The following is a 144,179-nucleotide window of genomic DNA, read 5'->3' as shown; positions in this document are numbered from 1 at the left end:
TGCAGGTTATCATGAACAAATCAGGAAATATCCATTGCATTTCATCTTCTCTCCAATAAATTCCATCCAAGACATTTTTGTGGAGTGAACTCAAAGAGAACTTGAACTGTGATTGAGAAGTCCTCTTTATCTAAAGTTGAAAACACATATGAGGCCTCCGATGCTCTAACCTCGTCTCCCCTCACAAAAGTATCTCGGCAGATCTATTCATCCCGACTCCATTTGAATAATTAGCAGCAATACAACTTTGAAATGAGGAAAAGTAGCAAAACAACACATGTTCCAATGATTCATAACTTGGAAAGACACATGTGGCAGTAGGCCCTCATAACCCCTGACAGCCTATGGCCTGTGACCTGGGCCTTTAATAGGAGGCTTCCTCACCTGCGCTGGCCCTTCTTGCCTCTGACATCACCCGCCACATGGGAGCAGTGCAAGCGGCACGAGGACCGGAGCATTCGTTCTGATCGCCCCAAAAACACCCCAAAGTTTAGGCTTAAAGCCAGCGATCACACCAGCGTGTTAACCAGGTTGGTTTGCGCATCGTGCACTCACCAAACCCTGCTCAAACCTTGTTGTATGACTCGTGCCGCACGCTCCCCAGGTTTAACGCCCCGTGCGTGAAGTTACGTGCAGGCTTTGTGCGCCGGGATTCCTCCCAGCCACGGCGCGCATAGTGCACAGATTCGAGCACCGGATTGGTAACCCCGCGGGTCTCTCCTCCGACCCCAAACCCAGAACTTCCCTCCAAGTGCCCTTGGTGGGTTTGGGCATGTTCGCACCGGCCCCATTCTACATTGAGACTGTAACATATCAACGTTTGGAGTTTTTGAGTGTCGGCTCTGGCCCCCAGCTGGACTGTGGGACTGTACCGGGTCCCAGGCCTGCTGCTAAGGACCAGCGCCACCTCCTGGTAGGGTAATTGGGCTAAGTGCCTGCAGGGACAATCTGGGCTGTTGTTTTATTTTACTTGTTATTTCGGTGAATTGTTTAAATGTGTCTACTGTTTAGAGGTGTGAATGTGTGAATGAGAGTAGTAGTTTTATTATTAAGAATACAAATGTTTTATTTATTCTGTCTTTAGATTTAATAAATTGTGAACTGTTTTCCTATATCTGAGTCTCCTGGTCCACTCAATCAAAGAATTTGCGCTTGCCTTACTTGTGTATGTGTCCCTGACACCAATCCAGGGTGGCGTTGTTGGAAACTAATACAGTCAATAATTATTCATTTAACCCATAAATTGGAATTTGTGTGGAAGACATCCACCTAAACATCATATCCTTATCATAGCCACGACACACACACAACTGGTTTTATGAGTGCTTTTTGATGACTAAGATTTGAGTGGGAGACAGAATAAGTAGGCTGTTAATGAGGAGGAGTGGCGTCATTTCACAGGTACAATCTTAAATTGGCATATGGAAATGCAAAATCAAGTTTGTTTTAAGTCTTGTTACTGTTTTATATCAAACTGATACAAAAAACTGAAATGACACTAGTTCTAAAACTTTTTATTTATTTTATTTTTTTTACACAGGAATACACAAACTACCACCAATTCATTGGAAATGTTTCTGTACCGGGATAATACTTTTCTTGCTGCATTTGGTCAGTTTAAGTGTCAGAAAGTCAGACTAAAACGGATTTTTAAAAAGTAGCTATGGATTTTCGGGAAAGAAAATAAAGGAAAACATCTCTACTATGAATTCACATCAAGGCACTTTATAGCTGACTGCTGAGTAACCACCACAAATGACAGTTGGCACTTTGGTTATACTCTTATTCCAGATTTCAAAAGTGTTTTGACAGTTTCAGGGAAAGTGCCGACAGATTCCAGACAGATGAAGTGGTGTCATCTCCTCCATCACCACACACTAGGCTGCTTTACAAGTGTAACGCAGAAGTGCACTTCAATGGAGAGTCCGCGGACATGTAGTAAAAGGCTTTTCATTATAGAATTGATCATGATAAATCCTAAACACGGCCAATACTGTAAAGCATGGAAAGCGTTCAATCATTAGTTGGACTTGGTGCCATTATAGCTAGTTTTTATCTTGTCTGTATTTTGACAATATTTGGCACCAGTATTTTTTCTCCACTGCCCCAGTCTGTGTGTGTCCATGTGTCGTTCCTAGTTTGTCCTCAGTGCAACAGACTCATGAGTAAAAATGAGAACAAAAACTGTGACAGTATGTTTACACAAACTCAAGCAAATGATCATCATGGTGGCAGAGTGGCTAGCACTCTCGTCTCACAGCAGGAGGGTTTAACATGCTTGTTTAAACTCGTATCACAGAAAAATACATTTTATTAAATTTCAAGCAAAAAATACATTTGAACTTTACTTTTTTCTTAATATTGGTTTTGGAAAATATTTGTTGTTGGCTACAGTAGGAGGACATACTGGAAATTGGTATCGGCTCTAAATACATTTTACACATTTGTTGTAGGAATGGAGTTAAGCAATCATGAGTCTAAATATGAGGTGCAAAAAAAACTTACTTGAGGGCATTCTGTTGTGGAAATAATAGAACTGTGAGCCAATAGCTCGAGAGAACTGAGGTTGTCACAGAACTTTCAATCTGATGAGAACCCAACACACTGTTAGAATAGACTATAACAGATCCATGGTGTAGACACACTCAGGGTTTGTAAACGCCTGCTTTCTACAGGTTACAATTCCAATGTGCTAGTCAACACTGCAAACCATGAAAAACCAGGATAGTTTTGGCTGCTGAAAACCATACGTGATTAACTCCTGAGCCTCAATAGAAAACATTACCATGTGTAATACTCTTTTGCTTAGATTATTGATTACCAATTTGAGTTCAGCACAATACACAGAAGCTGATCACTTAGGCTTTTATTGATTTATTTAGTTTGTATTTTTAATGCATTTGCAGTGTACTCATAGTACAGTAGGAAACACATGGGGACTGGGGGCCTCTTTACCATAGCAATACCATCTAAACTGCTATGAGCGCCTCACGTCAATACATTATCCACAGTCATATAAATTAGTGGATTGGAATGAGAAAATAGCCATGCTATTTTTAAATGCTGGCTCCTAGCTACATGCATAATACATAATTGGCTATTTAATCCTCTGCATTGGCAACAAGGCAGATGTGAGAAAATCACTTACCACAACAACCCACTGCTGCCACCGACAAGCAATTAAGATATCAGGATAAAGTAGGTGCATCTTAGAGCGAAACAATCCCACCTCAACTCTGACATGTGGGAATCTTGACTTAATCGCAGGCCCAGAGAAATATCATCAACTATACTATAAAGAGCATAACATATTATCAGAATATAAATACGTAATTTTGATGATATGGTGTAGGCTTCAGCTTCTTTCTTTCTTACTGGTTTAATAAAGAACTGAACCTGTGCTAAAGGACACATAAATGTTTTTCTCGGCGTATGGACAGAACAGAATGAGCTGCAGAGGTTGTCAAGTGACTCGTGAGGCTCAGTCTGCTTTTAGATTGGTTAATCATCTTGTGAATAAAAACACCAAATTACAACCATACAAACAACTTCTTTTGTTATAAAGAAAATAAAATCTGTACATTAAAGATGTTATCAGTAAAAGCAATATATGTGTGTAAGCTTAGCTTAGTAAGTACTTAATTATGGTTAGGGTTAAGAATTAGGGTTGGAGTATTATTTTAGAAGTTAGTAATGAGCGCAATCATTCTTAATAATCTATTTGTTCAGTGTGAATTTAGTCTTTGTTTATGCTTGCAGGAATAGATGTAGTTAAATAAAAAAGTGTTACCCATCTTTGCGAAAGTATTAATTTGATATCATAGCAATGTGCTCAAAATGTGAATGTCCTTAACTCTTGTCTGGCTCTCAAGACCAGGGAGTGTCCAAGTCCCGTTACAGCCTGAAAGTGAAAAGGGAACAGTGCAACACTGCCCTCCAGTGGAGAACTGAATACGTATTTAGGAAAATTAGTCCTGGATCATAAAGATTGGATAGAATGAATACATAATAGTGGTTGGAGTAGGAGTATATGCAAGACTTGTGTGATAAAATGTGAATATATGATTATATTTCTGTGATGTATTTTATCTGCATAATAGTGATATTTTATCTGCATCATTAGTCTAAGAGAAGAACGGGTGTGTGACAGCATTTGTTTGTGAAGGGTCGTAAAGATGGGCCAAAGAATGTTGCCCCAGGGGGGGAGTTGCACCCCCCCTTGCAGGCTTGATCTCTACGGAAAAATACCAAGTGCCTTGATGTGAGGCTGACCAATGAGAAATGTGACCCGCCTATTCCAGAATATCTAATAAAACCAACCAGCATGGGAAAAAACGGTGTGAGACGCGGGGGTGAGACGCAGGAGGGTCAGCCAGGCTCCTTACAACGGCCTGGCTGACACAGTCCCCGCGTTTTCTCCCATGCATGCCACACAAATGTCTGATGTTTCTGTGTCGTTTCATATTCTAGGTTGAATTGTGTTCTCAATGTGTTAAGGAATAGCATCGGGTGTATGTCTAATTCCATGATATTTTCTGGTCCTATCGAGCCGGACGGCAAGCTGCCTTCGCGGAGATTGACGGGTGAATCGGTGAAGTCTGTGCACAGCTGAAAGAAGTCCACTTTTCCCGTGGCCGCCCATCGCACCTCAGTCTCCGCGAGGAGAGCGCGTCGTTTCGAAGCAGCAGGAGAACACAGGCGACAAAGAAGGTCAGACAAAAATTTTGTGTGTGAAAAAGAGTTAGCCATAAAACGTTTTTATGCATTAGTTTGATATTTACTGGAAAAATATTGTAGACTTATGGACGAGATAAGTTTCTCACATAAGCAAGGCAGTTTAGGTATTACTGAGGAAATACCCAGTTTCATATTACTGAGGAAATATTTTAGGCAGTTAGGTATTACTGAGGAAATACCCAGTTTCATATTACTGAGGAAATACGCAGTTTAGGTATTACTGAGGAAATACCCAGTTTAATATTACTGAGGAAATATGTGTGAATGTAAGCGCTGTGCACGAGCGAAGTAAGTAAGAGAGAAGTGTGAATGTGTGAATGAGGATTAATAGTGATTAACTAACAAGTGTGAATCACAATTAATCATACAAGGGTCACAAGGCGTTATTCTGAGAGATCTAAAATTTGCAGTCACGGGTGAATCTTTAAACACCTAGCATTATCTCCGGTGGAAAATCAATAAGAAATTCTACTAGAAGCTTGAGATATGACGTGACTGTAAAGCAAGTAGCATTTCTCTCAGACGACCGAGACCACATAATGCCATAATTATCACCCCAAACTGTAAAAAGACAAAGGAAAAGTCATAAGAGGATTTTGGAGGGAGACTTCCAGTATGCTCAGATGACGTGGCAGAGAGGGGGAGATAAGGGGGGTCAACAAGGCAGGAGAATGGAAAGCAGTTCAGAGGACGCTCTGAACTGATGAAATAAGTAAAACTAAACCCAGCTGGTTTTAAATTTTAGTATTTGAGAGCTCTGTATTTCAACAAATTCAGGGTTTTGTTTGATTGACAACAATCAATTATAAAGATTGTATTAAACTTGATAAGAGATGAAGATGAATTCAGATTTTTATAGATGGCCAATATTTTGGGGAATGTGATCACAGACAGGACACTTCCTGTCCCCGACATAGAAGACAAAAGTTGTGTTTTTACGGTATCGTGTTTTTTGAGTGCACTAAACAAAGCCACGTTTTGTTTTGTTTTATTTTTGGACTTGACAAAATTATCTTTTGGACTTATTATGTAACCATAATGCATGACTAGATGAAAGTACAGGACGAAAAGACAGAAGTGTTTTTAAATTTAGGATCAAATACAGGCACAGGCCTGGAAGTGATAATATGGTTAAATGAGTGACTACTGATGTTTTTGGACATAGGAGTAGAATGAGTAGTAAGTAAAGTGATAGTAAAAGTTATATCAGTAACTTATTTATTTGTATTATCATGAGGAAACCTCGTATTGCATGTAGACGTAAGTGAGGGAATAAGTTAAATAGTGACGTCCAATGCCCTCCCAGGAAAGACATGAATGGGTCATTAACTAGGGCAATTGACGCAGAAGTGGGGGGACATGGGACATACATGTGTTTATTAACTAAAGACAACAGGACACCAAGTCATAAAGATAGTCAGAGATAAGGGGCTATTGACTGGCAAAGAATCTGGAGGACTCAGGATGGAGCAGATGTCGTTATCTTTACGTATCACAGTGACAATTAAGAGCAACACCACCTCAGGGGGAGGGTTGACGTGATGAGTAATAGGAAAAGTTAAAATTAACAGGGAAAGAATTTGACATTCTAAAGTAAATGCCTGAAGGATTGTGGAGATTCAATCAAGAATTGAATAGATTTAAATAAGACAATATCATCTAAATTTAGACGTTATAGAAGTTATGAAAACCAGTGATAACAGGACTTAAACATTATAGGACTCAGGACGGAGACAAGAGATGGTTAGACTGATAAAATGATGTGCCTTATGTACAAGGGGAAGGTTTAGGATCATTTCGATAGTTATACACATATAGACTTGCTAGAAAAAACTAATACACAATGTTTGTAAAGCACCACATGAGCAGGTGTGAGAGATTGAGTTTGAATCTCACCTGAAGCACATATAGAAGATTAGCACATATTACATTAGATGGGTGACTTTATGCAGGCCACACAAACAGAGGAGATGTGAAATTATTAATTATGTGAAGAATTCTAAGTTGTGAACTGACCCTTATGGCCAGCTCAACGGGGGAATTATTGAGATAATTATTATTGTTTGATGTATTTGAATCACACACACACACACACACATACATACACACACACACACACACACATACATACGCGCGCACACGTGGAGACCAAACATTTAGAGTTTGAGACATTTAGAGTTTGAGACATTTAGAGTTTGAAACTTTTAGAGTTTGAAACATTTAGAGTTTGAGACATTTAGAGTTTGAAACAAATGGTGGTAAAACAGATAGGTTTGGCAGTGTCGGATTACAGACACACAGGGTGGGGGCCCAGCGCCGTGTAAGGGGGGGCTCAGCCAGGGATGTGACCACTGAACTGTGAAAGGTCAAGAGGTGACATTGCGGAGTGGAAGACAGACGCAATTCCATCTCTTCCTTGATTACATCTTGGATTAGTGAACGTTGTAAACTATCTGGATTATTTAATTTTGTTTAAATGTAGTAGTTTGAGAAATGGGAATTCAATATCTCAAAAAGGAGGGATATGTACGTGTAAACAAATATTCCGAATCAATAATTACTAAAAAAAAAATTGTAAACAAGAAAACTGTTTGAAATACACTGAATTGTCGAAAAGACTTTGTTTATCACCACAGCAGAACGTGTTGGAGATGTGGTGTTTACAGAGACGGAGCCAAGTGGGACAGCCAGTGGACGGAGCCACACCGTGTCGTCCTCACACCGACCATTGGAGGGACGAGAACATGGGTGCTCTCATGGGAAAGTGAGAGAAATGTCTGGACAACACAGCACCAGATCCATAACATCGCAGACGCAGGACTTCGTTTGTATTCTTCGTTTTTGTATGCAGAGACAACAGACAGAGATTCTACAGTACGCAAAGTACTATACTCTGCTACAATGAACGAGAGACAGAGGCTACGGTGCGCAGAGTACCATACTCTGTGAAAAAGAATCAACGAGTTATCATCATCAAGTGATGACGGTAATATGGGTGCTGAACACCTGTATTATGCACGGGACAATCGCGACAATCGGGACAATCGATCAACATACACAACTGTGTTTACCGGGAAATGAAACATACACAGACCTGGAATAGAGGGAAGAAAATAAGTGATCAACTTGAAAGGTTATGAAATGCATGATGTGTGATAATGTACAATGTATAATTGACATGACAGAAGCTGAAGAAACACAATGGCATATTATACAGCCACAGTTGTTTGCACTAACTAAGAGAGTTCTTTTTTATCTGCTACAACATAACTACATGTAATGTTAATGAGATTATGAATTGAGATGGGAAATGTACCAGTTCATATGTGTCATAGGTGTGAGCAAAGCGAGCAGCGGGAGGAGGTCTCTTAAGAAACCAAGAGAGGACGTATGGTGGTGTGGGGACACTTGTGGGACGTTGTGCCTATGTATCCCTTTTGTGGCCAGCCATGGTCATAACAAAGACCAGCATCACCCAGAACCATACCGCAGGGTCAAGGTCGAGAGGTTAGTGGACAATCTGGTCCCAGTAGCACCTGATACTACGTATTTGATTCTATTGGGGTGTCCAGAGGTCCCTGACGAGTCAAACTGACTGACCACAGAGCAGCGGGTTTAAGGGCTTTCCGCTTGTACTTCTATATTTCCCATCACACCGCACAAATTATAGACAAGATAAATTGTCTGTTTGTCAAATTACAGAGATTGACCAATCTGACTCAAAATTTAGGACAGTAATGCAGTAGAAATGTTGTGGGCCGAGAGAAAAGAAGTGTGTTCAATGTTTGAGAAATGTGCATTATTTTTTAAGTGTAAAAGTGTCATTTTAACAACAATATGAAAGACATGTTGAAAACTGAAATGAGTAATGTGTTTGGCATATGATACAGTGACTAATGCTTTGATAAACAGGAGGGAAATGTGATAAAATGTGAATATATGATTATATTTCTGTGATGTATTTTATCTGCATAATAGTGATATTTTATCTGCATCATTAGTCTAAGAGAAGAACGGGTGTGTGACAGCATTTGTTTGTGAAGGGTCGTAAAGATGGGCCAAAGAATGTTGCCCCAGGGGGGGAGTTGCACCCCCCCTTGCAGGCTTGATCTCTACGGAAAAATACCAAGTGCCTTGATGTGAGGCTGACCAATGAGAAATGTGACCCGCCTATTCCAGAATATCTAATAAAACCAACCAGCATGGGAAAAAACGGTGTGAGACGCGGGGGTGAGACGCAGGAGGGTCAGCCAGGCTCCTTACAACGGCTTGGCTGACACAGTCCCCGCGTTTTCTCCCATGCATGCCACACAAATGTCTGATCTTTCTGTGTCGTTTCATATTCTAGGTTGAATTGTGTTCTCGATGTGTTACGGAATAGCATCGGTGTATGTCTAATTCCATGACAACTTGTGTTCTTCTACTTCTGACAAAGATTGCAGAAGGTATGATTAAATTGATTGGTGAACTGTCATGTACTGGTATGTAGTTAAATTATTACATGCTTGTGCCGCTGGTCTAGATAAATTGGACGTCTCAACCTGTCAAACATTTTCAGTGGAACAGCCTTAAATGAAAATGCCCATTGATTGATCCAGCCATTGTAATCATTGCTTTCATCTCTGAGGTGCAGTGAGGCGTCTCTGTCGCAGGAACACTGTGTTCAAGATGTTTGTAGACACATTTTTCTGCTCGTACCTTGTCTCATTATTCACTACTTATTGAATTTTTGGATGACATTATTTTGGAATTGCATTCTTGTTTTCAAATTGCACAAACAGAAAATTGGATGACCCTGAAGGCGCTTCTATTGTGGAAAGATTAAACATATTCCACTCACAAGCTCACAACTAAGGCTGGAGATTAAACTTTGTATTAAATGAATGGAAGTGCACATAGAGAGGTAATTAATCATTTGTTGGGTCCCATTATTCCAGTGCTCCCTCTGCTCTGGCTCATACTAACCCTGCTCAAAAACATCTTGACATTTTTGTAATTACACCTATTCTCCCTTGTGCATCCGCTCAGCAGGTGTTTACAAACTGATGAGGTCACATTGTCACAGAGCAAATATAATTGGATCGTGCTTTCAGTTATTACATTTGCTAAATTTGTAGAACAGAATATTTTCAAATGTTTTCGGAGTTTACAGCTGCTACTTTTTGGTGAAGGATCCCAACTTCCTTGTCTCCATGGATGTTATTGCTTTCTTGAAATGTTCCACAGTACGACAGGATGTCACGATATGAATTTTTAGTTTGAGTTAAGATGATTGTGAGAAAAACATCACGATTTAACGATTATTTGCGATTATTGAGAGCTCACCGACTTTCTGAAAGACAAAATAAAGGTAAATAGGACAAGAACAGCCATATTACAAAAGTTATTTACATCTATGTCTACTATTCTACTATAGATTGAACTAAAAAGGCTTAATTTTGCTTCTAAAACTCGCGATTATATATTTTTTCATTCTTATGGTTACATTGTGACCTGTATAATCACGATTATCGATTAACCGATCTTGACATCCGTACAGTACAACATAGTGCAGCTTTAATGTTTTGCAGTTGTCAAACTTATCCCCTTCCTCTTATCTGACACAAACTGTCATCACATCACTGATCCGATCCACAAATCTCTTAGCTCTTCATCTGTGCTTGGCAGTTCTTACCTTTCCTTCTATGCGCTGAACAGTTTTACTCTTACTTACAGATGGTGCTTGCTCAGTGTTCGATGTCAAATTTGGACACTTATGTTATCAACCATTTCTGACGGAGAGGGTGTGAGGACAGATGGGTTGTGCATGTAAGAAATGGCTTCAGAGACTTCAAACATGGATGAAAACAGGTCATTTTAGCATCATGATTTTACACCGAAAGGCACAGACCAGACATGTTTTGACGAATTAGACAACAGGTCGTGCGACGCCTTCATACATACAACAAAATGATGTATCTAAAACGTGAGCTGTACATCTTGTACATCTTCTGCCTCTGTGTGTTCAGTACTTTTGATCCACTGGTCTCACCAACATCTTGATCCCAGGATATTTACAAAGAACACAGGCCAATGTTACCGCACCACCTGCATCTCACCAATCAAGGCTATTACCTTTCCTGAACCTCCCTCGAGCACTCTTTTGACAAGTAAACAAACTACCTTAAAGCGGCCTGCGCTCCCCTGAGCAGGTGCCTTGTGCAGGTAAAATGAGCTCAAGGAGAAACACCAAAGACTGCAGAGAGGTTATGCAGCAGGGTTGTATTAAATATTAGAGAATTGTTTAGGGAATAAGAGCTGTAATTTGTTTTAATTAGTAGAGACTGTTCTTAGCATCAGATAATAAAATCCTTATTTTCAACACATGTCACAGGCAAGGTGAGTCAAGTGCTATCTCCAAAAACAAAACTGTGTTCAAACCACAAGCTATTCAGTAGATTTACCTGTGGAGTCACTGTAACTAGTGATGAGCAGATTAATCCAAAAATATAGATGAGATTTTGGGAAGTATTGATTTTTAAAACACTTAAAATGTTAAAATGTACATTCTTTATAGCGCATTGTTTATCAAATCCATTCAAACATTGGTCGAGACAGGAAAATCATACACGCCAAGGTAAAAGTCTAGTAGTAGAGTATTACAAAACTCATTGGCATTGGCATCGGCTCAATATTGCCAACGTATTACTAGATAAAATCACTAATATGGTGCATCACTAACTGCAACCCCCATTAATTAAAAAGTGGAGTGCTGTAAAGGTAGAAGTAGCCCAAAACATATTTATCAAACATTAAGAACAATTTGCAGAACTAATACTGCTTGTGGGAAACAATAAACGCCCCTCCTCTTCCCCCGTAGCACAAATTAACCATCAAAGTAGTTAAATGACTATTCAAAATACATGACTTAATTGGCTCTTTGTTGTATATGCAGCCAATTACCTCACTAATTGTGGGAATGTGATAGTCATACACAAAAAGATATTACAAGTATTCGAGGAAAGACCTGCTCCTTGTTGTGCATGCAAATCTATGCGTGTCATGATTAATTTGCTATTAAGCCTGGGTTGATGTCGCAGCGGCGAAGCAGACAACCAGCCTATAATTGCCTCTGGCGTTGCATTCACACCTTTGTGTCATTACTGAAACAGATGCTATTTGGTGTGAGGGCTTCAGGTTGACAGGTGGTTGTGTGTTTCATATGAACTGCACTTCAGGGGGAAAACGCACAAATATATCATCAAAGGTGAAGCGTTTGGAATTTGTACATGAATGAATTGTACCAGTGATAATTGGTATTTGAATAAACGCAAAGTTAATAGCTGGAGAAAACAAGCCTTTTATCGAATTTTGTTTAGTTGAGCTTGCTCAACAAAACAATTTGCGTTTAAATCTTTTTATTCCCCTGTTCCACGATTCATTAAGCTAATTGAAAGAGCTTTATACTTCCACACCAACCAACAACTGAAATCAAGCCACAAGAAACATGAAAAGATTTTATTCTTCAGGCAATGAAGGGAATTAATACAAATTGCCATGATTAGTATTCATGGGATATTTTGGGTTGATTAGTACCGTAATTAATATGGAAATAGACCAAGTACAAAGGCCTTATCATTGCGCTTTATTGTTTATCGTGTGGTGGCCAAAATTACAATAACACCTGCTATGAAAACATAGATTTTCATGAATGTATCTGTCATCCAGTAAACTAGAAAGTGTTTTAACTTATGCAGTTACTAGGCTTATTAGGCTATTAGGATTGAGGATAGTGGAAGCCTCAAAAAACGAGTGGATAAACATGAATGAATGATGAGTGATCACAAACAGATGGTCGCTCAGAGTACAAATATTTGACAGGATGATTATTCTGTTTTTAGCCAAGTTTGGCTTGAATATTTGGTGTGCACAATTCATAATAATTACAGCAGCATATGCCACAGTCTCTGTAATACTATTTTTGTACATGACTGGAATTTTACTCTTTTTGCATCAATGTTTTTACACTCTTATTGCTAACATGTGTGACAATAACTGTGATTTAATTTCCTAATATAAAGGCAAGTTTAAAAAGCAAACGATGACTCAGTTGTAGGAAACGATGACTTAGTTGTAGGAGTTTTCATTATTTTAATTAAACTCTTAAGTATACTTAAGTATGTTATTTGAAGTAACATTCTGACTTCATGGCTGGGCATCATTAAGCTCTTGGTCTATGAAAATGTCTTTTTAAGGAAATACAATATCACATCTTCCTGCGTTTCCTGGGCCTCTGGTTGAAGACAGGTGACGCGCCCATGAGAGAGTCTGGCGATTGTGATCCGTAGCTCCCATCTGACGCAGCGACCCCTGGAGACGGAGCCATGGCCCCCCCAGACTCACTCATGGTAGACATGGGCCCTCCCTCCTCAAACACGTCTCCTCCCAGGACACTGTGGTGGTGGTGGTGATGGTGGTGACTGGATCCTTGACCATCATCACCGTCATGTGGCTCTATTTTTACTTGTGGCCAAAGAGGGGAGTTGTTTGCGCCGCCTCCAGCTTGTTTGAAAGAAACAAAATAAAAGGAATCCATTTACAATTATTATAAATGAAAAGGAATTGCAACTCAATTAATCAGGCACAATTTCCACACAACATGGTCAAATGTTTGATGAATTAGCAGAGAATAGCTAAATTACAATACAAATGTTATCCTGTACTCAGTAAAACACACACTACCGTCACCTTTTCTCTACTATTTTTCTATATTATCTTATCTTATCTTATCTTAGAGAAAAAACATCTAATATAGATTTTTTACCTGAGGCGTGAGGAGACTGCTCACTGTCCAAGCCTGACGCGAGTCTCTCTCCGTGTGGTCCCAGGACTCCCATGGGCAGAGCCTGGTCCCCAGACGCCAAGTCGGCCTCTGGCTCTTCGCTAACAGGGAATGAGATGTCACTCATGGGCTCCTCCTTGATCCTGGGAGGCTTGGAGTCCTCCTGAGCTTTCTCTGGGTTTACTAGATGCTCGTACTCCTCTGACAGATCTTTACTCAGCTAAGGATGGAAAATTGTGAAAGGTGAAGTCGGTATGATCCCGCATTCATCCGGGAGTGTTCCATTGTAGGAAAAGATTCAGTTGTTCAGTTGTCTGGACACGACTTTTTTTTTTTTTTCCCAGTGTCCAGGTGACTACAACTGAATATTTTTCTACAGTGAAAGGTGAAATACATAAAGTAACGGTACAGAGTAAAGCTTGAGAGCTTAAACATCACATAAATAGTGAAAACACTGTATGTATTTTTATACTGGCATAAAAGTGTAAAGTTCCTTAAGTGTAAAGTACTTTAAACTTAAAATAACCAAGTACAGAATAATAACAACAACACCATATACATATTTGTCGGAGTCGAAAAATCTCACACCAGTTTCTCACCTGTAACATGTAGCGGTGATAGTCCTTAATCCGCACTTGCCAGAAACGCTGCAGAGCAAGCACACTGCCAATACCCACTTCATGAAAGACTTGCTCTATCACATCAGGGAAAGCGGTGGAACCAAGTCGAGCTTCTCTGTCCACTGCTACTCGCAGCAGATGAGTGAGTTTGAGGTAATGTTCATGAACCAGATCTGTGAGTGTCTCCAGGACACTCTCCTGGGCCGACTCAAAGCCAGCGTGGGCCAGGACTGTAGCCACCGACTGATACAGGAGCGGTCTGCAGGACGGCCAGCTCAGCTCTAGGACAGGTTCACCCTTGCCCCTATAAATTAAACCAAAAAATATTTTTTGACACATGAAACTGTGATTTGATTTCATCACTTCTGTTCTGAAACTTTCAATACAGAAAACTGTGTGTTGCTGTCATCATCAGTCCTCAGCTTACTCACTTGTAGAAGTCACCTTCGGGGTCACTGTGTCGAAGGTTGAAGGGTTGTTTGGGAGCTTTACTGTCCACAGGAAGCAGGTCGTCTGGCATGGCAGGAGGAGTGGGTGCCCGCAGAGGCAGGCTGGCGTCTGCCTCCTCTAACCTCCCCTCAGATGAGCTTTGGCCTTGAGCCTGAGTCTGTGCTACAGCTAAAAGTCCCCGCAGACGTCGTGTGTGCTGACAGAGCTGCACTGTGTGGATGGTGAGGCTGCAGGGCTCAGAGGGGATGTCTAGCATGGTGGTGGGACGCGGCCGCTGAGCTGAAGGCTGGTGCAGAGGAGGGTCCTGCATTTCCACGGAGCGAAACTCACGCTGGAGCAGGTCAAAGGAGCTGCGGCTCGGAGGAGCCCCTGCAGGGCCAGGGATTTCACCCCAGTAACGCATCATGACAAGCTGTGAAGCTTAAGAAAGGATTAGAGAAGTGTTAAGTACAACAGTTTCTGATTGTTCAAAAATTACAGTCACCCACAGTCACAAATATCAATTTCATTATATCTATAGCCTGCACCGTCATAATACATGCTTGAAGTAAAACATCGATACATGGAATGAATAAATAATGCTGTATAGAGTTTTAAGTAAGTCAATAACTTACAGCCAGAGGAAAAGGCGGTTGGATGAAATGTCAATTAATCATATCATGGGCGATGCGGCACAAGTATGAGCCTGAGCTTTGGAGAGGATAAAAACTTCCGGTCCTTGCTGTAAATATGACCGGTAAACAAAAACGGTTCTGGCACAAAAAAAGAATAAGGTTCATGGGTATCTATATATCAAAAATGTGCACTTGACCAAAGTCATGGAATAATAGTAAGTTTTTCGTTTACATTACTATACAGGTCAGTATTTCATCATGTAAACATGTTAAATAGTAGTGACGGTAGAAGACGGACTAAATTGACCGACGTACAAAGTAAAACATGGCCGCTTCCCCATCGTCTGAGGAGCGTGTGGAAAACGAAATAAACCTTACAATGGACTCACCGGAGGCTACGGTAACAGACCACAAGGACCAAACTGAAACGGAAACCGCGTTTAAAGCCGAGATGGACGCGGATGAGCCTTTTAAAAAGCCTGCTCTTTTTGCGGCACCTTCTATGTCAACCAAGCGCCCTGCCACTGCACCCACCAAGAAGCCGACGCCAGACTCTGAAACAGCAAGCAAAGGGGACAAGAAAGACACAAATGCAGAAGCTCAGACTAAACCCGACACGGAGACGGTAAAAGAAGAGGACACAAATGATCCAAACAAGCACACGATCAAAACGAAACACGAATCCAAGTCTAAAGACGTGCTCCCTAAAGGTCCCCCGCCTGGAAAATTCCCCCTTTTGCCGTACACAGAACCGATTTGGGGCAGTGAAGCTCCGGATTACCCATACTCTATAGAAATCCTCAAAAATGGGGCGATTGTAAACACGATACCTCTCAAGGACAAGAGCTACTTCGTAGTTGGACGTTTACCGGTGTGTGATGTGTCTTTGGAGCACCCGTCCATCTCCCGGTACCACGCCATCATCCAGTACCGAGGGGAGTCCGGGGGCGAAGCCGGGTCTGTGGGCGAGGAGAGGGGCTTCTACGTCCAAGACCTGGGCAGCACGCACGGGACGGTCGTGAACAAGAACAAGATCCCGCCAAACACTTACATTAGGATAAAAGTGGGACATGTGATGAAGTTTGGTGGCAGTACAAGGCTTTTTATTTTACAGGTAAGACGATGCAGAAGTGGCATCATGCCGTATTATTCTCTAGAATGCAAAGACTATTTGATTCGCGTGTTCTTTCATATTATTTTGTTTTTTGTTGTTGGTCTTTAATTGTCTAGTCGATTAATCGGTTGATGGTGTCTTTATTTGACCAGAATTTGTATTAATTTGTTTACTGAGATTATAAGAACATAACAATTTGTTTACTCTTACTCTATACAATTCCGATACCACAATGATGATTTTTTAAAAATGTCCTTGTAGCCAATAGACTCACATTTTTAACACAAAATAATAGTACTTTCTGTATATTACAATCTGATTTTATAAACTAGTTTTGATAAAGTTCAAGATAATTTTGAACTGTTCAGGAAAGGCCCACATTTTCCCTTATTATTAAAAAAAAATATATATATATATATATATCATATATATATCATATATATGATATATCATATATATCATATATATATATATATCTATCATATATATATATATATATATATATATATATATATATATATATCTATCATATATATATCTATTATATATATATCTATATATATATATATCTATCATATATATATCTATATATATATATATATATATATATATATCTATCATATATATATATATATATATATATATCATATATATGATATATCATATATATCATATATATATATATATATATATATATATATATATATATATATATCATATATATATCATATATATATATCATATATATATATCATATATATATATATATATATATATATCATATATATATATCATATATATATATCATATATATATATATATATCATATATATATATCATATATATATATATCATATATCATATATATATATATATATATAATACATGCTCAAATACATTTCTAGTTTTGAGGGTAGTTTTAGTATCGATTATTGTCTATTTTTTATAACTGGTCTTGAAATTATTGTTTGGGTCAGAACATAGAGATGTCATACTTTTAGCCAAGTACAGCCCTAGATTTCAGTAGATTAAAGCATAAACCTGTGTAATTATCTTGTCTTTTTGTAATGTAGTCTGAAGGGTATTAAACAAGTGGTTCTCACCATAATAACATCCATTGACATTGCAACCCCCAAACAAAACAAAAAAAGGCTACCTGCACAAAATTATAAACTAGCCTTATATCCAGTGTTTGATTTTATTTCAGGATGCAGGCATGGATAAATGAATTTGGTAGGAAAGCAAATATGTGTCGAGCCTTGTTTTAATTTGTATACATGTTCGGTTGAGAACCATTAGTCTAGACCCATAGATCCTTGCTTACACGTTATTACACGTTTATAAATTAAGATAATCACATATAAATACTACAATAGGTTATTTTATCTGCACCGTTGTCACCGTTGTATCCATACTAACTAATGAATCACACTATATGTAGGGTCCAGAGTCTGATGAGGAGGAGGAGTCTGAGTTCACGGTGACAGAGTTGAAGGAGCGTGCCCGAAAACAGAGAGAGGAACTGGAAAAACGTATGATGGGAGCTGGTTCTGACGACGACGATGAGGAGGTCGATAAAGGGGAGAATGGGGAAGACAAGAAGAGCCAGAGCAAACAGTCAAAGGACGATTCAGGCTGTTCATGGGGAATAGGTAAGTCGTAATGCCATAAAAATGCACTTCTTTATTATCATAGACGTAATCATCTATTTAAAAAATAATGTTTCACTGTTTCTATGGATTTCTCCTTCAGGTGATGATGCTGTCGCTGAGGATGAAGACGAGGAGAACCCTTTCTCAACAGAATTTCAAGAGGATCAGGAAGCAGCCTATCTAAAAGATCCAAAGAAAACGCTCCAGGGATTTTACGACAGAGAAGGTTTAATACTTAAAATTCCTTTTATTATCTATATCAAGTAATTACTTTTAATGCATTGCTATCTAATTCTTTTTGTTTTATCACAGGCGAGGAGCTAGAGTTTGAGTATGAAGATAAGGGCTCAGGGACATGGCTTTGCAGAATCAAGTAAGACACGAAACATGTGTTCAGCATCGCGTTGAGAGGCACTAACATTGCTGTCTGTTAGATTACCGGTGGATGATGCCAAGGGAAAGCAGTTAGTGGCTGAGGTGACCAACACAGGGAAGAAGAAAGATGTGACGGTTCAGTGTTGTCTGGAGGCATGCCGAATGCTGGAGGCTCGTGGGCTGCTGCGCCAGGAGGCAGGTGGGACATCAAAGCCAAGAGACACTTATTTATTTCCCCAAGATCACAAGGTACAGTAAGACTCATTTTTATGTGTTGTGTCCAGTGTCCCGGAAGCGCAAGAAGAAGAACTGGGAGGACGAGGACTACTACGACAGTGATGATGATACTTTCCTGGACCGAACCGGCACAGTGGAACGGAAGAGACAGGAGAGGATGAAAAAAGCAGGGAAGATAGAAGAACGAACCGAGACCTACCAATCCCTGGTGGGTGAAGCTTTAGTAATTGAGTAAAACATGCCAAGTTCATTCATTTCTTATAGAACGTAACAATACACATGACTCTTTTTATTTATTATTTATATTTTGAGAATATTTGTTTATATCAGAGCACAGTCAAAATAAGAAATTGGTAAAAATCTTTAAAAGAGTATAATGTGTATGTGATGTCTAAATATGTTTGTGTTTTGGGCTGCAGTTGGCCAAACTAGCAGGGGTGGAAAAAGAGTTGAAAGACACGCAGAAAAAGCTTGAAAAGCTCGGAAGCAAAGGTTAGTCTTGAAATCCCTTGTCTTAAGTTTTGTTTTGTGTAGTTCAGTATCTTTTATTTATGGATTTCACCGCATCTTTGTCAGACTCTTCCGGGTCATCGACCGAGGATCCTCTGGACGCTTTCATGACCGCTGTACGGAGCGAGGCTGCAATGGACGGTGTTGAGCGCAGAAAGCTCCACGTTCATGTTGCTGATCTGAAGAAAGAAACTCTGAGACTTCGCAAACTGGTTGAACTGACACGGCCTGCACAGTTACCCTCGCTTTTGCCAAGGTATGCAACTTAATATTTGTTTTCAGTTATTTGTATTAATTCATATGCTTCTATGCTTCTGTTTATGTTATATTGAAGCAGCAGTTCGGGGGCAGAAAAGGCTAAAAAAGCCCTTCCGCTTTTTGGAGCTATGAAGGGTGGCAGTAAATTCAAACTCAAGACTGGTACAATTGGGGTAAGAAGTATTTTTTGAGCAAACAACCCCCATGTTTTTTCCATTTATCTGTTTATTTTATCTTATTTTTCTTTCACATGTATACAGAAATTTCCCCCAAAGCGTCCCAATTTACCCGCTGAGCTCTTCAATATGAAAGAACTGCCTGCAGTTGGGGCGGAGGAGGAAGAGGAGGAGGAAGAGGATGAAAGCAAGCACAAAATGGAGGACTCCGACCAGGATGATGATAATAAAGACTGTGTAACTATGTCTGACCCTGACATGGAGACCAGAACGATAGCAACAGAGGAAAATGAGGAAGGAATGCCAAAGCCCAGACTAAAAGGTAAACATGATGTAAAACATGTTCTCAGTAGCTCCACTAGAGGGCGGTAGATCTCCTCATCAAAGCCTTACTACAGCCGACATCAGTGACTTACTGTGATCTATAGCCTATATATTTACCTTTCAGAACGCAGTATAAAAGCAAAGAAAGGTGCTGATCCATCAGAAGCAGCAGAGGAGGTCAATAAAAGTCCCATTGACACGGAAACTTCCCCAGAACAAACTTGCTCAGGTTTGATTTTTTTAAAATCTAAATACTGTTTAACCTGTCCCATCATCATACATATCATACATCAACTCTGGCTATTAAAGTTGTCCCTGACCAATAATGTTTTAATAGAGTCTAAATTGGAAGGCAATAGTAAAACAACAGCTGAGGCCAGTCTCAAAAAGAAGAAGAAAGTTATTGGCCGGGTAAGAGTCTGCATATTCAACGGCAAAACAGTGTTAATTGGTTGTATTCATTCATTACATATTGTTTGTTTTTAGCCGCCTGTGCCACTCACCGGGGGAAAGTATCCTGATGATGACCCTGATTATTGCGTGTGGGTGCCTCCTGTAGGTAAGGTATACTTTTAAAGTCACACTTTTGTAGAGATAACTTTGCTTTAGACGGAATAAGGAGATGTACACTTGTGGTTCTCAACTTGGGGGGATGATTCCAGGGGTCCCCAGATATTGAGGGGAAACGTTAAAAGTTTTTGCAGTGGTCTCAAACGAGACTTGACACCGTTGGAATAATAAAACAACCTAATTTTACAAATTTTATTTCCTATAGATCAGACTGGAGATGGTCGCACACACCTGAATGACAAATATGGCTACTGAGGGAGCGCTCTTACTCAACTTCACCAGTTTCTATACCAGTGAATGCCTACAATACAAAGTGGTCTACTTACCTCTAAAGAAAGCCTACTATTGGTCATTCTGAGAAATAAAGAGGCAGACCAATAAAACTGTCCCCAACCCACACGTTGAGACGGTAATCCACTCTTTTCAGCTTTCGGGACTATTTGCAGAGTGATTAAAAAACCACACCTTTCTCTTTACTTAAATTGAGAAAGCTGGAGAAGTGCCGACGCTGGGCAGTCGGCCTGCTGGCACTTTAGTACACGAAGATGGGGTCACACTTAAAATGTTGTCATTTACTTTGAATGAGATGCTTCAATATACTAACTAAGTGGAAAATGGTGAAGGACATTTAATTGATCTCAATTATTTTTTCTTTTGCTGTTAAATTCACCTGACACCCAAACCATGAACCCCATTCTTGTTTGGCACTATCAATTGCTGGCAAAACCATTTTTTTCCAAAAGAGAATACGTAGCAGGGAGAGGGAAAGAGAGGAAGGCATTGAAGCAGCTTTTCGGACCATCTGGACACTTGGATGGCTAACTGGATGAAATGCAAGCTGATAATGACTCAAGTTAAGTGAGATGTGTGTGCGTGCATTCGTACGTGTGTTTGTCTATATCCGTGTATACAAATGTGGCTCAAAGTTCTTATTTTAACAGGATTTCCCAATAAGCCGGTCAGCACTTGAACTGTTTGCATGGGTTCTTTAATGTGTAAGTCCTACTAATTGCTCTTGTATTCTCATGCGTTGTGCTTTTTAATGTTGTCAAATGACTGTATTTTGTTATATAAAAATGTAATTAAACTCGGAAATTGTTTCTGTCCCCATTGTTCCAGTCTTGTGACAGTCGGTTTTGACTAGGATGCCTTGTTCACACCCAAACCAGTTTTGACGTCAGAGGCGCTTTCTCTCTTTTCTCTCACAAAGAGCTCTTCTCAGGGAATGATCTGGCGTAAAGAGGCTTGTGGTCTTGGCTGAGGTGGATTGCTCTGAACTTGTGTGTGTGACCCACTAATGAGGGGTAGAAACACACACTTACCTAGATTTTCTTTCTTTTTAAAGATTTTCTTTCCAATTGTGTACAAATTACCCTTTTGAACTCTACCTCACCTATATATAATATATATATTATATATTAAATATATATTATATATATTAAATATATATATTATATATTTTTATATATATATAACTCAAACAATAGTTAAGCGCCAGTTAGTATTTCAAGGTGTACAGTGTAACTTTTATGGAGGAGGGTACACTACCCATTTGTCTCTATGGACATATCATTGCTTTGCTTGGAATTTTCCACTGTATGATCAGTGTATAGGAGCCAGACTACTGTACAACACTACAAAAGCTTAGTTTAATGCCATTTTGTGGAACAGTTCAGGTAAAGCAATAAGATCTCTGGAAAACGAGCGGGTCTCACACATTGAAATGTTTTTCTCCAACGTTTCTATAAAAACTAAAGACAAGTGGTTGCCCAAACAAGAGGCCACATGGCATTTATTGGTTCATTTTGTGCAACATGGACATCATCAGTCACAATGTTACCTTCTCTTCAGCAAAGTCCTTGTCAAGAGTGGTGTTGTCCATCAAATGCATTACAATCTGTGCTGAATCGAGAAAACTAGCATTTCATACAACAGTAATGTCACCTAGGGCAATAAGGGACTTGTAAAGACACAAATATATGTCCATTCACAATCGATCCTCTTCTACCTCCAAAGTACTGAATTACAGAAGTATTTAAAATCATGGCACACTATAAAGTAGGCTATGCAGAACACAGATTACACTTTGCCAAATGTGCAGTAACTATTGTCATTGGATATTGACACACCTCCTTTCTGCAAATCAATGGAATCCATGCAGGGAAAGAAGATACATGTACTCAACTTTGACTACAAGTGACAGTCATTAAAATACACAGTACATAATCAAATATCGACTATTAAACTACAGTCATTACAGTTGGTTATATCTCATGACCTGCATATTCATAGCCAAAGAGTTATCAGACAGAAACTTTTAGTTCAACAATAAGATAACTCACTGTGTCTGTTGTGTAGAATTACCAAGGATCTTATCATTAGGAAGACTCCTTGGTACCAATGATTGTCTAACATGCATTGTATAACCTGTTTCTTTTAAATTAGTTTCCCCATCCGGATGTAATCCAAAGTTGGCTTCTTTACCATAAAAACAGGAACATTTTAGGAATTTTGAGGCATGCAATACCTGAAGTACCCTTGGACTTTAGTGTGTAGTTTAGCCTGTTTCAGCATTCAGAGCAGGATTACCTGAGTGTGCAAGAGTTAGACCAGAGGACGTGTTTCTTAAGTGTGCTTCTAAAGCTGTCAGTCTTTTAACAGTCACTTGTTGGTCTCGGCAGCAGAAGCCACATGAAAGCGGCTGTCTGTCTGGGAATGCAGAACCGGGCGCTGGGTGCTGGGTCATTGTGGCAGGACTGAGTGCATTTCCTTATGAACAGGGAGGGTCGTCGCTGGAGTTGAGGGGGCTGCATGGGGGCACCGTGCTCAGTGATCGAAATGCAAAGATGGACGGGTCGTAGGTGTACCTGGGAGGAGGGCGACTGCTGCTGGTCAGGTTCTGAAAGAGAAAGAAGAGAGTGTTCATGTTAGTTGTACGTGATTAATCCAGCCTCTGTAGTTAACAATTTACTTCATATAATAATAATAATAATAATAATAATAATAATAGTGCAGTTTGAGCTATGACTCTGTAGCTGTCAGTCATTTTAACAGCAGCTATTGTTGTCATTATAGCCAAGAACAATGCATTATTGTTGCAGATGTGTCCACATGTTTAGATTATGGTTTATGGCAGTGGGAGCAATTTGGTAGTACAGACCAAAAATACAAATTTAACTCAAAATATCTTAACGATTGGGATGAAATTATCTGTAAAGAAAGAGCATTTACTCCTGAACCTTTATTTTATATCTTTACTAATGGAATACCAATCTACTCTCTTTTGCACACTGAAAATCTTCACTTTTTGCATGGACATGGACATGGATTAGCTGCGGCTCTAGGTCAACTGCTTGGTTATGCTATTATTCGTCTCTGATTATTTTAACCAATGTGCCAGGACTGTGAGAAACAACGGTGGGAAAATGTCTGGCCCTCATTAAAACAAGTGAAAACACTTCTAGTTTTTCATTCAGGTTTACACTTTTCCCCCACACAAGGCCGACCCCTGGTGAGCTGCAGCAGGCCACTAACTGCTCTACAGGCTTTACATCTAAAATTAGCCCTGGTCATTTTCCTCCCAACAGGAAACGACAGGAAATGACTTTGTTGGATTTGGCAGTGAGGCAGCAGTTTCTCCAGCGCCTGTTGAGGGGGAGTGAAGTCTGCAAAGTGGGATAGATTTGGGCTTTGGAGCTTAAGCGTGTTCCCAATGTTTTTTAGATTATAGCTGTGAATTTCCATTGCTCTATTCACATCCATGCAAGAGAGCACCAACACATGATTGGAAAACTGCAAGGGCTTTACAAAAACACACACAGGAAGAATACATACATATTTTAAACTCAATCAAACTAATGTGAAATTAATAATTGTTCTTGCATGGCGCTTTTGACAAACTGAATGCATTATTCATTCAGCCCAATTTCTCATTACTGAGCACGACAATGACATCATGTCTTTCTATGAACGTGTTGCTATGCTGTATCTTTAGGGATTTAACTCTGACTACACAGAGAAGCTGAAACACAGCAACAATTCCCACTACTACATACGACCATTGATAACAAAAACAGACAAAAACCAATACATGGAAAATCCCTTTATACTGGCCAGCAATGTGCTACAGTACGTGTGATTTATGTTGCTGTTAAGTGTTGGGATGGTATGGGGGTTTGGGCGAACACTGAGGGGGGGGGACGACGACATAGATCAGGATGGTTTCAAGATCCCCACAGAGTCGTCCTGTTTTGACATCTGCAGGAGAACAGACATCCACAACCCAAAAGGGTCAAACAAAGTTCAGATCCCAAAAGAAGAAGTCCTTTAAGACACACTAAAGACATAGCCAGAGGCTTGACAAACTCCAGCTGGGGCACTTCTGCTTTGATGGGATTGGACGAGTTTAAGAAACAAATTGGAAATACAGTCAAGGTTAATTCATGGGCTTTTTGGCTGGTCCCAATTTCTGAAAAGCGTAGGTACCGTTTTACTTTGACATCAAGCATAGACTGAACCAGCAATGGTAAGATATAAAGGTATAATTTTACTGACAAAATCAGTTAACTTTTCTATTTATATGAAGATGAATGTGGGTAAAGTTTAGCTATGCAACTGTGCACACAAGTAATACATGACAATTATTCTACATTTGCTTTTTAGTAGTGGAAGTAGCTGAAGCCTATCCAAACAATAACCAGTCAGTCACAAGGCTAACACATTTAAGATAAGATTAGATAAGAGAACCTTTAGTTGTCCCACAATGGGGAAATTCGAGTGTTGCAACACAGATTAGGTACAGAAGTATAATAATAAAAACAGAAAAAAGTCTTATCTTGATAATAATAAGAATATTGCACCAGGGATGATTGACACTATGTCACAGTATTGCACATGCATATGACAGTATTGCACATGATTATGAAGCTGAGGTACACATGTTCAGGACAGCAGCAGGTAGGAAAGACCTGTGAAATCTCTCAGCGAGGGTGGATCAGTCTCTCACTGAAGCTGCTCACCAGAGCGGACAGAGTGTCCTGCAGGGGGTGAGACTCATGGACCTACATAGATGTGAGTTTAGCCAGGACCCTTCTGGTCCGAGTCCAGAGCGCAGCCCATGACGGAGCTGGACTTCTTGATGACTTTGTCCAGCTTCTTCCTCTCCCTCTCTGTGATACTGCTGCTCCAGCAGACCACACCGTACAGGAGGGCTGATGCCACCACTCCACAGCATCGTCGTCCATGATGAGTCTGATGATGGCAGAGCTGTCAGAGAACATTTGCAGGACACAGCTCTACATGTCATATCTGAGGTCTGCAGTGTTGAGGGTGAAGAGAAAGGGTATGAGGACGGTGCCCTGAGGCGCCCCAACACTGTAGGTCCAGTGTCCCGGAGTCCCAGGCTCTCACAAACTGGCCTCGGTCGTCGAGGTAGTTCAGGATCCACTCTGCCAGGTCATACTCCACACCTGTCGTCTCCAGCTTGTCCCTAAAGAGCATTGAATGGATGTTGTTGAAGGCGCTGGAGAGATCAAAGAACAGGATCCTCACAGTGCTGCCAGGCTTCTCCAGGTAAGAGAGAGAGCGGTGCAGCAGAGAGATGATGGCATCCTCCACTCCGATGCCAGGCCAGTATGCAAACTGCAGTGAATCCATGGCTGAGCTCACAGTGGAGCGGCGGTGGTCCAGGACCAGCCGCTCCAGTGTCTTCATCAGATGGAAGCTGCTGAGGTCTTTGGTGCGCGGTGTCTTGGGCACTGGTACCACACAGTTGTACCACCCTCAGCTTCAGGCTCATGTTGAAGACATGCTCCATAACTCCACACAGTTCATCTGCGCAGGACTTAAGGAGCCTGGGGCTGATGCCGTCAGGTCCTGCTGCCTTCCTTATTTTAATCCTATTTTAATACCCTAACCCTAACCCTATATTACACACTATACAAACATCACTGCAAAGCCCTACAATTATGATCCTTTATATCAACATGAGGGCTAGTCATATAGGCCACACAATGAAACTTCCATGTCTATTTATTGTTTCTTATACAGCCTTTTATGAGTTGTTCGTATCAAAGTTCATGGTTACTTTATTTGTCTTCATTTGTATGGTCATTACGGCTAGTATACACAGACATGCATCCGCTCAATTGAACATTCATTCTTCAATTCACTTTACACATGCACGTCTTTCTTTGGACAGTGGCTGGTGTGCTTAGAGAGAACCCCCAGGAAAGACATGCAGTCTCCCTGTGTTTTGATTATTGCGAGAAGAAACATCACCATTTTATGAGTCTTCATACATACGGACTCTGTGACCAAACAACATTGAAAACTTTCATTTTTTTTAAATCCCCAGTGTCTAATACGTTAACATTCCTCTAGTGGCCTATTTGACTTTCTGAATGATAACGCTGTAGATGACATAAACAGTCCGATTTTAACTTGTTTTTACAGTGTGACTTTCTCCAGCTGAACTCAGACAAGACTGAAATAATCGTTTTTGGCCCACAGAAACAAAGAGAAAGTGTTAGCGGTCACCTCCAGAGTCTCGCTCTAAAACCTACAAACCAAATTAGAAATCTGGGGGTAATAATGGACTCAGACTTGAACTTTAATTGCCACGTCAAATCAATAACATCAGCAGCTTTTTACCATCTAAAAAACATTGCCAAAATCAAAAATATAGTGTCAAAACCAGATTTAGAGAGACTTATCCACGCGTTTGTCTCCAGTAGATTAGACTACTGTAACGGCCTGCTCACTGGTCTCTCCAAACGAGCTGTAAAACAGCTGCAGTACATCCAGAACGCTGCTGCTCGGGTCCTGACTAGAACCAGGAAGTATGATCACATTAGTCCTGTTCTCAGGTCTCTGCACTGGCTCCCTGTGGCTCAGAGAATAGACTTTAAAGCAGCTCTGCTTGTGTACAAGTCTCTCCATGGCCTAGCACCAAAGTACATCTTGGATATGTTAGTGCCATATGAACCATCTCGGACTCTGAGGACCTCAGGGACCGGCCTCCTGCTGGTGCCCAGAGTCAGGACAAAACATGGGGAATCTGCGTTTCAGTTTTATGCAGCTAAAATCTGGAACAGTCTTCCTGAAGATGTGAGACAGGTTCTACTCTGACTAAGCTAAAAACAGTTTTGTTTACCTGCGCATATGACTGAAAGGATTTTTTCTTTGCACTCTTCTCTTTTGTTTGTGATTTTATTAGTTTAGAAAATCAGTTGGATTGATAATTTTTAATTTAGTTAATTTTATTGTAGTTAATTTTTATCTTTGCACTCTTCTCTTTTGTTTGTGATTTTATTAGTTTAGAAAATCAGTTGGATTGATAATTTTTAATTTAGTTAATTTTATTGTATTTCTGTTTCTGTAATTTCTTTGTGATTTGAATGCATTTTTCCTGCTGTGTGAAGCACTTTGAATTGCCTTGTGTATGAAATGTGCTCTACAAATAAACTTGCCTTGCCTTGCCTTGACTTAAATAATACTGATCAAGAACAGGAGTGAAAATCATATTGCACTGTGCCGACTCTTTTACTCTAAATGTGCAGAAACACCATACCAAACTAAGCAAAGTCGTGTTTTTGTATTGGATTCCCATGGGACCCTAATCTGAAATCAAAACACGCTGTTCCTTCATTTGGTTTTCCTTCCACTCCCTTCAAATCTGCAACATTTCCCTCCGCTCAATCAATCTTCGCCCTGCTCTCCACCCATTCTGACTGAAACCAGACGCCATCACTACTGCCTTGGGAAGCTCTCATCGGCCCCACTCGGCTATTCACCCGCAGCCCCTGGAGGAGAAGCCAGGGCTGCGTTTTCCTACTGACCCCTTCCTTTAACTAAAGCCACCAACCTCCTCCACCCCAGAACAACTCCCATCTTTGAATGCTCAACTCCTGCCTCAAAGCACAGACGCCAGGGTCAGGATCCAGTGTCTCTTTTGGCTATGGGCCAAGACACTGAGGGCTGACAAGATAAAAGGGGTACAAGGGGATAGAGAGGCCCATGTCCAAGTTAGAGAGAATAGAAGTTGTAAAGCGGCGGAGAGCATTGTGTGTGCGAAGGAAATCAACAAACTGGAACGCGCCCAAATCACAAAGACGTCACTAGCGAGGACACTAGCAGCTACACCAACGAGAACACGAGAATACGAGGCGATATCTCTATGTATCGGGCCAGCTCAACAGACAGCCGGCCACTCTATTAATGGAAAATGACTTCATCCTTGGAAATACACCACAACGGAAGCAACCGCACACACTCCTCCTCCTCCTCATCCTTCCATCATCACCAGTTCTGCCTTTAAAGTTGTTCCGCGTACTTGTTTAGGGCTTTGGATGGAGCAGCCTGGAGCATTACAGTCAGTGGATGTGTGTACATAAACAAGTGCATGATAAGGTTCCTCTCACACTAGCCCACACAACGTGATAATAACGTCACTTTTCTCACCACACTGTGCATCCGTCTGGAGTGCTCCGCGCGGTGCCAAGATGCCCAGGCTTGTTCCACAGTGCTCTCCAATCTTCCCAAGCCCCACTAACAAAACACAATCAATGTCTACGTGCAAATCTGATAATGTGGAGCTTCTCAACGACTGATGTTGACACAGTCTTAATATTTCTATGTTTACAGAGCGATGCAAGTCTGAATGTTAAAGCTGCTCTATGTATAAGTGTCTGATGGAGGGTCTGCCACTTGCTTGTCCCCTTGGAAATGTTATCACTTTGCCAGGAATGTTCCACAATTTGGCAATATATGTATTTATCTCTACAAGAATGTGACGCCTGCGAGCCTGCTCACAGTAAGAATGCATGTTTTATATTTTTGAGCAATAAACGCAAATAATGCAATGTAGATCAAAAGTAATAGAAGTATTTGTCAAATTACTTGTTTTAGTTTCAGCATTTATTGAAAAATCCCATTGCCTCAGTATAATGAAACCATAGGGGTACAATACATCAAGTTCTGTAAGCTGCTTACTCTTTACTTCATTGCTTCATAACTTCTTACTTCATGAAGACTATTTGGAGAAGTTAAAATCAGTTCCGCTTTGGATGCTCAGGATTTTCCCCATTGTTCCAAAATAAATGATGTTATTGTAAATTGCTGATGAAAAAATAGATGGGAAATGAGGCTGAATGGTTTTAGTTAAGTATCTAATTGCAATTTCAGGGATATTTTGGTATTTTCAGAGGAAATTATGTTACTTAAATGGTTGCAGTCTTTTCCTATAAGGTTGACCATTCAAATTGCGATTTTGATTCAATGGTGAAATATCCCGCAGCCCTAAAGTGAAAGATTGTCTGTCAGTGTACCGCCCGAAATAAATAGATACTACTTACTATCACAAGCACAAGTTACAGGTTGTTGTAAGACGTAAAATCTGTTTACTAAACCTAAGGGTAGAAGGGCCAAATCACTACTTTGATCTCGGGTGAACAAGCTCCAAAGCCACATAGTGCCCCTGCATGCACTTGGATGAACATTAAAGAGCAGGTGAAATGACAGGTTGAGCTGTGCATGGGGGCTGAGCAACCTTGCAACCTTATCACTTCTGTCAATGGAAACCCTGGACCGCAGTGCCTATTATAGTTGTGCATAAAGAGAATGGCTGTGTGTGCATTAAATTAACACCGCTCAAATCAAAGGTATAGGCTTACCATCAGGACAGACAGTTTCAATGAGATACTCACCCGAATCTTTATCGTCCGTGTTTTTCCTCCGCAATTCTTTTTCAGGAGCATTTTCTGTGGGGAACAAAATGGTGCAATGTTATATTAAGTACTGTGCGTGCGTCTCGGCAACTCCTACCTAAAGGTGAATATTGACTGACTACCTGAGGCTGTTATCTTAAACACGGTCTCTAACACCTTCAACAAATTCACACTACCGTAATTTAGGATGCAGGAAGTGAGCCAAATCCAGTCATCTCACAAACCTAAACAACCAGTCAATAAAACTTATGCAATATCCTGTCTCCCACTGCCCAGCATGTTGATACAGTTCAACTATTCTCAAAAAGCAGAGGGGGTGGAGGGATCACACAATCATCGAATTGTCTTGGCCTGGGTGGCTGGCTTCTAAGGGGGAAGGGAGCACAAGAAAGAATGGAAACTCAACTCTCCCTCTGTTATGATATGGCAGTGGCTAGTGCGCATTTGCTGTCTTGCCCACCTCCTGCCAAGGCCTACAGTATGTGTGTTTTATCTTTACAATCCAGTGGGCTGAGGTGCAGCAGCCAACAGACAGGAGAATGAAACCAACTTTAGAGGCACTATCAAGTGTCTAAAGTCAGTTTGACATATATCAAATCATATTTTTTCAGTATAATTTTTACACTGAATTGAACTTCACATTGATAATTAAGTTCAAGTTTTTGCTGAATGCCTCTTTCTGCTCTTCACCCATCATAACACTTTCGTTATTACATTTGTCCTGTCCATTAAAGCCTATGAGGTAAAAATAAACTACACATTTAGATTAAATTAGTACACATGATGAACTAGGGTGCACGGTGGCAGAGTAGTTAGCGCTCTCACATCCACAAGGAGCTCATTCCAACATGATTCCAACATCACATGAAATCTCTGGCTGCATGTGGGTTCTCTCCGGGTACTCCGGGTACATTGACAACAGTAAATTGTCCCTAGTGAATGAATATGAGAGTGAATGGTTGTCTGTGTGTTAACCCCACTGGGATAGGCACTAGTCCCCCGCGACCCCAAACGGGAACAAGCGGTAGAGTATGGCTGAATGATGAACTACTATGAACACACTGCACATGCATTAAATTAAATTTATTTTTGTAACACCCAAAATCACAACAGCAGTTGCCTTGAAGGAAAACAGTAAAAAGCAGATTAAACTATGTCATCTTCCGTAACACACAAGTGTCACACAGATAAAGCACACCCTTACTAAGGGAGTTTGGCTCTTCAGTTATTATTATCAGGTTAACAAACAATGACACTGGCACATCTGAGCAATTGGATAGGGATTAGCATGCATGAGGGATAATCAAACACTACAAAAAACAACCCACTGACCCTTTAACCCCCCTTTAGGGAAATTATGAGATGGATAAACGTATGGCCCAGGCTGCAGCTCAGCATTTAAAAGGGAAGCTGGAAGTGCTCCGTTAAAGGGTTAATGGGACACTGGATCAGTCTGTAGGCCCCCTATTGTATTCCTGTAGCACCTCCCATTCCACTTGAGTGAGTTCCTCACAGACTGATACAGAAACGAATGAGCAGACACGAGGATGTGCCCACGCACACACAAAAAGGCCCAGGATGATAGACGTGGAGGCCAGACCTCTGTAGCTCTTCCTCTTTTTTCATCTCACCCTCTTAATGCTGTCTCCTGTCATCTGCCATCTCCCAATAATGCCCAGTGGACATATGGACCCCAAACCCTCTGCACACAGCCTTGCCCAGTACACTATGGGCCAATAGTGTTTGGCTTAAATGATCAGTATTGGCGCCTGTCATTATTGGCTGTCATTCTGATTGTGTATTTAAGCCTCTCCTTGAGCCTCCGCCCCTCTTACGCTACCCCACACTCACTAGTCTTTGTGAGAAAGCAGGGTGGACATCTGCCGTGCTCCTTCATCCCTCTCCAGCAGACCACCGTGTAGGCTGAGCAGAGGGACGACTTTGTTTGCCTGTGAGAGCATGCACATTTGGGGAGCCAAGTGCGCGCTAAGGCTAGTCGGATAGACTGCTGGGACATCATTGTATTTTTGGATCAGATCCCCAGACCAACATAACAGTTTGCCTTGTTCAGCGGGCAGCATAGGGTTCATCTGCTGTTTGGTACTTTAATGTTTTCATTACAAACACCAGCAGAGGATAATACCGTATATGAGCTAATAAAATATGTACAGAGGATTATTGGTTTTAGCAAACGCAAGTAGAAAGACTGCTTTGAAAATAGGCTGAATACTTCAAAATGTATGTACTTTGAGAAGCCACAACCTACATTTTTCTTGTAATGGTAATTTAGTACTTTTGCAAATAATATGAAATTCAAAAAGTGCACATGCTATCATCATGTAGTATAAAAGTGTAAAATGGGTTAATGTTTTGTGGGGCTAGTTTGCATTGAACACTCACCTGTTGCATCTTCTCCAGGTCTAGACTGGGCCTCCCCAGCTCCCCTCCGTAACTGTGCCTGTACCTCCTGTATGGTGCAGCCTGGTCAAAGTGTGTGAGGATAATGGGGCGCGTGACCGGCTGTACCACCTGCAGCTGGAACCTCATGGAGGGGGGTTTGAGAGTTCGAGGGGGGCTGGAGCTGAAGAGGACAGGGCTGGTGGATGTGGCCAGGCAGGAACTGGGCTCCAGGGCTCTGTTCCCAGCTGGAGACCCACACCCACACAGGTCCCGCACTTCTTCATCACTAGATGCGCTGCTATGGTGATCACCATGACGTCCTTGGAAAGTCGACATCCACTTCCTGTTGTCGCCATAGCTGATCCTCTCCAGCTCTTCTTCTGAAGAATGTCGGTCCATATTTGCGTCTAGAAGGAGGCGAAGGCGCCGTAGCCGCGCTGGAGACAGAGGCCCCTGGTTGTGCTGCTGACTCGTGGCAAGGGGAGTGAGGGCACAGTTTCTCCGTCTCTCTGTGAGTGAAAGATCAAGATGTGATTTAATAGACTGCTTCAGTTAAAACAAGCAAAACAAAAGTTTAATATTTAACAGTAACTCCATAAACAAAATATTCCTACATTTTGAAATCAAATGTTACTGTTATGATAACTAGTTTCAAGTCAACAAAACACAAGATGTCTTTAATATTTCTACTTAAAATGTGCTTTAATGTATTAAATGTGTCCAGTTGTCAGCTGTTTCCCCTTTCAGCGACATTTTTTGAGAAATGAAACCACAGCATTGGCAAGTTCCTCAGTAATACAGAACATAATGGGGCTCCTGCTGTAATTCTATTAAAAGGGGAAGAAACAACAGAAAACAATAATCTTCTTTTGACTGAGATGATTATGTATCCAAACTGACTGATTAGTTCATCTTACCTCTGTCAATTTGTGCAAGCTCCTGGTTCTCCCCCTCAGAGTCATCACTCTCCCCGCCCTCGTCGCTGCCATGGTAAGAAATCTGTAGGAGACACATTATACTGGAGGTCAGATATGCCATATGGTCCACCAGCCGGGCAGACCCTGTTACAGTAAAACAGACAGGAAGGGAACGCCGCAGCTCCACAAACTACTAGAGTACACAAATGGTAAATGAAGACTACAAGACTACTATTGCATGAATATCTATGTTTTTCATTAATGTACTGAAAGAAGTTATGCAATAATGAGAAGTAATTCAATATGGCAGCTTATTTCTGTAGTTTATTTGTACTACAAAACAGTCAATGCTAGTAGCAATGTGCCAGGCAACAATTCAAATGTTTGAAGCTCCATAGTTCCTAAAAAGAGTGAAAAGTTGTTGTTGAATTTGTTTAATAGGACTTCTGAGACAACATTTGCAAGTCAAGGGAACAACTTCAGTAGTGTTAAAAGAAAGCTTTTTCTATGAACAAAAACACAAATGTTGTCTTCACACAAATGTTCACCACCTGTGTGTTAAACCAAAGTGACAAAGTACTGCCATACTTACATTCATTGTATTGACAACTTTCAGTTCCCACAATCTCGCCCCTCTCCTCTCTCTCATTAAAATCAATTCCTCGTCTGCAGCCGGCGCAACAATGCAGATACCCTGCAGACTGCCACGCTAAGAGTTAAGTAATGCCCCTCATGTGGGTAATTACCACTGTGAGGCCTCGCTGAGCAGCTGCCATCTGTGCATGTGCTGCTGTACGCCGGCGTTCACACAAGCACACTGTCCTCCCTGATACACGCACAAGCGCACACACCTCCTTCCTTTTGGGGGGTGGAAGGGGTACTCATCCAAAAGACAAGAAAAAAGTGAGAAAAGACCCAGTGGCCTCTAAGCCCTCACAGCTTTTCAATACAAGTGTGAATGTTGTTAGGAGTAGGAATAGGAATAGTGCAGATGCCACTTTGAAATGTATGTATGTTGTTTTGAAAGAACATTTGAAGAAATTGGTTCAAATGTCAAATCAGTTTCTAAATTACAAAACATTCGAACAAATGTTTAAACCATATTTTTCAATGAATGGTCCTTGAGGCATAAAATAAGCATGTGTCGCTCCATGAAGTCCATAGGAAAATTACACCGAGGCAAAAAAAAATGCATTGGCAAAAGACCGGTTTTGGGATTAGGGCTACACTCCTCCAATGGATTAAACTTGGGCCACATCCACAAAACAGTGACTGGCACTGAAAGTTGCTAGTTTTGGATAAAGTTTTGTTTTTCTTATTGCACATTCAGAACAAATGTCAAAACTTATATTTTACATAACATGCATACACCATATCAGTCAGTGCAATAAAAACAACCAGACCCTTTAATCTAAGTGACCTAAGTGCATAGCTTGCTGTCACTCACACAGCATCTGAAACATGTTTATAGCGTACTAAAATGGGGCACAAACAAAAGCATAAATTATATATAAGTATGTAGTGAGTGTTTTCATTATTATCATTGTCTTTGATTGATTGGAGCATAATTCATGACTTGGAATGGCACCGTCCTGGTCTGGTTAACTCAATGAAAACACTATGAGAAAAGACAAGAGGTTGGGTCCACGAGAATGAGACAAAACAAGTTTGACAGAATGTTTATATACATATTTTGTTTAAATGGTGCAGTTCAACTCACATGCCGTATTTGGCCTCACAAGTTTTGATTTATTTAATATTTTTCTCTCATTACAGCACTTCTCATGAAATGTAACTGACCACTGCTTAACCCTTTTTCTGTACGAGCCAAATGGGAAAACAAGCTCCCAAAATAATTCTACTCTATGTACGTCATTTTTGTATATCGAGACATGTGGCACGATAACTTGTCCCATCCCTAGTTTGTCCATGTAGTAGTAGTAGTTCATAATATGTTATTGTTCCAAAACAATTCACCAAACATATGCCACTCTTTTTAAACTGTACCGCAAACATAGAATACGGTCTGTCGGCACGTAGAAAATTTTGTACGATCACAAAGGGACTGACAGTAATGATTTGGCCTCTCCTTCCCCCCGGGCCGACTCAAAGGTTGCAGCTGATGAATTGGAGATCAAGACAAATGTAAAACATGTGTAGTTTTGCAGGAGGACAAGGGCTGCTGAAGTCTTCAGTGAGTCTCAAACCACCAAGGATATATCCAGAACAAGACCCTGTTTAAGACTTTTTATTAAAGTAAACATAAACAGCAAGATAACCAGTTGACAATATGGATATGTAATGAAATATATATATATATATATATATATATGTAGATAGACATTTTATAACTTAATGCCACCTTTATCCCTAATTGACTTGATAACTATATATACTAACTATACTAACTATACTATTTTCAACATCAAACGCAATGGGTATGAGCTCCTACATCTTGTTTGGAATTGGGTTGAGCACAAACATAATACAACGATTTGCTATTCTCAGTCTTAAAAAACCATTTAATGCATAAACACGATTATGGATGTTTAATTTAAGAGACCCAGTATCGAGCGGTTTAGATGGACTAGAAGTTTTTGAGGAAATGTTGACCTCAGAGAGAGACGATGTTCTGAGATGTCATTGTGATTTATGGCTCATACATTATATTAGAATGTAAGGAATCTCTCCTGCTAGTGGCATTTACGCTGCTGCATTTGATACCGCAGGACTTTGAGAGACACAGATAAGGACTTCACTATTGTGCCCCAGTCAACCACATTTGCAGCTTTCAGACTCCTACGCTCCACACATTACTCCAAATAAGATAAGATAAGATAAGATATTCCTTTATTGTCCCACATGGGGAAATTTCATTGGTGCAACGCAGGTAGATACAGAGGTAGATACAGAAGAACAGATCACTTATAGGAAGTAACTTAGTTGGGGCAGAGAATGTTTTACATCTAAATATATAGTATTAGTTTAACCATGCTCCCATAAACACAGTTTGAGGTGCCTGTACTTTGATGTCAGGAAACATTACAGGGCAGGAAAACATCTCCACTGCTTATGTCCTTGGCCTGAGCCTTAACTTTGGGCCAAGTTTCAATATTTAGGCGTATAATCAAAACTACTTTAGCTTGTTTAAAACTGATCACACAACTGTAAAAACACATGGACTCAACACAAAGACTTTTGTCAAAACTAAAGCCAACTAGAATGTCCGGCATAATCCACATTTGCAGATGTTATTCTTTTGAAGAAAACTTTAGATGTGAACCATTTTGCAAAAGAAAGGTTCCAAAACCTTCAACAATGATGCACATTTTCACTATCAGTGACTTGTTATTCAGCCCATGAAGGAGTTGAAGAACACAAGCAGAACTTGTGTGATAAAGGCCACATGATGCGATGCCACATCATTAAAACCATAAACTGTGTTGCAGCCTAAGACAGACAAAGACCAGAGTGTTTGTGTGTCAAGAAGAGCTGAATGAAATCCTTGTCAGTGCAGTGTCTCTGAGCAGCTTGCTAAGCTGGATCAATGGCAATGTCACCGTGTCCACTCTCCCACTCGCTAGTTCAAGCACATACACCCTCAATATGGTATTGGTCAGCATGACAGGTGAATTCAACCAATCACAGCTAAGTGTGACCTTTCAGAAGAAACATTACTTTAGTAAAGTCGAAATTGTAGAACCGTATTTTCCGGACTATAAGTCGCAACAGTCAAAAAATGCATCATAGAGAAGAAAAAAACAAATATAAGTCGCATTTTTGGGGCAAATGTATTTGACAATAACAATAACAGACATTTCATCTTGAAATGCAATTTAAAATAATAACAGATTAGAGAACATGTTGAATAAGTGTACGTATGCTATCGTAACACCTTCAGCTACATGACGCATAGACAACGAACTGTTTTCAGTGTCTGGTATCATAATGTAACGTATTAACAGTTATTCAGATAACTATAGCATAAAGAACATGCTAACAAGGTTACCAAAGCATCAGTATTACCCCAAATCACTGAATCCATTGAATTCCTTCCTCTGTGTCACTTCTAAACAACTCCACAAACTACGCTGGTTCTTCTTCTGCGTCGCTTAGAGCCAAAGAGCGCCCTCTTGCGTTTGCCAGTATGAACATAACAAATAATATCACATATAAGTCGCTCTGGAGTATAAGTCGCACTCCAGCAAAAACTATGAAAAATATGTCCGGAAAATACTGTATTTCTTTTTTTGCATCTCATTTACGCCACATAACATAGGCACAATCTTGTCCAAGTTACTGCTCTCTGCAGCTGTCATAATTGGTGGAATTCCTCGACATCCACTTTTCAAATATTCATTTCCATGACTTTATGTATGCTTTTGGTTTTACAACATACTTTATTCTGGGGGGGGGGGGGGGAAGCACTATTGGGAACCATTATAGTTCAGGTATATGGGTGGACAAATTATTATAATAAGAATGAATAATAATAATGGACAATCTAAATAATTTCAGACCGATACATAAGTGTTTCTTAAGTTTGGACAGCCTAAAACCCATTGTGGCCACAAAGCCTGTAAAATACAGGCTTAATGGGCACAAAGACAACTAACAGAAATCTTAAATCCAAAAGTGAGCTGCCATTTTTAAATTTCAAACTTGTAACATGCGCAGGGAAGTTCACCTAAACTTACAAAGTTACATATGTTTTTAAGAACATCAAAATGTGCTAAACAGACATTTGAATTCAGGGACACTACTTTTTAATCTCGTGGTTTATCATGGCCATCGTTGCACAGTTGGAAAGCCTGCAAAACGCTGTCAAAACACTCACAACATCATTTTTTGTGGGAATCAATAATCTTGGTAATAATGGGTGTAACTCCACCAGATTTTGATCAGTAACCCAGTCAGAAAGATGCACTCACTTCACTGATCGCCCTAACAAGATGGAACCCCGCCATTGACCACAGCACCAAACAAGAACACAAGCAGACAATGGGGATGGCACACTTTCCCCCTGTATCTTCAGCCAGGCCTTTGAAAGGGGGGGACCACTTTGGCACAAAATGGCTGCCATGCGACTATACAGTTGGTCGACGCACAATAGTGTTCTGGATGGAGCAAGTTAGTGACCCATGCCTGGATACAATTCACCCCTCTCCCCAGTGAAAAGGGGGGGACTAAGCAGTACCAATTGTGGAGCACTTTTAAGTATAGAGGATCATTTTGGTGAGTTTCTGGAAGTAATGCAAAAAAATAAGTTTTTGTATTGATTGTTTCCAAGGTGGGAACTTGCTTTGTAGCTTTTGGTTTAAAAATAAAGGCTCAAAAAGTTTAGTTTAAAGGTCGGTGAGTATGTCATCTGTTACCACTACCACATGCTTGCTGGAGTTTTATGTAGTAATGTGCCTGTTTCGGTAAACAACTGGCTAACTCAACTATACCTAAATTTCCCCTGTAACACTGTAATGAAAGGTTGGAAGAACTTGGAAACATCCAGAAAATCTCTACAAACAAGTCATACTTCCTGGATGTCAACATGGACAATAGCAGGACAAGTTTAAGTGCAATGTCAAACAGTGTCATGGTGTGAAAGATAAAAGTAAATGAACTTATGTTAACCCCACTGAAGCACAGTTACAGGGAACTGGCCAACAAAGGCTTGAGTCACAAGACACAAAAGTAAAGCCAAACTTTTCACAAACAACCTCTTTCCCAACTTTGCTTCCCATGGAAATATATAGTTCTACTACTACAACTAGTACTACAACTACTGCTACTATTACTAGGCCACTGTTACTGCTTATTACCGGTACTTCTACTACTATTACTACAACTACTACTACCACTAGGCAACTGTAACTGCTTTTACTACTATTACTACTATTACTACTACTACTACTACTACTACTACTACTACTACTACTACTACTACTACTACTACTACTACTACTAGGCTACTTTTACTGCGTATTACTACTTATTATTACCATTACTACTACTACTACTACTACTACTACTACTACTACATCTACATCTACTACTACTAGGCTACTACTACAACAGGGCCAAATACTACTACTACAATAGGATACTACTACTACCACCACCACCACCACTACTACTACAGGCTACTCCAACACACCATATAAAGTAGTCCAAACTTACCTTTAGTTGAAAGGGGTGCATTTCATTGAGAGAATGTCTTCTTAGCTTCTTCGTCAGAGTCTTTAACATTGTTTCTGTCTGTATATGTCTGTTATTATTACGCGTTACTGTTGATCAAAGCAATCCAAGATCATGGACGACTTGTAACATTTAAAAGGCACGGGCAAAAGCTTGACAGCCTCCGAAGATGACACCCTGAGCATCTATAAACCTCGATAGACTGATAAAAGGTGTCAGAATTTAAGACTTAAACGCAGGGAACTTATTTTGGTATCTGCGTAACTGAGGAGAAAGAAAGAAAGGAGGAAAAAAAAAAAAGTATTTCTATTTCCGTTTCGGGACAAACTCACCCTAGGCCCGGCTTGCTTACACTGCATAACAATTGTATTACGTTTAAGAAAATATAAAAAATATATATATAATAATAAGTTCGCATTCACACACACGCACTCGCACACACATGCACACACGCAGATGACTAGTAAACTGCACGAACACGGAGCGACTCTCGAGCGCCACCGACGTGCGCTCATTGGCTGAAGGGCGCGATGATGTCATGCGTTTCACTAAAAGGGGACGGACCTAATTAAAGCTACATTGACGCTACTGTTTACTTCTACTTTTCTCACATTTAAGAGGTTCTGGGACTGTCATTTAAATGCTTTGTTGTATTTTATAAGCGCAATGGCAGTAGCGGTTCCACATGAAAGCAATGCATCGTGCCAAATGGAGCAGTGAAAGTACCAAAAGTAGTTGTAGTTAATTATAACTGAGGAACACTGTGTGAGTTTAGTTTGACATAACATACTGGTGTTGAAGTGCATGCTTATCCACAATGTCACCGTGACCCTATCTGCAAAATATATGTCGATCGTTACCTTCTGTATTTTCAGAATCAGAATCAGAAAGGGTTGTCAATGCCATTGTCAATGAACAGAATTCACAAACATAGGAACTTGCTTTGGTGATTTGGTGCAACATAAAACAATGAACAATGATAAAACAGCCTATATGAGTCAAAAAGAAAAACAATTAAAATCTGTTATAGGATAAAAAATAAAAATGGGCATACTATGTACACAAATGTACAGTTGAATTTATATATGTAGTAAGATAAGATATTCCTTTATTGTCCACACATGGGGATATTTGGTTGTTGCAACGCAGGTAGATACAGAGGAAAAGGACAGATAACTTACAGGAAGTTTAAAAAAACAGTGCAGGAAGTGAACAGTTCAGTGAGTGATTAAATTATGGATTACAGATCTTTGAATATATTTTCTTGGGGCTGATTCACTTTCATTTATTTTATTTTGTTTAACTTCATTATTTCAATTTCAGGTTACATTACACGAACAAATGAAAACTTATTCAACTGCAAAAATAACTCCAGTCAGAAAATGCTGCAGTATGAACATGCAGTTGCAAAGCCTTCTGTGTTTTTTGTAATATCCGTGACCAATCCTGGATGCAGAGATGAAGACACAGGGAGGGAGAGAGAAAGCTGAGAGCAGAGAGAGAGCATGTCAGGTATAATTGGTGTAAGTGGGGCATCCAGTTTCAATGATGTCATGCTTTGCAACCACTGTCTGCAGCACTGTAAATGCACTAATGCTATAGAGGTTTGTTTCTCCGTGATGGCAGATGCGAGACACACCTTAACCAGTGACATAACCCGTCTCCAGCATGTTGTCAAACTGATAGTCATCCAATTATGTCAGAGGCTATAAAGCAATAGGCCACCCTTTGTTTATTTTATGGAGTAATCTAAGAAAGCTGGCCTGGGTGACTCTACGCACGCAACATTTCAACTATAGGTATTCAGGCTTTAAAACTCGAGTCGCTTAGTCATGTGTGTCTTCTCACATAACTCCTCTGGTCACTGACCTGTCACTGACCTGCTAAACTCTCTAAGGAACCTGTGGCTTTGCTCCAGGTCAAACTCAAATCCAATTTAGGCTACCATGCTCTGAAATTAGCCCAAGAGTGGACCGCCTCTTACACGTCAGCACTCTTGCAGGAAGACAAATGCTGGCAGGTTTATAGTTTTCAGTGGTTCAGTGAAGATTCACATGCACTGGTTCTGAAACTCTGATTACAATCTATGAATCCATGAATGAGGAAATGTATACAACTCCATCTTAGTTTTGGACCTGCCAACCCTTATGTGAAAGTTCAACGTACAGAATTGGAGAAAGATGCTGAGAAGGGTTTTAAGCTCATGGCCAACAGGTTTGAAATGTATCTGGCAACCCAAAGTTGAATATAATGAAAACAACTTTTATATCTATTTTTTCTTCAAACATGATTTTATGTTAGCATGTTTGTTTCAAAACCAGAGGCGCAAACAGGTAATGTTTATGAAATACAAGAATCCAAAATTTGAACCTCATTGAGATTACAAATATTGAATTTTGAAAGAGCTGCCTCTTGGCCTGGCCAAGAGGCAGCTCTTTCATCATTCATCAAACAACAGAGAAGCCTTTGGGTAATACAAATGACATGATTATACATTGCCAAGGTAAAATCAATAGAAAACAGTTTTGAAGTAGAAACATATGTCTCTTGTTTATTGTTTATTTATTTGGACTTTAGCCATTAGCAGTCAAAAACGTGAATACTCTTCCTGGGGTCTTGTACATTTAAGTGAGACCGTATTTTGTTAAGTCTAATTTCAGTTTGCCATTCATCCATGATGAAGGTGCAGCAATACGGAAGGCCTTTTTCACAACTCTGTTCAGACTCTGGATGGACTGAATGAGACCTCAGGTCATGGTGACCAGAGCTCCTCCTGGACTCGTCCTAACATGGCCTGCTGAAGACAGTTGGGTTAAATGATTGACCAGAATTCTACAGGTTGACCACATGAGGGCAGCACATGCATTCTTTTAAAACGGGTATCGAAACTTCTCACCGAGCTTCGCATTTTGAAACTTATACAGAGCAGAGGGCCACAGACCCCCGACAATGAAGTGAAACATTCGAAATATTGCATTTGACATAGTTTCGAGGAGCCTCCACGCCTTTAATAAAACTAGGCACATTAATATTAGGTTGGTATAACATCAAAATGTTTGAATTTTTCAAATTTTACTGTTAAATGTACAACTTTTTGTGGTCAAGCCTGAGGGCCAATAAAAAATGGTCTCTGTTTGAAGAGCAAGGAATACATTTACATAATTGATGAACAACACACTCTGACTGGTTGGTGTAAATTTAAGTCTGTTTCTTAATACACGAGTTACAAATTTAAAAATGATATTTTGTTGAGGCTAACATTTATTTATTTATTTATTGAATTTTTTGATACATAGCAATTGGACAAACCAGAAGCATTGTTTCTAGTGTTATAGCAATAATGTTCAACACCTGGCCATAGGAGACTTTTAAAACAATTCAGTACAAATTCTAAATAAGGAAGAAGTAAGTTAATAAGTAATAGTCAAAATACGAATTTCACTCAAAATGATCATGTGTGCAACTGCCCTCATTTCAGCCATAGTTTCAGACATTTGCTAAAGATGTCCATGCCACTCTGCAGTTTTAATTCAGCAAAAAGAGAGATTCACAGTTTGGATCCATTGAAAGAAAAAAATGTTTTTCTAAAACAGTGTCCAGATGACTACAACTGAACCTTTTTCTACAATGTACCGCCCCTGGACGAAAGAGGGATTACACCGACTTGTCCAAAAGATGTTGGAATCACACCGTCTCCACTGACAGACTCTGGTGTTTGGCCTGAGAGAGCCCTAACGCCTGGCAGCCACAAAGCAGTGGTGACACGTGATTTGAAAATATTTAAAAAACAATTCTGATGTGTTAAAATTTAAGATTGTGTTTTCGGATGATAATTCCACCTCATGGGTTTTCTGTCAACTATATACCTTCATTGCTGCTTATACAATGACACGGCTTAAGTGTTGAGGGCGAGGTTTGTGACCGTGATGCATGACAGTGACAGATGTGAGAGTATCAGATCATGCAGATATAACAAGATATAACAGAGCAGCTTAATGAGACAGCTCCCTTCTGATAAGATCAAAACAGCTCACGTTTGGTCTAACCTTTTTTGCAAACTCTCTTGACCTGGCTTTGAATCTTTGGATTATGATCAATTTTGACTCCTAAATATTGTCTTTTTGACTTCTTAAATCAATTCATCATTTATGCATACATATATCTCAGAATCAGAAAAGGTTTATTGCCACTGAACAGAGTTCGTAAACATAGGAACTTGTTTCGGCGTTAATGTACATAAAACGATGAATGATAACATAATAATAATAGCACACAATATCTAATGTGCACAGGGATAGAAATATAGGACGTTGTTGCTGTACGCCTATTGTTCATATCAACTTGGTATCATTACACATGTATCTGTAGTCGATCAGGTTGAGCATATTGACATTTGATTTTACTGCAGACAAAGAAGTGTGGGAGCAGCAAAGTACACATTTACATGTCAATACATGTACTGCAGTACAGGACCCAACTATGTCCTGTTGGCCTATGGCTTATCTTGTCAGATAAGTGCTTTTTTAATAGGCCTATATATTGAATTAATACCATTAGACTTGGATTACTTATATAATACTTGTTGTATACTACTTTATGGGCTATAATGAGCATTCACATGGACAACTGGGTTTATTTCAAACTTGTGCCTCATAAATCCTCCTCCAGAAAAAAAAGGAGAAAATGTCAAACCTTTAGTTACCAAATAAAGTCTACAATAGAAAAAGATAACTTTTCTCCGGGCGGACAGCATACTGCTGTAGGCCTAATGATGTCATCATTTCCTATTTGCCCCATCACTTGTTTTAGTTTAACATTGCTGAAATAGCTGATGACAAAGCAGCGGACTGACCTCTGTGCGTCATCAGCTGCTTTTAGCCGTGCGTACCAAACCTCAGCCCACTTGGCCTTGGAAGTGCTTGTGTTCCTCTTCCTCCAACCCGCTTCGCCCACTCTTTCTCTCCTGGATAACAGTACAGCCACTGCCTCTTTCACCCTCCTCTCTGTGCTCACCCAATGACCCAGTGGTGGGAAACGAGGGCCCATCTGTGCTGCTGGAGAGGCTACTTATATTCTCAGCTTCTATTTTCTATTCACTGTTGTTTATGCTAAATAAAACCCACATCGTCCAGGAATACTTCCACTATTCAGCCTTCGTGCGTCTTTCCTGATTACACAATAAAGCAGCCGGAAAAACAAGTTTAGGCCACTGATAAAAATACATCACGCTCAAAGTAAAGTGTAAAATAACTAGGTCTAACAGATATGCAACTAATGGCTGAATATGGGTTAGGCCTAAGGTTATTTCTATATATTCAGTCAAAGGCCTAAGATTTTAAGTTTTCAATTGAATGTATTTTGTCAACGTTTGTTGTTTGTTTGCTAAATGTATACTTAATTTACCATTTTGGCGTGTCCTGGGAAACCTCTGATCCACAAAAGAAAACAAAACAGTCGCCATTGCCAAATTTGTTGTGTTTATCTACAGACAAAAAATCTTGAGTTATGGATTTTGAAGTTATCAGATTATTGAAATGTCATGTGAACAGTTCTATGGGATTCATTTCCTATTGTTCCCACCTGTGCAGATTTTGACAAAGAAAATTATGCAAAAGTTTAAACTAATTTGCAAAGACAAAAACAAGAGAGAATATTATGTTACAGTTACAAGTTGTTTTTAAATTAATGTTGTCTTCCAAATACAACATTTACTCTAAAAATCAACTAACATGTTTTTTATTATCACGTGCCTATCACACGCCTTAAACCAGGTCTGATTACCCGGCCATGTAAACGTACCCACCGACATGTTCATAAGCAGACCTTTTTTTCTGAAAAATTAACATTCATCTGTTACATTATATTGCCTCTTCATTTCTTCCAAAAGAGATTGACATTTAATATTGAGGGACTTAATTACCGCTTTTAACAGCGCTCTACATCCTTTTGAGATTTATCTGCTTAGTAAAAATAAAGGAATATAAATAAGGTTCTGATTTATTGTAATGCTTGATATAAGTGAAAACATTGTCACTGCCCACATTGCCTTGTGTCTAAAATGCAATATGTTAGGCTATAACATATATAAGCTTTAATACAGCCTATCTGTCTGTAAGAAGATGGAACCTGTTGTAGCATCATTTTATTCATATTTTGATGATGGGTAATTTTGTTACTTTTAAACAGAGATAGGTAGCCAAATATAGTGTTTAAGAGTTACATTGCTTTATAATAATGTAACTCAAGTGAAATTAAAAAAGTATTTGGAGGAACTAAGCCCAACTCACACATCCCCACAAAGTGCCATGTGCAGATGCCAGAACACTCAGCTCTAACCCTCAAACTGCACTTCAGTCCCAGAACATTGCTGGGTTTACTCTGTTCACACTTAACTTGGCATTTGTCTCTTTGCATTACATCATATATGGGCGGCATTGTTTAAATTAAATTAAAATGGAACTTACTGTAACCACATAGTGTAACCTGAGAACCAGGAAGATTGCCAGATCAAAAATTCAGGGGAATCAGTTCTGGTTTTATTCACACACACTACTGCTCTGGCAAAATACCAGGTAAATTCCCAAGTAAATAAGCTGAATAATTAATACTTGGCTTAATACTTGAGTACTGAGTAACAGTTTGAATATGAAATTACTTTTGATGATTTAGTTAATGTAATCGGACAAAGCACAGATTCTGATCAGACACACAAAAAATGATATCTGACGGAACGAAGTAAAAGTTCGAAGCTTTGAATGTTTTGTTTCTTTTGTAGCTATGAGTTAATCGCAGTAAGACTGACCAAATGTTTACTCAAGTCAGTGTACTGTTACTTAAAGCAACATGTTACTCACGTGGGAGAAGGCCTATGTGTGGTGTAAAAAAGAAAAGTAGTTAATTTAATATACCCTCTGCTTTTAAATACCTCAAAGTGGATGTGTTTATAGCTTTTTTAAAATACTTTCTAAAACCAAAACAAACCTTTACCCAACAGAGGGCAGCAGAGCGTTTTACTACACCCGCTGTCAAGAGCCATTGGATACGCAGGAGCGCGCCCCGGCCTGACCATGGGGCCTGACGCGCTGGAGGACGCACGGAGGATGGAGCAGTGGCCGAGCACAGTCAGGGGCCTGAAGCTACCTCTCTCTCTCTCTCTCTCTCTCTCTCTCTCTCTCTCTGTGGTGCCATAATTGCTGAGGTTGCTATAGCGACAGGAAGCATAGAAACAGAAGGTGTCACAGACAAATTGTAAAATAGCCACTGATGGATAAGATTGCTATCTTGGAGTTGCTAAAGATAATTGATTGAAAAAAAGAAGCTGCGCAATGGCCAAAGAATAGAAATGTAACATATTATTATATTGTATGATGGAAATATATACATATCATAGCATATGCTGACCATTTCATTTCAGACAGTCTTTAGACAGACGGGCATATAGATATATTATACATGCAGCTATTAATAACAAAATGACAAATGACAAATATTAATAATAAATCACAAATTATTTTGCTATAAAAACGTAGTACGTAACGAGTAGAAAATGTGTTAGGCTAAAAATGTAGGCTATTTTACCATTTCAAATTAGAACATATTAAACAAATGCTTTAAGGTCAGCTGACACACCAAATAAAAATGCAGGAAATGCAAATGAGAATGGTAAACAGACGCTGGTGACCTCAATTTCTTGGATACAATTCTTATGCTTTGTGTAAGCTAAAGACGGTTCATAATAATAAAAAGATCTGGCTAAATTCATTTATTTGAGTCAAATAATAGGCTAATCAATAGACGATTTTAATGGCATTGTTGCACTAAAAGTAATCTGATTAGGCATACTAGTGTGGTTACTATATTTATTTTTAAAGTATAGATTACTGATTACTATAAATCAGGAAAAAAGAAAGATAAAAAGTAAATAGTCACATTTATAAAGCGCTTTACAACAAGGAACCACTAACCCACACATTCACACACTAGTGTGTACACAGTTGGGTTGGATGTTTTTCCCAAGGACACAACAACAGTATTCACCTGAGGCAGCTGTGATTCAACCACCAAACTCTGGGACAGAGGATCTGACCGCTCAACCAAGAGCTAATGTCTAGCGTAAGATTTAAACTGCCGACCTTCGGATATACTGCTCAGGAACTATTAGCAGGAATAAGAAGAAATTGACCCGCCACGCGTACTGTACTCTATAAATCAAATTGTTTTTGTTCGAAGATGATCTGTGTCCATCACCAAAAGATGACGTTGAGTGCTACCAGTACGGGATATACATTTTTAGGCCTACGTTTTATGGGACTGTTTTAAGGATTCACAGACTTTTATGATTTAGTTATCACAGGTGGTTTAACAGTTATTATGTAAAGTACTGTACATATGAATAATGTCTGCGACAGAAATTCTAGAGACGACACCCTCTGCATCTACCAAGAACTACCAACAAATAAAAACAATTGATATTCTAATGTTACATCTATTATACTGAATGTTCTGGACAACATTATTAATTGTTAAAAAATATGCAGAAAGTGCCATGAACATGACTCGAGTGTCCTGATTGTCCAGCTCAGCGGCCAGTAGTAATAATTTCAACATCTAAGTGTAATGAGTTTGCTGTTTTCTCTTATGACATGGTTCAGAACATTAAAAATGTCAATTCCACAGCAGAAATAACAAATCAAGAGTTTCAGCAGACACTTTAAAACCTGAAAGAGATCACCAAACGTATAGTGTCTAAACTGGACTTGGCAAGGCAGGTGTATTTGTAGAGCACACTTCGTACACAAAGCAATTCAAAGCTTAGATTTGAACACTGTTAGAGTAGAAGCCTGTCTCACATCTTCAGGGAGACGGTTCCAGATTTTAGCTGCATAAAACTGAAACGCAGATTCCCCACGTTTAGCACCAGCAGGAGGCCGGTCCCTGAGGTGGTTCATATGGCACTAACGTGTCCGAGATGTACTTTGGTGCTAGACCATGGAGAGACTTACACAAGCAAAGCAGCTTTAAAGTCTGTTCTCTGAGCCACAGGAGCCAGTGCCGAGACCTGAGAACAGGACTAATGTGATGGTACTTCCTGGTCTAGTCACCTGAGCAGCAGCGTTCTGGATGTACTGCAGCTGTTTTACAGCTTGTTTGGAGAGGCCAGTGAGCAGGTTACAGTACTCTAGTCTACTGAAGACAAATCTGGTTAGACACTATACTTTTTACTTTTTTACTATTTGACGTGGCTGTTAAACTTCAACTCTGAATCCATTATTACCCCCAGATATGTAACTCTATTTGTAGGTTTTAGAGCGAGACTCTGGAGGTGGCCGCTAACACTTTCTCTTTGTTTCTGTGGGCCAAAAACGATTATTTCAGTCTTGTCTGAGTTCAGCTGGAGAAAGTTGTTTTACATCCACAAACTGATCTGTTGGATGCAGTGACAGAGTGAATCTACTGGTCCATAGTCACCTGCCAACAGTGAAACATAGATCTGAGTGTCGTCTGCATAATTGTTATTGGACACATTTTCACTGCGTATCAACTGACCTAACGGCAGCATGTAGAGGTTGAACAGAAGGGGACCCAGGACTGACCCTTGGGGCACTCCACAGGTCAGGGTCATGTGGTCTGAGACACAGTTATCAATTTCAACAAAGTACTTCCTGTCTTCCAGATAGGATCTTAAACCAATTTAGGGCAATACCAGTGATGCCCACCCAGTCCTCTAGTCTCTGTAAGAGGATCCCATGATCGACAGTGTCAAACGCAGCACTCAGATCTAACAGAATTAAGACTGAGGCTTTGCCCGTGTCAGTGTTCAGGCGGATGTCATTTGTCACCTTGACAAGAGCAGTCTCAGTGCTGTGATGAGGTCTAAAACCTGACTGAAAAACATCAAACGAGTTGTTTCTGAAGAGGAAATCAGTGCGCTGTTAAGTTGATAAACATTTTCAAGGTCTAGATTAGAAGTGGGCCGTTACTCACTCAGTACTGCGGCATCAAGACTGCTCTTTAGGAGAGGCTTTATGACCGCAGTTTTCAAAGACATTGGGAATGTTCAAGATTGAAGCGACATGTTAACTATGGTGCCAACAAGCTGTTCAGCACAGACTATATAAATATGGTGTTTAACTCAGACTGGTGATCTCTTGGACAGTTTTGTCAGTTTCAGGTGCAAAGTGAGTTAGCTCCAAGTGTCCCGCTGGTTTTAGAGAGACTTATCCATGCATTTGTCTCCACTAGATTAGACTGCTGTAACGGCCTGCTCACTGGCATCTCTTAAAGAGAAAACGGGTGCAGTACATCCAGAACGCTGTTGCTCGGGTCCGGACTAGAACCAGGAAGTACGATCACATTAGTCCTGTACTCAGGTCTCGACTTTAAAGCATCTTTGCTTGTGCAGTCTCTCCATGGCCCAGCACCAAAGTACATCTCAGACATGTTAGTGCTTTATGAACCATCTTGGACTCTGAGGACCTCAGATCTTGCTGGTGTCAGAGTCAGGACTAAACATTTTGGGAGTCAGGGTTTACGTTTTATGGAGCTAAAATCTGGAATAGTCTTCCTTGATGATGTGAGAGGCTTCTGCTCTTACAGCGTACAAGTCTGTAATGTAGCTGACCATTACATAGGCTTAGGAAGAGAATAAAAGGAAACAAGTGGGTGTTTTAAAGGATTTATTGAGAGGTTTGTTGTGCGAGTTGACCTGCAACAGAAGAGAGAATATATGTAACTGTTCAGTTTAACAAAATTAAATGTCATTTTAGGTGCGCCGGCCAAAAGAGTCCCCAGGGAGCCGGAGCACCTTAAGAAGGTTCCGGGGCAGAACATTGTGGGAAAATAGGAGGGGTGTTTTAGGGAATTGACTGTTTTAAAATATATGGTAAGGTTGAAATGGTGCACAGTAAATTAAATAAAGAATACATTTTTGTATTAAATTGAAGTATGTATTTTGACACTGTTTTTCTACACTTAGCTTTTATCTGTGCTGTTTTAGAAAGATTGTGACTTACCTGGTCCTCTGAGTAGGAGGGTCCATTTAACCCAGTGGCCTATAAAAGGTGCCTGGTGGCAGTTGCTCATGTGTTGGTGCTGTGTGAACATGTTGCTGAATTTTAAACCTTTTTTGGTTTGTAAATCACTGTAAATAAAATTCACGTGGGTCTGCACCATCTGAAATCGTCTCAGCTCAGCTCTGTCCTCGTCATTGCCGCTGAGGTTGCTATCCGGGCGTAACAAAGTCTAGGCTCAACTCATTCTGTTTAGCTGTGTATATGACTGGAAGGATTTTATCTACAACTTACTCATTGATTTCGGAATCAACTCTTCTATCTGCACTTCGGTCTCACTGCTCCTAACTAGAAGAATGTTTATTTATTTGGTTTGCAGTTAAATGTCAGAACTTTACAGGCAAAGTAATAACATCAAGAAGAGCAGTAGCACCCCCACCACCAGATTTTATAGAGTAAACATTTTTATTTTTGCATTTATAATTCACGCTATTTTAATTTTTGTCTCATTTCTTCTGCCCATTCCCCTCCTCTCTCCTCTCGTCCCTGTCCTGCTTGAGTGTGTATTGTGAGTTCACAGCGGATGGCAATGGCCCACTCATTCCTCTCGGGGAGCAGAAGGTTTGTCCACTCCCACTCAGCCTTTTACGTCATGGAACAGGGCAAAATCAAGACAGCGCCACAGAGAACAGATGGGTGGAGGGCACACTTTCTGGCTGGTCGTTTTATAACATGGTCATCATGACAACTGTGTGGCACCCTATTGTAAACTATAAATATAGCAGGAGCCCAATTTAGAAGGAGGAAGTGACCATTTTAGAGTAAAAGGGAAATTCATTATTTTGGGTGATAACTGTGTGACTCAAACAAATACAAATATGTAGAAAGAGGTTAACATTTTACACTATAAAAGAAGAAACTAAGAAACTAAAATAATATGTTTAAACCTATCCAACTACAGACCTGCTGTTGTAAGAGCCATGTGCTTCACCAGCACCAGATTGGTGTAACCATGGAGACGTGATGCACATAGTCAATGACATTGTTACAGCCCCAATTGTTCCCCTTTACGCAAATGGAAAAACAATTTCAACTACCAGCAGTATGTTTCAGTGGCCATTTTATTTTCTAGAAAGACACAGAATTATGTTTTTTTTTAAAAGGTCAAATGACAGTCAACACAGCATATATCACTTATATAGCTTATATATATTCATAGGCCTAAAATATTTATATATATATATATATATATATCTAGCAGGTTTTAAATTGACCATCTGTTTTTAGCGTGTTAATATTCTTCTCGTAGTCTTTCTTATACTGTAGATGTTGGATAACATGAATGTGTGAGGTACAGTTTTCCTGTAATTTCTTTTTTTCTTTCTGTTTATAATTATGTAGAAGAAATATTTTAACCATATTAATAAAAGTGCCAACAATTATTTTAAAACATTTCAAACCATAGTTATAAGTAAAATGTTTATGTTAAAATGCTAATAAAATGTGTCTGGCATGGCTCACAATAAAACATATCTTTATTAAAAGTATGTTTTTTAAGACTGGATTTACAATGAATTTAAGAAGATAATCTTGTCTTGGTGAGTCTCATTTAGTTTATTATGCTGTAATCCTCATTAGATTCAGTCTGGTCAATCATGGACCTCTGACAACAAAATCATATATCATACAAATATCAACCTTGTTCATGGTGTTCAAATGACAAATACCGGAAACATATACGCTTATTTTGATGAAAAATAGCATTCAGCATTGAGAGCTGATTTACAGTAGTTTGCTTTACAATCTAGTTTATAAAAAGTGTGTGACGCAACCTGGGGAGCTGATGCTCTGTGTGTTTATGTGAGTCATCCCATCACCTCATGTCACTGGGCTGGTCTGGTCAAAGAAAAGGCAAACTAAGTAACTGTGTTACTGTGAATAAACAAAAGCTAACATGAACCTTATCCGTCCTCAGTAAAAATCTGATATCAAAGAAAACATGTTTTTTTTTTTAGGTATAGGCTTCTGTTAACAATATCAGAGTATACCTAAAACAAGTTAAATAAGTTAAATCCTGAATATTTTAACAGGAAGACTGTGGACTTGTGGAATATCTGTTGCTTATGATAATAGATAACTATAATTTGAGCTGTAAACATGAAAAGGGTTGTGGGTTTAAATTGCAACCAATAAATACAATTAAAAATACAAAATAAAATAAAATAAAATACCAAATGTTCAATGTCACTTTTCATTCATTAATACCCCAAACTCAGGGAACAGAAAGGTGCCCTGTGAGTGATGGCGATGATCTCACACAGCATTCAGGCAAAGTGGAAGAAGTGTCTGGCCCATGGACACAATGACAGTATGCACTGATCAGAGTTTGACATAATTGCTAACCTTTGGATTGGTGGGCATAACCCTTGAACCATTGCACCCCAAAGGCTCTTACGTCTACTGTTATAGAAATACATAAAAATAACTACAAAACTCTTATTTTTGAGTTTAGGTTAACTTGAATGACTAAATAATTACTGCTGAAGCAAGAAAATATGTATGAAAGCTCAGAGCAGTGTTTATGTGTGAAGTGGGGAAAGGAGAGAGACGTCCAGAGTACTGACGAGAGCTGAGTGGGTGCTACTTTGGGTGAGCTATAGGAGGAGGGAGGAGGAGGGTGGGAAGGGACGGGAAGGGACGGGGCTCTTTCTCAAAATGATCCTTAGTGACGCAGGCTGCTCCACACACATCCTGACAGCTGCTCCTGCACTGCCCCTGTCTAATAACATTTACAGACACATGCTGGACTATACTGTTGTAGGCTTTTCACAAGATGTTATGACCATTGACTGTATGTTTATGACGTATAAAACAGTTTAGGATTGTGTGAGCTCCTGCTTTTGTGCACAACTGCAATGTAGGTTTTGATATTGTACTCATTTAGTATTTGTGAAGGCCTGTTAGATTCAAGTTTATTGCATGATCCTTCATCTTTTCTAATAATTAGTTGATAATAGAATTTCAGCAAAAGAAGTATTTTGTTGTTCTAATACTTGCGATGTGCCAAAGGTTTTTAAGAACTAGATAGTTTTAAATAACAACTTCCATCTCCTTTACATTATTTGAAAAACAGGTAGGCTACCCCAGCTTTAATGATCCAATACAATTATAGCTTTTAATTTTCATTGTAATAATCAAAACCACATTTGCCATATATAAAGGTATGTGAAATTGTTATTTTTGTACAACAACAACAACAACATCATAATTTTTTTACATTGTTATGTTTCATTTCTCCATTGTTAAAAGAGAACATCCTGTAAACTTAAATCATATCTGAAATGGACATGTGAGATATAAATAGGCATGAGACAAGGTTTTTGGTTGGTACATGTCTTCAATTGATCAATCTCATAATGTTTGAGTTGTTTTGCAGCTGCTCTTGACCAAATGGAGATGCAGATAATATGCTTCTTCCTGCTTTTAGATTTTCAGTCTTTTTTCAGTCCCATTCAAGAGGCTTTCAGCGCTCCCCATTTTACCGTAATATTTTGTTTATCTTTAGTGCTCAAGGATCTGAAGAGAGGTTTATTCACAATTGTAGGCCTACATGTGCATGCAGTACCTAGAATAAACCACACAAATCTACTCAGACAAATTGGCTTGTGGTTCTGACAAAAGCAATTATCTCTCCATCTCAGGGGTCCATATTTTTTCACAAAGAGCTGACTTTCAGTTACAGTGAATTGCTCATAACATTTATTTGATTCAGTTTACACAAAAACATAATTGGACAAAGCAGGGCGTGAGTTAAACCACAACACCCAGCGCAGCCAGTTCAAGCTCCTCACTATTATCTACAATTCCCTCCATAACCCCCTTAACTCTCAGAGATGCCAACCCCCGTCTCGCCCTTATCACAACCAGGACACATGAACACAAGACTTGGTGGGACAGGGTCTTCTCCATATCTGCCCCCATCTGGAACTCCCAGCCCAAACACATCTGTGATTGACTCATCCACACTCATTATCTTCTAAACTCACCTGTTCTAACTTTACTTTAAATAGCTGAATATATAATATAATATGATATATAATATATAATCTGCCTCTTGTTGTTTGATAAGTTTTTGTCATAAAAAGCGCTATAAAAGTTATATTAGCATTTATTACTTTACTGTGAACGGGCTTGCCTCTCCACAGATGTGCCCTGTAACTTGGCCTGGTTTAATGCCATATTGTGGAACATTCCCGGAAAAGCAATACCACCTCATGTAGACAAACCGATAATATAATAGATCCATGAGACAAACAGGCAGATAACCCAATATAAAGCTAACATTTCCAAAGGCAAGGCATTAGAGACAATAATGTTTTTTTAAATATTATTTAAAAAAAAAAATTCCCAGACAATATGACAAATATCGCCGCTGTGAAATCCAAGTGGGTGTCATAAAAACGATAAAAAAAAAACATAATTTTTGGGGAATTTTACACAACATTTTACCCCCGTCAACTAATATTACTCTGCGCTGTCTCTTTAACATGACCCGGAAGTGTTTCTGACATCGGAAGCGCTCTTGTTTTCAATGTGACTTCTTTCTGTTGCTGTAGGAGTGCGTTGTAATTTCTGCTTTTTAATGCTTTGTTAACGCAACAAAATGTTTCTAACGAGTGTGAATTGTGAGTATAACATTTATACAGTGCAACGACTGTTACACTATCCTTGTTTACGTGAAAAATCTTACGCTTTTGGTTCACCGATGCTAGTGATCTCTCTCCAAACATGATCCATTACTGACATTAGGAAGCTTACATAGTTCAGTTATTGGAAATACCTCGTTTATTGTGTGATTATCTGAGGAAATTCTACATATGCGCTGTGATTCAGACAGGTTTATCCAAGACTAAGCATCCATATATTAACCATTAATACACATGCAAGGACAAAAACACTTGACTACATATTAAATATAACAGGACAATTTAAGACAAGACTGCAAGTATAATTTCATTTTTATTGTCAATTTTAATCAGCTTTTTTCTGTTTGGCTATGGGGGCAAAATTGGACCTGGATCTATTAAATTTCAATGAATCAATGAAATCAATGAAATTTCCCCATGTGGGACAATAAAGGATTATCTTATCTTATTAATGGCAAACTCTGTATACAACTTTGTTTAATAGCTCTCTGGGTCGAATAAATCCATCAACTAAACTAAACTCTTTTCTGTGCTTTTTTTTTTTTTTCTTTTTTTCAGTGGCTAAGGCAAAATCCAAGTAAGTGCTTTCTTTTCTACAAGCAGTGCGTGATAAAAAAAAAAAGCAGTCCCTCATAATCAACATAACTGTTAAAAATTGCTTGTCATCAGGACGATCTTGGTGCAGATGATGAGCGCTGCAGGAACAGGATACTTCTTCAACACCAAGAGAAACAGACTGAAAGATAAACTGGTAATCCGCAAACATGATCCATTTGGTGAGACAGTTTCTCTTCTAAAAGCTTTCAGAACATTTTCCTATTTGGGTTTTAATAGTAGTAATCCGCCCAACTTCTGTGTTTATCGTGTAGCGTACTGTTTTTATAAATCCATTTGTACTTGAGCTGCACAATGTATTGCAAAAGTAGCAATATTGGCCGATGCAGTAATTGTTAGTGCAACTAACTTAGTATATGACAATAAAAAGTTCTCCAACTGGCAAAAATGTACTGTTTATTAATGGGAATATTTTTTAAAAGGCAGATTTGATTTCTTTTCCTTGTTTAGTCCCATATCAGCCTTTATTTAGTCTATGTTTCATGTTGTTTTGTTTTAGTTTTTACATAGTCTTACTAGTATAAGCACATTTTTACTTTCAATATAACTGAACTTCTGTGTTGACCAGTACATTAAAATCTAATGTTATAATACTAGGCCGTGGCTACAGAGCCGCGGCGCGGTCAATTAGCCCAGCAGTTTCAGGAGCCGCGGCACGGCCATATAGCTTGGCTATACCCTAACCTTAACGCTAACCTGAACCCTAACCTTAACCCTGACCCTAACCTGGCGCGGTCAAATAGCCGATCAGTCTCAGGAGCGGCGGCACGGCCATATAGCCTCATGGCTAACCCTAACCTTAATCCTGACCCTAACCCGGCGCGGTCAAATAGCCCATCAGTTTCAAGAGCCGCGGCACAAAATAGCCTAGCACTCCCATAATACTAATATTGACATCACAGTACTTAAAAGCCATGTCACATATTGTCATCTTTTCCAATATTGCGAAGCCCTAATTTGTAATTTATCCTTGTTTCAGTGAACAAGCATGTCTTATTCTTTGAGAAGAGGAAGATCCGGTCCATCTAAAGCTATTCTAAAAAAAAAAAAAAAGGACTAAAACATCCCAAAATGAATTGTGAAGACTTGCTCCGGATTGGATGATCTGTTTTTGAGTCTTATGATTCTCACTTTATGCTTTTACAGAGAACCTGCAATGTCCCCATCTTGTATACCGTAATAATATATTTGTTGGCAAAATTAAATTTTTTGTGAAAACATCTCATTGTTGATAAAGTGTCTTGTTCCTGCTTCTCAATATTGTACATTTTGGTTAAAAATACAGTTTTATACATTTACACAACATCTGGACCTGTTGTAACTGTTGAACAATTTACTTGAGTAGTTTTGTTTTATTGTCATGGCTTCAGAATAATGCAGCAGGCAGATCCTTTCTGAAGGGAAAAGATGTCTGCGTGCCCATGGTCTGCACGCTCACGGATGCAACTTGATTGGCTCTTCTCGCCATCTCCTCCAAAGGCATTGTGGGATAACGGGCCATATAAAACCCCAGTGCTCCGATGAAACTGTCACCAGCACCCTACAAAGAAATTAAAAAAACAGAGACACACACTTTATTAAGTTCATTGAAATGATTAATTAATCCCCAGTTTAAGTTAATTTAAATGCTCTGGAGAGGATAGTTCATAAGAGAATAATTTGAAGTTTGGTCCTCATAAATCTTGCATTAATTAAATGTTTGGGTATACGTTAAACATGTTTATATCATATTTTGATGATAAATGTTTACGACAATAGAGACGTCTGACTTGAATTGTAATCTTCTAATGTAAAAATTGACCATACAGTAGGGGGCACTATGACACTTATCAGTTGCACCTCCTTTATCAGCATGACTAGATCTTGAAGCCTGCCAGTTGCTGCATTTAGGAGCACATTTATAACAAAGCAAATGTGCTGCATAAAATAATATAAAGCAAATCATTATACAATAAAATAATAGTTTTAACATACAATATAAAATTAAAAGACTGTATGCTGTATATTACATTGTGACAGACACTTGTTATTTCACAATAAGTTATCGCAAATACAGTACATAGTTATTGTAAAAGAAATGAGGCAATGACATTTTCTTATACGACGGTTGACCAGCTGAATCAGATCTAAAAATGAATAAGTCAGTGTCAGTGCCTCTGGTTTTGGTAATCTCCAAAATATCATCATCCCTTTGTCTTTTCATCTATTGATACAGATGGAATGTGCGTCTGGGCCCTGGGGGGTTGGCTCAAACAGGACGCGGGGAGGGGGGTGACCACTGATGGGAAAAGGCTCGCTGGTATGTGGCGACATGCTCATGTTCAACCGCAAATGGCCCCCGACGCACGGTTCTCACAAGCCCGTGCCATTACTCATCACTTTGGATCTCAAAAGAAGACTTCATCGCACTCTTTCTCCTCGACTCAAGGCACTTCTGCGAGCACCCTCTGTAACCTCAAAGTAACCCCTTTGTCAGGTTCTACCGATCAAGAGGATGACGACTGAGAAGATGAGTAAGTAAATTAAACAGGCCCTTACCCTGACCTTAGCAGGGCATTTAAGGGGCAAGTCATGAAAAGCACAAAGGACAATCAGTCTTTATTTTTATTTTAGATATGCGTTGTTGTTTTTTTGTAATTACTTTTCTACCAGTGTTGCAAGGATAAGACAATATCATTATTATTTATGATGATTTGGTTTCGGATTATTCATTCAAAAACCACACTTCAACTACCACCAATAACACAATAGGACGCAACAGCAAACATCAGCACACACTAATCTGAGCTGGGATCGAAACAATGATTATGTATGGATCACTGCTTTGAGTGACAACTGACGGAATTACCATTGTAAGACTTGGCAGGTTTTGTATGGAAGATAAGGGCGGAGCGTCTCTCGATTTGAAATACGATTACATTTCTTTAGTAGGTGGTAAGTACAATAGGATGTAAAATAAATATGCCCTCAATTACATATGTTTTAGAATGATAGAGACCAGAACAGTAACTTCTTCTGATGTGACATTTATGAGGAGCATTTTTCCACCCCACCCCCTCTCGCTGGTGTGGCTCCTTCACTGGGAAGACGTTGGAAAGAGTGAGATCAGAACTGAACCCTTTTACAGGCCTGTTGGATTTCCATGCGGCAGTCCAAGGTGCGTTTATGTCTTATGTCTGAGAATCTGAGAGTGCAGCTGTAGTGATGCTTCGGAGCTATTTTAGACATTGCTCATGCCCATGTTCTCACTGTGGTCAGGATGATGACACCACCACTTTGGTGTGATTTAGTGGTGAAGTGATGATTAAACCACACACTTATAGCTCAAAAATAAGTACAGTTGGAAAGCTAAAAACAAAGGTATTTGTCATGTGCAAAAAACAAGGTCAAGTGAAATGTTTTTAAATAGTAAATAATTATTTAAATTATATTACAATTATAAAATTATTACTTTAAATTTGAATGTGTTTTGTATTCAAAAGGGTTCTCATGAAAGAGTTTCTCTCATTGAGTGTTTTTCCCCCTTGTATAAATAAATGAAATAAAGAAACACAAATCTCACGCCATCTAACCAGAATTGTGTTTACAGAATATATTTTCATCTAAAATAATTATTTGATCAAACTATGTATGTATTTGGTAGCCTACGTTTAAAAGTGTTGTTTTGTGATGCCAAACTGAAATACTATATCGTTTCAGAACACAAATTATCTACAAAGTCTGAGAACTTCTAGATTACAATATTAGGGTTAAAGCTTTTAGCAATAAAGGCAATACATACCGGTACTGCATTTCTATTTTTACATTTGAGTATTACCGGTACATTTTAATTAATAACATTTATTTTTATGATTATTTTTAGTATGTTTAAAAATATCATGCTATGGAGCATAATGCAGAAAACATTCAGTTGTAGTCATCTGGACTTTGTTTTTAGGAGAAAAAAAAAAAAAAGTTTCGACTCTCATCCAAGAGTCATTCTCAATCTGCAAATTGAGTCTGGGAACTCAGGTTTTATATCCTTCTCTGTGCAAACCCTACCCTCCAGGCGGGACCTCCTGATAAAAGGAGTTTTTGGTTTCACTTGAGACTACTTCTTTGTTTTCTAACAGTCTTACAATAGGATGTAGAAAGCCCATTACAGGGAAACAAAGAAGTAGTCTCAAGTGAAGCCAAAAACTCCCGTCATCAGGAGGTCCAGATGATACAACAGCATTTTTTCTACAATGTAACACTCTTGGACGAATGAGGGATTACACTGACTTGTATGGAGCATAATGAAATAAGTAAATATCTGTCTACAATAAATTAATAAAGAAAGTAGCAGTGTACAATCCAAAGGTAATGTGCTTGCTAAGTTGTAACAATTCCAAAAAAGCGTAATGTTTCTCAGGTAGATAATTGAACACGTTTGATTCCTTGCTCCTTGTGTCTTTGACTTGAGAGTGGCATGTGACGCTCCTGGCAGCGCTGACTGAGGCTCAGTGAGGCTGACAGTGCTACCCCGCTCAGCCGCGGTGCCGCTGCCCTCGACACACTTTGATGAAGGTTAGATCTGGAGACCTGTCAATCAAACGACACAAGCGCTTGCTGCGGATGAGCGCTGATGCTCTCGCTGCCCTGCTCCGCTCACTCTGTCTTGACCCTGTGCCTTTCCTCTGCCGGCTTTCTGCTGGAGCTCAAGCTGATGATCACGATTGGGATGGCACTTCAGAAGCTCACCAAATAAACTAGAGATCCAGAAGTTCTGTGCAGTTAGAGAGCGGGCAAGTGCAAAGGAAAACAGCTGACTAAGCTCCTTTACAACTTTAAGGGTTGGTAGGAGTGGGCAAGGGTGGCCAAAAAAAATCTTGATATTTCTCAATAATAATCTGTTGATATTTTTGCCATCCATCAGAAATGTGCTAAAATGTACCTGTAAATCTCCATTTAAGTTCAACTGAGACACAAATGTGTTTTATGTTTTATGTCTCTTTTTGTAACTTTTAGATTTTTTCTTATTATAGATTATACAGTCACTATCTTTATCGTGCAAATCTTCAAAAACACAACTACAATCCTGTAGACAATATATTGGCTCCATCGAGATCAAAAAATACTGTACTATGGAATTTTATCAAAATAGTTGACATGGAATTTGAGTGAAGTGGCCAATTCTAACTAATCAAAGTCGGTCTGTAACTCACAGGCAGAAAAATGACACACCCAAGTGATACTTGTAAGTACAAAGCTAGAAACAGCAAGGCTGATAATAATTACATTTGTGAAAATGCAATGTCTGCCTAAACGTGATCGTTTGGATCCTACCACACATCTTCAGTGTTAATAATCCCTCAAAGCTTTTCAACCTGTATATGTGTATTTGATATCTCGCTCAGTGACCCGGCGCACACACGGTTCTCACTGCGCTGTGACAGATGGAGCTGCGTGCCGTTAGTTCCTGGAGCCTACAGCTTTTGTCAATGAAAGGCGCCCTGGGGAGAGCAAAGGCCGAATGAAGGGCCAGCCGTGACTCACTGAGGCTTCCACATCCGGAAGCTTCCAGTAAGACTTGCTATCAGCCGGGGACCACAGTTCAGAGGCAACTGAGCCAGAGAGCACAAGATCAAAAAAACATTTAATTAGACCAATTAGTCTCTTGCATCACCATCCGCAATGCTTTTCCTCTCTCACCATTTAACACTGAGGATGATGCAAGTCATGCTGCACAGGCAAAGAAACATCTGGCCAAAATGCAACAGATGAGAGCAATTTAAAACTGGTGATGTGGCAGTTTTCTTATTGGTCTCGGACTCAACTGAAAAGTTTAATATTTTTACTTGACAAGACTTACATTCAGTAAAATATTACTCAATAATACTCATAGAGTGGATTTTGTTCTGAATTTGAAATCGAGACAAAGCTGAAGGATGAACTGGATTTGAAATTCAACAATGGTACATTTGTTGTACTTCTGACTCCAAAAAGCTAAAACTGTTTCAATGAAGTTGATTTTATATCTCAGAATTATGTGAATTGTTATCGCTTTTCAGATCCATTTTGAACACATTAGTATTTGTATTCACCAAAATATGGAGCAAAAAAATAACCATTACTTTTTATGTATTGTTTATTTGATAGGGACAGATACAACAAACAGATGAACATAGTAGTAGTAGTAGTAATGAAAGTATCACGGTGAAAACAGCCATGGCTAATTTGCAACACTAGTCTCTAATATAGCACAGCGACATTCACACATACGCACTCTCACACTCTCACTCTTCACACATGATCACACTGTTAGAGATCAAAATGATTGTGTATGTGTTTTTTTATGGCTATGGTGAAGTTAAAGAATGCTTTGGACTGATGTCTTCTTTTACCTTGGGCTTCCAGGAAGGAACAAAGCGATTGCGTTCCTCTGAGTGTCTAGTCATGTGAGAACAATTTGACTGTCCCGACCCACCACTTCAGTGCTGTAATGTCTACCTTTCACCCTGGACTAGACCTCCCGGAACAGTGGAAATAAGGGCCACCCAAGTCCTGCTGGGGCTAAAACATATGTGTGTATCCAACTGTCCGCACAAAAGCTTCTGATCTTTACTTAAGTTTGGCTGTACACAATAGAACAAACAAAACAAAACAAAAAAACGTTAGGGGAGACACTTAGTAGATGAGTAGTACAAGTATTTCCAACAGATTCACAAGCCTGACTCAGCCAATAAAATCTCTTGCCAAAGTAAAAAGTGTTATGCAAACAGTTTTAGCAGCAAAGAGTTGTTGACAAAAGGAGGCTACATAATTCGGCAAACAGTAGCCAGCGTCAGCAGACAGAGCAAAAAGAAACAGTCCATCTGTGTTTACTGGAACAAAGTGACCAAATGCTTTTTTTACAGTGAGGATGGCGGTGTTGGATTCAGTGGGTCATCCCTGGACTGTGGCTCAATAGAAACGGTAAAGTGAGGAAAGTGACTCATGCGTCGCAACAGAAGAAATGCAGTGGAAAGGGCCGCAACCACCACTAATAAAGTACATATAATTGTAGGAGAATACACAGTAGGATTGTCAAAAATATAGAAAAATATCAGATAGTAATTGATTTAAAAATAGAATTGAATCCAAATACTAATTTGAGCAAGTATCAACGCAAAAATAATAATAATTGTAAAACAGGACAACATTTGACCTTTCTTTATCAGTATAAGACCACATGTAACATAAAAAGTACAATTATTTTGAGTTTTAAATTATTTGTTTTTGGTATTATTTTGGTACCACTGACGACTAATAAGTCCAAAAAATATTTCTTTCTTATACCAATAGTATTTTGTGTGACATTGCTAGATTAACATCTTGCTATGGAAAAATGAAATAAAATAGGGTAATAATAAAACTGGAAATGTGTCACAATAAGCCAAAATGTAATTTGACCAATTAATGACAAATACAAAAATCGGGTAAACTAACAAACAGACAAGCAACAAATCACAGCTGACAAAATACAACCTTCTTGACAGTTTTCTATACGTTATTATGTAGGTTAACATAATGAGCATCTCTGCAATCAAATGAATAGCACGCATAAAGAGTAACATTCTCAAAGGGGTGAATAATGATCTTGATAACAGACGTCTTTGAGCTTTCATCTGTAAAAACTACAGGCCTTACTGGAACAGGGATCATGATGTCCAAAAGAGTTAAACAGCCTGAGATTTATGGGTCCATCAAAGTGGAGCGTGGTTGGGGAGGTGGTGTGTGTGTTTACCAGAGCAGCAGGGACAAGCAACCGACTGCACCACAAAAAAAAACTTGACTCTGCTTTCTGCTGACTGATGCACCAAAAGATGACTCAACAAGGCACAACAAGAGGCGTGGAGTGGAGGGGTGCCTTTCCCCCTGGGGCTTATGGGAAGGGAGACAGTTAAGGCAGCTCTTTGCGTCCTTGTTCACTGTGTGGTTTAAGTCAGATGGTATTCAAGAAAGTGGGGCTTTTGTTCAACACCAAAGTGACACCAAGTGCAACCCGGAGATATCTGGTGTTTGCTCTTTCTATCTTTATCTCTAGTTCTAGCAATATCTCGGATTGGTCTTAATGCACTACATATTTTATTTATGTACATTTCATGACTATTTCTAACCTTCTTTTAACTTTACTTACTTATTTTTTATATATCTGGTAGCTATTCATTGTTCATTGTTTTGTGTTCATTGTTCAATGTTTTGTTGATTCTAATTCTGAGATTGGAAACTAAAAAATCTTCACTCCCAGGAGTAAATGCTCTCTTTTGTGTCACAAAACCCCCACATCTCATAACTGTAATGACTTGAGGTACCAATAATGACATATCAAGTCAATTCAATTCAATCTATACTATCTATAATCCATACAAAAAAAAAATTGACTTAAATGTAAATGTGTTTTTTAAACTTGTTTATATCACATAAACTTAAAAACTGGTCACTGTGTATTTTTTCTTCCATTCCCATCGTCTAATATATTTCACAGCTTTTGGTCAATAATCATGAATAATTGTTACATTTTGAGGTTTCGTCTCACAATAATCTTAAAATGATTAACAACTAAAAATGAATCATACAAAACAATATAAGACTATAGACTAAACTTAATTTCAACAAGACTTGCAACTGATTCCTAAACAATACCCAAATAGACTTGCTTCATTACATTTTTAGTACCAGTACTTTTGACTTTTCACCCCACACAAACTTTTATTTTTCAATAATTTCTGTTTTCATGAGAGTGGGCGTTGGAAGAGATTAAGTCATGGTTTACCAAGCAGCAATCAATAGCACTGGGGAATTGCGACATGGTGAAAGCCCCTATAGAGAAGTTAGCCATACACTCCATTACACAAAGAGTTAATCACCTCTGCTGAAGGGACTGGCTTGGTTAACACACACATACACCACGGAAACCTCAGAAACAGGAAACACAAACTAACTCAAGTACATGTGACGATAACTGTATTCAGAGCCCGCTGTGAAATGAGTCAAGCCCTGCAAGCCTCGATCGCAGATTACAATCAGAGGCTGGTCAGCACGGCCGCGGTTCCACTCAACAAAAGTACCAGAATTGATTATTTCACGAGACATAAATAAATCAATAGTGGGCTTCGGAGTGGAAAGCAGAGCATGTGTTGTTTCAGGAGAACAGTGAGTAAAAATTCTCCCGGGAACTAAAAAATATGCAGAATTGTTCATAAGGTTAAGCTTCTGTTACAAATCAATCAATAAAAATATTAGTTAAAGTCTTTCAATAACACATGGTACAACAAATAATGCAGTAACTGAAAAGAATCCCTGTGTACGAGTAAAAATATAAAAGTGAACATATTTACATACTGCAGAAAAAAAGAAATAATAATAATAAGAGTGGTAGGTCAACTCAAACAACAGAAAATATAGACAGTAGGAGACTATTATTACAATTAGTTATACTTCTTGGAAAGATAAATATATTTTATGATATTCTGAGTTTGGATTTCTTTAATTAGAAATTCTTTAATTTAGGTCCTTTTTTATGTGATTAATTTATTTTAAGAAAATGAAATATATATATTTTTAAATTAACATTAAAACTACATATTTACTACTTTTTAACACTTACAAACAAAATGTGTAGACAACACAGAAATTGTAACCTACAATTTTAGTTTAGTTTGGCATTGTATAAATGGCCTGTACTTTACCGTCGTGTCCACTGCCGTTACTGCTTCTGTCGGGATGAGTTTGGAGGTGGACCCTTCTGCCTGGAGCACCACACAACCCTGGGGTCCTAACGTGATGATAACTGCCCCACAACCACGAGCTAGCAGGGTCTGTCCGGCGCGCTCTGCTTCGTCCACACTGGAGACTGGGCAGCCCGTTAACAGCTCGGCCTGAAATTATAACAACAGGGAAATTACTTGGGACAACACGCAGGAGGTATTTTAATTACAGCTCATCTACAGCCTGGGAGTCAGTTTAATTTAACCTCAAATTAAAGATGTAGCAAAACCAACACTGGTGTGGGATAAATAAAGACCCGCTTATGGAAATTCCCCCAGATGACAAACTTTCAAGGCAGTAAAAAAGAACTACTATTGCATTATATTAACAATAATTGTAAAAAAAAAAGTATTAGGCTTGAAAGACATGCATTAATGGAGAACTTACAATTGAACTGAAAAATTCAAACTTTTGAGTCCATGTCTGGAAATATCATTATTACCTTTTTTATCTTTATTATTATTCATATTATTAATTATATACTATTATTTTTAGCATATTGGATTAGGTTTTTGAACAGTACTGTAAATGCCAGTTGCTCTATTATCACAATTGTTATAGTTCATTATTAGTTGATCTTGCCTACTTGGACTGACTGTTTTATATTATTCGCTGTGGTGTGACTCAGTTCCTAATTACACAGTGACCATGCTAAAGCAGACTCATAAAACACATAAAGTCTGGGAAGGATTTGCCGGATTCGACGGTGCTCAAAAGACGAGCGATTCACAAAGAGGACGCCAGTATGACTAAACTACAAAGCCGACAGCCGTCTGGAGCTGGGCTTAGCAAACGTCAGGAAAATACATCCAAATAAATTTAGAAAAATTGTCAATTATGAAGATGGAATGAAGACAATTTATCCATTGTTTTACTTTCCAACTCCAGCAGACATAAATACAAGCAAAAATATAATGGGGGCTTGATATTGACAAAAAAAATAATATCTCACATTTTTTTTTGAGTGTCAAATAACAATAGTCAGATGATATTATTTTTGATCCATGTGTTAAAATGTGTCTTTAAAAGTATTAGTTGAGGTTTAATTATTAGACAAAAGTGAAATGACACGGTCACACACGCAAAAATATTATCGTATACCATTATTTGAACGTTTTTAAATTTACAACCTAACATTTAATTTTCAATCAACAATCTTTGTTGCCTTTGTGCGCATATCTTTAAAACAACATTCACAATATTATATTTGTATTTATTTTGCTCACATTTACTTGACTTTGCCTAATGACTTGTATTAATTTTGTAAAAAAAAGTATTTGTCTTTTCTTCCGTCAATGCAAAGAGAAGAGAAAATTACAATCTCAACAAATTCTTGCAAAATGGCTGTGATCTAAATCTGATTAAATGCATGACTTCCCCTTTCATTTTCTGCCACAATTACACATGAAAGATGAGGCTCTTTTACAAATGTCACCCATAGAAATACCTATAAAAACCCTGAGATTTCCCCTTGAAATTCCTGTGGAGATTTTGTCTGCGGATGATGGAAACCTAAATCCGTTTTGGCACATAATGTCTTCAGGTGGACATCAAAAGACAATTCAGAATAAAGCACTGTGCCAGAGTATGTGGATCAAAGCGTACCTGCACTTTGTCAACCAGAAGCCCCCACTGCCCCTCTGCGCCGCGCCATTATCCCGGGCACGCTACAGTCAGACCACACACACACACACACACCTGTACATGAGCGGGATTAACACACAGAAACACTACTGACACCGCACTGAATGCAGATCTGATGAATCCGCTCCTTGTGATCTGTCGGAGCGAAACAATGACCTTGGACAGTTCAAAAATAAACGGCAGTGGAGCGCATCAGCGCTTTAGGGCCCGCAGCCACCGCACCGCACTGCACACTCGGATGCCAGCGGAGACGTTTTGTTAGTCATCAGGCTTCACACCGGGGCCCAGAATCAATCTACCTCCCTCTGAGTACGAGCATATGAGCGAGGTGAATTGTGCTAGCAATCTAAACTCTAAACGCTATTTCAAGGTTCTGTGAACTGTGGAATAATAGATTATATTCTATTTACCAAACATTTGAAGTTTGAAAAGGAAGAGATATAAATATACAAGATGTTTTATCATTTTAAAAATCTGCTACACACTTTGAAGTCCCTTTTTTCATTTTCTTCAGGGTTTCTTCTTGAATTGAACCATTTACCAACTTTTACTCCAGATGACCTCCCCTTTACTAGGTTAGCCTTCAGATCGTCTGGATTCAAGATATCTTGTCCTTGCACACAATAACAGCGTGCTCTTCAGGCCAGATTAGATTTGAAAACCCTTTGATTGTTTGGTAAATGCTCAACCGCTTATCAGGACTGATTTGCAGACGTAATTGGGAAACAAATTGACAAAAAACAATTAAAAACAACATCCTTGCTTCTCAACCGTCTTGAGAATTATATATTATTTTGAATTTATATGATTGCCGTTATCAGCACAATACATGGCAGTCCGAGTAGCGGTGCCCTTTCCCCCTCTGCACACTGCGTAATGTATAAGTTCACTATGATCTGTGACACTGAAAAAGTGAAGAGAAGTCGCTCTTTCGTCGACTCTCCCTTTCATGTCCTCCACCTGGATACGGCAGCAGCACCACTTCAAATAGACCAGGCTCCTCCAGCTCATCCCCGAGGCACGCTGACTCAGGCCCTCAGCACATCTGCCTTGTTGTTTTTACTACGTTTCCCATCAACCCCTGCCCTTCCAAACTCATCTGTCATCACCTCACACTCAGGTGCCATGTCACAGTTTTTTACTGTAAAGAAGATGGGTTAACATGTCTGTTCATAGCATCTGTGTTACATGTTCCGCTGTAGGCTACAGTTGAGCTTCATGACTGTGTTAGACAGGGGTCATGACCTAAGAGCTGAAGCAGAAACCTCTACTGTTTACAGTTCTCAAGAAGTTTTATCACCTGTGTTTGAATCAACAAAGCATTTTAAGAATGAAGGAGGCTTTGAAAATATACTTGCTGAAATGCTGAACATTAATAACTCTGACTGATTTTTTTATTAAGGCATTTAAATCTGAACTTTCAACAGGAATATTTAAACTATATAAATGCATTAATAATTTGAACAGCCACTCTACTAAATATTAAAAAAAAAAAAAAAAATTAAGAGAAAGAGAAAGAGAAGGTCATTTTGCTTTGACAGATGAAGAATGCGAACATATACTATTGATGCATCTCAATGGAGAACAACCAAATGACATGTTTGGAAAGAATTCTGCTGGAAAAACGTATCACGGTATTTTTAAGCAAAAAAGTGCGCACAACTCAATACTTGCTGGAGAAATTGTGGTTGCCAGATGGCCCACCATTATCATGTATCCTACTGTTCATAAATAATGGACTGAAATTAACAAAGTGCTGCAGTATTGGTATTCCACTTAACTATGTATTTGGGCCTCAGAACTCCTAACATGAATACAATAAATACCTTTGGAGCACACTTTTGGTGGCAGGAAAGGAGTGGCGTTTCCAAAAAAATGAATGACACAAACGGTACAAACAATTAAAGACTGGATTGAAATTGTAAGTGATATTTGAAAAAAATAAAAAAAATGACATTCTGACAAAATTTTAAAATGTACCTTTTTGGCATAATTTGGACTCGGTGGGTTAGGGTCAGGAGAGGATGTGCCATATTGTAATTTTGTTTCTTTTTTGTGTGTGGCTTGTGTTATTATTATTATTTTATTATTTTTTTAACACTCTCTTCTGTATTCTATGTTGCATGTGTTTAAATTATGTTTTCATGTGAAAAAAGTAAACACATTTTGGCAGCTTTAGCCACCAGTGATGACTAGTTCAACTTCCTGTACAGTAAATGTAATTATTGCGGGAATGAAGTTGCTAGTTATTCATGTGTGGTTTGTGAATGTGTGTGATTCATCACCTCAGACTCATTACAGCAGAACACATCAGAGACTCTGTAAAACTCTGCATCCAAGAACGGGATTGCTGGCGCTGGGTTGAATATTGTCTTCACTGCAACAAAAAACAGATTAGTTTATTTAGGTATGGTCAAAACTACTCATGTTAGGGTCAGTCAGGGAATAAACAGTAATTAACAACGGCAAACAGAATAGGTCGGAGTTGTTAAATGCTTTTGACAATGCTCCTCCGGGACGTGATGTACAATTGTGTTATAATTACTCCCTCTGGATACAGGCTTACTGTCAAGGTCTGGCATTACCTTAATTAAACTTTCAATAGGAACAAAGCGGATGGGACTCCTCTGGGAACTGCTCTCTGGGGCAAGAGCGTAAGCTTCTATATAAAGCCACCTTTTAACGATTAAAGATTAAATTAGCATACCCCCGGAACTAGAACCGGAATAGGAAGCTGGGTGACAGAGTACTACTTTCACATATAGAGCTTTTTATATTGAGTCAAATCCCTGCTGTTCTGAAAGAAAGAAAAAAAATCCCCACAATGTATATTACCGTACCTCTTTAGTTAGACCTTATGCCAGTGAGTGGGTGAGATGACCCTCTTTAAGCGTTAAGGAGCATTGTAGAGCGAGTGAACATGAGTGAGCATGAGTGAGAGCGAGAGAGAGCGGCCCTATTTGTCAAAATTAATCCGCTGTACGTGCGGCACATCAACTGTCTTATGTATATTCATGAGAACGTGGCGTTAATGCATCTAATACCAGGCTTTCTGTGTATGTGTGAGGATAAGCCCTATTAATTCTGATATCTCTGTGTACAAAATAAAGCCTTGTGCCAGTGAATGTGCGTCTGCAAGGGAAATGTATGTTGGCTGTTGGTGACATCAAAGTCTGTTGTGCAAAAAGTGTGTGTTTGCGTGGGCCCGTCGGAGCGCAGCTGCGTGGGTTAGCGCAGGGCTTTGGCCACCTGGCGCTTTGAGGTGGATGCTGGGTGGCTTGTGAGTGAACGCTCCCTCTGTTTTTGGACTGTACTGAATGTATGTATATCCAAGTGAGCCCGGCCCATAACATGTGCACTCTGTTACACGGACGCGCTCCATCTGCTCTGATCCTTCTCGACGTTTGTGTCAAACAAGCTGGACTTCATTTCCATATCCAAATATCCCCTATTGCTCTATCCAACAATAGGGCCATAGGTCACTGGCATACACATTTTAAGAATGAAACAAGCACTTTCTTTTAAACTACCAAAGGGTAGTAAGATAGAAACAATTCCTCTTTTTTTAAACTCACCTAAATCCGTTAAAAGAACAGAGTAGAATTGTCAAGATTTTTTATTTTTTTTTAAACTAGACCTACTCAATTAGTGTTGATTAAATTTGAGATTGATATTCCATTTAAAAAAAAACTGAATACTAATATACTCACATGAAAAAAAAAAACTTTAGAAAGGGTGTTTTGATTTTTATAAGCGTTGTCAATCCAATCAAGATGCAGCATATGTTAATCCGCTGTTGTAGAGTTTAGATTCTCTCTATTCTGTTGTGTTCACCAGGTGTCATGATAACACAAACAAACTTAATAGACACAAGCACATGCTGCTGGCACAGATGTGGTAACACTGGGCTCATGACGCGTAAAGGTGTGTGTCATGACTGTGGAGTTTTTCCACTTCAAAGTTCAGTCTGGTGGCACATGTGTGCAAAGGCCAAACAGTTCAAATAAAATCCAATACTACAGAAATTTGGTCCTGTGGTCAAAAGGTGAAAAAAATACAAGGACAGAAAGAGATTGAGATCGTCACAGTTTTACACTGACAGAGATACAAAGGAAATGAGTCACCAGTGAGTTTGTGAAAAGGCTTTAAGAGGCTCTAATTGCATCTGGTGAGAAATAAAAAGCAGCTTCGTACACAGACAAGGAAGTGGGGGAGGAAGAGGGGCAAAGACGGAAGAAGGAAGGAGTGCAACTACATACCTCTTACCATATCTGCATTAGTAAGAAGTGATTTATCCCCATATGCATTAGGATGCAAATTGTTTGGTATTTGTTGACATATTATTGTTTAATTGTCAGAATACCTTATCATATAATTAAAAGATGCTTTTTTTATTAGTGTATCTGCATGAGAGCTGGCATCTTCAGTCTGTGCGGCTCGATGGTGACATTTGCGTAATTTCAGCGGCGCTTCACCCCCGCGTCATTAAATCCTTGCCGCCAAACCCATTAACACTCATTCTCTCCAGAGAACTCCATTTACGCAATGATCTGGTGCGGCAACATCGAGGTGGCATCATTTACCGAGCGTCTTCTCTCGCCTGCTGAGCCTAATCCCGCTGCACTCCTCAGTGAGAGGAGGGGGCCAAGGACCAGAGAGAGAGCGGCGCTCCACAAGGCCATCTGGGTATCCCATCTGCAACACGGTTCTGCTGCGTCTCTACGCTCTGGCAGCCCGCAGAGAGCCATTGCAGTGGCAGGACCAAGAGCTCCTCAGACGCGCATGACTTCTATTAATAGGATACTGTACGGGGATTGTGTTTACTTATATCAATCACTGAGCTACAATGCTTTGCTTCATCAGTGATATGGAGATACACATTTTACATTTGCTGTGAAATAAAAGTATAAAGATGCTTTATTTTGTAGCACATAATGTAATTGGCATAATATATATATAATATATAATTCATGTGGTCACATTCAGACTTTCATAGTGGCTGAACACAATATGTAGATGCATGACAGGATATCTGGGTGTCATAGGAGCCCCTCACTCACCTCTGCTGTCCCGGGCCATACACAGCGCCTTCAGGCAGGTCTGTGCACTGATCTCCAGCTGACAAACCAAGACTTTAGCTCGGTTCAGAGATGGCTGAATGTGCTTCAGATCTTCAGTGTTCAGCAGCATATTGGCACCCGCAACTATAACAATGGCATTTTCCCCTGGCCAAAGAAGGTAAAAACACAAGTGATCAGAAACAACAGTACTTTTGTAGTACTATCATGGTCCAGGGTAAAAACAATTGTATACATTTGTGGCTTCTGACATGCAGGTTTGTCTACATTCTAACACTTAAAAATAAGTCATTGTCAGTAGAAAGTAAGAAATAAAATTAAGTAGAAATAGTGAAGTTAAGAGGAAATAAAGATCATTTTGTGTTTTTGGGTGAGAACACTAACCCATAGCTTGGAGCTTTTAGGATCAGCAGGAAGTGACAAGCAGAACAAAACCATTTACCTGCATCATTGACAATGATGGAGGCTGTCCCAGTTGCAGCATCCGAGGTCTGTTGTACAAAGTCTGAAGATGATAAAAGAGACACCCTGAAAGCATTTACCGGTATCATGTTTTTACACTTGAAATAAATGACGAGCACTTTATTTGGGTTTGGAAAACCTGGAAAACCAGTACAATAATATATCAGAATTAAAAAAAGGTAAACACTGTCGGAATATCATTATCATTTTTTTATTTTAAATTTTAAATTGATCTCATTCTTCACAGGTCACATACCACTGTTTGAAATTTGGTTTTATGTCAAATATAAACTATTCACATGTAAATAATTTATACAATAAGAAAACTATAAACGTTTTGATACAAATGTTTTAACATCTGCTGGAGACAAAAGGCTCCATATTGAAAGTTGAATACAGCATAAACTGCAAAAATATAGCCCTGTGTTACCTGTGTGCACACCGCTGTCCTTGAAATTCTGGATATAATTGTCTCCAAAGAAGTCTTTTCCAACCTACATAACACAGAAGGCAAAACGATTACAACAAAGACAGAGTCAAGCAAGGTCAGACTTGGTTAGCGGCAACTTTTGAAAAGTGGTCTACTCAAACCTCTGTTGGGTTGGTTTTTCGTGTGCCCTGCCAGCATACTGGCATCGTGCCGCGGACAAAAAAGTGTATAAACAGACATAGCCAAGAAAATGCACATACGTGAAAACACACAACCAGCTGCGCCAAGCCTTGAAGACAAGATAACCCCGCCTTCACACCTCTTCATGCCCACCTCGCTTTCGTTTCCCTTCCTCGCCGCCTCAGCACTGGGATGTCCACATCTGTAGCTACTTTGGTTGTTCAAGGGGTCCCCACCTTGCCCCGAGGCGCTAAAACGAACCCACGCTTTCCAAAAAATTTGCCAAAACTCGGGCACTTGCAGTTGGCTGTGATAATGGGTTGGGTTGGTATTGGCTGCTTGGCCCCATTCTCTTTGAAGAGCGGCCTTGTGTCTTGGATGTTTTTGTCAAACCCGGGTGTCTATTTTTGGGTTTCCCCATGCCCGGAGAGCTCCTCCTGCACTGCGCTGTTATCGATCGGGCCTCTTTGTTCTAACAGAGGTGGGGCTTCGTTGCTTTAGTGCTCAGGTTGAAAGGCTACTTTCAGCCCACTGATTGGAGACTTGGGGTTGTATAGTCTGGGAATAGGCCTGTTTGAAGGAGCACAAGTGTGGGTGGTGTATGTATGCAGTATGGTATTGATCAACAGAAAACAATGTGCAGTGAGTTTAAGTTGTGAAATGAATGAAGCTACAAGGTATTTGGAGTTTCAAACTCATGGCTCATGATTTTTGCCTATTTTCTGTCAATAAGTGAGTGTAATTGACACTTATGTCAATATAATAACACAGACAGATATAAAATGTACTTGATATACTAGAAGTACGCGCTGTACATCACTGACTAAGACTTGTTATTTACCTTGCAGACCACTGCACTCTCCGCGCCCAGTCTTGCAGCTTGTACGCACTGGTTGGCTCCTTTACCGCCAAACCCGATGAAGAACTTGTGACCGTGGATAGTTTCCCCTGCTTTAGGTAATCTTGGTGCCTGGCTATGACAGAAAACAAAAATATGTATTAATAAACCAGGCTTTAATATGTACAGACTCATATTCATTGTTGACTCAATTTAATTTGATTTAAAAGACCATTACAATTACACTACAAGTAAAAACAATCAACAAAGAATATGTTTATTTTTACTAAAAAGAATGCATAGGAAAAGCATATCTCCATGAGGAAATGACAAACAGGAAGGCCCAGTTCACTGATATGTGAACTGAGCAATGTCATACGGTGGAAATTAACTGGAAATAATTCTGTTGTTTGCTTGTTTATCATTTATATTTCCTCCCATATCTTCCCTCTCAATTGCAGTAAATGCAATATCACGCAACGCAAATTATGAGCACCCAAATGTGCTCCTCATGCAACCTCTAAAAGCCAAAGATGTTTCAAGCTGACACTGGTCGCAGTCTCACCTGACTCACATGGGCTGGGAAAGGCCCCACCCATCTCCTGGAGGCTTCAGTGCAACAGGTGGGAGTCCTCAGCCCTTGTCTTGAATTAACCAATCATAAAACTGAAGCTGGCAATGAGTAAGACACAGGTTGGACTCATTTTCACTGAACATCACAATAGCGTGGTCAGAGCCAAATGGATGGTAAAATGTTGTCATGTCCCTGTTTTTCTCAGCTGTTTATACACTACGGTCAATGTTGTCGGGGTGCCATTACAGTAACTTTGCACAATGTCTTCCAGTAACTTAAAGTGGACTGATGCTACTGCTGTAAATCCGCTTGTTTTTGCCACAGCCTATGAACATAGTGAAATGCCCAAAGCTATAGCAGGATACAGGGTCACTGAGCCTGAACAGCGCAGACAAGGAAGCAGAACAAAGGTTGAACTCATGTAAATAGACTCACACACGCCTACTCCACTTAACTATTCTTGGTACACGCATCTTAGTTGTTGTTAATATTGTATTGTGTACGATGTGGTGGGAATTTCTGCTTGAACTATGGCGCCAGAGCATTCAAAATTTAAAAATGATGTAACGGCTTTGCCACTTTAAGAAAGTGACACATAAAAAAACAAAACCTTGTAGCTTTTTGCAAATGTGGGATTCATTCATACATATCAATAACATTATTTTTTTTTCATAATAAGCAAGGACTTGCTTGCCGTATGTGTAATAACCCCATTTAAAATCATAATAGTGACGTAAATATCTAAAATCTCCACATTCACAAACTGTACAAACAAAAAGATTCTTGTCTGCTTGTTGACGGAAAGCTGTTCGTTAAAGACATTTTTCTCACACGACCAAAGGGCCAAAGCAGGTGTGCTGTGACGTGACATGTTTGCTTAAATGCTGGTTCTCATTTCCCTCAGCTACTGTTCGAGTCAGCTGTGAGTGAGAGAAGAGGGGAAGTGGACAACGTGTGGAAAAACACAAAGTCTGAACTCAAACAAATCCTACCAATACAAGCCCTTGCTCTTGCCTTGTTTGTCAGTCAGTTACAGACATGGCAAAGCGGCAAGACAATCTCAGACATGTTGTATTTGAAAGAAAAAATAAGAAAAATATTGTGTAGATTTGTTTAATACTGAGCAAAATAGGCTCTAGATTATTGTATTCAAATGTATTAACTGAAATAAACAATTTAAACAGTGAACGCTTATCATGAACTAATTATTGTATTTCAATGTACCACCACATTTTGTAGTTTTAGAGGATAAAAATGTTGTGGTATTTTATGTTTTTAGATTGAAACTACAACAATGAGAGGCTTTCAAAATGACTTTAAAGTTGAGTTTGTTGAGTTGAGCATTGTGCTATGGCAGTAGGGGGCACTGATGGCTTTGTCAATAGGTTTAGTTTAACAGCTACTTCTCCTATGTAAATTCATGGGAGCAGAAAATTCGGCATAACCTTTTACAACCAAACTGTCTGCAACAACGATAAGTACACTGCGTTTTACAGCCTCAATCAGTGACATTTATAGCCTAGCATCGCAATCAAAATCTCTATGAGGAATAAAGCAAATGCGGAAAAGATGGTATTTTTAAAAACTGGAGTCTCGTTCATTGCCGCGCAAAAATTGGGTGCTCAATAGCGCTGTACTTCAAAGCGGCACATATCACTTTGAAGGGCTGAATTCCAACAACTCCCTTCCCTTCAGCATTCTGACCACCATCCAAAAAAACAACAACATTGCACCACCCCAAAAACCAGGCCATTTCCCGTTAGCCTATTAGGATCCTAATTGAAAACGCCTGCCCTTCAAAGCATCAAGTTACAGTACTATTTGAATTTCTAATGAACTAACAGTTGCCAAAAAGAGGTTGTTAATACCGGTAGCATGTTAGAAAGTTGGAAGGATACCTCAAGTCATCTGAAATGTTCACACATAGAGGTTGTTTTTAGGTTGTTGGCAGCCAGGTGTTGCTTGACAGATAAATATCCAGTATGTCTAAACCTTTAAAGGTATTTTCTGAGTTTTAGCCAGGTCAAACTTACATAACATGTAAGTTTTACATAATATGTAAGTTTGACCAGGCTAAAACTCACAAAATACCTATTGTTGGGTCATGTTTTCACAAAGGTTATCGTAAATACAAGAGCAACACTTTTTACAACTAAGCCTCCTGTGCTTCAATTAATGACTAACAATTTGCGGGAAAGGATCCTTGCCACATGCAGGGATGATACAATGCTGACATTTTACTCATCAGTAATTTACTCAAAGATTAACACACATTTAATGCTTGAACTTCTGTTGTTTTAATTGTTACATATCAATAGTAGTAGGTCAATAATACTGTAACAAAGGCAGTATTCTAATCTAAAAATACCCACTTCCTTTATTTGAGTACAGACAGATTTGTGCAGTCCATGAAAAACACCCTTTAAGACATTATACCACATTTTCCACAAGTGTAAAAATAAAACACTTGAAAAAAAATATAGGGATGGTTTGCTGCATTGTAAAATGGTTTGGAAACAACTGAACAACTACATGACTAATAATTTGTATTTTTTGTATTTATTGTGGTTTGGTCAAAAACAAAACAAAAGGTACTCAACACTCAAGCACAAAACTAAATTCGAGATACATTAATGTTTAATAAGGAATAAAAGAACGGATACACTTTAGTTAGTAATACTTACCATACTTCTTATGACAGTGAAATAATACCTTTTGATGTACACCTAATCTACCCCCAAAAAGTGTGATTTCGTGGAAATAATATTAAACTCTCTAATCATCAGACACCTCTGGAGAGGTGTCTGAGAGAAGAACATTTTTGAACAGTTTGAAGTAACTATGAAGTAACAAATAAAACATTACTTTACATTACTCACCTCACCAAATCAGTCATACAGGAGCCCACAACAATCACATCCAAAGCCTTGTTCGATATCATCTGAAATACACAAATCCTTTGATTACATTGAGATAAAATAGTAACTTTACATTTAAACACATCAAGCTGCTCAAAACCCTAAACCAAAGGGAGAGATAGCTCCTTGGGCCGTTCCAGCCAAAATATGTGGATCTAGTTTAAGTCCACAAATACACATTTGCATGTACTTGGCAGAAAAAAATTAAGGTATAAATAGGGGATTCAGCATCGCCTGTGTTGGAAAGGTGCCAGGTTTATTGGGGGTGTAAATAGTGTTTGTTTCAATGCTACAGTGTGTTACTCCATGCAGCGGAGCCTGTAATTAATTCAATCCTCTGCTTGTATCAGAGCTAATGCTAGAGAGTTAATCTCCTCATATCTCTTCCTAGTCAGAAGAACACTTGGAAAGCTTGGCCGCTGGCTGTAGGATGGCTCAATTCTCTCTCACACACACATCTCAGAGCATATTGTCTTCACTTCACAGGCAAAAACTGCAGTCTTCTTCATAGACACTGTAGAAGAATTGTTAAACTGTACTCAAGGAGAGAAATTACATAGTAAAAGTGGTTATGATGACATTGCAATGGACTAAATGGCTGATATACACTGCTGTTATCTTCAGCAGATGTTCCATGTCATTTTGTTAGTCGGCTTGTCACGTGTAGGTTAATAGTGGGATGAGTTGTAATTGTGGAACAGTCAGACGACACTTGCCACACAACACTGCTGGCCGTATCAAAAATAATCTATGCTATACTAATCCAATGATTTTTAATGTCACTGTCATTTCCACGTGGCCACAAAGTCTGGGAGGAACTGTGTCGTATTTACCTTGGACTTGCAGACTTGCAGAAGCCACCGCCAACTCGACGAAAACAATTTACTGTAATAACAGTGTTCAAAGATCACGCTCTAGCTCAGCGCTACAGGGACAAACTTCTGCCGGAATATTTTTTGTTCATAAAATGCTACATGGAGACTTCACATTTTACAGTGTGTATAGATATTTAATATTGTGGTAAAAATATCCAGCACACTACATTAAACTCTCCTAAATATAAAATTCGGAGACAAAAACGTCCACACTTTTACAGGCATACACGTAGACAGCTACTTCTGGGTCCATTGAAGGACACAACAGCAACAGGCAATGTTTGAAAATGTCAACACTGGAGTAAACATTGACTTTAAACTGTTAAATTTTCACTTGTTTTGAAACCTATACTCTTCAATTGCAAGTTCGCTTTGTAATATAAACCGGTCGCTTCTTTGAAATGGCAAAGCTTGCATTGGAATCTTAATACATATCGTCATAATGCTGCATAAGCATTTCAAGCTAACTATGCTAACCCAAATGTTGAGAGGAAATGAACAAATTCACTGCCTGTACTATATTCTATCACCATATTACAAGCAGTGATGGAGTTATAACACAGTTAATTAGCTACAGGCAACCCACACAGACAAGGTACAAAATGTAATCAAATTTAGTTCCACCTTCTGTCTATTTCATGATGTGTTTATCAGTGCTGTCCTCAAAGTGATGAAGATCAGTCACAATTATTTGGGATCCCTCACAAATGGTCACTCCACATGTATGGCAATTAAACAGTGAGGAGTAGGATCAGGACTGGCCGGGTTCAGACACACCTTTTGCTGACAGAATTTGCAGAATAATTTAGCGTCAAAACACTTGAGGAATAATGATTTGGATCGTTTTATATGGTTAATGGAAAATAGTCACATACGGTGGTTGGGTGGTTTGGTTCTGTTATCATCCCAGTTTCATCTTGCTGTAGCCTTAGTTTGGTCCTGTTGTAGTCCTGATCCAATCCAGGTTTAGTCCCCTTTTCTTTTTTAATGTAGTGTGCGTTTGAGTGTGAACCTTTAAGCTTTGGACTCCCTGGAGATCTTTCATTCTTAACCTGTTTTCTTTTCCTTTTGGTTTGCTTGTGGTCTTCTGCGACTATACCCTAAACTAAACCTGCTCTTGACCAGAACCAAACTAAATCTACATTCAGGCTTAACTGGGCTCAAACCATTTTTTTTAAACGTCCAATTGGTGTTTTGATTACAGTTGAGTTATAGTCAAAATTCAGTTTGACAAAGTTGTGTTCAGATTAATGGAGCTCAGTGGTTGGGTCATTTGTCCACCAATCCAACTATAATATTTTTGGAACATTTTGTGTGTTTTTTTTAATATACATTTTTAAAAAAATGCAAACAATTTTGGTCCAGTCCTTTATTGTGGGAGCAGTTTGTGTCGGATTTTATTTTTTTATATAATGGTCCTCTCTGCCACCAACAGTATGCTCCAAACAGTATGTCAATGGCAGGAGTGTTGAGGCCCAAATACATAGTTCTGAAATTGGGTTCTGTAGCGCGTTATTGATCTCAGTCCAATATTTCTTAGCAGCAGTTAGCATTTCCTTGTGACTAGTGAGCACTTTTTCGAGCAGAACTCCCTCCCAACATGTGTTTTATTTATTTTTTGTTTGTCAAAACAAAAATCCCCCCTCTTTCCTATATGTATGTATGTATGTATGTATGTATGTATGTATGTATGTATGTATGTATGTATGTATAAGATAAGATAAGCCTTTATTTGTCCACACAATGGGGAAATTCCGTTGTTGCAACGCAAGTAGGTACAGAGTAAAAGAACAGATAACTTATAGAAAGCTTAAAAAACGCTCTTAATAGAAAAGCTCTTATAAACAAAACTTTGATAGACAAAACCTCTTCATATATATATATATATATATATATATATAATACACACACACATACATGTTATAATGGTTATTATGGTATATATTTCGTTTTTGTTTGCTTACTCAGATTTGTACAAATTTGGCGCAGCGGTCTGTGTCGTTCCTTCTTCTGCACGTTACATATTATTTGGATTTGTTCACAAATCTTCCATAAAAATTAGATGCTTATCTTAGTAAATTTGTTTTCTAGTTGAGTATGCTGCTGTATTTGCATTTTAATGCACATTAATCAATGTTTTCACCTTTTAAACGCATAAAATAAATAATTTCTATACAGGCATAGAAACTGGTACCTAATAGACCCATAAAGGACCCACACACAAGAAATTATCCGGAAATGTTCAGGAGAAGAAGTAAACATTGGTCTAATTTGACTTTTTAACTTGTTCAGGTAATTATTTTCACGTAACGCGTTAGTTTTTTTCATTTCAGATTTTAGGGCTTGCATAAAACAGGAGCATCGTTCAGTTGCATGTCTAACGAAAATAATTTACCCCTCGGGGATGAATGAAAGTAGTTCTGATTCAAAATATTTAACGCACGCTCATCACGAGTGCACGAGGATTTTCATGTTCATTAATTTTGGCAGAAATGCAACGGTCACAGTTGTTATGTCAGTCCTGTTATTTACACTGCTTCAGAACAGCATACTATAACCTATTCGTGTGTATTGTAATTATTATTAATTTGTGTAATATACTCCGTTTTATGTGTCCACAGATTACGTAAACTATACAGAATGAACAATATTTCTCCTGAAGTGGCACTGCACCGGATCACACCGGAGCTTCGACCGCTGCTGTGCAATGTGGTCCGAAATGGACGAGTCGGACTGGACTCCACAAACTGCCTCCGTGTCACAGACCTCAAAACTGGGTGAATTTATTTTTTCCACGTTTTTCTTTGAGTGGTACTAATGTAAATTCGTGTGTACTTATGTCGTGTGTACTTATGTCAAATGTCATTTAGATGTATTAGGCAAGGCAAGTTTATTCGTAGATCACAATACAAATGCATTAAAATCACAAAGACATGACAGAATTCACCAAACAATTTAAGACATAAAATATAAGGGCGCAAAGAAAATCATTTCAGTCATATGCACAGATAAACCAAACTGTTTTTAGCTTAGCTTTGAACATTGTCAGAGTAGAGGCCATCTTCAGGAAGACTGCTCCAGATTTTAGCTTCTTAAAACTGAAACACAGATTCCCCACGTTTAGTCCTGACTCTGGGCACCAGCAGGAGGTTTTTTAGATGGTAAAAATCTGCTGATGTTATTGTTTTGACATGGCTGTTTGAATTCAAGTCTGAATCCATTATTGCCTTCAGATTTCTGACTTGATTTGTAGGTTTTAGAGTGAGACCCTATGGTGTCTGCTAACACTTTTTCTGTGGGCCAAAAGGTGATGATTTCAGTCTTGTCTGAGTTCAGCTGGAGAGAGTTGTTTTGCATCCACACACTGATCTATTTGGATGCAGTGACAGAGTGAATCCACTGGTCCATATTCACCTGCCAACAGTGAAACATAGATCTGAGTGTTGTCTGCATAATTGTGATAGGACAAATTTTGCTGCGTTGCAACTGACCTAACGGCAGCATGTAGAGGTCGAACAGAAGGGGTCCCAGGATTGACCCTTGGGGCCCCCCACTGGCCAGGGGCATGTGGTCTTAGACACAGTTATCAATTTCAACAAAGTACTTCCTGTCTTCCAGATTACAATGTATTACAATGTTCTAGTGGGTTTGTCAATTAAGTCTTCATCAAGAGCACACTCAAATAAATAAATAAATTAAAGAAGTAGATTATAAAAAACATATTATATTACAAGGCATACAAGCCTAATCACCAATGTGACAGAACCCCTCTCAAGACAAACAAGAACTTCAATTGGTTAGACATATTCATAAATACAATATCTGATTACATTAACACACATTCACAACACAGTTTACTAACATTTAACCAGCACTAAAATACCTCAGCACTTTCAATAATATTTTAATTTTTTTCTATGTTTTTTTTTTTTTTAAAGGATTGTTTTGGCCTGTTTATTTGAAAGGATAGTTAAGTGTGAATTGAACTCAACACTGGCATAGTGCTATCCACTCGACCACAAGTGACACTCAATATTTTCAGAGAGTCATGAGTGTACAAGGGCAAGCAAAAGGTTTTGAAGAGTGCAAACTTTCTTGGAGCACATGAACCTTGCAGGCAAACGTACATCATGCCCATAAAGTTTCAGAGGATCACATTCTGCCCGTCTGGATTCTTCTGGCAGTGGTGTCTTGTGGGCGAACACAATGCAAATCCCTGTTCTAAATTAAATTAGTTTAAAATGTTTTTGGGGTTAGCATATTATTTGTGGTTGCCAAGCAAGATAATCAAAAACAGTCTGCAAATTTATGTTGACACCTAGAACCAGGCATTACAATTATCTTGAACAAAGAGCTTTCTCTCAGTTCTGTTAATGGATAAGTTGTGATTTTCGTAGATCCAGGATATATATAATGTTTTATTTTGCTTGGAATAATGTAGATACTGACTGTATTGTAATTTGTAACTGTAATTTCTTTTGTGATCAGATGTACATCGTTGACTCCTGGACCATGTTGTGATCGTTTCAAGCTCCACATCCCTTATGCTGGAGAGACATTAAAATGTATGTACCAAGTTAATTTCATTCTTTTCACTTTATTCAATGTTTTGGGTTTTTTGTTTGTTTTTTCACCTCAAAATTCATATTAAGTTTAACTCACTTTTCAACTAAATACTTCTTGTCTAGATCGTTAATGTTAATTATTATTATTTCTCAGCACTGAGTACCGGTAATTAAATGTAGAATGATTGTTAAATAGTGTCAGATCTCTAGTCTTACTGTAACTTTCATGACTCATGACCCAAAATTGAGAACATGTTCTGGGACATGCTCTTAATCTAGTTGGATAAAGAACACATTCATATATTTTTGCTTAAATTTCAGACATTTAAGATTTATTATATAATAGAAATATAAGCAGCATTGGTGTGAAATGAAGCACCGTTTGTTATGTTATCAACATGTCATTGTTAATTGTTTGCTCTTAGCAAGCAATGCTAAAATAAGGCACTGACTTAATTCTAACAGATTGGCAGCTAGAGATTATTATCAATTAATCAAATTTTAATTGAGATAGAGATTCAGTCATTTGTAATGTGGCTGTAGCACAAAATGTCGGCGGTTTGAATCCCGCTCACGACATAAATGTTCTTGGTCAGATCCTCTGGCCCACAGGTTGACGTTGCGATCACAGCTCCTTGTTGATAATGTTGTTATGTCCTTGGGCAAGACACTTAACCCACTTTACTTCCAGTGTCTGTGTACGCTGGTGTCTGAATGTGTGTCTAAAGCACTTTGAGTGCCTTAATGTCAGAAAAGCGCTATATAAATGTGAACATTTATCATTTGCTTCACTCAATCCTGTCAGTTAAAATACAAAGGTATGAAGCAAAGTTCAAACTTTGAAATGTTTTGTGTTAAATGGCAATACTGTATTAGCATTTCTGACCATCTGAAAATGTTGTGTACATACTGAGACCAATTTTTATATAATTTTTCATTTTATTAGTAAATTCTTAATTTCTTAATCTTAATTATGCATGCCTTATTTGATTTTATACACTTTGGTATTATTATTATTACTCATTGTTGTATGTTGCACTTTTATGCCTAAACAAGCTCCTATGGTGTGAATAGTGTTTTCTAACAATTGCAATAAACCTTGTGCCTTGTTAATGTTCAGGGAATTACTATTGAATGCCATTTTTAATTGATCAATATGAGAAGAACACTTGTCATATTGCCCTGCCCTTAATTAATGAGTTAATATATGATACGAGTATTATTGTTTCTATCTGTGACATGTATGTGACAAAAATATTATTATAGAATATATCTTAGGTTAAAAAGTTTATATATATATATATATATATCTAGATCAAGATGGAGATATAGAGATATAGACAGCATCCTCCTCTCCGGCAGTCAGAGAATTAGGGCTGTTTTCTTGGTCAAATAAAGATATGCCATACCAATCGATTAAAGTTCTAAATTAAGGGTGTCAAATTCAGTTTGAGTTGCAGGCTGAATTTTGACGCTCAGGGTGGGTTTCGGACCAAACATAACATAAACGTATATTTAAAAATTAAATGGCATTATATAGCCTAGTAATAGTTATTTGTGGACACTGTTGCACAAATCTGCAGCATGTGAAAGACTTGAGTCCATATTTATGCATCAGCAGCATGGGATTATACATATGGTAATATGATTTCTGAAATGAAATGTTGATGTCAAAGACCCGTTAGCTGTTGCTGCTACCAAACTTAAACCTGATATGAGCTTACTATTTTTACAGTATAAGATAGTAAACATTTGTACTCATACAGTGTCCAGCTCTTAAGTCACATGCGGACACAGTCAGAGCTCACAGTAGTCATGTCATGTTTATGCTTTATTTCACTGCAGTGAGACCTGACCTGTGTTTTCACCTTTAGCTCCTGATCTGGGATGTCAGCTCTGTGGAAATAATCCAAACCAATGCAAAACCTGAGAGACGTTTGTTTTCTTGTAGTTGGCTCCACATTAGCGCCACTTTTAGCACAGCTTTAACATCCACAGTACGGTACTGTACCTCAAGTCAAATCTGTAAAGTTTTGTGCGAGTAGGCACTGGAGACGCTCCAGCCGCAAGGGAGCGCTGAGGGAGGAGCAGCTGCTACAAAGGATTGTGACTCATAGTTATAGTGATAAAAGGCTATGTATCGATCCGAAATGAGTAAAAATAAATAAATGGTTTGCAAGCCAGATTAATATGTCTGTGGGGTCGTGGACCGTATACAATATTTGTATGATTTGACTGACCAAATATCAGACTACAACTGCACAAGTTTTAAAAAAAACACAAAAACTTACAAATTAAGAAATAGTATAGTTATATGTAAGAAGGACGATTAAACTCAGAATTATCTCCTGAATCTCCTGCTAGCTCACTCCATGAGTTCTCCCTCCATTGTCCATATAAATGCATAAAATAAGTACACAGAGAATGTTCCAGGACAGGTCACTCCAGAGACATGATGTCGCAGGCCTGCAGTACTTTGGGACAGGAACAAGGCATAACGTCTGAAGTTTTACGTTGACAACCTGGTGCAGAACTCCTCTGAGCCGTGGAGCGCAAGCTTTCATGACTCAGGGACTCGCATTAGAGTACACAAACTTAGTTTGGAAAGTCACATGCATAACATTTTTGTACTTATGTGTGAAAAAAGCCTATACTGCTGGAAGTGTTGCATTGTTTGTGTGTTATAGATACATTTCTTCAATCTCATAGTACCTGACGTACCAAGTCCCTTTTAACCCCATGTCTATCATTATAACAAAAATAAAAGGTCTTATATTAATCATAAACCTGTCCTGGTATGGTTTGCACAGAATCTCATATTACTTGAGATTGTGATGTGAAATGTTTATTGTTAAAAAAATAATCATTTCATTTATTTTCTAGGGGATATTATATTTAATGCACAATATCCAGAGCTGCCTCCTGATTTTATCTTTGGAGAAGATGCTGAGTTTCTTCCTGAGCCCTCAGAGCTGCCTGTGAGTCCACACACTTCACTACTCTAGTACACTTTACTACTCAAGATTTATGATTTGTATTCAAGAAATGCTGACATGTTTTTTTAATCCATTAAATATGTTGCAATAACTGGAATTTCCCTGTATTTTTTTTGTTTTGACGTTGTACTTCTCTGCAAATCCGGCATGTAAGTCACGCTAAAGTTAGTCTAAACAGGACGGAGGGGGCGTGCTATGTGCAACATATACCAAACATTACAATGACAAGAATTACAGTATAGTTTACTCCACTCTTAGATGATTGACATTAGCGTCAATTAATGAATCATGATGTGCTTTTTCAAAACATTCTCAGGGCAATAATGTTCTTGGCATAACATTGTGTTCTATTTTAATCAATACCGGTACTTGTTTTGAAGGAATTTGTAGTACTGTACTGTGTCAAAATAGATTAAAGTAGTTGATAAGCTGGTATAAAACCTTCAAATAGTTGCATCACGTTTTGCCGTCACCCCAGTCCAAACGCTGTGAAGTTAAGTATACATTTTTACTATTGAAATACGGCCAGCAAATCAAGCAGCTCTCAACTCACCTTCCAAACACTTATTAAGACTTCACTTGTAAAAAACAGGAAGCTGGATTTCCAGTAAAGTTGTTGTAGAAAACATTTAGCTTGGCATAAGATGTAAGACATTTTCCACCGTGACCTTCCTATGCAAGCACTCTGCTTATGATGAAAAGTTGACTCTGCTCTTTATATCTCATAAACCCCTCCAAACAAGAAGCCCTTTTTGTTGTGTTTGTGTTAGATGGAACGATAACACATTGTGGGAGGAGTTTTGGTCTAAATGAACCTAGCTTTGTTTTGCAATGGTTAAGCAAGCCTGGCAATCTCCTCATTACTCTGCTCGATCTTCACCTGCAGACTGTGTTTCCTGCAAGTTCATTTATCGTGATCTTATCCGAACGCTCACTCACTCACCATGTTTTGACTTGATTTAGGAGCTCAAGTTTCTTCTGGACGTTATTAAAGGTGTCGTTGGGCTCCTTCAAAGCCCTCTCCAGCGCTGCAGTTCTGTTTCTCGCAGCTTTTCCTCAGCCACCTGGGTCTTCTTCTGCTCCTCCCTCCACTCCTTTTTACTCCTGGAGTTTTAGAATCTTCTTCTTGAGCTTTTGGACTTTTATCTTGTTTTTGTCCAAAACAGTACCTGTTTTTTTTGTTCCATTGTTCTTTAGTCCATTTCCTCCTGGATTAATCTGAAGGTGTTGGTTGCCTCCTGCAGAGCCCTCTCCAGCCCTTTCCTTCTCATTTTTTAGATCCTGATTTTTATCCCCTGCTGCAATTTTGACATCACAGTGAAAGTTAAAAACCCTTTATGTAGTTTCTTTGATAATAACATTTGGTCTTATTAGGGCTAGTCAATCGAACTATTGAAATATTAACATTCAGCCATGTCTAATTGGCAATGATATGGTTGGGATTTTTGGTTTTGAGCAGAGGAGATGTGAGGAGAGAGAGATGTGATTAAAAGAGAAAAAAAGTATAAATGCAATTATATCTGTATTGTTTACATTCATGAAATCATCACTAAAACATTTTATTTTATCAAATCACAAGATTGATAATTATGTGGGGGGGAAATAATAATATATATTACTTTTTTGCCCCATATTGCCCAGCTGTCTTATAGTTCTGAAATCTAGACTGTTCTAAAACTCAGGAGAGCTCTAATTCTGTCATATATGCATTGTTGTTGTTGTTTTGTGTGTGTTGTTTTTTTTTTCCTTCCAGTATCCATCTAGTCAAATAAATAACTTGTTGTGATACAAGTTTTAGTATAATATATATATTTTCAATAACCCATGCAGAAGTGTGCGCTTATTATGCTGTTTGCCTTTTTTCTCTCCTTCTATTCCACATCTATTTTTAAGCACGGAGCAGCTAAATTCCCCTGTTTGTGTCAGTGTCTGGTAGAGGGGAGTGTATTGCTCACCGTCTCAGCGAGATCCAGCTGTGCACATAAGGGGGAAGTACCTCTGCTGAGCCAGTGCTTGACAGTCCGGCGCTTGTTTATTCTCTCGCTTATATTGTGTTTCGTAAGCCTGCGCTGCGCCCCCCTCTCCTGCTCCTCTTTCCAGTATCGTACAGCCCCCTCCTTTTAAAAGAAAAAAAAAACACACTTCCCAGCACTTCATTAGATTACTCCTGAGAAGTTTTTACTTCCAATTTTGGCTTCTGGGAAATCTCTTAAAATAAAGGAATTTGATGGAGCAAATTATTAGATCATAAATTACATTCTTGCACATAAAAGATCAAAGCAGTGACAGAACCGCTCCACTCTTGATAGTTTTGTCGATTACAGGTAAATATAAGGGTTAATTTTAGGTCTTCCCTGGACTTCTTGATGTCTCAGCAACACATTGCTCTTGTTTACAGTCAACCAAGGCTATCATTAGCTGCTCCTTTTTAGCCATGTGTTTTCCCTGCTGTGAGTGCTTTATCGCTCAAACATACTCGCTCAAACATACTCGCTCAAACATACCGTATTTTACGGACTATAAGTCGCACAGGATATAAATCGCACCAGCCAAAAATGCATAATAGAGAAGAAAAAACATATATAAGTTGCACTAGAGTATGAAATGCGGTTGCAAGTGTGTAAATAACAAATAATATCACATAAGTTACTCAGAAGTATAAGTGTATATATGCGGCCAAAACTATGAAAAAAGGTGCGATTCCTGCTTTATCGCTCAAACGTACTCGCCCCAACGTACTCGCCCCAACGTACTCGCCCCAACGTACTCGCCCCAACGTACTCGCCCCAACGTACTCGCCCCAACGTACTCGCCCCAACATACATTTATGTTTTTTAAAGATCATAAATTAAATAACCCACAATGCTCCTTGACTACACTGTTGCTAAAATGAAGTTTAGCACAAGAAGCTCCATTTCATTACAGCCCTTTGGGGCATTGTTGTTTTTATTTAACATAGAAACCAGATTCTTGACCTCCAATGCCGTTTATTTGCTAGTTATTATTTATTAGTTGCAGTATACGTATAATTTGTAAAATGAAAAGCCTCACAAAAATGTGTTTCATGTGGGAGAGGTCAATATAGACAATAATTAATATCCAGATTTTTTTTTTCTTTGTGCTGATGATGATGTTCTGTTATTATGGCAATCCATTAGAAATCTGCTAAAACTGTCTGTAAAGATTGGGGATGAGGTTCAATATTGTCAAAAAAAATGTATAATACTAACAGGAGCCACAAAAGTAGAAATATTACTCTATATCCTTACTTGGAAGATAACACTGCAAACAAAAACGTTTTAATCAGCTCTTTTTGCAGTTAAAAAAAACAATTATGGACGGTGCACTCAATATTCAACATTTCCATACCTCCAAAACAATGAGTAATATTTAATATGTAATCTTTTCTATTAATTGTCATAATTTAACTATAGCTGAATGATTGCTTGTCCCAGCATTTACGTCATGAAAAATAATTGTCTTGTTGTTTTGTCACTTCATGTCATCAACTGTGTCACATTTGCAGCTGTCCTAATGTTTAATAATCAAATGGTGATGTAATCAAACTTGTTGGGACGGATACAGTTGTTGATGGCAATGAATTTGCCTTGTTGCATCAGAAGTTGATATCAGTAATTGAGACAACTGACATTTAGTGCCAGATTCAAGCGGTACAAACACGCAACAATTACCTGGTCAAGATTATTAGATTAATAATGAATACGAACGATATGGGCAGTGGTCAATAAATTTAAGTTTGGGACACATTACACACATAGGATAAGATGTATTTGTGCTGGAATGGAAAAGCCGAGGTAGAATAACAATATCAAGAACATTCAAGTTAAATGATGTCTGTGAGTAAAAAAAAAAGGAAAAAAATGCAGTAAAAAAAAAATTAAACAAATGTTCTAACTTTTACTATACAATGTGTGTGTAATTTCAAATGTAATTGTTCAACAAGCAGTTATGACTCCCACAAATGTTGAAAAGTCACCAGAACTTGCATAAGAAGGGAGGCGTGTTGGAGCTTTTCTAGAGAATGTTTCATCATCTGCCCTTGTGTTTCCCCCTAATACTGTAAGTGATGACAACTTGAACATTTGTAGAGCATTAACCTTTCTAGAGAATTAAACCTTTCTAGAGAATTAAAAATACCGGTTAATTTTATTTGCTGTAGTTATCTTGTTATGTAATGAAACTATGATCCGTTTGGCATCCCTTCAACCAAACTTAAGTCATACAGGGAATTTGTGTATAATTAAACTGTATTTCATTCACTATGAGGCAACTAGCAAGTATTTTAGTACCGTATGTCACAGCTCACACACTAATGTGTTCCTTGCGTCACTGACAAGATGTGGATTAACGGCCAACTTTCCTATTAAAATGTTGGTCAGAATAATATGCAAGGTTTATGTTCCTCCAAGAGTGGGAGTACAAGTTTTGAGGTTGGAACGTTGTGTGCCTGACATGACCGAATTATAAAACCTCTTCTTACTCCCCTAATACTGCTATTTATCTAGCCCTCTGTCCCATTCTTTGCACACAGTGTATCATTTGTCTGGTCTAGACTTGTTCAGTGATCCGTGCCAGGGCTGAACTGCTGGGAGTTTCCCTTGTGTTGCTTCGTTCTCAGTCAAACAATGTGTGTTTCAGACCAAATAGCCTTCCCAAATACACCTTTTCCTCCAAGGTTAGCCATCCCACACAATGCACTATCTCTGTGTTAGCGCTAAAAGACAGGCTCGGTCTAGTAAGTTGGAAATTCCACCTCTGGTTCTAACAAGTGTGTGTGGTTTTATGGGTTGTTTGGCTCTGTTCACCCACAAAAAGCAGCCAGAAGTTTGTTGCTTTTGTCAATTAACGGAGTTTTGTCTTGCCTTTTTTAAATAATAAAAACAAGCATATTCATCTGGGACAATTAATAGATTGCCCATTATCAGATATAAGCTTTTACTCAAACTATAAATAATAGACATAACAATCTCTGAAGCATATAGTAAATGGCAAATTCTTCCTGTATCACCTTTTTGTTTTTTTCTAAATCATGATACATTTTATCAGCACAAAACATATTTTTGTTTTGAAAAGATTAATGTGTAGCCAACTTGGAAATTCATAATGAGTCTCACTTGTAAGCTTAATGAACTTCCCATGTACTGTACCTCCTGTGGATGCACATTGCACATTGTGTTTGTATTTCTGCCTCACAAAGATAGTGCAGTCTCCCGTCAATCCAAGCCATTCCCGTCAAGGACCAGGAAACATTCCTGACTTGACTTTACCCACTGGTGAACCAGAATGACAACTTTTGGTGAGCCCTTCCTCTCTGTACTGCTTCAGCTCGTCCCCTGGCGGTTTTGAACAATGGAACTCAGACGTCCCATGAAGAGAATCGTGCCAACCTGAGCAGAGTGGACCACTGCTACTCTGCTTCCTTCCGGCCTTAGTGCGTTCCAGCTTTAATTAGACTTTTTACTGGCAGTGTTCACTTGTAAGTGTACCTTTTTGTTAAAAATAATGACAAATATAGTTGTGGCATAACATCAACACATCTAGTGAGCATGTTCATTCTTTTTGCTTAGCAAGTTTCATGCTCTTTAAAGTGCTCTTCTACCAACCATTATTAATTCACTCCACAGTCATCCATCCATCTTCTGCCGCTTTTTCCGGGGCCGGGTCGCGGGGGCAGCAGTCTGAGCAGGGACTCCCAGACTTCCTTCTCCCCAGACACTTCCTCTAACTCCTCCGGGGGGATCCCGAGGCGTTCCCCGGCCAGCCGAGAGACATAGTCTCTCCAGCGTGTCCTGGGTCTTCCCCGGGGCCTCTTCCCGGTGGGACATGCCTGAAACACCTCCCGAGGGAGGTGCCCAGGAGGCATCCGGAACAGATGCCCGAGCCACCTCAGCTGGCTCCTCTCGACGTGGAGGAGCAGCGGCTCTACTCCGAGCTCCCCCCGTGTGGCCGAGCTCCTCACCTTATCTCTAAGGGAGCGCCCAGCCACACGGCGGAGGAAACTCATTTCGACCGCTTGTATCCGCGATCTTGTTCTTTCGGTCACTACCCAAAGCTCATGACCCTAGGTGAGGGTAGGAACGTAGACCGACCGGTAAATAGAGAGCTTTGCCTTTCGGCTCAGCTCCCTCTTTACCACAACGGTCCGATGCAGCGACTGCATCACTGCAGCCGCTGCACCGATCCGCCTGTCGATCTCACGCTCCATCCTTCCCTCACTCGTGAACAAGACCCCGAGATACTTGAACTCCTCCACTTGGGGCAAGGACTCCCCACCCACCTGAAGAGGGCAAGCCACCTTTTTCCGGTCGAGAACCATGGCCTCGGATTTGGAGGTGCTGATTCTCATCCCAGCCGCTTCACACTCGGCTGCAAACCGTCCCAGTGCATGTTGCAGGTCCGGGTTTGATGGAGCCATCAGGACAACATCGTCTGCAAACAGCAGAGATGAGATCCTGTGGTCCCCAAACCGGACACCCTCCGACCCCTGACTGTGCCTAGAAATTCTGTCCATAAAAATTATGAACAGAACCGGTGACAAAGGGCAGCCCTGGCGGAGTCCAACATGCACTGGGAACAGGTCTGACTTACTGCCGGCAATGCAAACACAGCTCCTGCTCCGGTCATACAGCCCTGAGCAAAGGGCCCCGGACCCCGTACTCCCGGAGCACCCCCCAAAGGACACCCCGAGGGACACGGTCGAAAGCCTTCTCCAGATCCACAAAGCACATGTGGACTGGTTGGGCAAACTCTCATGAGCCCTCGAGCACCCGATGGAGGGTATAGAGCTGGTCCAGTGTTCCACGACCGGGACGAAAACCACTCTGCTCCTCCTGAATCCGAGGTTCGACTATCGGTCGGATTCTCCTCTCCAGTACCTTGGAATAGACCTTACCCGGGAGGCGAGGAGTGTGATCCCTCTGTAGTTGGAACACACCCTCCGGTCCCCCTTCTTGAACAGAGGGACCACCACCCCGGTCTGCCAGTCCAGAGGCACGGTCCCCGAACGCCACGCGATGTTGCAGAGACGTGTCAACCAAGACAGTCCTACAACATCCAGATACTTTAGGTACTCAGGGCGGATGTCATCCACCCCCGGAGCCCTGCCACCGAGGAGTTTGCGAACAACCTCAGTGACTTCAGCTTGGGTGATGGATGAGCCAGCCTCCGAATCCCCGGTCTCTACTTCCTCTTCGGAAGACGTGACTGAGGGATTAAGGAGATCCTCAAAGTATTCCTTCCACCGTCCGACGACATCCCCAGTCGAGGTCAGCAGGCCTCCACCCGCACCGTAAACGGTGTTGGTGAGACACTGCTTCCCCCTCCTGAGGCGCCGGACGGTTTGCCAGAATTTCTTTGGTGCCGACCGATAGTCCTCCTCCATTGCCTCCCCGAACTCCTCCCAGGCCCGGGTTTTTGCCTCTGCGACAGCATGAGCCGCGGCTCGCTTGGCCTGCCGATACCCGTCTATGACCTCCGGAGACCTACAAGCCAGAGTGGCCTGATAGGCCTCCTTCTTCATTCTGACGGCATCCCTTACTTCCGGTGTCCACCACCGGGTTCGGGGGTTGCCGCCACGACAGGCACCGGAGACCTTGCGACCACAACTCCGAGCAGCCGCATCAACAATGGAGGCGGAGAACATGGTCCACTCGGACTCAATGTCCCCAACCTCCCCCGGGACATGGGAGAAGCTCTCCCGGAGGTGCGAGTTGAATACCCTACTGACAGAGGGCTCCACTAGACGTTCCCAACGGACCCTCACAATGCGCTTGGGTCTGCCAAGTCTGTCCGGCTTCCTCCTCCGCCAGCGGATCCAACTCACCACCAGGTGGTGATCGGTTGACAACTCTGCCCCTCACTTCACCCGAGTGTCCAAGACACGCGGCCGGAGGTCTGATGACACGACAACAAAGTCGATCATTGACCTCCGGCCTAGGGTGTCCTGGTGCCATGTGCACTGATGGACACCCTTGTGCCTGAACATGGTGTTCGTTATGGACAATCCGTGGCTAGCACAGAAGTCCAATAACTGAACACCGCTCGGGTTCAGATCGGGGAAGCCGTTCTTCCCGATCACCCCTCTCCAGGTGTCACTGTCATTGCCCACGTGGGCGTTGAAGTCCCCCAGTAGAACAACGGAGTCCCCGGTCGGTGCACTGTCCAGTACCCCTCCCAAGGACTCCAAGAAGGCCGGGTACTCTGCACTGCTGTTCGGCCCGTAGGCCGCCACAACAGTGAGAGACCTGTCCCCCACCCCAAGGCGGAGGGACGCGACCCTCTCGTTCACTCGGGTAAACTCCAACACGTGGCGGCTGAGCTGAGGGGCTATCAGCAAGCCCACACCAGCCCGCCGCCTCTCCCCGCGGGCAACACCAGAGAAGTGGAGCGTCCAGCCCCTCTCGAGGAGATGGGTTCCAGAGCCCAAACTGTGCGTGGAGGTGAGGCCGACTATATCTAGTCGGTATCGCTCAACCTCCCACACAAGCTCAGGCTCTTTCCCCCCCAGCGAGGTGACATTCCATGTCCCCAGAGTTAGTCTCTGTGTCTGGAGATCTGGTCGCCGAGGCCCCTGCCGTCGACTGCCGCCCAGATCTCTCTGCACCGGCCCCTTATGGATCCTCCTGCGGCTGGGGGCCCACGGGAGGGCGGCCCCACGTCGCTCTTTCGGGCTGTGCCCGGCCGGGCCCCGTGGGGTAAGACCCGGCCACCAGGCGCTCGCCATGGAGCACCCATCCCAGCCTGGCTCCAGGATGGGGCCCCGGTGACGCCGATCCGGGCGACGTAAACTGCCTTGTTCGTGTTGTCATCATAGAGGGCTTCTGAACCGATCTTTGTCTGACCCGTCACCTACCAGGGGCTTGAAGCCCCCGACAACATAGCTCCCGGGATCATTCGGGCGCTCAAACCCCTCCACCACGTTAAGGTGTCGGTTCAAGGAGAGGCTCCACAGTCATATCACATAACAATAGTAAACTATATTTGTAGCCTTGGGGCCGACTGCAAAAGGAAGTGCAGCTATTATGTGTTTTGCCTCATGTCATTCCTCCACTAATCATCCTTTCATGCTGATATGTCAAGTGTCTTGCTCATGGACACAGTCAGTATGCAGTGCTTGCTTTTCTGGTGAACACCGACATATTACAAATGTGTTTGTGTTTCCAGCCAAGATAAAGATTTGACAATGGAATATTTTTATCCTGTTCTAAAGCACACATTAAACCTCATGTGCTGTTCATGAGGAAAAGTGATTTTTCTGTCAACAAGTTGCTCTGTGTTGGACACAGCCCATACAGATCCTGGTGAGAAAAGCGCATGGCTGAGGGTGCCAAGTGTCTTAAACACATGACAAGAGTAATTTAGCATGATCTTAGACTTGGCACTCTCTGGGGGCAAAACAGGGTGTGAGCCCACACTTGAATTAGCGACTAACAGAGATTAATTTAATACTTGGGAGTTTTTTAATGCCTCACACTTTCAAGTATACAGCGATTTATTGGATCAGGTTGCCAGCATCTATAAAAATCCCATTTTAAGACGTAAAAACAAATATCTTCTCTTGGCCTATATAATTATCTTACATTCTCAGATGCCAGCCCTTCTCTCATTAGACTCAGACAAATATTGGATCGAAGATGGTACAGACGGATGGCACAGGAAGACATAATTCTGTCAACTTGGGTCTATTCACTGTGAAGATACCCAATTTAGGTGCACATTTTGTTCTTAAAGGGCATTAAACACTGCCTTTGGACACCTTTTTTTCATCACATTTACAGCATGCCAATGTCAATGCCCCATCCATTTTTTGGTATATTCTTTTGACTAATACAATTAAAAACTTGTCCGTCACTGAGGCTGTTGAAAAATATTTTATGGATAATAACTACAGATGGTCTGTACCAGATGCCTCACTTCACAAACGGCCTCTTTGAAATTGAAAGTAAACCGTTCATTTCCACACAGTTGTTGACTCTGACAGGTATTGGGCCAAGCTAACTTAAAGCGTAATTGTTCAACTCTTCAGATCAAATGTGTTACTGATTGTCTTTTGACCGTCAATACATTAAATACATGATATAAAACTAAATGGGGATACAAATACAACCTAGAAAATAGTAATAAATAAAAAGCACACAGTATTATGTTGGAATATGCATAATAATATACATATGGCATATGATATTGGTAAGAGGTATTTTCAATGGTATGTTTTTTTTTTGTTTTTTTTTTAATGAACGAGGTATGGATAATAATTTTTTGGCTGGTTTCGCCTCGTGCCGTGACAGATGATTGGATTATGAAGCCCGGATTGACTCAAGACACATTGTTTAGGTCTATTACCCCCTGTAGATAAAGCTGTAGCATGAACAATGTTTGCCATAGTACATATTTCATATTCATACTGAACTTAAATCTATACTGCTCCTTATAACCTAAATTTTGGACATGCCTTCATTTTATGTATCAAATATATGTTTGGGCAGGCTTGTTCTATTCATGACAAAAACGCATAGATTTGTTTTGGCGCACACTGTCTTCAGCAGAGCGTGTAAAATCAATTCTGTGAAGATGCATACACACATATTCATATACAACACATGGAAATTGCTTTTTGGCTCAGTGCTTTCCATTCTTTCTCCATCTCCAGTTGACCAAAGATCCGCTGCAGCGTCCAACCAATACCTTGTTAACTCGTGGTCAGAACATTCAGTACGGGAGAAGACTCTGCTGTGCACTCTGCTGTTATTAGCTATAACCTTTTCACAAAATAGCAGTCTACAAACGGATCCTTTGTTATTTGAGAAGTGTGGATTTTCTTTTTGTTTCATGTTTGTATGAAAAATTATTGTTTGATTTGAATTTATTTATGGAAAGCCCCTTGAGATGTAGCATATTGTTTAAAAATCATCTCTAACAATTTGTTCATTTTCTATCGCTTGTTCTCGTTAGTTGTCACGGGTGACTGGAACCTATCCCAGTGACCTTGGGCCTTAGCTGGGTAAAACCCTGGACAGGGGCCAAATCGCCGCAGGGTTAACGCAGAGACAGACACACAGAACCCACGATCTCCTTTTAGGCACATCCGCATCTCTAATAATACTATATTAATCAGCATCTCTAATAATACTATATTAGGCAAATACATTATTCATCGTAAAGTGTGGTTGCCAAAAATATACCAATCTACAAAGACTAAATTAGCATTAAAGTAAACTTATTTAGGAGTCACAATCAAACTTGACATGCATTTTCTGATCTTGTCCTTTATTGTCCCTGTTATTGCCCATCCTTCAATGCCACTGGGGCATCTCTGGAGCAGTGATCGCTGCAGGGCATCCTCCATATCTTGAACTCTGCTTGGTCAGGACTGCCATCGCTGCGGGATTTGTACCTATTGTACAGGTTTTGGTTTGATGGCAGAAAACGGACAGCCTGGAGGAAACCCACCCATACAAGCTCCACACAGAAAGGGAAGAGAGGCAAGAGAGCCGCCTTTCACATTTGAGTCAAAAACATTGAGTCAAATTGTAATTTTGTTTGTTTAGTTTATGAGTTTATTTATCAGGGACAATGCACATACAACATTGACCAACAGAAAAGATGCTTGTGCCAGGTTATAGCAATGTTGCTAATTTCCACCTGGAGTCCCTGGACAGGTTAATGTCAAAATGGTATTCATGCCGAACAAATACAATAAATGTACAATATACATTTCAAGTACATTAATACAATCACTCATCCAATCATTCATTTAGTAAAACCAGTCCCACTCCAGGACACCATCACACATACACCTATAAAATATTTAGATATTTACAATTCATGTTGCTGCCTTCAGTTCGGAGTTCAGTGTGTACATGTTTGTTTAGTTAGAAGCCATTTTTTCGTCAGGTGTTTAAACATTTCATCATTTCTACATGTACACCTCGTGGCTCGACATGTTTTGTCAGAAGTGAGCACAAGTAGTTTAGTTTGGAAAATTCTGTGGTCTTATTTTATGTATATCCAAATTAAGTATATTTACTCAAAAATCAATGCTGCATTTGTATAGATGTGGTCTAAAAGTTTCACATTTATTTTTTAAAAGTATTTTTTTTCTGAGTTACTACTTTGGGGAAAGGAATGTGAATCGTATTTTCTGAACAAGTTCCACACTTCATTACTACCGAAAAATCAGAACTTTCTCTTTTTTATGTTTGTATGTTTGACTCAAATTTCTTAAACTCTTTTAGAACTTGAGCAAACTGAATGTCTTGAGTATTTCCCAGTGACGTAGAATTTCCCATGCCCTCTTTTGGCTTTGTCCTAGTGCTGCTCTGCTCCTCTTCTCCAGTGCTGGAGTGCCACTGATGTGCTCTGTCATAGCCCTGATGCAGCACTTACCACAGTCTCACTTCTAAAGTCCCCAGGCCATAACCACCCCTGCTGCTGCTCTTTGAACAATGCCTACATTTGTTTGCATTTGCCCATGTTTCGGGAATCCCTGTTGGTAACCACTGGGACACTAGTTTGATGAGGTCACGTCTCGCTTTAGCCCCGGCATCTATTCACCACAAATGCACAGGCTGGTTTTGACATGGCGAGGCCAGGTTGAGTCACGTTTGAACAATGTAGACATTGACAGTGCTACTTTTTGACTTGAGTATTACCATGAGTATTAAAGCTTAAACAACTCTTGAACCATCCTCCTAGTTCATGCACAATAGTGACTCGGTATTCACCTAAAGCTTTATTTAATTGAGTTAACCTTAACCAACTTTTAACACAATTTGCACTTGACATTTGTCATAAAGTTATAGCTTCCAATCCAGAGAATTCAATCAAGCTAGCTATTGTCTAATAATTCACTGCCTCAATAAATAAAATAGAATAAATTAATCGTGCGACTGGTAAAATTAAATGAAAGTTAAATTGCCTTAAATCCAGTCAAGATGGTTGAAGTGTCTTTCCCACGGGCATTAAAGACATTATGAGCTGCACACTGCATATTGCCATGTTTTTTCTCATCTAGCTAAGTGAGACAATTTCTTTGGAATCTGTTAACGTGGGTTGTATTCGGCATGATTGCCTCATGTTTATTTGCTTTTAGTGGCCTTGGTCAGTGGGTGGAGTGGCATTTTGGCTTATACTTACCGTAGTGTGAGATTAAAACCAGGGAGCGTCCATGCACCAGTTAGACGTGCTAGCAACAGTTTTAAAGCTACCAGCCCACATTGTAGTACCTGAAGTTGTTGCACATATGATGTTTAAATTTGATCTAAAGCTAACATTTCCACAGCTTTTGCAGCGAGTCCCTGAACAGATGCGGTACTTTTCCATCACATGCTAAATCACTCTATGGAAACAGGACATCCTTTAGCTCGGCCTCCTGCTCTGATCTCGTATTGTCATGGGAGCTTCCATTTGTCAGGATTATGCTGTTAATGTGACATTTTTAAACTCACAAGTGTATTTTTGCCCTGTGGTGTTCCTTCGCTTTATGGCTTTGCTACCACTAACAGCACACATACGGGAAGTAGGTGGAACGACTTTGTAACCATTCAGTGTTTAGAACAGAAGTGTTGATTTGATCATCTAAAGCCCTTGTGTCTTAGAGCCCTACCCATCTTTCACACACACACACACACACACAAAATAGCTAAATTACGAAGCTTGTTTATGTGGAAATTTTGCTTACAGTTGTATTGATAATAACAATGATGTACTAACATGTTGAATTTTAATAAAAATATCCGTCTGCCTTCTGTCTTTCTTGCACAGCACTTGGTCCAGTGGGATGCAGGGAATCCAGAATGTCTGCTCCAGCTGGTGAAGGAGCTGATCCAGCAGTACCACCAGTACCAGTGCCAGTGTCTACGCGAGAGCTCCCGGCTGCTCTTCGAGTACGACAGCCTCCTGGAGGACCCCAACTATGCTCGCAGCATCGAGATCTACGCAGGCCACAAGAACAGCTGGGTGTGTGTCAGCTCACAGATAGAGAATAATTCACTTAAAGAATTAAAGATGCTGTTCCTATTTTTTTTTTTTTTTTTTTATTCCATAGAGTTGAGAAAAATGTGTTTTATACCAGTCCAGATACAGCATATTGCAAAAGCAGCTCTTAGGGTCAAATGAGACTGCTGAGTGCATTTTGCATCTAGTTATAGAGCGCTTTATTTTCCAAAAAAAAAACAGGATATGAGCTGTTATCATGCTAGTTGTTAGCTTTACCGGCTTTAGGTGTGAAAAGCCCTTTTAAAATAATTGCAGTGAATAATTGAGATTGTCAGAATATGTGAGAAAGTGAGGAATATCTTTGGACTGCTGTACACAGTTTAAAATGAACAACTGGTAGTTTCTGTTTTTGACGTTTTTTTGACTAATTGTCAGATTTGTTTAATTAGTGGACCATGTTTTTCAAAAGGAGTTCTGTTACCAAGTGAATAAATGTTACTAATTCCTTATAACCAATAGTCTGAAAACTTAAAAGAAGAGAACAAATTGCAGAATAAAGCAATGAGATAATGGAATTTCAACGCGAAATAAAATTGCAGAACAATATGGTTTTCTAGCAACAACTGGCCACTGTGGTTAAAAAGCTGTTGAGGTCGAAGAAAGCTCAGCACTTCGGCATGTTGTAATATTTCCCTGTAATATTTTGCAACTCTCAAACTTACCACACACCATAGAGCCACTGACCCCAAGGTGCAGAAATGTTTGAATGACATTATACGAGAGATAAATATGCACTCATGTCATCATAAATCCACCTTACTATACCATGTCATACAGGTATTTATTTGCTGCTATTTTTTGTGTGTGTGTGTATTTGTCCAGACTGGAGAGTTTTCTGCCCGATTCCTCCTAAAACTTCCTGTGGACTTCAGCAACATCCCGGTCTATCTTCTAAAGGTAGTTTCCTTAAGCACATTTTTGGTATTGATGTTTGTTGATGTTCTAATTATGATGTGTGGGATAGTTTTTTGGCATCCATGCAGTTGATTTTAGAGGACTTCTTAATGCAGGCCACAGTCTTGGGGGCTGTGAGTTGACTAATCAACGAGCCGTCACTCTGGATCTGCTCTGAGCTGCGTGGTGTCTGCAGGCAGCTTAACTTGTCCTCTCTCCCTCCATCACTTCTTCTCTTGCTGCCTCTCTTTCTCTCTTTCCCTCCTTCCCTCCCTCACTGTCCATCTGCCTCTCTCGACCGCATTAGTAATAGCCTCCGCCGCTCTCGCTCTCCTCCTGTCCTTGCTCCGCTCACGTCGCCCGTCCCTTCTCGGCGTGCTGCGGGTCCTAGCTCTCTGTCCTCTCTCAGTCTGGGCTTCTGTTTGTGAAAGAGAAATGATGGTAAACATATGGCGAACAGCACAATTCATCAGTCTCACTTCTGCCTTTGTCCAAATGTCTCCAGAAGTTTTTTACTGTTTTTTTTTTAAACTAAACTTTTGCACAAAGATGATTTGTGTATATTCTCTCATGTTCATGTTTTAAGTAGAAACTCTTTAAACCATTATCGACCAATTAAAGGTTGAAATATGATGACTGTCTGAAAGCTTCTAGACCTGAGCATTTGTTATAATCTGGACCCCTCGCAAGATTGTAGTTTCTATTTTTTAACTGTCTGCCCTTGTGTCCTTAATAAAGGAAAGCAAATAAATTAATAAAATAAAAGATTCAATAGCCTATATTTTACAGAAAAGTGATTATAATTATAAGATTTTTTTACAGTGATCGCAGCCCCTCCGCCATTGGATTCGAATATGGCCAATTGCCCACCCCTGTTCTAGATAGTGTATTATTGATGAATATCAGAAATGTTTTATTCTTTTTGACATTTTGGTTTAATAATGCTAGTTTTCAATAATTTTGGTCAAATAATGCTAGTTATCAATAATTACAGTTAGCAAAGACTACAATTATTTATTTTTTTGAACTACGGGTAGTGCCACACAGCCTGTGTCATAGTGTAATGCATGTAATATTAAGTGTTTGATGAGAGAAGAAATCTGGGAATTGAACATTCCTGTCATACTGATCTTATCATAAGCTGAGCCTCATGTGCCCATATGCACACAAAAAACTCACAGTTCTCTGCTGTATTTGGCAGCCAGGTTATACATAGTATCTCCATGGGAGCGCTGAGGACTGAGGAAGACAGCCGGCGCAGAAAAGAAGAGAGTAATGAACATCAGCCTACACCTTGTCCACCTCCACGTTCTGCTAGAGCAGGATTATGTAGCGTATAGACCGGACTCTTAACATCGGTGTGTACCAAACCAATGACCTGGATTTTCACTTCAACAGTTGTCATGTAATTAGCAGTGTCAGTGTGAATTCTGTCTCCAGTCAGTAGTTTGTGTGCATTGTGAAATGTAGCTCTTTGCTGCTGCCAGTGCCCCTATTTCTGTACCTCTGTTTGACCCAAGAAAGTTTAGTTTAGTCAGTTCCACTGCACTGCATTTAGTAAATATACAAGCAAAACAAGGGGGTGGGCAAGATGAACAAAAATGTATATCCTGATATTTGTTGTATCCTGATTATGTCAGTCCAACAGAAATGTGTTGTAACATTTGGTTATCAGACGAATGTCAAATGTCTGTGTAAAATTACATCACAAGAGTTCAGAAATATCCCCTTATACTCTTTATTTGAAAAGTTTACAACATACATTTCATTTTATTTTTATTCAGTTCCTTTTATAGCATGTTTTTCTATAAACTATACTCGATGTTGAAATTTTGCATTTCTTCAAAACCACATTCACTATTTCATCAAAATGTCCATACATCCAGGACAAGATGTGAACCTTACTTTGCTTAGTTCCCAGGCCCATACACTTCCAGCTGTTCATCTATAGTTTCATTCAATCCTTCTTGGCGTCTCCTCAGGACATTGACATGTTTGAAACTTAGGGTGACAAGAAGTTGGCGATCCACTCTAACCAATATGAAATGTGACAGTTGAATAGATTTAGTAGACTAAACTTGAATAGAAACGTTACTGTATGACTTTGTTGGTTGAACAAAGCTTTTAAATGAATAGATTGTGGAGCTTTTCCCATTGGCAGAGATCTGACTTGACAACAAGTTATAACAGCAGCTAGTTCAACAAAACGCAAGCTTCAGAAAAGAAAGTGATGTTTTGTACACATAAGGTAAGCCCACAGCCAGGTAGAGGTCGCACCGCTGACCCTGATTTGAATCTCGCCATCAAACTCTCGGTCGTCCTTGTGTTATGGGGAGATTCAGCGCTGGAGTGGAAATGTGTTCAGACATGGGCAACCCCACACACGGCTGGTGGGCGCCGAGCTGTAGAGGACGACCGTTACCTGCAGCATCCTGGATGTCTGAGCGCACTGCACGGACATGTTTACCTTCCTCTGTGGACCACTGGCCTGGAGGAGCAGCCAGGAATTTTAGTTCATTTACTTGTATGTTTATTTATTTTAAAGGGGGCAGGCTGTTCTGAGGATAAAAAAGAAGATGCATGAAGGTTTAGTACTGCTCCCTTAAGTGCACACGGTCACATAGGTAGTTTAACCTTTAACCCCTTGACCATTACTTGTTCAAGTGCTTTTATACATTAAGCTCTGTGGGACAATTTAGCATCATGGTTTAGCTTTGTCGAATATTCATCTAATTCGTTTGGCTGGTAGGCACTTCATTTTTTCCTCCAATCTGATTAAAAGTTGTATATCGCATTGCAAATTGTAGGCAAAAAAATCTAATTGTGAGATTATTTTGTGTAGTGTGAATAGATCTGATATTGTGTTTAACAATTGGCATTTAGTTCACCGTGCGCAAATTTCAAATGCATCCAGAATGTGAAGAAAATGTGAACTAAAATGATTCGCGAATTCCCTAAATTGCTGTAACTTTTGAGATATTTGATTAGATTGTGACCGCACATAGCATTTTTCCACTTTTGCATGTTAATCTCTCTCCATCTCTGTCTGTCCACACTTCCTCATGGTAGCACATTGCTTTGATAAGCTTCTAAATGTCCACAGTGATCAGTGCAGAGGGCTCCACTTTGGATACTGAAGCCTCTGCTCTCACTTCACTGCTTTGTTCCCTTCGCAAGCGCTGACCCATGTCACCAGCTCCAGAGCAGCCTGCAAGTGTTTTGTCTGTTTGCATATTGCATTCAAAAGCATTATTGATCCCAAAGGATATTTTGGGAGTCAAGTTTTTCTGGATCCTTATGACTCACATTCATGTGATGTTGTAACATCACACAAGCCATATACTGAACCTATATGAAACAGAATTGCCACAGAGTTCCATAAATATAAAGTTGGAGGAGCTATATTTTATTTACAGTATTGTATATTTATTAACACATGTAGGGCTATATAATGAATATATTTTATTAAATTGAAATAATTTCAAAATCTCTGTTTTTATTGGTTTGGATAATGATTCAGGCTTTATTTGATGGGACAGTTGTAACAAGAAGCCGGAAAGATACAATGTGGAGATGGTAATAACAAGCCCCTTGAAACATGGCGCTTTAAGCCTATGGCGGAGCTTATTGCCGCATATCGCCAGTTTAGCCTTTACCTCTGCCTCTGTACCTCTGGTGGCTGGGCAGCCCAGACCATGTGTAGTAATGCTCTTCTGCCATGCAAACTCAGACACCACGTGACTGGTTTGACCAATCGGAGCAAAAAATAGGCAAAGATTGCCACAAAATGTTGCTTTGAGACAGCTGTAGGTGCCTTGTCAGCCGCACACGAGCAGTCTTTTTTATATCTGCGCTCAATGGGAAAGATTTATCTGCTATTTGGACTATGAAGAATTTTTATTCTGCAGTATCAATGGACTGGCCACTGGTGAGAACTGGCATCAGGTTTAAGATAGCAATACCCTATTCAAGCAACACTCTATACAGTTATTTGTCACCACCAGTGACCACAACTTTGGTCTTTTTAATCGACTCATCTACAGACAATCCTGTCAGTAGGGGGTGAATTAGTACTTGACGGATCATCTTGATTAGTAATATACCTGTTGTGCACCAAAAAATATTTTCTTAAATGGTTTGCGCTTCTGTTTTCTGTTGCCCTTTCTTTTGGGGAAAAAGTCGAATTTGTTTTTTTATGAACATGAAACCTATTACTCTTACATCTTTTAGTAGTGTCAGTTGGTGCAGGTCATGTTGCTTCCTGCTCCGCTCACCTAAGGCCAGGTAGCGTTCCGCCAGAGGCAACACTGTATCTCATTTTGTAAATTTGTTTCTGTCCATGCTTCAACAAGCGTCTAATTATTTTACTCTAATTATTTCTACTCTCCATCACTGCCCACACCCACCCCTCGCTTTTTGTTCCAAAGAGGGAGGGTCAGGGTGAAACGCAGCCTTGGGCTTATTGTTTGTGGTGCCAGTGTCGAAGATTTCTGCACTTCTCCATTTCCTGTCACGGTTTGCTCTAGTATACACTTTTTAAAAATGAGGATTGGCCTCAGGTGCCAATTTAGAGTAAATATTTGCATAAATAGTTAAATGAAAGCCAACAGAAGAGGCCAAGACTTATTTTAATAATGAACAATATACAAATAGTCAAAAGTGAACAAGTCATTTATTTATCCTCTTAATATTACCTTCAGCTTAATAATGTTTGCATTGACCTGCACATCTTAAATTACTGTTAAACTGTGAATTAAATAGTTAATAGAACTGTATTGTCTTTCCTGACTACTATATATGCTACTATTGGTGTGTTTGGTGTCCAGATGTTTTTATGCAGTAAACTGGTGAAATAATTTAGATATTTTGGTATCTGAAGGCATGATTTAGCATAATAATTAATATAGTTATGATACAAGGAGCAACAAGGATTTTGGCTTTTTTTCTAACCCCTGTCTTCTCCTGATGGCTTGATGAATGACCCTGTTTTGCCTGACTCTTTTTTTCTTCTTCTTTTTTCTCTTTATTGCACTTTTCTGCACTAATCATATTTACTCTGCTTCTTACCCCAGAGGCTCTGCAGCAGTACATATTTTGAAATGCCATTTGAATAATTAACCTCTACTCTAACGTTGTCTAAGTCAGATTTTCAAAAACAGTTTTATGTGACCTGTGTTTATCTTCGCTGGTAAAAGGTTATGTCAGGATATAAATAGCATGAGGTCAGCACTTTCTATTTCTGGGGCTAATTATGTGGGTGTTGTGTAGTAAAGCAAGATTGATTTTTGCCAACCCTCTCTTCACTTCTGTACCTTCTTTGAGATGAGATTTCTTCTTTATAACTTTTTTTTTCATTGTTCAGTTTATAAAAATGTCCAATCCTAGAATATTGTCATTACGTATGTTACCTAATCCTTGCTGATGAGATTTATCACGTCTTTTATTTTATCCTATTCATGTTGAGATTTTGTGATTATCCAAAATGATCACATACAAAAAGCAGCTGTGGTTACTTTTCTATAATCTTTGAATTGCCACATAATGTTGCACATCCCTCAACTGCTCCTGAGGTGCACTGAGGCGGTTGGTCTTTTGGAGAAGTGGCTGAAGATAGCTCAGTGTGTCACATGAGGCTTTTGTAATGTTCTGCACAGACCTGGAAAACAACGGTGTGGCTTTAGATGAGGGCATAAATGCATGAGGGCACACGCACATGTTAATGTGACAAAGGCAGAGCAGCCCTAAACATGTTTTATCAATTTCCGGTAAATACAAATACTGTTAATTTGTGAGCGTTTTGAGTGTTTGTGTTACTATGACGCAACTTGCTTTGTGTTTTTGTGTCATTTTGAGTGGAGGTAATTTGTGGCCTTGCCATGCCCCTGCATAGTAAACACTGACTAAGAGCTCAGGAATCTTAAGAGCTATAAAATAATTGCTGGTTCCTCCCTTAATGCGTAGAGAATCTTTGCCCTGCTCTCTCTGCTACATCTTGGTTTTAGACACTGAGTGACCATAATTTGATTTCAATTCATTTTAATTATATTTATTATTTCAAACCATTTGTTTAATTAGATTTGGTTAAAAAGAAAGATGTATTGCAATCGTCAGTAAACACAATTTACAAATGAGCTTTGACAATATGCTGCAACATAAAATGTATAAACTATGATAAATTAAATAATTTAGTCAATCAAATAACTTTATTTATTGTAGTAATATAAGCACATCGTGTAGTCTTCATGGGGAGCAGGAGAATGTGTCAGGAAGGAAGCGTTAGGTAGGTAGAGTAAGCTGTTAATAGTAAGCTGAGTAAGTGTAAAAAAAACTATAGTAAATAAAAATCAAACTTACCTGGGTGTAAAATGTTTGCCCCCTGTTAAAACATAACTTACCAGTGGTTAATCACACCTAAGTTCAATTTCTCCAGCCACACCCAAGCCCCATTACAGCCACGCCTGTTCTCAATCAAGAAGTCACTTAAATAGAACCTGCTTGACAAGGTGAAGCGACCAAACGATCCTCAAAAGCTAGACCTCATGCTGAGATCCAAAGAATTTCAGGAACAAATGAGAAAGATGGTAATTGAGAGCCATCATTCTGGAAAATGTTATAAAGTCATTACTAAAGCTTCTAATGCCAGCAAACCACTGAAAGCCATTATCCACAAATGGCGAAAACATTGTGGTGAACCCTCCCAGGAGTGACCAGCCGACCAAATTCACCCCAAGTTCACAGCAGCGACTCATCCAAGAGGTCACAAAAGACCCCACAACAACATCCAGAGAACTGCAGGCCTCACTTGCCTCAGATAAGGTTCATGACTCCATCATAAGAAAGACACTGGGCAAAAATGGCCTGTTTGGCAGGGTTTCCTACATGAAAACAACTGCTGGGCAAAAAGAAGATTAAGGCCCATCTCAGTTTTGCCAGAAAACATCTTGACCAAGACTTTTGGGGAAATACTCTGTGGACCGACGAGACAAAAGTTTAACTTTTTGGAATGTGGTTGTCCCATCTGGCAACACTGCATTTCATAAATCATACCGACAGTAAAATTTGGTGGTAGTGTGATGGTCTTTGGCTGTTTTGCTGCTTCAAGACCTAGAAGACTTTCTGTGATAAATGGAACTATGAATTGTGCTGTCCTGAAGGAGAATGTCCGGCCATCTGTTTGTGACCTCAAGCAGGACAATGACCCAAACACAGAGGGTCCACCACAAAATGAAGACTTTAGAGTGGCCTAGTCAAAGTCCTGACCTGAATCCTATTGAGATGCTTTGGCATGACCTTAAAAAGGCGGTTCATTCTCTCAAACCCTCCAATTCCGCAAAGATGAGTGGGCCAAAAGTCCTCCACAGTGCTGTAATTGACGCATTGCAAGTTATCGCAAATGCTTGATTGCTGTTGTTGCTGCTAAGGGTGTCCCAACCAGTTATTAGGTTTAGGGGACAAATACTTTTTTTACACAGGGCCATGTATGTTTGGATTTGGTGTTTTCCCTTAATAATTAAAAAAAACATTTTAAAAGTGCATTTTGTGTTCACTTGTATTATCTTTGACTATTTCAATTTGTTTGATCTGAAACATTTAAGTGTAGCAAATTTATTTTACTACTTTCAGCTTCTTCACAGTTGTCAAATGAGCCATATGGCACCGAGACATGGCATTTAGTAGGAAAGCAAGTTGCCCAAAAGACATTGTTAAGTAATTGCCAGTTTGGGCTTCACTAATGCAGTGTACGGCTGAAATCTGAAAAGGCCAGCCAATGCTTCCACGCAAATAAACAATTACTTGCCTTTTAAATGGTGGATATTCTAACTCGAGATGCTTTTGAAGATGGATTTAAATGTCAGGAGCAATGGCTCTCCAACGGAAATGAAGCAAAAACCAAGATAAATTATATAAATTTGTTTTATTGTAAGGATAAGATGGAAGGTTTAAGTATTGCATACTTCTTATTGCTCTGTGTCCATACATTGTTGTCCACAGCTGTGTTTGCTGACACTGCAAACTGAAATCCAGGTTTTGCAAGAGGCTCTATAGCTGTTGCAAAAATGTATTTGTACGTTGTGAGTTGTTATTCTAACGTAACAGTTCTGTCATACTGACTGACTCTGGAGCCTCTTCCTGCTGCTTGTGCTTTGAGGAACACATCATTGAAAATACTTATGTGTCATCAAAAATAACATTGAATGCTGACCACACAATTTGCTTGAAATTCATCATCGTAAATAAAAATTACTTAATCCAACACTGTTTGTTAAAAAATTACAAATACGTATGAGGCACAATTACACACACACAAGCATAATGTGTCTTATGTTAATTTGTCAGTCCTCTGTCGCTCAAATTTCACACTACATCTAAGAACTCGCCAGTTAACAAAATGTTCCCTGCAAATAAAGTTAAATATTCTTACTTCACCAGTCAGTGTTCAGGATGTTTTCTGCTCCATATATGTATTTTTGTGTGTGTTTGCTTTTTCTCTTCCAGAGCTTGAGTTTTGGCTGTCTTAATACACTCTATTTAGAACTCCTATACTAGACCCCTGCTGCTGTTATTGCAGGTGTGGTAACATCTGGAGCCCGTTCTGAGAAAGCATCCTACACACAGAAAGTTGAAAGGCAGTCTGGATGATGTTACTTTTGTTATGATTAGTGCAGCTTTCATCATACACTTGTGCTTCAGACTGTCACGAACTGTACAGCGCACACACTATACTACACTGGGACTAATGGTCCCAGCTGTAAAATGCCGTGTAAACAGACGATCTTTTATTATTTACTACTTAATTATTACTATTAGTGCACGCAACCAATGTCTGAGGCCTCCCTGAATTACAAAGCACCTGTTGTACACGATTGAAAATGAATATATTTTATAATCTGCTTTGTAATTTCATGCCAGTAAAAAGCAGAACACACCTGCTTAAATTATTTTTTATGATGTATAAGACCAACTGGTGACCTTCAGACCCGTTTATGAAGTCTTTATTAGAAGGCTTCTATTCGCGTATAAATAGTTATTTTGGTCTTGGGAAATGCGCTGGTGGTTTCTGAAATGCAAATACTAATTTCTGTTAATACGTTATAGATGCTGCAAACTGCTTTGTTACAATAGTACTACAGATTGTGACTCAAATATATAGATATATGGATTATATAGATAGATAGATATATAGATTCTTATGCTGGCAAATGTATTTTTGTACATTTATCGCACATAAAACGATGTGAGTAGATTAATTAAATAAATTGTTGCAAATGGGGAAACTATGTTTTAAACTTTAAGGGTACATGCTGCACTTTATGGTTCATTTTACAGTAATTTCCCATTTGTTGAATACAAACCTCAACTATAAAATTTAAAGACATGTTTTAATACATTTTTGAATATCGTTACCGGGATACTAGGATGTTATAATCTCAGATGGAGGACAAGGGAGATTTACTGATTTTTAAAGAAATATCCAAAATAAAAATTCACAAACATTGAACCTTATCATTATTATCTGTTTTGGATTGTCTTCACAAACTTGTCATATTAATCTCACGTCTTGAAGTCCTTTCAACTGAAAACAGTCACACTTTTGCAGTTCAATAATGTCCCCACCATCTGAGGCGATTGTGAAAAAGTAATTTCCCTTTTGTTTATTCTGCGGACAGAGAAAATAAAAGTAAATGCAGAGTTATCAACCATAAAGCAAGTCAACAAATCTGCAATCTGACAAACAAGAAATTCTACCACAGAATTATTTCCTGCTACAGCTTGACTTATATTGCACATCAACATAGATATATTGTATGTTTCTAAAAAAATATATGAAATGTACAATCTGTACAATTTAAAATGGGATTTTAAATTAAGTAATAATAAGACCACCATGCAACTTCATAGTGACACAATATGTATATAATACTACATAAAATATATGACACTGACACAAAAAGAAGACACAAAAAAGACACAATCACTTCCTTTTCGGTTATAAGATGGCTGTTAAATATTTCCAGTAACTCACTCAGACATGCAACTATAATTTGAGTATTATGTTAAAAATAAAAAGCCCATAGAAACCCAAAAGCACTTGATCCTTGTTCTTGTAAATATCAATTTGTGGTTGATAATGGCCACACCTTAAAACACACTGAGCCAACAGTAAATATTTGAGCCTTTGCTCATGACATAACCATTACCATTTGCACCTAACTGCTGACTCACCCTCTGAGGGTTTTTCAGAGGTTTGCTGAACAGTTGAATATTACGTACTGGTAATATTTGACTCACTTTAGGGTACTATTTTAATTTCAAATCTTTATGTAAAAATACAGTTGTTTTTTTGTGTCCGGCTGTGTGTGTGTGCATGCTGGCGGCTGGGTGACAATAGCCCTCATTCTTTGCTTTGGGTGCACCTGTCAGGGCAGGGCCGCTCAGGCAGGAAAAGCAGGCAGGACTTGACATAATAATGTGGCCTGGTTGCAACCGCCTGTCAGAGAGTTTTTGGCTAACCTGGCTATCAATAGCATTGCTTTACAAAAAAACATTTCTACCCCACCAACACTTGTTTTTGGCCTGTGTGACATAGCTAGACACAGACCCCTTGACTTCTCCACAGTTTTCTATCCCCCGTGTTGATAATGAATGTGGGGATATAAGAAAGACTTATAAAGCTCTTGGCCACACCAGACAAAGTAGTTGTTCCGTTGATTCAAATTGCGATATGTTTATTGCAGCTTTGAACAAGCAGTAATGCAAGTTTTTTTTGTCTGTGATTTCATACATATGCATAATAATCTATTGCCAATTATGGAGTTTGCTTATTCATAATGATGAGAACTGATTTGACTAAATATCTTGTCCAATATTGTGTTGTGGTGCTTAGAGGTCAGAGGTTTTGCTTTTTATTTTTTATTGAGCTCCCCTCAGTTCTCTCCAGTGACACTCACCAGATCATAGCTGTTTCCCTGGTGACAGGGTGCTGTCACAAAGGTCGTGGCCTGAGGTGCAGGAGTCGGGCACGCTCCATCAGTCCATGTTGTTGTGACACATGACTGGTGGCATCGGCACGAGGAGGTGGTTAGCCGCTAATGCAAACGTGAGCCCTGTGACCTTTCCTTCCTTTTAGAGATTTCTCTTATGATTTCTTTTGTAATAATCTTCCTCAGGTGGGAATTTGACAGATTCAGTAGCATTCACTGATGTCTGCGTTTGGCCCGTTAGGTGTGGACCATATGCGGTGACTAATGCCACAGACTGGCTGTGACGCGGGTGCATTGATAATTGTTTGCATATGATAAACAACATATTACTTGCTGTAACTGAGTCATAATGTTGCCTCATGCTGAGATGACATACATGGAATCAACACATTCATGAAGTGTGTCTCATGTGGACACCTATTCACCAAGTACCGGTAGTGCTTGCTTCATTTTTCTCTTGCTCAGCCTGTCTGTTAGTTTTACTCACAAAAAAAAAAGGAAAGTCAACAGTTTTTTTTGTTTTTGTTTTTTAATGTCTTGTAAATCTTGAACGATCTAAGTACTTTTGGCGACACTGATCAACTCGAGCATAAATAAATGGTATTGTTAATTTTCTACTCCATAAAGATTGATTTAACTTATTTCTAATGACAGGATAGAGCTCAAGATCGCACGACGAAAAGGTTTTGTTGTTGTTGTTTTTTGGGCGGCGCATCCTTTGAGATACATTAGCAAAAACTTTATTAAAAAGTAAATAAAATGTGTGTTTTAACAACTCAATAAACTGCTGGGTCACGATAGATATATTTATTACTATATCGTCTCAATACATTTCATGAATAAGTTTAGTAATTAGCATCTTAAAATCGTTGGTTTAACATTATGCTTTAACTGAAAATTCTGATGCTGTGCGATGACACAATCCCGAGCTCTATACTACATGGTAATTGATTAATCAAAGCAAGTGAAAATTAAAAACCTACTATACATTGTACCTGAGTCAACCCCAGTGTGACCTCTTATATCAAAGGTCAAAGTTCACGACTCCCTTGTGAATCTGCCATTCTCAATCACCCACTTCAGCATCCCGTCCTGTCCCCACCCACACATCTCTGTACTCGGAGCCCACCCACCTGCCCGCACCCCCAGCTGAGCATCACATCTCCAGTCTCCAGAGAGCCCCCCAGCCCCCCACTAACTCTTCCTCCTCTCTGCGCCTCTGTGGGATTACTTCCATCTGGCCTACTTTCCGCCTGCGCTCCAGATCAACTATCTTTATGTTGTTTTCAATTTTACACCTTCAAATGTTCCTTTTTCGATCATTTTGTTTTTCTCACATTAACCATCATGTTCATCTTTCATTTAACCCGATCTCGCTTGTCACTCTGAATGTCTTCTGCCTCCTATAGGCAGTTTAACCGCGATGGCTCCAGGCTAAACCTTATGCCTATATGTTGGCTGTCCGGGCTCATTTGCGAACTCTGGCATTTGCTTCCCCTTGGATTACCAATGTCTAAAGAATGATAATTTAGTCTATTTTATGATTTTCTACAAGCAGTGTGGCGAATGGAAACAAAGCTTGCCATTTGCTATGTTCAAGAGAAAGTCAAGCGTTTGTTTGACCTTTTTTTTGCCAATTTTCTTAGTGTTGGATCAAAGTCAAACCCTAACCATTTCTCACATTCTTGGATCAAAAAAGTGACCCCTAAATTAATTATGCCAGCTTCTAAGAGAGCATAGGCCAATTAGGCATATTTTTTATAATGTTGTAATTGTAGTTCCTAGGTATTATATCTTTATCAATATCTATCTAATGTCACATCATATTGATGTATATAACACCTACCTAACATTTGGCATTGAATATTCTAGAATAAGCAAAAGTATTTGGTCCTGTTGTCAGTATGAGATATTTAAGATACTAATATCCGATTAGTATTTTGTGTTTCACTTTCATCTGAGGTCAGACTGACAAAGATTGATTCATGTGAATTGAACAAACATCCTCTTCTCCCACAGCCTAGATTGTTCCCTCTTGAAAAGGAAATTCATTTTTTAGATTTCAGTTTGGGTTGTTTACGCTTGTTTGGAAAATGTAATAGCCTCACACAGGGTCAAGAATTCACAAGTTCACAGCGCTACAGCTCATTTGATAAAAACAGTATCCAACTCTTAATTATAATGCTCACATTTAAAATGCCTAAACATTTGTACAAACTAGGGCATATGTTTAAAATGAGAAGATATTTCCTATTAATACAATCATAATTTTTATTTTAGATGTATATCATGCATCATCTCAACGTGTTTTATATTGCTGTGTAAATATATATATATATATATATATATATATATATATATATATACATATATACACACATACATATATACACACATACATATATACACACATACATATATACACACATACATACATACATACATACATACATACATACATACATACATACTTGAGTCACACCGTGGCTTCCAGCCCGTAGGATCATACATCTGATATGTACAGACCATGCTCCCACTGACACACTATCAGTGACTCTTGGCCACCGTCACACATGACTAGTGCAAGTGTAATATTATCAGCTCATTGTCACATCCATTGGTCACCAGCCAGTTATTGTTACCACCACAGTCAGGCTTTGGCCTAGGTCCCAGCCTTTTCACAGAGGCTGTTTCAGACTTCATTGGAAAATGTATCGTATAAAGTATATTGTCTACTCTCTTAGCATTTGGATCCAGACGGTCATACTAACTAATTTAAACTGATCTTGGTAACTAGGTGTTTGGTGCACTCTTTAAAAAAAACAAAAACATTTTATTTGTGAAAAATACTACTGTCGATCAACAGATCAACAATACAATCTTTATAATCGTTGGAGAAAACTAAATATAATTGCATCCATGATTTTTTCTGTGACCTTATAAACTGTTGTCTTCATCACAGCCCTTCAGAGCGCCACAGCACATTCTCTTTATCAGAAGCACTGCTATATAATTAGGAACTATTTCTTCAACTTGCCCTCTCAAACTGAGCACTTCACATCATGCAAAGAGACATTAGACCAAATTTTGGGCAGTAGCCACCTTGACCCTGCTATCTTCAGCCTCAGACTTTGATTGCGCAGTGTCAATCAAAGTTAAGACAAGCATTCGCTAATGTTCAATGTCATTCATCTTATGGTATGGTATACACAATACAAATATTTGTTTCATCTTTGATTAGACATACTGAAAGTTGATTTGTTTATTATTGTGTTGAGGTTGATGGGTTTCCCCCCCAAGTTTTTCCCCCCCAATTTGCAGGGAACCAAAAGTAAGACGAACATGGCCCTTGTTGCTGGAGCAGAAGATTACATCCTTGTGTGTCCAGCATATGCACAGGGCCACTCTGAGCTGGCCCAGGAGCTGGACATGTCCTCACACAACAATCCTGCTGTCAGTCATGCCTCTTATTACGCTGGGCCTGACATTTAAAGTTGGGTGAAGAAGGCGGACAGCGTGCCCTTACCTCCTCCACTCCCCTGCAGTGGAACCCATCACTGTGTGTTGTGTGTGCTGTGACTTTGGCCAGACTTGGTCTGGCATAAGGACAGCTGTCACATCTCCAGCCTGTCACATGGCGCAGAGTGAGCTGCCAGAGGCCAGGGCAAGAGACACAGAGAGGACAGAAAGAACAGAGGCTGTCTCCAGGACTCAGGAGCATCAGAGATATACTGAGTGTGGTGGACTCCCAGGCTCCTTCTAACCTTGATGTACGCTCTCACGTTGTTACTTACTTAAAACTTGTCCTGGAGCAGCTGAATCACTGTGCCCAGGGGCACCCAGTAAATACTGCCTCTATGTCCGCACCTTCCCTGCAGGACAGTGGTCCATGCGAGGCCGTTTGTGTGCTCATTACTCCACAATGAAGACGTACTTCATTAAGACCCTGCCTGTAGCCTGTGGAATCAGGATATTTTAATGGCAGTCCTTTGTTAACTTTACATAAGCAGGCAATGCCCTCCAGTCTGTTTCGTTCAAAAGACATAACAAGTGTGTACACTTCACTTAATGGCCGTTTGGGGCTTTATTTCATTACTGAGGGGAATAAATTCTGTATCAATCGGAATAAAGGGGCTGAAAGGTCACATTCCTTCTCATACAGATGTTTTTCCCAAGCTTTTGGTTTATAGCAGAATATTTGATTGAAATGTAACATTCCATTTTTTATGGGCACAGTTCAGTTTAGCTTTTTTGTTATTTAATAATTTGTTATTAAATCAATTTTGTTCTATTCTAATAAGATACTACCCTACTTTTCTCTTTGTGCTTCAGGCTATTATGATAAAATACAATCGACTTGTAGGTAGATGTATTTCATCCCTGTCAAAACACTTCTCTTAAGGCTAATTAATTACATATTCAGAAGTTGTTTGAAAGTCATCATTTGAAGAATACAAGCCTATTTTTTAGTAATTGTTTTTTACGAGAATGGCCCATAAACTGTTGAATAACTAAAAGTGTAGGGGCGTGCCTTTGTGTTGATGCTGTATGACTTGTGACAGCTCCTTGCTGTCCAGTCCTACAAGATGATGAGTTTGAGTCAGGCCACAGAAAGGCTTTTTTTCTCCAGAGCCTGTGGTCTGACCCAGTCCAGAGACGGGGCAGTGTTCCTCTCTCACCAAACTGTTAGTTCTCATCCATCTATTCAGGACTGGGATGCAGTAAAGAAACATCTATTAAATAAGCTTTAGATGAGAATAAGAGTTGACAGATACAAACTGGGCAAAACAATCTTCTCTAAGCCCCCTCACCCAGCGAGCTGCTCGTCTGGGGTCTGCTTTATCTGTCCCATATTGTCAGCCGCAGATGCCCTGAGCGCTGCTCCATGGGGCAGCTCTTGTTTACTGGGGCTCAGTCCATTGATGTGAGCTGATTCCATCAGGCAACACTTTTGGATGCCACACTCTGCTGTATCTTTCACTGTCTCCTCCTTCAGCCCTGTGCAGCCTCAGAGACAAGCACAGTGGGACAGACTGCAAAGCCTCTGTTGTGACCGTTGATACTGTTTAATGTTAATATTCTAGATTTCATCTCCAAGACGCTCAATACTGCCGGAGGGAGGTCTTTTATGATATAATGAAGTGTCTTATTGTATGCTTCAACTTCAACTCGCCCGTAATACAATATATAGTATTTATTTTATTATTTCCATCAAGTTGTAATTTGTTAATTTAACCAATTGTAATGATTAGGGCGCATGTAAAATATACTATATTATTCCACTTGATTTGAAGAAAATCTGCTCAGTGAAGTTTTCCGCCCACTCAGGCTGTCTCCAGTGGTCACTTCGACTTTGTGTGGGGCAGACATGTGCAATTAGTTAATAGGCCTGCTTATGTGGGAGGCTGTGCGGCTGCTAACTGGTAGCGTTTTGCCTTTGTCCATCATTTTTGTAGCTACATTTCCTCTCAACATCTCGGGCAACGATTATAACAATTGGATGAGTTCAAACCATCTGTAAGACATTTGATTAACGCTCTGTCAGGGAAACCGGGCCAGATTGGTATTTGACGTGGAAGTGCACTAATAGCGGCTCCATGCTCTAGGAAAAACATAACAGAATGGTACATGAAGAGCTTGGAGAGACAGATGAAGTTTGCACCACACAGCTCCGGGTGGCCTTTGCTTCTCACACATGATTTGATGGTGCTCGCAGTCATCAGCTCAATCTCACGGAGCTGTTAAGGCTAATGTGGCATGAAACCCAACAGATGTTTTTATCTGGTGTCTATCCTGGTCTCCTTTGCGCCCCTTCAGACATTTTAGGGGGGGAGCCCTCTTTGCTGTTAATTGATTATTGAACCATTGTATTTCCCAGGACACAACCCTGGACCCTGGTGAGGATGTGGCTCTTCTGTCTGTCAGCTTTGAAGATGCTGAGGCCACGCAGGTGCTCCCCAAGCTCTACCTTTCTCCCAGGATTGAGCAGTAAGTGATTAAGATGAAATTACTTCCACAACAGCAAAAAGAAAACAGAAAACCGTTGGTGTTGAAGGAAACGCATTCTGCAAATTTGACTTAAATGAGCATTTTATATGCATTTATAACCGTGTTACCTTATCGTAAACATACACAGTGTTGTTGTTGTTGTTGTTTTTTATTCCTGCATGTTTGAGTAACCCTATACTGTATTGTTCTGCATTTGAGTCTTGATGCTCAGAAAAGTTTTGTTTTCACCTACTTCCACCTACTTGCGATTTCACACTAACAAGCCGCAGATTTCCATTCTGAACAGGAAGTCAAGGAGCCTTTTTTGTTTTAGAAAATGTTAAGGTTTAAGATGACGAAAATGTAAAAATCATGATCTAGATATGTTATAATTTCATACGAAATACCACCAAAAAAGTGAATATTTTCTTTGCTGCATTTGATTATGCGGACAATGGCATTCAAACACCTTTTAATCCAAATGTAAGTCCGCTTGCATGTGTCCTTGAAGCAGTATCGGTGTATGCTACGTTGTGTGGCTGGGTAATTATCACACTCTGTACACACAACATACTAAAATCAGTGTTATTACTTTTTGGGTTAAATTTGTTAAAGATTCAGGTTAGGCAAGTAGTTAACAGTGGTTATGGTTAAGATCAGTCTCAAGGAAATGAATGCGTCGGCAACAGAACTGATCACATGTGCAAACTATGGCACATTTTCACGCCTGGCGAAACAATGGCTTCTTTCAAATCAAACTTGCTCCCATAATGTGGTCAGATATGTGTTTGTGCTCTGGAGAGGGTGTGATGTTCATAATTAGTGGATAATCTGTTGGATGGAAACTTGGTGTGTGATATTGACAAAACTGAATATTGATATAGTCTGCTGATATTGATATTATGTCAATCCAACAAAATATGTCTTTAAAAATATTCTCTGAGGTATCGGACAAATATGAATAGTTGTTCAAATTAATCACAAAATGTCAGTAATATTACAATAAATCCTTAGTTGAATGTTTATAACTTAACCTTTTTCATCAATTCTTTTTGATCAGCCTTTATGATGTATTTTTTTGACTCTAAACCATATTCTCAATATTCAAATTTCACATATCTTCAAAACAACATTCACGTTATTAGCTAAATTTCCCTAAATGGCCTACGTTTAATAGTGAATTATGATGTGATGCTGTTAAGAGAATTGGACACAGAAATGTCTTTTTAATGAGCTATAATATCAGACTGTCCAGAGGCGACAGGTGAACATTTGTAATTGTGCTACAACCTGGTACAACGCATGTGTACTTGTGCTACAACGCATCTCTCCTGTTGAGGGAAATGTATATTGTACACTGTCCCTGTCTCCTTAAATAAAATAATATATTAAAAAAGGGATGTCCTCAAAAAGTATGCAATCCCAATGTGTGCGTGCGTGTGTGTGCCAGGTATGGGCCCAGTCTGACCTCAGGGCCGCTCGGTTTGGGCTTTCGTGCCTGGAATAATCTCAGGCTGATGTTTATTTACAAGCAAACGCACCGTCGCACCAGGTTAGGAACTCTGCTGCCCGCTCCTCCTCCTCCTCCTCCACCTTCTCCACCTCCTCCGCCTCGCACTGTCTGGCCGCACTTCGTCCTTTCCCCTTCGTGCTCTCTGCTCTTCCATTGTAATACATTGCTTCCTGAATACTCAACATGTCCTTTTAGATCACATTTGTCTATAGTCTTGCTGTTCTCAGACTTCATACATTGTAAACATATCAGGAGCTTAGTGTTGTGTGACAGAAACAGTAAAATTTTTAACGCTTTAAAATCAAAGTGTGTTGCACTTTTAAACTCTTCTAATGCTTGTTGCCCTGGAAATGTCACTGTTTTGTCAGATATATTCCACGGCCCATCTCTCTGTAAACAAGCAGTAGCCACCTGGTCTCTGGATCCTGCTCACACTAATTCCTGTTTTTGTTTTTTGTTTAAAAAAAAAAGAAAAAGTAAAGTCAATGTTATGTCATCTTCATGAAGGTAAGCAGACAACCCAAAAAGTTACTTTAATTTGCCTTTAAATTCAGTTACTAAACTTGTAACATCTTGTAGCTGTGCTGTGCTTGTGCGTGACAGTGACCTTGACATGGTTCCAGACCTGTCTCTGCAGTGACTGGAGCTTTTCTTGGAGGCAGTGCGCTGGGCCTGTAGTGTGAGAGGAGCAGACAGCAGCAGGCTGAAGGCAGTGGAGCAGGGCGACCATGGTGGCGGAGGGAGTGCGTGAGCTGAGGCTATAAAACACTGTAAAGTCTGTTAGAATGCCAGCCTCCAAACACATTTAGCCCTGTTCTCCTCCTCTGCCTGATGTTGCCTGTTCGTGTTGTCTCTATTTGCACATATACATATGAAGGCCGGATGAATCTGCCACAGTACAAACGTTTGTGCACCTTTTTTCAGCTGTGTGGGAGTGTGCTAATTCATGACCCGGGGCTACAATGTATGGCTCCGCAATTGTTTGAAGACAAACGATCGCATGTGTGTTACATGTTCACGCATCAGTGCATTCGCGCTGCCTTCTACTCGACGTTGATACTTAATTTGGCACACTGATGTGTGTTAGCCTCTGCTGCTTGTTTATGCAGATATTTTAGCTCTATTTGTCCTTGCTGACCCTTGTTAGCCTTTGGTGCCCATTATTTTGCATGGGCCCAAGTGAAGAGGAAAACGCATTTATTTCACCGCGCTGCTCTTCCCCTGTGTTATGTTTGACAGACTTCATACATAGAAGAGCTTTTGATTATTCTGTTTTACACACACAGCTTTATGTGCGTAAGGAATTGTTTATTTTTATTCTTGCTATGTTGTTCAGTTAAAGCAGGAGTAAGGTAGAGCAAAGGGACACTACACGGTAACCATTTGTGATTCTTTTTGCCGTCTGCAGTGTATTCTGGTTTCCACATAATAGTTTATTTATTGTCATGATTTAAATTAGTTGCAATTTGACAGCTCAAAGTTGTAAAAACAAAAACAGACGTGTGCGTGTGTGTCCTGTCCACAGCTGGCATATTGCTGTAATGAAAGTGCCCATTTAATAAAGAGCAACCATTTATATGGGGGGTTATGTTGTCCTTTGCAGCCTAATACCTTGACTCGTCCATAAAAGAAGATTTGATAAATATCAAAGTTCTTGGCTTTATTGGGCTGCTATTTCTATCTACTTATATCCGCTCTTCCTTTGATCCCTCGTCCTGTAATTTTGTCCCCAGCCTGTGCCATCTGCAGGCCTCTCCTTGTAACCCTGCCCCTCTCACTGGTAAAGCGTTTAACTCCGGTTGTCCCTGTATCCTGCTCTCTATCGTTGCTCATTTCCTCATGCGTCTCCTTCCCCTCTCCTCTTTCCCATCCCTCTGTTTTCCTCTCCTCCGCTGATCCCTCTGGCTGATCCTCAAAGGGAAGCCAGTGTGAGTGGGACTTGAAAGACCGAGAATTGGTGTGCTCGACTCTGCAAGGTTGTCTCTTGCTCCAATGGAAAAAATGGATGGTTTTCTATCTTTCTATTCTTCCCGTCTTTGAGTCTCCCATCACTCTTGGGTTGTTTGATTTCACGTTTTCACTCTGTGCAGATCTGAGAACTTTGAAAGCAAACTTGCCCCAGAGCTATAACTCGATTTCTATTCACTCCTTTTTTACCTATTGAGTCGCCGCTTTCTGCTGTTTTACTTTATTGTGCAGAAACATGGAGAAAAAAATGTTGAAACACCCACATTTTAACCATTAATGTACAGCACAGACCTCTGCATCTGCTCATGTTTCTTTGATGTGACTGCACCTTGTGTTCGCTACATTTTGTAGGAGTTATTGATTAGCAGAGTTCTAACCCTGCAGTGGCTTGGCGGCTTGGAGAATTACCTGTTTAAGATTCATATATTATATAATCACGCTCAGACTACCTAAAAGAAAACACACTTTTTAATGAACTAGGAGTATTTTTAATGCAGATGATACCACGGTTAGTTAGAATTCTAACACACTTTGTTGGGGTTCTAAAACTTTATGCAGTTTTAACATGATGTGATGTGGAAAATATTAGATTATTTGTTTATGCAAACATTCTTATGCAGTTTTGTAAATTTTTGACCATTTTATGACTGTCCATAGACTGGAGATTATTGTTTTGTACATATGCTGTTAATGTTGATAATTATGCAAATACACCTTAGACCTTACAAGAGGGTTAATTAGAATCATTTTTAGCATTATGAATTACAATCTATATACGAATGCTTTCATTTAATTTATTTATGTATTTATTTATTTTCAACTAAATAAATAAATAATACAACATTTTGAATGGTAAAATTACATTTGATGTGACATAAACAGCCAGACTTTTTCTTTAAAAACTCTTTTTTTTGGTTCTTACAATTATATTGTGTTGCATTGTGTCTCTTACAGCTTATTCCGATCCAACTCACTTCAGCTTTAAACTTTCCACTAGTTGTTTACCTGATTGCACCGTGCCCATGAGATGCGCTGGAATTGTCTTTGCTTCCCCGGAAAAAAAAAAACCTGCTGCCTTGCATAAAAGAATTGAGTGGGCACTGCCGTCTCTGCCCCGAAACCAGATTTAGGAGCCCGTAAAAATCAACACAGAGAGACAGTTTTAGGCTGTGCAGGGCTCATGTTTATCTGCAGATCTGCATTTGCCTGTAGGTGCCTATAAGGATGTGTGAGCGTGGGCGACCGCGTGTGTCCCTTCTCCAGAGGTCTGCAAAGGTGTTTTACAGCCTTTGAAATATTTGCATTATGATCAAATCTTTTTCCTGAGCATCTTGTCGCTGTCGGAAACATCAGAACATTTGAATCAAGTCAGTCACTTTTAACGCAATTACAAACTTCTCTGTCACATTATTCACCTCTTTAACTCAATCAACTATCAAGACTATATTATACCTGTGAAAGTTTTGTAGAATGTTCTGTTCAATCTCCCCAATAGTAAATGAAAGCTGCACTTTTTGATAGTATCATTCTTTTTTTAATGACTTTTTTTTTTTTACAAACCTAATGCTATTTTAAAGGTTGAGAATTGTTTTGGAAGAAAAAGGAAATTGAAGCTGGAAAGAAATGTGTGACTGCCTCTTCTACTTTATTACACCTCTTGCGTCAAGGTTAAATTGTGCCTTTCATGACTTCTTTCTTTCTTTTCTTTGAATGAAGATGCACAGCCTCGTTTGGCTCTTCCCTGTGGGTGGATTACAAATATTTTTTATATATATATATATATATATATATATATATATATATATATATTATATATCATTAAAGATGATCAAATATTTGCTTTGTATGTGTGTTACACTGGTTATATACTGTCAAACTTAAACAAATAGGTTTATATTCAAAGCTATTATGTTCTGCTGGGCTCTTTCTAAATCTTTAGCCTGTGATTTTCTGCAAAATGAAGGTAATTATCAAAGAAGCAATGACTAACCTAGCCAGCCAGATGAATTCTCATGATTGTTTTACAAATTCTTGAGAATCCATCTGGTCAGACTCGCGCTGTTCGGTTTGAGCTCGGCGGCAACTCATAATTTTACATATTCTACATATTTAACCTATATTATGGTAGTAAACCAATCGGATTCAAATATTCATCATGACGTTACGCCTTTTCCCGACTGCTTTCGACGAGAGCTTGTCCATTTTGATTTTGTGTTGGAATCAATTCAGAGTGATGCATATCAATACAGCAAGAGCCAGATTAGTGAATTTTCTTTACAAAACTATTAATCTAAATGTATTATTTAAATGTAAGTACAAACATCAAAGATATGGAAGTATTAGTGCCTTTGCTCAACTGGAATAACAAAATCTGTATTTCCCACTTGCAGGAACATCACTTTACTGAGAAATTCTCCTGAAAATTTCTAGTCAAAACATGTTTCCACAACGATTCCTAAGACCGGCACTTGCTAGCAGCAAGTATAAATATTGACTTTCCAACTTTACTCTGAATCTGTATAGACTTTGCTGCGGGACATAATTTGGTGGTTTCCATTCATTTCAGTCTTTTTACCCGTAATGAAATCCTCTCCTCTTTAGCCCGTGCGTCTGTCACCAGTGTCTGACATGGCAGTCCCTCACCTGAAGCACACGTTCACATATGCACCAGTCTGTTTGTATGTCCCGTGTGTGTCTACTGTAAAGCTCCGTACAGTGAGCCGAGTTGCTCACCGGGCTTGTGTTAGGTAGCATGTCCGTATGATGACTGTTATGTGTGGGTAGTGTTAAGAGCTCTGTCACCGCTTAAGACTGCAGGAGGACACGGGGGGCGGCCCTCATGGAAACGCAGAGACGCCCCTTATGCTTACAGGAAGTACTCGTATGAAGCATGCACACCTGTGATATTTACTACATTCATAATTTGAAATGGGATGCCCCAAATGAAGAACATAAACCAAAAAAAATAACCTTCCTGTGCACTATATTTCGTGCTCTACTGTTGTTATCAATACAGCCCAATAGTTCTTTCCTACACTGACGCTACAGTATCTATCTGAAAATGGAAGCGCGTCAGCCCAGGACCATCTACAGCATGTGGTAGCATGATCTCTCCTTCACCGTGGTTCTCCTAGAGGTTTCTATTTTCTTCACACTGGATTTTTAGTCTTTCTTTGGCGAGACGGAGGGTCTAAGGACAGGGGATGCTCTGGGACACTTATCCATTTGCCTATTTCCTATGAACGTTGGATTATCAGGTTCTCTATTATTGAGCAATGACTGTTTAATGTCCTTGTTTGATTCTCTAACCTTTTGTTGGTAAAAAAAGAAATAAAAAATCAACACATTGGGGAGGCCCTGCGAGGCGACTGCTGTTGTGAATTTGGACTTTGCAAAAATAAATTGAATTGAAATAAATATGTTACTCTTGAATTTCCCTCCATCTATATCTATCTAAGGCATGGCATAGATTTCATCACCAAAATGAAAAATAGTTAAGAAAATTACAGTAGGCAGTAATTAGAAAACACTAAATAGTAGTTTATTTAGTTTCTTTATTATTTCAATGTGGTCTTATACTAGTGCTGATGTTGATTTCTTAAACTACTCAGGAAATATCCAATGGGTTTGGTTTTATATGATTTTTTTGTTGCTTTGTTTCTATAATTCAAATGAGTGTGGATGTGCACGATGATATGTCTGTGGCTCCTTCCCACTATACTTTGTAAATCTAATCTGACCCAAAAGGAAATGGTTGGTCATAATCTGAATTGTTTTTTTTCCCTCTGTCATGCTTCTCTCATTGAGCCCAGCATCATTCTCTTTTTGTCTTTTTTTTCCCCAACTGTATTTTATCCGTTTCCATGTCATTGTCACACTTTACCCAATTTTCAAAGCACCTTTTCATATTCTCATGATTCACTCTCAACTGAAATCAAGCCCACCGTTTCCATGTAACGTCCTAAAATTGTTTTGGTGCCATTACACGCGACCATTACAATCCCGTCCATTCTTCTTTTCAGTAACTCAGCCACCCAAAAAACCGAGGCAACACAAAACATTTTTTTTTTTTTGTTCCTAGGCCGGCATTGACACAAATGAGTGACGAGCGCAGCACCATTTATTTTGTCCCTCTCTAACGCATTTCCATCTGAATGATATGGCGCTATTCTTAGACCTGTGGGTGGATAGATGGGCATCAGCTAGATTTTCGTTTTCAAAGGCTTTCTTGTGCTTGATGCAGTAAGCCATTTGTTGCTGAGCAGGGAAATGCACATGCTAACGCTAATTATTTACACAAAGCTCTATAAATAGTGGGGTTGGGTTGGAGAAAACATTAGTTTGACAATAGCGACGCCTTTGACAGTTGGTTTGGCTCTGTCATTTGTTTTGTTTTTTAAGTTGGCTAGTACAAAACCTGTTATGTTTTAAGGAGATTTGCCAATAGGGAACAGTCATATTCCCGTGACACTAAATCCACCTCCCTTACAAAGCCAAAAGTTCAGTCAGCAGCAACTATTCCACGAAATCAGTTTTGAAATATTTCATAACGTCAATGTGCATCTTTGGTTGAGGAGGATCCCATCAGCACATGCCTTCTCCATACTCCCTTAAATATGTTCTCACGATCAGCAAACATGACGTAACCAAAGGGCTGAATGATGTGACAAAAACCCTTTTTTTAATATTAATATAAATTTCATGAGCATGTCATTAAATACTTTTAATCAGTGCCATTTAACACGTAGTAACAATGATTAAGTCCACATGCTTTTACTGACGGAGGATTGGCTTTAGATCTCTCAAACGCACCCAGCATATAACTTATGATTTTAAATAAATTGATTTCTATTCAAATTCTATTAATTGTCCTGCCCTAGTTGCTTGTAGGGCTGCAAAAAATAAGGGGCTAATTGTGACTAATCAACTATAGAAAATAATCGGATTTGGATTTGGATTCATCGTTATCTGGAGTATACAGACTCTTAAACGCATACGATTTTATCAATAATGCACTTCATTCGTAAATATTCTCCATGTAGAAAACTTCAGTTCCCATATTTCAACCTTTATTTGTTTGCTGATCACTTTAAAAAGTCTCCATGTACAAAATAAATCATCGTTTGACCAGGAAACTAATTGAGAAAAAGAATCGCTGACTAGTCGACCACTAAAATAATCGTTAGTGACAGCCCTAGTTGCTTGATAATGAAAAATACAAAATAATAATGAAATGAAATCATAAATATTTGAAATGAAGAATGAATGTACCGTCAGAAGCTCACGAGTTACCGATAGAGGAAGTATTGACCTATTACCATTCACCAGTAATTAAGTATTTCTTTATTTATATTTTGAAAGTGAGCGCCCATGTCATTCAGAACAGTTCCTCATTTATTCATGCATGTATGTACTGTATTTATCTATTTGATAGGAGCATAATTGTGAACTGCATTGGTAAGATATTTTCTGCTCACTGCATTTTCACCTTATGACAACCTTATTTTGCCCAAAGGCTGAGTTTATCATTATGTGTATTTGACATAATATTTCTTGATGAGCTTTTTGTACAACATTTTGAAGCTGGTAAACGTCAGATACTATAGACATTTACAGGCGTTTATACCTCAGAAGACTCGAATCGCCCCGTGTCATGTCACGTAGAAGAAATTGTCTGTAAAAGTCCATGTTTTAAAATGAGCATTAAGGCAGAATAAGCGCTTTGTTGAGACCTTTAACCTGTCCTCGGGCTATTTTTGAATCAGAAAAAGATGAGTGAGTGTTGCAGTCATAGAGGATCCACAGCAGCAGATTTCCTGAATAAACTAGCATGAACGAATCACTAATAGAGCCACGCTGTAGTGTCAAACCGCAGTATTACAAACAAACCAGTAGAAGGAAAGGAAAGAATGTTACCGCTATGTCACCAATTTATAGTAAAGCAGTATTACTATTCTTTACCTTCTGTAGCATAACATTACAACTTTTGTTGTAGACATTCATTGTTCATTGTGTGATTGTACCTCTCAACTATTCCTAACAATACACTCTTCCTCATCTGATAAGGTGTAGTTTCATAAATGTTGTATGCATTCTCCTCCTCCTCCTCCTCCTCCTCCTCCTCCTCCTCCTCCTCCTCTTTCTTCTTTCTTCCTCCTTCTTTTTCCTCCTTTTTCCTCCTTCTTCTTCTCCTTCTTCTTCCTCCTTCTTCTTCCTCCTTCTTCCTCCTTCTTCCTCCTTCTTCCTCCTTCTTCCTCCTTCCTTCTTCTTCTTCCTCCTTCTTCCTCCTTCTTCCTCCTTCTTCCTCCCTCCTTCTTCCTCCTTCTTCTTCCTCCTTCTTCCTTCTTTCTTCTTCTTCTTTCTTTTTTTTTTCTTCTTCTTCCTTTTTTTTCTTCTTTTTTTCTTCTTTCTTTTTCTTCTTTCTTTCTTTTTTTTCTTTTTCTTCTTTCTTCTTTTTTTCTTCTCTTTTTTCTTTTTCTTCTTTCTTCTTCTTTTTCTTTCTTCTTCTTCCTCCTCTTCTTCTTCCTCCTCTTCTTCTTCCTCCTTCTTCTTCCTCCACTTCTTCTTCTTCCTCCTCTTCTTCTTCCTCCTCTTCTTCCTTCTTCTTCTTCTTCCTCCACTTCTTCTTCTTCCCCCTCTTCTTCTTCCTCCACTTCTTCCTCTTCTTCTTCCTCTTCTTCTTCCTCCTCAGCCACCTCCCCAGCTTCTCAACCTTCTCCTCTTTGTGGCCTGTTTTCCCAAATCTGTCATACTCCCCTTCAATCTTGCCAACATCTAATTACCTGATCATTTGTGTACGATTAAATATAGCTTCCTTAATTGTCCATGTTTGCTTTGTTGTTGAAATGTAGATTACAGATTACAATATATACAACTGCACATTTAGCTAATTTGTCAATTTAAGAGGAACTGATCCATCGAGGATTCAAATCACTGAGGTCGTTACAATCAAAACAAGGTAGAGGACGTTGCCAAAAGTAGTAAATGACAGGTGGGCAATATGTCAAATCTTGGGGATTAACATGAATGCCGATTTGAAGATAAGCAAAATTTAAATATCGAGTATATCATTAATAGTTTAAAAAAAATGCTACAGTAAGCGCTGATTTAAATTGTTTTTAAATATATTTTTTTTACTTTCAAATAAGGGTTTACGGTGATATTTTATGAATTTGACAGATATTTCACATTTGGCTGATAATTAAACTTCAACTAATACGTTTAAAATCATGTTTGAACACATTTCTATTTGATTGACATAAAATCGTTATGGGGATACATAATAATAATAATAATAATAATAATAATAATAATAATAATAATAATAATAATAATAATAATAATAATAAATAGCCGCAAGCGGCAATGATCGGCCCTCGCCACGCCGCCGCCACACCGCCGCCACGCCGCAAGAGGAGGGGGCGCTAACGCGCCCCAATTGTCCTTTTATCACGCCTACTGCTGAATCTGTGACGCTGTCACATGTTCTCCCCTTTGTTTTACCATCAAAAAGCAATTTTATTTTGAATTCTTGGCAAAATGTGCGGCTTTGCCGCACAGACACCGTGACTCTTTGAATGAAAATGTGGATAACTTTTGATGGTCCTGAAGATGAGTCTCACCAAATTTCAGGTTAATAGGGCTGACGCCCTGGGAGGAGTTTGTGAAAGTCTAAAGTGTAAACATGTTCTGGCCCCATTGGAATAACATGGGAGGTTTCGGTCATCGTTACGGCAACGCCATAACAATTATGACATGGGTCTCATTGACTTTTTTGATGGGGATGCTAAAATTGAGTTGTGTGTCAAATTTCATATAATTTCGCAAAACTAAACATTTAACCTCCATATAAAATCTGTAGGGGGCGCTGTGGCGCCAAATGAATTTATTTCACTTCAAGTAGGTTTAGGGCAAAGAGTTTAACAACTGATTCTAATTTGACGCAATTCGGACTTTATCTGCGCAAACGGCAGAAATTTTAAATATGGGAGATTTCTGAAATTTTAGTTACAGTTTGCGGCTTCGCCGCACAGAGACCGTGAGAGGTATCAATGTAATTTGGATAACTTTTGATGTCCCACTCCTCAGTAGCATTTTCACCAAATTTCAGCTTTTTAGGGCCAACGCCCTGGGAGGAGTTCGTAAAAGTACGACGTTTGGAAAAACTCCGAAGTCATGTTTAGCCATTTTTGAAGTAATATGGCCGACATTTGGTTCGGGGGACGGCGTTGCCGTAATAATATTTTTTACTTCTCTTGTCACCATCTACCTCTGCGCCAAATTTCATGATTCTACGATCAGATTTTTTTTGGGTCATTTCCCATCTCTCAATGCATTTTTGGTACATTTGGTGGCGCTGACGCGCCAATTTTTTTTATTTTAGAAAAGGGAAATAGCCAGAATGTAGAGAGGCACGATTTTTAGAGGTGTGCAAATTTTTGTGACTTTTCGTCAATGTTCACTGGGTGAAAAATAGGGGGGTTGGTCCCGAGAAGAAGAAGAAAGAAAGAAAGAAAGAAAGAAAGAATAATATTCCGATGCGAAAACAATGTTTCCCATTTTTCAAATATCATAAACTATACATTTTCGGAAAGCGCTCGCGCTTTCCTACCTCATGGTGTGGGTCCCTGGTCACTGACGGGTACTTTCGATAATTTTGAGTGGGCTCCGCCCACTTTGTGTTTTTGGCCCTCTATACAGTAATAATGTTCAATTTTTGCATTACATGCTTATATGCACGGAACATGCAAGAGATGGGGAACGTATTCGTGAGCTACTTAGCGCAAATGAGTGCTTTATATGGGGATGACGACCGCTTCGCGGTCGTCATCCCAATGTAAAGTGCTCGTTTAGTGCGAACTTTTGCACGGGCTTCGCCCGTTTACAACGGTAATGTTCCATTTTCCTACAACTAATTAGTATGCACGGGGCGTGCATGAGTGGAGGAGTGCGTTAGTGAGTGTTTGGAAGTGGGCGAGCGCTTCGCGCTCGATTTCGTGCGCACTACGTGCGCACTTTCGCAGCCGTGCTTCGCACGGCCTTACGAGATTAATAGGCCTCTCGCCAGCTTGTGGCGCTCGGGCCTAATAATAATAATAATAATAAATCAGTATTCTCTGTCCATGTAACAGCTGTAAATAAGAGTGTCACTAGTATAAGAGTTTTTTTATAAGAGTGTTTTTTTTTTATAAGTTGTGTTTTTTTATAGTTTACTTCTGTGCCTACTTTGTGTTGCAACTCTGGAATTTCCCCATTGTGGGACAAATAAAGGCTTATCTTATCTTAAAAATAATGACATATTCATTTTTGTCTATACCGCCCACCCCTAAATGATGATGATTTATGATTTTGCAATTTTACTCCCTTGTGTTCCCCTGGTTTGCACAGTTAACACATTTTTGTTTTCCCGTCAGTGCTCTTGGAGGATCCTCTGCACTGCACATCCCAGCCTTCCCCGGCGGAGGATGCCTGATCGACTACGTACCTCAAGTGTGCCAGTTACTCACCAATAAGGTACATGAACATGATCGGTCACCGTTTAATGTATGCAGATGATATTTTACCCCAGCTCTAGCCCGGCTGCTGTGAGGCTGTGCTGTGAATAGTCTCGCTTGTTAACGTGTGTACTGATGCACGTATGTCTGGTGTTGTGGGCGTCCTGGCCGACCTCCATAGTGTGTCTGCTGCGCCTCAGCTCCCACAGGTTGACAGGTGAATATGCAGCGCAGGAGACGCGATGTAATGCCCTTTCGCTCGGAGGGGGAAAGAGAGGCCCATCCCCCCATCATGGCCAGACCACCCTCCCTCGCTCGCTCGCTCGCTCACTCCTCACCCACACATAACGCAGACTGATCGCCCTCGTCTCCCCTCTCTGTCCTGTCTCACCTGGACGCTAACAAGTGAGTGAGTCAAGTGAGCTAATGGTGTCTGCTACATGGCCCCCAGGCTCCGAGCGCCATGTCAACACCAACATGTTTGAGTAATTATTATTCAACGAAATTTGATTAGTACATTTTTGTTTCTTTTTGTGTCTTTTTTTTTTGGAACTTGACAAGCACAAATTTACGTATGGCAGAGGATCTTGAATGCAATTTCTGAGCCTGGTTTATCCAACTAACGTAAACATCTCTGCATGTTCTCCCTGCGTCTGGTTTGGAGCAGAATTCAGACTTGAAGAAAAACGTTTTACTTTTTTTGTGTTAAATGGGACAATTTAAAAGTCTGTATTGTTTTTAAGTAAATTCATTTTGTATTAGTTTTTAATAATACAAAATACAATTTAATAGAAAATCAGGTTTGATCACTTTTGACACATACAGAAAAAAGATAATTATTTCACAGCACATTTTGTTCTTTGTAAACTGTAATATTGAAACTAAAACAGTTAAATCAAAACTGGTTCATTGACACGTTTCCATAGCAAACAGCGGTCACCCATGAATTTACGTGAATTTGTATGAATAAATATACAAATAAAATAAGAATGATTAAAGTCTTGTTGTTTAGTTGTTGTTTTGGTTCATAAAATGTATATTCAAAGCCATTTTTAGGTTTTATAATAAGACAAAATAAAATGTTCTAGAAAATCTGGATCATTAGATTGAAAAATTGTGATTAATGCTGTTAGGTTTTCTTACTCAACATTACTATTACACACACAGAGAAAGGAGAACCAGCACAAAAATAGATTCGTACAAAAATAAATGCATGAACTAACCCAGCACACTTCCTGTGAAGATAAGGATACCTATGGTGTGTAAAGTGAGTTTTTTCCATTGCCACATCATGACATGTCAGCTGGAAAATGTTAGTGGTTTGTGACTGTCATGTGACTAATCCATAATTATAGTATAGTGAAATAAAAAACTTTGCACTAATTATTGTTATAAAATATAATCAAAATATGAACTTTTAAAGACCTTACACCTACAGTATATTGTCCACACTAAGACTTAGGGCTATTGCTCATCTAAACGGCAATAAAAATCCATTTCAACAGCCTGTGCAGTCACTTATCACATACACCCACGTATTCCAGACGCTCCAGCTGCAGTGATACAATGTAAAGCAATGCATACCACAAGTGTGGGACAGGGACTGTCCAGATCGTTCCTTATTTACTTTAATACATTGTAAATCAGCAGTTCTCAAAAATTAAACCCTTTGAAAAGATTTGTCTTTCCAAGAAGCTAAAACGCTGAAGTGAAAACTTGCATAAGACTTTAAAAGGGCTATACAAAAAAATATTGATTAAACTCTGACTAAGCAAGGTCAAGGCAATGTTGAAATCATAGGAATACTGTAGAAACTTTTTTACTTCAAGCTATTGATTACTAAAATCGTTTGCACACTGCAGCAATTCTCGTAAGCCATTATTTGTCGTGGCTCTCCTCATGTCTGTGAGGTCAATGGGTTTCTGTTACGACTGTTTGTTACGACTATTTAGAAATGGCACAAACAAGTTTGTCTAAATGTTTTCATCCTTCAGCAGCGCTACAGTGACTGTAACCTCCAGTGAATACATCGCTCTCCTGTGTCCTTTATGTGGAGGGTTTAATTCACACACGTTTCTTCATTTTGTTATATTACTCCAAATTAAGAGCGCATGAAAATCAGCTCACGCTTGCTCCTTATCAATCCTCGTGTATTTGTTTTCATTACAACCCGTTCGATCACGTGACACTTGCACTCTCCTGCGCTTGTAACACATCTTGTACTGGATAGTTATGGGTTGATGCTGATGTCTGTTTAGTCCAGACTCTGTTTTGAAATGCATTTGTGTTCATTTTGGCAAGCCCACATTGTTTTTGATAATATTTTGTTTTAATGTTAACATGGTGGACGTGGTGCTCCAGTAGATCTTTTTTACATTTTGTTCACTAGATTGATCTAACATTACTTAGTAATACACTAGAAACTGGTCTATTGACTTCATGTTGAAAACTTTGCATTTCTCCTTAACTAGCTGCAGGTGTCTCAAAATGTACTTGTACCTCAGATATATGACCCATTCACTGCAAGTAAGTAGAGAAAAGTACGAGAGAGTAGAGAGTTAATGTTACATGATTACTCAAACATGCAAAGTAAATTCTTGAGTAAACTTAGAGGGAGGGAACACTGTTACAACATGTTTAAAAGCTCATAAATCTCTATTTTACATAAAGTCTCCTTTAATGTACACTGTCCCACTGAAAACTGCCCGAATGAAAATACATATATATATTGGCCACATGTAATGTTTTACCTCCCGTCTTATCTGTATTTGTTAAGGGCCCTTGCTCAATATTATCAGAGAAAAGGGAATAAAAAGGCTCACCTTGGTTTAATAGCTAAAAGAACAGACAGGCTTTGTGGTCTGTATGAATGCGTAGGTGCCATTTCTTAATAACATATCAGGAAGCGCTTCCGGTGTTGTTGCATCACTGTGTGGCTGGCACATGTTCAGACAGTTCAACACAAAGGCTGCACAGAGAGAGATGCCTGGGCGTGGGCACCTCTGAATACCTGCAGTGCAACATCACCTGTGTTGCATCAGGCCAACCTCCAGGCAGCCAATTAAAGCCTTCGAAGCAGCTCTCATGGACGGTGGGGGCGGGACATCCTTTTCAGCGAGGGTGTGAGAGTATCTGCAATTCCCCTAAAACGCACACAGGCGATCAGCGGAACTAAATGAATATTTTTGAGTAGTCAGTAGTGGCCTTGCAGCATTTGCTAATCTGAATGTCCACCTCCACTGTCCTATGTAAACACCATTGAACAGGAGCTGAGTCACAGTGTGTTTAAGTGCTCTCACTGTCATCAGACTGTGTGCTGCACAGATTACTGCTGTTCTTTTTACGATATTATAAGATATGTGACCATTTATTTACCTCTCCTACTCTACTCAGAGGGGCAAGCAGTGGTAGCCCAGGGAAGAGAGCAATCGGGGAAGGCAGTGGTTGCCCAGGGAAGAGGGCAATCAGAGCGAGCAGTGGTTGACCAGAGCAGAGGGCACTTCTGCTGCTGAAGCTTGGCGAAACACATGACGAAAACACTGCATACACTAGAAATGCTTCAAGTAACTACTACTACTACTGTTCCGCCAATCTAAAAAGATTGGAAAAATTGCAACTTTGACGACAAATCCTCAAAAATGACAAGACCGAGGAATACCAAAAGCAACAGCAAGAATCACAAAGAAAATATCTACAAAAAGAACTTAATAAATAATAATTAATAAATAAACTCAGGAACAAATAGTGACTCATTAAATTAGTATCACTATCAGTATAATAATTCTTTATTGCTGTTAGTATTTTTATATGCTCATTCTAGAGACCTCTAAAGTAAACCTACATCTTTACCTTTATTAACTAAAACATTATCAGATCAACTGTAATATTCCTACATTAACTCCGTGTTATGTTATTTTGTATTCAGGTCAAACCATAAGCAGCTGCTGAAAGGTCTATATCTCTTAATCTTATTTGGCCTTGTTTACATTGTGGGCAGGTCCACAGTTAAAGCGTCTCTTAGCATTATTGAATCCACAGCGTTTAGAGCTGCAGAGGGTTTGAGACAGGTGCTGAGGGGGAAAATACTAATGAACTGATGTGATTGAAGATTACTAATACTGCATTTTGTAACATTTCTAGAAACCTAACCATGTGTGTATAAGAAGAGAAAGGACATTTAACATCGGTTTAAAGTTCACGTCTTAGCGCACATTCTTATTATTTTGTCACTGTTTGTTTCCATGGAGATGTTATTGCTTTGGTTGTGATGTTCCACAGTATGGCATTAAACATATCTCTCCTATATTGTTTTTATTGCCAAAAATGCTTTGAAAAGATGTGCATTCTTACTATGAGTGAATCTAATATCACCTGGTGCCTTCCCCTCCTTTTACAAAGAGATAGATACTAGTTTAGTGCCTAACTGTGAAACATTCTAGGTAAATTCAAGTTACATAATTTGCTTGGCTTTGTCTTTTTTTTCCCTCCAGTTCTGTAATAAAATTTTAATCCTTTCTAAATAGGTTTCTCGCCACACACTTCAGTCCAATAATTAGTGTCACTCAAGTGCAGAGGACTGCTGACAAAGTTGTTCATTATAATGACAGACATTTTCAAGCATTTTTAGGTACACAGAGTAATAATCTGTTCTTTCAAAACCACGTCAGTCCCGTCATTATTATTTTTGTGCGTGTGCAGGTGCAGTATGTTATCCAAGGTTATCATAAACGCAGGGAGTACATAGCTGCCTTCCTGAGCCATTTTGGAATGTAAGTACATCCAGTTATTACCTGTCAGAAGGATTCGTACTATTTTGAGCGCAATAAACAAACTAGGAAACTATTTTGTTTGCAGGGGCGTTGTAGAGTACGACGCAGAGGGATTCACAAAACTCACCTTGTTGCTCATGTGGAAGGATTTTTGTGTTTTAGTGCATGGTGAGTATGTTAAATTAAACTGCACCATTTGAATATTTTCTCCTGGCTTGAATATTGTTTGGTTTTGTAGTGGATTTGCCGTTGTATTTCCCCCGCGACCAGCCCACGCTCACCTTCCAGTCCGTGTACCACTTCACAAGCAGCGGACAGATATACTCTCAGGTGCAGAAATCCTATCCATACAGTCCAAGATGGGACGGCAACGAGATGGCCAAAAGAGCAAAGTGAGTATTTTTACATTTGTTTTTTGTTTTTTTTACATTTGGGCGAATGTACCGTAAATGGCACGAGAATTGGTGGTAAATTTAGGGGCCCAAAGGAAGGAAATGACTATAATCCTTGAATACATATTGTTCTACTTGTGTGGCAATAGTTTCCCCTTAAATGAAATAGTTGTGATTATTAAATTCCATTGTCAGTATATGTGAATATTAACTACACAGGAGAAAACTTTGCTAACCTTGTCGTTTGAACCTCTACAAAAGTGTCCTATTGTTCTATTCTGACATGTATGGACTTCTTGTGTGAGTTTAGCGGTTCATATTGTTATTTTCTCAAATGTAATTGAGTTTAAATGTGCACTGTGAACCGCATCCTGATTTGAAAACATAAATCCCAAATCTACTATTGAAAACACATTATTTCACACATTATACTAAGCCAGACAAAAGATGTAAATGAGCCCAGGACCACAGACGTATGTTTACATTCATTTGTCTCATGTTTGTTCTCTCACATCCAAATGAACAAATACATCTTGTTATCCAAGTTGTGAATAGAGTGCAATACAGCAGTAGGCTTCAAGTTTCCCCTGTACTGGCACACCCTGAGTACATAAACTGACATGACCCCATAAAATCTATAGGCCTCTGTTTGTTCTTGGCAAAAGCAATTAAACGCTGCTTAAAATGATCCGTCTGTCATGTGCTTTGTGGCTTTGTCGGTTTTCCTGAGCCAAGCTGCACATTCCCTTTGATATTTGATTTATTTTTGTGTGTATTTATATTTACCTTATACAGTACTTACAACCGTGGAAATCTCCCTCTTATTTCCCCATAGCTTGTGTAGGACTATAGTAGTAAACGGCGTTGCTTTCATCTCTTTACCACACGCTGGGGCTGGGACTGACCCACTGCATTTGGTTAGTTTGCTGTAGCGTTTCTACTGTTGTCTCTTGTGTGTCTCTCAGAGCGTATTTCAAGAGCTTCATCCCTCAGTTCCAGGAGGGAGCCTTTGCCAATGGGAAACTGTAGTCTTATGACACGCCTGCCTGTGTTTGTGCACGTTGCCGTGCACCTGAAGACTCGTACATGTGCAGTGACGAGGCGCACTGACTGCACTACGAGTGAAGCTCAAGTTTATTATTCCATGAAACTGATGACTCTTAATCTGCTCCTTCACTTTCACTTTATAGGCATAGTAATAAAGCACTTCAACTATTTGCTGCCTCATTTTATATACATTGGCAGACATATTTTGTTTATGGCTGGGCAATATATTAAAATGTAGATAATATTGTGAATTTTGTTTTGAAGATATGCAGCATTTGAGCATCGAGTGTATCGTTCATTGTTTTGTGCTACAAAAAGAGGTGATTAAAAACTTCCAGATATGGGTTTAAGATGATTTTTCTGCACTTTTGCAATTTGTTTTACAGACAATTCACACTTCTGATAATTAAACCGCGACTAATTCAAAGACATGTTTCAACATTATATTGTCGGGATACTCTGAAAAGAAATATCAATATATACATTTTTGTCAATATCACCCACCCATAGTTTGTCAAAGTACACACAATCTGCCAAAAATGGATAAATATTGTAGAACTTGATACCTCACTGTTATGATGCTCTCAACCAAACGCATATTATTCTATTCTATTCGGCCGTAGTCAATGTCTTAACTTTGCAAGGCCTTTAGTCTGAACGAGTGCAGAAGAGATCATAATGTTATGCTTTATCTAAACTCACCAATTATTGACACAATTAGTGTTTAAACTCCATTTACAGTGCTGTTGTGTCACCGTATGTAAACAACATATAATCTGTCCTCATAAAACACTGTTGGAATGCTGACGATATCTCTGTTTACTGATCATTTGCCTGTGCCACAGAGGCCTCATCAAACCTCTATCTCCACTGTAAAATGCTGTTATATTTGACCATTTAAATCCCTGTGAAGCTTTTACTGATGTGTTGTGATTGTATTGTAAGTTAAAGAAGATTGTCCAATAAACATGCATTTTTACAATGAAGTCTTTCATTTTGTAAAACGTCTGTGTTTCTCAGTTCAGGGCCATAATCTACCGTTATGTGCACTTCAAATGATATTCTTAATTTAACATGGCAGATTGTCTTACAGTTGCCTCTAATTCAAGATATGGTGGTAAATATTTCTCATGATTTTACATCAGTCAAGAGGCAATATAAGAACAGTCGATCTTGTTGAATAGTTTTAGTAGCGCTTCATCAATGGTTGGGATTATTTAGTTGTATGGACGTTAAATGTGTAACTGAAATATGATGTCATGTCTAACAGTGTGTAACATTAATCTGCCATTGTTATGAATTTTATTTTTTTTATCTGTGTAACTAGAAAAAACATCTACACAAAGAATCCCTTCATCAATGATAATACTCAAAAATGCAGGGGAGATTTGTGCACAAGGAACACCGTTTTATTACATTTTTAACATTCATTTAACAAAAAATGTTTTGTCATTTGTCACAATGAAACTATTTTGTAAATTGGACGAGCTTTGGCCCTTGTATACTGTAATGTTGCTAGGTAACAGTTGTGGAGTTGCCTCTTCTTCTCTCTGCTACTCATTTGCCACTGTCCAACCAGGAAATAAAATAAAAAAAACGGCATGGTCAAACAAGGGACAGCCAAGCAGGAATATTTGAAAAATCTTAAATAAAATTATGTTAACTGCGTTTTGTATGCACTTTAATCCTGGGGCCTTAAGCTTTAGCCTCTGAGAACTGCATTTTCCAAACATTGACGAATTTTGTACAGCTAGACCTTTGTTGCTTTCTTGAGGTCCATAGTGGAAAACAAACTGACAAACAAAATAAAAACATTCCAAGTATTTTTTTCATTTTTTTTACTTGCATGTCAAATAAACTATCCACCTAAGTACATTAACATCACTCCATGTTTAATATTGTAATAATCTAAAATTGCTCGTGTAACAGACGTGGTAAAACTGCTTCGTGAATAGACTGCACTTGGTTGTAGTCTCGTGTGTGTGTGTGTGTGTGTGTGTGTGTGTGTGTTTGTGTTTGTGTGTGTGCGTGTGTGTCCAAATGCCTGAGTGTGCGCGTGCCTCTGCCGGAGCGAGGAGTGTGCGCTTGTTTTCATCATTAAATCTGAGGGTCAGAGTTAGGGGTCCTCTCCAGCCCGCGGCGCAGCCCTTTGCTATATTTATTGTTGGTAATGCAGCAACTGTCAGCTCTAATCTACAACTATAAGCTGAATGCATCCGGGGCATTTAATAGCATCAAGGTTCTTAATAAAATAATTAAAAGACAAGACTCTTTTTTCGTCTCTTTCACTGCCTCGCTGCATGTTTCTCAGCGTAACATTTGCCCAACTGCTTACAAAACATTTGCCGTGCCAGAGAGATGAGCTGTTCTCTTTTGGAGAGCTGGGGGGCTGTGGTGGAGGGGAGCGTCCGTAACGAGCACAAGAATAGTCTCACTTGACAGTTGGCCCAAGACTTAATGACTGTGCTGCTCCAAAAGTACAATTGACTTTTAATACACGGGAGAAGGTGAGGACGGTCCTTTGTCCCCCGTGTGAATCCGCATTCTGATTTCAGGTGTTTTTCTCGTGTCATGTTAAAGGTACACGCTGTAACTTTCACCTCCATGAAGATGTCATCTCTCGGCCTGGAATGTTCTATCTTGCATTTATTCACTTACAGGTGTTTTATTGCTCTAAAATACCTTGAAAAACATTTGTATTGTGAGTAGGGGCGCCTCTCCATAGATCTGACCTGTAACTTGACCTGGTGCCTTAATTGTCTCCATGGAGAGCAATAGGTTTGAGGACACGTGGAGCATTCAAGGTAAAGCAATAATATCGATGATCTCAAGCAGATGACAGCTTTTAATGACAGTTTCAGAGCAGCAAAAAAGTGTGAACATTGTAAAACTGGTTAATATTCTTTCACTTTGGTTTTCTATTATTGACCAACGACTGATTCATTGTTTGATTTTGTAACTTTTTGCTGGTAAAATCAATTATTTTGTTCAGCTCTGCGATGCAACTACTATTGTGATTTTTGACTTTTCATAATAAATTGAATTAACTTGAATCACTGTATTACACAAAAGAAGAACAGGCTGTTCAAGTTTAGTTTTTGCATTTAGGGTTTTTGGTTCCACTATGAAGTAAGTACAGCTTAATTGCCCTTAATAAACTTAAATAAATTCATGATTAACAAATGGTTTATTAAGAATGATTCGGGTTTAGTGACAACTCAGTTAATGGTTAAAGGTTAGAAGTTAAGGTAAAATTTAAGCTTAATCATTATGAATTAAGTCTTTGTTGTGCTTTATCAAAAGAGTAGTATATAATAATACAATTTTACGTTTTTTCTAATTTGAACATACATTTTGCACTGATTAAGCTGATTTGGTTTAATTTTTACAAATGTATATATTTATTTATTTCATATATGTTTTCAATTTTTATGAACAAACAAATAGAACAAAACACAAACTGACCAAAGAGTACAAATCAAAAGAAGACATCAACTGATCATAACACAATTAAGTTAAAATAAAAGTCCCATTTTGTCCATTGTCAGTCAAACTGGTCCATTTCCAAATTAAGTCACAATTATTTCCATTTCTGATTTTCTTTCTTTTAAAACACATCTAAAACGGCTCAAATTGAAAAACCCCAGACTTGAACATTACAAACTTCAGTGTGTCTTATATGATCCAAATGGAAGGGGACACTCTCTCTTACGTGCGTCTTTAATACCTGAACCCCGGCTGATATAAGCCCTTTAAGACGCCTGTAAACAAGTGTCTTAACCGCTGTCCCTGTTGCGCTGTTAGAGTCACTTTAACCTCAGCTCCCTCTCCAACGTGTCTGCGCCCAAACATGGCTTACGTTACACGCTTTTAAGCAACTTAGCGTGGATTTAGCCGGTGTAATGATCCCGTGCAGGTGCTGCTGGAGCTACCTTTTTGAAGATGGTGGTTCCTGAATCACGGTGCATAAGTCTGCCAGCCCCACCAGCTAATACTGCAAATCCACTAATCCAGACGTGTTTAGGAGCTCGCAAAGGCCGATGGATGGAATAATTAAAGATGAGAATAATTAGCCCCGGAATCTCCAAAACTGGGGACTTTCAAATTGATGGATTTTATTTATTTTATTCTGGGAGAGTTTGAGGCTAACTTTCCTCGGATCTTTTTCAGTGCAAAGAGGTCGACCTTCACTTCTTGCATATATAATACAATAATGCAGGAGTAGACTATGCATATGATTATTAATTTGATGTATATTGATCAGGCAGTGAACATTTAGAGATTATACATCCTAGTCAGCAAAATTTGTGGACAAACTAAAACCAGAATCTGTTGTTTTCCTTTACTCCAATTTGCAGCTTGATGTACTATGTGTGTATAAGTTACATGTTACAATAGCCTTTACAAATATATGTGGCTACTGCTCAGTTACATTTCCCCCATTGGTTTTAATTTCAGTAAAAGTTCCCGTATTCATACTGAAAGTAAGTCTGCAAGTGATAAAAGCTTTTTTTCTTTATAATGATTTTAACATTTGTGTTTCTGACAATTTAGCTTCAGATATGATTTAGTGCTTTTTGTGGTGCATCCTTTGAAAATACTAGATTATATGCACAATTTAATGTTTTGTCCTATTACATGAAACCTGATTTTTTTCTTTTCCAACTGTGAGTAATTTCTTGCACCACTACTTTGTACCATCTGAACCGAGTTGTAAGTACATTACAAACCGGTCTAACCAGACACACCCTGTGCCCTGGGTTAATCTAAATAAATTAAATTGTTCCTGAATTACTTTTTAAGCATACGGCTCAAGTCAGCAGGTCACAAACAGACATTTAGTCATTCCAGTCATCACTTTTTGGCGCATTTTAACATTTCTTAATGCGATGCAGTGCGTTTGGCTGGTATTAGATGCATCATGCACATGTTGCTAATGTGCGCTAGCTTTGTTTTGCCAAGCATCACTGAAAACACACTTGTTTATCACGAGATCAACTGACTCCAATTTTTGACCCATGTGCCGGAATAAGGATCACTTTGTTATTCACTTTTCAGCGGTCATGTCATTCCTGACTGGTGGATGCTGACATGATTTTGGTGGAGGTCTGTTTTTTTTTATAGAACATTAGCATACGATTAACATTAAGTTCACTGGTGACAGCCCCGTAAGAGGCTCTGAGGCAGTAAGGACCTGCCAGCCACCGCCAGTGACAAGTGTGTGAAACAGGATCACTTCAAGCCCAGCAACAAGCACCTTTTTCTGGGCAATAACCTCCAGCTAACAACTACTCCTCACCCCAAATCACCTCCCAAAAGTTTTAATGGCTGACAAACTTTAATAGAAAAAGAAATCATGTAGCCACGTGTTATGGCGAGTAGTGAGGTAATCAAAGGGACATCAGGAGCGCCTGGACGGTCCGGATATGTCAAAGACGGGAGCAGGCGGAAGGTCTTATTAGGCATTATTTACTCTGGAGTCCAAGAAACACAGTCTGTCAGCTCTGTCTGGGAAAGTGGGTTTAAATCTTGACCACTCTGTCAGTGACGACTGTAGCAGACAATTCAAATCCAAGTTATATTTTTTGGAGATTTGGGAAGAACCAAAACCAAACCAGGAATGAAATCACAGACTAATCCCACACCAATCAATACCTCTGTTATACATGAGAACCCTTTTAGAAGCCTGTACCTCCTATTTTTTTAATATAGCCTAGGCAGTAGTTTCAATTGTACAACAAATTCAAGAGAGATTAGACGACACATTTCAATAAAACATGATTATTATTATTTAAGATTTTACAAAAATATTTGGCCTATTTTTCCCCAGTTTGACCATTTTATAGTTGTACTTCCTGGTTGGACATGAGCAGCAGATGTGACATAGAGGCTAATGCAGATTCTGTTGCTATGGCAAGTGGAGGAAGAGCAAAATTCGGATAGAAAATAATGTGCAAACAGTGGGATAAAATTCATAGCTTAAAGTGTTTAAACAAACATGTAATGGTATATTTGTGGTTATTCTGTTTATTTCATGACCATTATTATAAATGAATAATTTATGAACTAAAATAAAAATATGTTTTTTCAAGATTATGAGGTTTGGATAAAGTGCAAAGACAAAAAAATATTGATTTCAAAATGATGATTTAAAGTCCAGCTTCCTATTAGTCTACAGTCGATTTTTCCACCACAACAGAACAGGCTGAACTGGACATTCGTTACTATAGGTTACCATGGCGACGTTCTCTCAGCCTATATATACTATAACTCAATGGGTAGCGGTAATTGCTCAATTGCTACCTAGCAACCTGTAAAGAAGGGCCAAAATACAAACACATTGAACATGATTTGACATCTAATAACACCTGGCAGCATCTTAATTTTGTGAAATGACAATAAAAAAATGTGTCTGTGGCATTAAAATTGTCTCTGCATTTTTTGATTGATTTTAGTTTATTAATGACATATACATCAGACTCAGCTCTATTTCCTATCATTTTCAACTTTTATTTTTCCATTTTCATCCTCACAAACTGCCACTTGACTGATGTAAAACTACGATAACTATTTACCGCAGGTTCTATCCCACCAAACAAAACTGCACGAGAACCTGTCTGTATGCACTTTAAACCATTGCAGTCAAAACGTTGCCATGAGGAGGATCGCGATTTCGAAGGCCTACGAGGCATTTGCGCATCGGCGTACCAGGGTTGTTGTTGAGGCGAGACATGTTGCGGATGATGGAGCTGAGAGGCTTAAC

General features: G+C 39.3%; 6 protein-coding genes across 12 annotated transcripts; 3 read left to right on the top strand and 3 right to left on the bottom strand.

Moving 5' to 3' along the window:
* Positions 1 to 12,221: 12,221 nt before the first annotated feature.
* Positions 12,222 to 15,343, bottom strand: supt7l (SPT7 like, STAGA complex subunit gamma). Of its 2 annotated transcripts, none has more exons than XM_072457839.1 (5): positions 15,243 to 15,343; positions 14,610 to 15,048; positions 14,158 to 14,482; positions 13,541 to 13,778; positions 12,222 to 13,278 (listed from the first exon to the last, which is right to left on the bottom strand). In XM_072457839.1, exons 2-5 carry the CDS (start codon positions 15,032 to 15,034, stop codon positions 12,983 to 12,985), a joined length of 1,284 nt encoding a protein of 427 aa, XP_072313940.1. In that variant the 5' UTR covers positions 15,035 to 15,048; positions 15,243 to 15,343; the 3' UTR covers positions 12,222 to 12,982. The 2 variants fall into 2 exon arrangements, with proteins under 2 accessions (XP_072313940.1, XP_072313941.1); XM_072457840.1 differs by having other exon boundaries at positions 14,610 to 15,040; positions 15,243 to 15,260.
* Positions 15,344 to 15,536: 193 nt separating this feature from the next.
* Positions 15,537 to 21,562, top strand: slc4a1ap (solute carrier family 4 member 1 adaptor protein). Of its 2 annotated transcripts, none has more exons than XM_072457538.1 (14): positions 15,537 to 16,356; positions 17,798 to 18,008; positions 18,109 to 18,234; positions 18,321 to 18,381; positions 18,443 to 18,582; positions 18,668 to 18,828; positions 19,040 to 19,112; positions 19,197 to 19,386; positions 19,465 to 19,561; positions 19,649 to 19,886; positions 20,013 to 20,117; positions 20,226 to 20,299; positions 20,375 to 20,452; positions 20,669 to 21,562. In XM_072457538.1, exons 1-14 carry the CDS (start codon positions 15,568 to 15,570, stop codon positions 20,711 to 20,713), a joined length of 2,388 nt encoding a protein of 795 aa, XP_072313639.1. In that variant the 5' UTR covers positions 15,537 to 15,567; the 3' UTR covers positions 20,714 to 21,562. The 2 variants fall into 2 exon arrangements, with proteins under 2 accessions (XP_072313639.1, XP_072313638.1); XM_072457537.1 differs by having other exon boundaries at positions 20,226 to 20,305.
* A 661-nt stretch (positions 21,563 to 22,223) lies between these two features.
* LOC140370250 (uncharacterized) lies at positions 22,224 to 40,176 on the bottom strand. Of its 3 annotated transcripts, none has more exons than XM_072457314.1 (5): positions 39,675 to 40,176; positions 33,501 to 33,582; positions 32,584 to 33,092; positions 30,163 to 30,216; positions 22,224 to 23,357 (listed from the first exon to the last, which is right to left on the bottom strand). In XM_072457314.1, exons 1-5 carry the CDS (start codon positions 39,741 to 39,743, stop codon positions 23,229 to 23,231), a joined length of 843 nt encoding a protein of 280 aa, XP_072313415.1. In that variant the 5' UTR covers positions 39,744 to 40,176; the 3' UTR covers positions 22,224 to 23,228. The 3 variants fall into 3 exon arrangements, with proteins under 3 accessions (XP_072313415.1, XP_072313417.1, XP_072313416.1); XM_072457316.1 differs by having other exon boundaries at positions 40,025 to 40,173; XM_072457315.1 differs by lacking the exon at positions 39,675 to 40,176 and adding an exon at positions 34,093 to 34,410.
* A 15,080-nt stretch (positions 40,177 to 55,256) lies between these two features.
* On the top strand, positions 55,257 to 57,247 carry mrpl33 (mitochondrial ribosomal protein L33). The gene is made up of 4 exons (XM_072457816.1): positions 55,257 to 55,386; positions 55,966 to 55,984; positions 56,077 to 56,183; positions 57,002 to 57,247. The coding sequence occupies exons 1-4, from the start codon at positions 55,365 to 55,367 to the stop codon at positions 57,049 to 57,051; spliced, it is 198 nt and encodes a 65-aa protein (XP_072313917.1). The 5' UTR covers positions 55,257 to 55,364; the 3' UTR covers positions 57,052 to 57,247.
* Positions 57,248 to 57,353: 106 nt separating this feature from the next.
* On the bottom strand, positions 57,354 to 78,831 carry rbks (ribokinase). The gene is made up of 9 exons (XM_072457815.1): positions 78,751 to 78,831; positions 77,879 to 77,940; positions 74,429 to 74,561; positions 73,408 to 73,471; positions 72,958 to 73,020; positions 72,498 to 72,662; positions 69,723 to 69,814; positions 65,715 to 65,903; positions 57,354 to 57,562 (listed from the first exon to the last, which is right to left on the bottom strand). The coding sequence occupies exons 2-9, from the start codon at positions 77,938 to 77,940 to the stop codon at positions 57,389 to 57,391; spliced, it is 942 nt and encodes a 313-aa protein (XP_072313916.1). The 5' UTR covers positions 78,751 to 78,831; the 3' UTR covers positions 57,354 to 57,388.
* A 2,178-nt stretch (positions 78,832 to 81,009) lies between these two features.
* babam2 (BRISC and BRCA1 A complex member 2) lies at positions 81,010 to 137,718 on the top strand. Of its 3 annotated transcripts, none has more exons than XM_072457988.1 (12): positions 81,010 to 81,084; positions 81,414 to 81,569; positions 83,281 to 83,357; positions 86,241 to 86,335; positions 100,136 to 100,330; positions 101,192 to 101,266; positions 118,124 to 118,233; positions 131,128 to 131,227; positions 135,907 to 135,977; positions 136,063 to 136,145; positions 136,216 to 136,369; positions 137,335 to 137,718. In XM_072457988.1, the coding sequence occupies exons 2-12, from the start codon at positions 81,433 to 81,435 to the stop codon at positions 137,396 to 137,398; spliced, it is 1,161 nt and encodes a 386-aa protein (XP_072314089.1). In that variant the 5' UTR covers positions 81,010 to 81,084; positions 81,414 to 81,432; the 3' UTR covers positions 137,399 to 137,718. The 3 variants fall into 3 exon arrangements, with proteins under 3 accessions (XP_072314089.1, XP_072314091.1, XP_072314090.1); XM_072457990.1 differs by having other exon boundaries at positions 81,034 to 81,056; XM_072457989.1 differs by having other exon boundaries at positions 81,052 to 81,078.
* The last annotated feature ends 6,461 nt before the right edge of the window (positions 137,719 to 144,179 follow it).

Source organism: Eucyclogobius newberryi, unplaced genomic scaffold (genome assembly GCF_026437365.1).
Source record: "Eucyclogobius newberryi isolate DKJ021-1_F unplaced genomic scaffold, fEucNew1.0.hap1 SCAF_21, whole genome shotgun sequence".
Classification (NCBI taxonomy): domain Eukaryota; kingdom Metazoa; phylum Chordata; class Actinopteri; order Gobiiformes; family Gobiidae; genus Eucyclogobius; species Eucyclogobius newberryi.
This window is presented reverse-complemented; position numbering and strand designations above follow the sequence as displayed.

What these genes read in the sequence shown, in the direction of transcription:
- supt7l (XM_072457839.1), bottom strand. Translation starts at nt 15,034, where the DNA reads ATGATGCGTTACTGGGGTGAAATCCCTGGCCCTGCAGGGGCTCCTCCG. An exon ending in CCCGAAGGTGACTTCTACAA is followed by an intron (nt 14,483 to 14,609) that starts GTGAGTAAGCTG and finishes TTTAATTTATAG; the next exon opens with GGGCAAGGGTGAACCTGTCC. An exon ending in ATCACCGCTACATGTTACAG is followed by an intron (nt 13,779 to 14,157) that starts GTGAGAAACTGG and finishes TTCCATCCTTAG; the next exon opens with CTGAGTAAAGATCTGTCAGA.
- slc4a1ap (XM_072457537.1), top strand. Translation starts at nt 15,568, where the DNA reads ATGGCCGCTTCCCCATCGTCTGAGGAGCGTGTGGAAAACGAAATAAAC. An exon ending in CAAGGCTTTTTATTTTACAG is followed by an intron (nt 16,357 to 17,797) that starts GTAAGACGATGC and finishes CACTATATGTAG; the next exon opens with GGTCCAGAGTCTGATGAGGA. An exon ending in CCCAGAACAAACTTGCTCAG is followed by an intron (nt 20,118 to 20,225) that starts GTTTGATTTTTT and finishes ATGTTTTAATAG; the next exon opens with AGTCTAAATTGGAAGGCAAT.
- LOC140370250 (XM_072457314.1), bottom strand. Translation starts at nt 39,743, where the DNA reads ATGTTAAAGACTCTGACGAAGAAGCTAAGAAGACATTCTCTCAATGAA. An exon ending in TGCACCCCTTTCAACTAAAG is followed by an intron (nt 33,583 to 39,674) that starts GTAAGTTTGGAC and finishes TGTCTCCTACAG; the next exon opens with ATTTCTTACCATGGCAGCGA. An exon ending in ACCTGGAGAAGATGCAACAG is followed by an intron (nt 30,217 to 32,583) that starts GTGAGTGTTCAA and finishes TGTTCCCCACAG; the next exon opens with AAAATGCTCCTGAAAAAGAA.
- mrpl33 (XM_072457816.1), top strand. Translation starts at nt 55,365, where the DNA reads ATGTTTCTAACGAGTGTGAATT. An exon ending in CCGCAAACATGATCCATTTG is followed by an intron (nt 56,184 to 57,001) that starts GTGAGACAGTTT and finishes TCCTTGTTTCAG; the next exon opens with TGAACAAGCATGTCTTATTC.
- rbks (XM_072457815.1), bottom strand. Translation starts at nt 77,940, where the DNA reads ATGATATCGAACAAGGCTTTGGATGTGATTGTTGTGGGCTCCTGTATG. An exon ending in TGTATGACTGATTTGGTGAG is followed by an intron (nt 74,562 to 77,878) that starts GTGAGTAATGTA and finishes TTTCTGTCATAG; the next exon opens with CCAGGCACCAAGATTACCTA. An exon ending in AGAGTGCAGTGGTCTGCAAG is followed by an intron (nt 73,472 to 74,428) that starts GTAAATAACAAG and finishes TGTGTTATGTAG; the next exon opens with GTTGGAAAAGACTTCTTTGG.
- babam2 (XM_072457988.1), top strand. Translation starts at nt 81,433, where the DNA reads ATGAACAATATTTCTCCTGAAGTGGCACTGCACCGGATCACACCGGAG. An exon ending in GTCACAGACCTCAAAACTGG is followed by an intron (nt 81,570 to 83,280) that starts GTGAATTTATTT and finishes TTTTGTGATCAG; the next exon opens with ATGTACATCGTTGACTCCTG. An exon ending in CAGGCCACAAGAACAGCTGG is followed by an intron (nt 100,331 to 101,191) that starts GTGTGTGTCAGC and finishes GTATTTGTCCAG; the next exon opens with ACTGGAGAGTTTTCTGCCCG.